This window comes from Oryx dammah, unplaced genomic scaffold (assembly GCF_014754425.2).
Source record: "Oryx dammah isolate SB20612 unplaced genomic scaffold, SCBI_Odam_1.1 HiC_scaffold_29, whole genome shotgun sequence".
Taxonomy (NCBI): domain Eukaryota; kingdom Metazoa; phylum Chordata; class Mammalia; order Artiodactyla; family Bovidae; genus Oryx; species Oryx dammah.
The window spans coordinates 6,430,940-6,570,768 of NW_024070213.1; the positions used below are offsets into that span (position 1 = coordinate 6,430,940).

Below are 139,829 nucleotides of genomic sequence, written 5' to 3' on the forward strand. Positions count from 1 at the left end.
CTTGGTGTTGCACAGTGCTGAGCTAGACAAACGCATGTCTGGGGGCCACCGTTACGGAATCACACAGAATAATTTCACTGCTCTGAACATCCACTGTTCATCCTTCTCCCTACTCCCCTAGGACCCCAGGCATTGATCTTTTTACTGTCTGGGTAGTTTTGCCTTTTCCAGAATGCCATATAGCTGGAATCATACAGCCTTTCCAGACTGACCTCTTTAGCTAATTGATAATTTGAAGTTGCTCGACATCTTTTTTGTGGCTTGATAGCCACATTTCATTTTAGTGCTGAATAATATTCCGCTTTATGGGTGTATATTTCACTATCCATTCACCTATGGAAGGACGTCATGGCTGCCTTTTTAGGTTTTAGCAATTATGAAAACATTATGAAAGTAATCATTTAATATTAATAAATTATGAAATCATAAAACTGCTATACATGTCCATGTACAGGTTTTTGTGTGGACATAAGTTTTCAAGTCCTTCGAGTGAATACCTTGGAGTGTGATTGCTGGGGCTGCTTTGCATTTCCACCAGCAATGAATGAGACTTCCTGTTGCTCCACCTCCACATCGGTATTTGGAGCTGTGGGCTTTGTTTTGTTTTTCTGTTTTCTTGGATCTTAGCCATTTGGATTTTAATAGGTATGTAGTGGTATCTCACTATTTTAATTTGCAATTGCCTAAACTGAGCGACTGAACTGAATATGTATTATATTGGCCATCTTTTCCTCTGCTTATGCGCTATATGTATATCGTCTTTGGTGATGTGTCTGCCTAGATCTTTAAACAATTTTAAACTGAGTCATTCTTTTTTTTTTTTTTCTCATTGCTGAGTTAGAAGCATTCTTTGTATATTTCGCATATAAGTTATCAGATATGTGTTCTTCAAATATTTTCTCCCAGTGTCTGACTTGTCTGTTTATTCCCTTGATGGAGTTCTACTTTAAAAAGCCCCTGGTGGCTCAGTGGTACAGAATTCACCTGTCCATGCAAGAGAGAGGGATTCAGTTTCTGATCTGGGAAGATTTCACATGCCGTGGAGCAACTAAGCCCGTGAGCCACAACCGTTCAGCCTGTGCTCTCGAGCTCAGAGGCTGCAACTACTAAGGCCACACGCCCTAGAGCCCCCGCCCCACAAGAAAAGCCACCACAGTGAGAAGCCTGAGCACCTCAAAGAAGAGTGGCCCCCACTTGCACAACTAGAGAAAACCCATGCACAGCAACAGACACCCACCACAGTAAAAAAAAAAAAACCCAAACGCCGAGACTTCCCTGGTGATCGAGTGGCTAGACTCCATGCTCCCAATGCTGCCTGAGTTCAGTCGCTGATCAGGGATCTAGATCCCATATGCCAAAACTAAGGCCCAGTGCAGTCATATAAATAAACAGTAAAGCAAAAAGAAGCCTTTTGTTGGCCCTGCCTCTGCCTTAGCCTCTAATCCAGCTTCTATCAGGAGTAAGGATATATTGATCCCTGACTTCCTTGCCTTCCTCTCAGTGGATCTGAACCTTTGCAGGAGAAAAGGGTCGCTGTATTAAGCCCCTACTTCCACAAGTGTTGTAATGAAGATTGAATGCTTTTGTTCTAATAAAGCCGTTGGAACAGGGCCTGAAACATATTAAGTGCTCAACTGCTGTGGAAAATTATAGTAATAAGTGCCGCATCTTTTAACAGAGAATAGAGTCAGTCCTTCCCTTCCTCATTACTCTTCCTTTTCAGAATTTTCCTAGCTATTTTCACACATTTACTCTTCTAGGTGAGTCATTGGACTAGTTTTTAAATATCCTATTTGGATTTTTTAAATGAGTAAGTGATTCAGGAAAAAAAAAAGGGCATTTTAATGATGTTGATTAGATTTCTCATTCAAGAATAAAGGCTGGCTGTCTTTTTATTTAAGTCTTTCTTCACATAGGACTCACACAATCCTTACCTGGGGTTATCCAGGGGGGTGGTGGTGAAGGAGGAAACAGAACAGGCTCCCTCTTGAAAGCAAGACTCCATCTTGGGCCAGACTGTGGACTTTGAGCTATATGCCCAGTATCCATGGAAACGACTTACCAACCGGAAAACCAGACCCCCCCCCCAACATGGAAGAGCCCCAGGGCTCATACCTAGACTCTCTGTCGCCTATAAGAATACCCTAATTATCTGTGTAACCAAATAGAATCATACATTCTATTATGCTTACTGGGGTATGACCACAGGCCTATTGATAATTGTCCACTGTTAACTACCTGGGCTTAAGGCATATGAATCATGGATTAACTTTGTATCTTTCTTTTCCTTTGTTCAGACTAGTTTCAGGGAATTTGGGGAGGTGGGTTTGGGCACGTACACTTAGGGTATATAAGGTTTTCACAAAAACTGGGGTCCTTGGCTAAGAGGAGACTCTGCCTGGGCCCGCCAGTGTGATAAACTGCACTCACTATCTGCATCGTCCTCCTGAGTGAGTTTGTTTCCCGGAACACGTGGCTACAAGTGTCAGGGGTGTTAGTATTCCAGCCTTCTGCAGACTTCCTGGGACCTGAAAGGTAACCTTTTTCATCCTGTCCACACCACTGAAAACACGGTGTCAGGGGGCGGGGAGGGATAGCCAATTATCTGATGACCTCCTGGGATTGAATCCCACTTTACAAGTGACAAAACTGAGAATTCCAGTGGCCTGCCTAAGACCCAGAGCAGGTAAGAGGTGGAGGGATTCAGATGGGGTTGCCTGTGGCTGTTCGACGTGGGAAGGGAGGGCAATGCTGGTTTCCTCGCCTTTATTTTTAGGATTTTCTGTCATTCTCATATTGTCCACCTGGGGGCGCCGGATAACAAGGTTGTGAAAGGGGCTTGCAGGGAGCTCTGGGCCCCCCTTGTTCCCTCTTGCTTCCGCTCACCAGCTCCTCCTCCACGCCGCCTGCCCAGACGCCCCAGGTGACATCTTTTGCTCGCCCTCCCCAGCCCTGAATGCGAGAGGCCTGGCCTGTGCTGATCAAGGTCACACATCAAGACGCGGGCGGTCTGGCCCTATTACTGGCCTCTCAACGGGCCAGCCAGGCCCTGGGCCCTGCCCCCTCACCTCCTCCACCACCAGAACTCCTTTTTCTTCTCCCCTTTTCTCCTGCCATTCCTTCTCCATCTTTGCCTTAAAGCCGAGGCCCCACACAGGTGACCTCCTGTGGCTGCCTGGCCTTCCCTCCTCCTTGGTGCCCCCCTCTGCCATCTCCCTCTGTCACACCTGTTTCTGGGCCTGCACCCCATCCCTGCAGCTCCCGAAGGCAGGCCCGCAGGGGCCTCCATGCAGTGTGCAGGGCACACCAATAGCACGAGGTTCCCTGGGGTTGAGAAGTGTTTCCCGACAGGACAGGGCTCTGCAGGACCATACCTCAGGGGGGCTGCCCTGGGGTCCTCTGCCCCTGGCATTCCCGGCAGGGATGGACTGTAGGACTTGACTTTCTATTAACCAGACCCCAAGCAACTGACCAAGAACCCAGAGCGGCCAGCTCTTAGTCTACAGAGAGGACACACCTTAGTTTACACAGAGGGACTCACCTGAGTGTGGGCACGTCCCACTGGGGCCAGGGGGTCCTTGAGTCAGAATCTAAACTGTGTATTAAAAAGCAGAAACATCACCTTGCTAACAAAGGTCCGTATAATCAAAGCTATGGTTTTTCCAGTGGTCATGTATGGATGTGAAAGTTGGACTATGAAGAAAGCTGAGCACCGAAGAATTGATGCTTTTGAACTGTGGTGTTGGAGAAGACTCTTGAGGGTCCCTTGGACAGCAAGGAGATCCAACCAGTCCATCCTAAAGGAGATCAGTCCTGGGTGTTCATTGGAAGGACTGATGCCGGAGCTGAAACTCCAATACTTTGGCCACCTCATGCGAAGAGCTGACTCATTGGAAAAGACTTTGATGCTGAAAAAGATTGAAGGCAGGAGGAGAAGGAGATGACAGAGGATGAGATGGTTGGATGGCATCACCGACTCGATGGACATGGGTTTGAGCAAGCTCCGAGAGATGGTGAAGGACAGGGAGACCTAGCATGCTGCAGTCCGTGGGGTCGCAAAGAGTCGGACACAACTGAGTGACTGATGGACAGGGAAGCCTGGCGTGCTGCAGTCTGTGGGGTCGCAAAGAGTCACACACGACTGAGCGACTGAACAACCACAAGGTGTGGCAGGCATTCACTAATGTGGACTGTCAAGGAGAGAAAGCGCCCGCCTTTTCAAGTCTCTTTCCCACCTTCTGTGGAGAAGAGAGCTCAGTTCAGGGCGAGGACACCTGGCCGCCTCTGAGCACCTTCTGTCGAGAGGACAGCGAGCCCCCATCGGGCCTCTGGTCATCCCAGCGCACAGCTAGAATGTGGTCTCATAATCTCCGCTGTGCTTATCTTTATGGTTACTTTCTATTTCTGACAAGGGATCCTTGTCCTCTACTAGTGATGACATAGTTTCTTTTTTAAGGAAAAATTCAGTCAGTTCAGTTGCTCAGTCGTGTCCAACTCTTTGTGACCCCATGAACCTCAGCACGCCAGGCCTCCCTGTCCATCACCAACTCCCAGAGTCCACCCAAATCCATGTACATCGAGTTGATGATGCCATCTAGCCATCTCATCCTCTGTCGTCCCCTTCTCCTCCTGCCCCCAATCCCTCCCAGCATCAGAGTCTTTTCCAATGAGTCAACTCTTCTCATGAGGTGGCCAAAGTACTGGAGCTTCAGCTTTAGCATCATTCCCTCCAAAGAAATCCCAGGGCTGATCTCCTTCAGAATGGACTGGTTGGATCTCCTTGCAGTCCAAGGGACTCTCAAGAGCCTTCTCCAACACCACAGTTCAAAAGCATCAATTCTTCGGCACTCAGTTTTCTTTATAGTCTAACTCTCACCTCCGTACATGACCACTGGGAAAACCATAGCCTTGACTAGATGGACCTTTGTTGGCAAAGTAATGTCTCTGCTTTTTAATATGCTGTCTAGGTTGGTCATAACTTTTCCTTCCAAGGAGTAAGCTTCTTTTAATTTCACGGCTGCAGTCACCATCTGCAGTGATTTTGGAGCCCAGAAAAATAAAGTCTGCCACTGTTTCCACTGTTTCCCCATCTATATGCCATGAAGGAAAAAAGCAAATGGATTTAAGGGCTTAACAGAGGAGGCAGGGCTCAGGGGAGCAAACCTGTCACCGGCCCTGGGACAGCTGGGGTTTGGGAAATGCAAGGCATGCTCTTCTGAGCCTCCCAACCACCAGGTAGGTGGTGTCATCCCCTTGCACGGATGAGGAGACTGAGGCCCGGAGCAGGGAAGTGACTGTGACAGTGAAAGCCCTTTGGGTGGGAGTGTGCTCCCCTCTTTCCCCCATTGCCCACACCTGGCATCCCAGAGCCTGGGCCCCTTCTCATGGCGCCAGGAGCCCACACCTTGGCTGGTGCCTGAGCTTGGGGGCTGGGATGGCAAAGCCCTGGGGTGGCGAGGACCTGAGCAGCAGTTCTGTTGCCAAAGCGCTGGGCTCCTGAGAGGTACCCCCTGGCGGAGGAGGGAGCACAGACCCACGAGAGGGGTGTGTCCCACAGAGGATGCGTGTGTATCATTGTCTCCACACTGCAGCAGGGGAAACAGATTCCAGCCTGGCCATGCAGCCAGTGCATGGAGGGGGCGGGCCTTGAACCTGGGTCTGTTGGACGCCAGACCTGAGTTCTTTCCTGTGCCCAAGCCCCAGCTGTACTGAGGCTCTGAAGACTGTGTCCTGGGGGACCCACACCCCTGGGCTCTCTCTGGACTCATTTCTAATTTTTTTTAAATTTTATTTCGTTATTTATTTATTTTTGGTTGGGCTGCGCACGGGCTTTCTCTAGTTGTGGCGAGTGGGGTCTGCTGTTCGTCGCGGTGTGACGGTGGCCTGGGCTGCGGGCAAACAGGCTTCAGTAGCTGCAGCCCTTGGGCTCAGTAGTGGCGCATGGGCTTAGTCAGGTGGGATCCTCCCGGACCAGGAATCGAACCCGTGCCCTCTGCACCGGCAGGCGGATTCTTAACTACTGGACCACCAGGAAAACCTGGACTCATTTCTTTATGCCCTGCTTGTCCCCACGGGCTTGGGGCCAGACCCAGAAGCATAAAGAGCCCCGAAATCCAGTCCACACACCAGCCGTGGGGCCACTTCTGCCCTGCTGTGGGCATGTCATGGCCCCCGGGAAACGGGGCTGTTAACTCTGCCTGTATTCCGCCCAGGGCTGCAGTGTGGGCCCAGGGACGTGGTAGGCAAGCTGAGACTGAAGCCCAGCCCTCACCGAGCTCCTCCCCTCTCCCGGACCCTGGGTCTCTCCCGTCCATCTCCCCACACAGGATGCCGTCATGTGGTCAGGCTTCCTCTTCTCCCCGGTGGGACAGGGATGGTCAGTTAGTGAAGGAGCTTGTGGACTCAGAGGCACATGCGTGTCTTAAGCAGCTTGCCTTAACTGCTGTGAGTGGACATCCCCTCGGAATTTGCTGATGAGGAGCCCAGACGTCTCTGGAGGTTGGAGCTGCTGCCTGGAGACAGGCCCTTGCTTTTGCCCTAACCCACCCCCGTGGGGCTTCCCTGGTGACTCCGTGGTCAAGAATCTGCCTGCCAGTGGAGGAGATGCGGGTTCAATCCCTGGGTCAGGAAAGTCCCCTGGAGAAGGAAACGATAACCCATTCCAATATTCTTGTCTGGGAAATCCCACGGACAGAGGTGCCTGGCGGGCTACAGTCCACGGGGTGGCAAAAGGGTCAGACACGACTGAGCGACTAAACAATAACCCCCACCAGGCCGTATCTGGGGCTTTCAGGCTTGGCTCCCAGGGAGAGCTCGAATCTTCAGAGATTTGAGAAGCCATCTGAGTGCAGAATTAAGCAGTCATTTCACCCACCTACTTTGCAGGATTTGGGGGTTTTTTTTGGCTGCACCGTGCAGTATTTTCATTCCCCAAGCAGGGTTCGAACCCAGGTCCTCTGCAGTGGAAGCATGGAGTGTTAACCACTGGGCCAGGAGGGAGGTTCCCGTCCTGCGGAAACCGTTTAAGCAAGTTGCCTATATCAAACTTTTCCATGGGATCCAAGTTTGTTTTCACAGAAACCCCCACAATTCTTCTGTTAGCCCTCAAGTTTCAGCAGCTTATGTAACACTGAATTACTTGAAGGGTTACAGTAGAAAGGACGCAACAGGCACAAACCGGTTTGGGGACAAACATCCTGGAGCTGGCTCAGCTGGGGGTGACCTGGGGAGGTGCAGAGTAAGGCTCCTGCAGGCGTGGAGGGACAGGGGTGTCAGAGAAGCGAGCAGGTTGTGCCTGTTTTATGTCAGCTCTTCAAGCCCAGATTCCCTGACAGTTCCCACTCCTTTTCTATGGCCCAAGCGAGCCCTCCAGTGCCCCCCACCCCCACACTCACCAGGGCATCCAACCCCACCGGAGTTGGGACTCCTCATCCCTGTGGCTGCCACATTCTCATTGCACATCTGATGAGCAAAACTTCTGGGAATTGATAAGACGCCTCCTCACTAAAGTCCACTGCCCCCCATTCATTTCTTTAAAAGTAAGGTCAGGACTGGGTGAAGCCAGAGAGGCTGTTTCCTCAAGCCCCAAAATGAAGGGGCGCCCCAAAGCAGTGATTAAGACAACCCAGTTAACAGTGGGCAATTCCCTGAAGCTCATGTGGCAAAAAAATCTGCCTCCAATGCAAGAGACCCAGGTTCAGTCCCTGGGCTGGGAAGATTCTCTGGAGAAGGAAATGGCTACCCACTCCAGTATTCTTGTCTGGAGAATCCCATGGAGAGAGGAGCCTGGCGGGCTATAGTCTGTGGGGTTGCAAAGAGTCAGACACGACTTAGCAACTAACACCACCCACAGGGTCTGAATGGACATTTCTCCGAGGTACACAAAAGTCCAACAAGCATATAAAAAGATGCCCTTGAGATCATCAACTCTTAGGGAAATACAAGTCAATACCACGTCATACCCACTAGCATGGCTATAATCAAAAAGACAGATGATAACAAGCATTGGTGAGAACATGGAGAAATTGGAACCCTCCTACACCGCTGGTGGTTGTGGAAAATGGTGTAGCTGCTTTAGCTAACTGGTGGTTCCTCAGTAAGATAAACACAGAATTATATGACCCAGGAACTCTACTCCTAGGTATGCCACCAGGGGAAATGAAAACATGCCCACACACAAATTTGTACACAAATCTGTACACAGATGCTCTTCATAGTAGCATTACTCATAATAGCCAATAAGTGGAAAACAGCCCAAATATCCATAAATAGATGGATGGATAAATAAAGTATTTATCATCCATCCAATGGAGTATCATGCAGCCAGATCTTAGCTTCTAATGCCATTCTCCAATAAAAGGAACCTGGTCTCCTTGGAGAAATGCCTGATCCTAGAACTAGGGCAGGGATTATACAGAATGTCTGGGCTTGTCTCGGCTTGTCTCGGCTTCCTGTTTAGCTCCTGTGTCGGTAAAGCATCTATGCGGGAGACTTGGGTTCAATTCTCAGGTAGGGAGGTTCTCCTGGAGAAGGAAATGGCAACCCACTCTGGTATTCTTGCCTGGAGAATCCCATGGACAGAGGAGCCTGGCAGGCTACAGTTTATGGGATTGCAACAGTTGGACACAACTTAGCACTGAATTTCTTCTTTCTTATACAGAATGAGCCTGGAGCATTTTGTAACGCCAGAAACTTCGGAAAGACTCCACACATACACACACGTATACTGTGTTAAAGGGACATGGACCAACTAACTGACAGAGCTCCCAGTAAGCAAAGGTTGAACAATCTGAAGGCAGCTAAGAAAGGAAGAAAGGGAGGGAGGCAGTTTCAGATGAGGAATTGGGTGGGGCTAGCCTTGGTCACCAGTCCTCAGAAGCTTCTGCTAGTCACATGCCTTCACAAATCAGCATGCGGGGCTGAAACCGAGCAGCTCTTTGCTTCTTCCCCACCCCCGTGTGCCCCAGAGGCTTCTCTGGGAGACTGCCTGGGCCCCAGTGGCCCATGTACACCGGGAAGACCCCTGTGCTATGGCAATATAGCCCACTGGGAAGCAGGTGCAGTCAGAACCATCTTGTCTTGCTGTGCAGGAACCCAGTGGAGGCACGAGTGGACACCCAGCTCGACACCCAGTGCAATCACTCACCAAGCCCGGGATTCCAGCGTGGGGCCAAGGTGGGGGCCTCTCCCAAAGAGGTGCCTTTCCCTAATTCACACAAGGCGTCCCGTGGGCCGGCACTAGTGCTGGACGCAGACCCCGCAGCCCTTAGCCTCTCCCCTCTTGGTGCAGCCCTGGGTCCATCTCTCCAGGCAGGGCTGGGAGCCTTCCCTCCTCCACGTGTCCTCAGGGAACCCTGTGCATGCCGGGAACCCTCCCCCTGGCCCAGACTGCTGGCTTTCCGCTCTCCCGGCCTTTCTGCTGGGGCAGTGAGCACATGAAAAGGGAAGGAGAAAAATGCAGGGGAAATGAGAGGAAGCAGAGTCCCGATCAACGTCTAGGATCCTGTCTCTCCACACAGGCAAAGTGCCTGGCACCGGGGGCTGGCCCCCTTCCCCCTTGGTTTGCACAAAATCACAGTGGTCTTTGGTTTTTTAATTTATTGACTGATTGTATTTGGCTGTGCTGGGTCTTCGCTGTTGTGTGTGGTCAGTCTCTAGTTGTGGCAAGCAGGGGCTACTCCGCGCTGCAGCCTTCAAGCTTCTCATTCCGATGGCGTCTCTTGTTTCTGCTGGTGGGCTGTAGGTGCGCAGGCTTCAGGAGCTGTGGCACATGGGCTTAGCATATGGGATCTTCACGGATCAGAGATCAAACCCACGTCTCCTGCATTGGCAGTGGAGTCTTTACCACTGAGCCACCAGGGAAGCCCAACAACAACAGTCTTTTAATTTGCTTATGGATATGAAATTTGAGCAGGGCTTGTGGGGGGTGGCTCATCTGCTCCCCAGGTGTCAGCGGGGGTTGGGGGGCGAGGGCTGGAGGTCCTGCTTCTGGGATGACACACTCACATGGCTGGCAAATTGGCAAATCGCTATTGACTGTTGGCTGGGGAGCTCAGCTGAGCTGAGGGTCAGAGACCTCAGTTCTTCTCCACAAGGACCTCTCTATGGACTGCTTGGCCTTCCTCACAGCAGGGAGGCGGGGTTTCAAGAGCTAGCTCCCGAGGGGTGGTGGTGGGGGTGGGGGGGACACATTGGAAGATTGGGATTGACAGAAACACACGATTATATATAAAATTTATAATTAATCAGGACCTACTGTATAACATAGGGAACTCTACTCAATAGTCTATATGGGAAAAGAATCTTAAAAAAAGTGCACATATGTGTACGCATAACAGATTCACTTTGCTGTACACCTGAAACGAACACAATGCTGTAAACCAAGTGTACCTCGATAAGAATCTAAAAAAAGAGCAAGCATCCCAAGAGACAGGAAGTGGAAGCCACCAATCTCTTATGGTCTGGCCCCCACCCAAACGGCAGCATGTCACTCAGTCAACAAAGCTTCGATTGGTCAAGAAGTTACAGAACCCAGATTCAAGGGGAGGGGACACACTCCCATCTATCAGCGGATGGAAAGTCAAAGAATTTACAGGAGCGTTTTAAATTTAGGGCTGCTATGAGGATTAAGTCAAATCATGTAATCACGGTCTCAAAAGACCACTCCATGGATAACATTAAATACAAAGAAGGGGGGAAAAAAGACCTTTATAGGGAGAAGCCTGGTAGACATGGCTGGGCCAAGTGATCAAAGGTGGCCTCACAGTCAAGGAACAAACTGACATCATTGCTGCTTCTTAAAGGAGCCAAGCACCCTCCCGCCTCAGGGCCTTTGCACTTGCTGTTCTCACTGTGTGGAATGCTCTTTCCCCCTTTATCCACAGGGCTTGCTTGTTGAATTCCTGCAGGTCTCTGCTTTAATAGCATCACCTCTGGAAGGCCTCCCTGGCTCCTAAATAAAACAGCAACTCTCCTGCTACTACCTGTGTCCCTGTGACTCTGGTCTGCTGTTCCTTTTCCCAGCGAAGTCACATGTCTATTTTTAAAACTTATTTTTTATTTACTCTCCACCTACCCCCAATGTCAGCTCTTCCAAGGCACTTTTGTCTGTCTTGTTCACTGCTCCAGCACCTAGAATAGTGCCTGGAACAGAGAAGGGACACAGTAAAGATACGGGGGATGAGGGAATTCCCTGATGGTCCAGTGGCCCAAAAGCTCCACGTTTTTGCTGCTGAAGGCACGGGTTCAATCTCTGATCAGGAACTAAGATCCTGTAAACCACACAGCATAGCTCCCCGCACTCAAAAAAAGATAAGAGAAATGAATGAATGAATCCGGTGGCAGCAGCTCAATGTCACCTCCTTGATGAGGTCTCCCTTGATTTTACTCATAAGTGAAAGGCCCAGACCCGGGGTTCCTCCCCACTGTTCTCAGCTCGGTCCTTCTGTGTCTCTCAGGGGACAAAGCCTCATTCAGTTGTGATTCTTCAGCCTAGCGTTCAGCATAACATAAACACTCAGGTAATGATGCTTCTAGTTTCTACCTGTCGATAGAACTGGTTTTGTAAAGCAGGTTGACACCTGACATCTCAATTCATCCTTCCCATAGACTTTTGAGATGGGTGTGTCACCCCTGTTTACAGTTATGGCCTGGAGAGGGCTGCTGACTGGCTCAAGATCAGACAGCTGATTAGGAGCTGAGCCATGCCTAGAACCCATCTCCCGGTTCCCCGGAAGCAAAGAGTATGGAAATTACACTGTGGGAGCACCTCGGGAGGTGCACCAGAATCAGCTGCACCAGAGGTTGCGACCCCAGCACCTGCAAGGCCTGCAGCTGGGAGCTGGTGTGGCAGGAGCCTCAGACTTGTCATAAGAAGCCAGAAATCCTAACTTGGCAATTGACTCAAATGAAGCTCAAACCCAGGCAGACTCTTACGTGGGCAGGATGCCGACCTTCGGCCAACAATTTGCAACCTTTGCTCTATTGGATTCTACTAGATTTTAGATAATCCCTCACCTTACAGCCGATAAAACTGAGGCCCAGAAGGGAGAGGAATTTGCCCAAGGTCACACAGCAAGAGTCAAGATTTGAAAATCTCTGATCCGGAGAAGGCAAGCTTTGGAGGGAGTGACACAGACCCCGCAACCCATAGTCAGTCTCTGCCCTTCTCTGGAAGGTGGCTCAGGCCAGCAGGGAATAGGAAAACAGATGCCTGATTCCAGGGGCGGGAGGCTGTGGGGAGAGCTGAGCTTCAGAAGCCAATAGACTTGGGTTCAAACTCCATCCCCAACCCTCGCCAGCTTTGTGACATTGGGCCAGGCTCTTCCCTCTCTGAGCCACGGCCTCTCCTCTGTAAGATGGAGACAGGATGCCCTGATGACTCACTCTCAGCCTCGCTGGTCCAGGGGTGCTGACCAGATGCCGCTGGCTCCGTGGGGTTTGGGATCCTGCCGGCCGGGCCCGTGCTGTGAATACCTCTGGAGAACTTGGCGCGGTTGCTACAGCACATGCAGGGCACCAGTTCCTGTTGCATCAACATTCCAGCTCGGCTGGCACAGGGGCTGCACCAGAGCAGACTGTGTGGCTTCCAGAAAGGCCTCCTCAGGACAGGCTTGGTGACACGAGAGCCGCATTCTGGTCCCAGCGCCTCCTCCCTGCTGAAGCCAGTTCGCAGCCTGAACAGGTGATTAATTCTACCAGTAAAGCCTCAGTCACTGGCTAAAAAGCGATTCCAGTCCCTGCTGCTCCTTCCATCTTTAAAAAAAAAAAAAACCTCTCTCCATGGACAGAGGAGCCTGGGGGGCTACAGTCCCTGGGGTGGCAAAGAGTTGGACACGACTGAGCGACTGAGCCCGCAAGTTCTCTTCGGATTGCGAAATGCACAAGGGGATTAATAACATCAGCTCCCAACATATCATCTCACCAGTCTCTCCAGGCACTCAGCTCTGAGTGCAGATAGGTGGGTGGTGAGGCTGGTTGTTCTGGCTGCACCCCCTCCCGCCTCCAGGAGGTAGGAGACACAGCCCTCCTCTCCCAGGGCCCTTAGGTCCAGCCAGCTCCTCCTATAGCAGAAACGTGGCGGGGGAACACTTTGGGCAGAAATGCCTCCTAGGCAGTCACTCCACCGTCCACCACCTGCGCTAGCTCCGTGTCCCTGCTTCCCTGCCGCAGGGCCACTCTCTCCTCCTTCTGAACTTCGGATTCTGGTCTCTACTGCCTCTCAGACTTTACCCGCCCCCTCCCAAAGTTCCCCCGAAACTTGCCCCCTTCGCATGCCAGGCCAGATGCCTCCTGCCTACTCGCCCCAGCTGGGGGACCCCGGGCCCCATCAGTCCTGCCTCCTGAATGTTCTCTGCATCTGCTGACCACTGGCCTGAGCCTCACAGCATGTCGCCAACCACTGCAGTCTCCCCTGACTGGTCCCTGGCCTTTAGTTTTGCTCCCCTCTGCCCATGCTCCATAGTCAGAGAACTTTCTAGAACTGTTTGGCAATGGACCTCCAAGGTTTCATCCTTTCTTTCAAAGCTGTCAGCTACTATCAGAAGCACAGCTCAGCCCAGCATTCAAGGCCCCCACTGACTTTACCTGCCTCATTTCCTACACGTGGTAACAAGTGCTATACATTTTTTAAATTTACTTATTTATTTTACCGAAATTTATGAGATCACCTCTGCCCCTTTTGAAAGTGCTGCTTTTTTTTTTTTTAAAGGAAAATAAATTTATTTGGCTTTCTTGGGTCTTAGTTACAGCAGGTGGGATCTTTCATTGCAGCATGTGGACTGAGCAGTTGTGGCAGGCAGGCTTGCTCCTTCACAGCATGTGGAATCTTAGTTCCCCAACCAGGGATTGAACCTGCGTCCCCTGCATTTCAAGGCAGATTCCTACTCACTGGGCCGCTGGGGAGGTTCCTTGAAAGTGCTTTTGACTCTGATTTCTTGCTGATGATTTTCTCTCTTTCTTTCTTTTTAAATTGAGGTATCGTTGCTTTACAATGCTGTATTAGTTTCTGCTGTGCAATTAAGTGAATCAGCTCTAAGTGTCATACAGTATTTATTTATTTATTTATGTGGCCATTTCACCCAGCATGTGAAACCTTACTTCCCCATCCAGGGGTCAACCCATGCCCCCTACAGTGGAAGCCTGGAGTTTTAACCAATGGACCATATGGGAATTCCCATATGGGCCATAAGTAAGTAAAGTCACTCAGTTGTGTCCGACTCTTTGTGACCCCGTGGACTGCAGCCCACCAGGCTCCTCAGTCCAGGCAAGAATACTGGAGTGGGTTGCCATTTCCTTCTCCAGGGGATTTTCCCGACCCAGGGATCGAACCTTGGTCTCCCGCATTGGAGGCAGACGCTTTACCCTCTGAGCCACCAGGGAAGCCCTCATATGGGCCATACATTTTTTTAAATTCCCCATACCCGGGTGAAAAAATTATTCACCGTTTCTCTGAAATTAAATTTGAACTGTGTCCCATATTTTACCTGGCAACCCTAATGTTAGTCCAAACACCCTGGACATCTTGAGGTTTTAGTTTAATTTTTTTTAATATAGGTATGTTCAAGTGCATAGGTATGTATAGGTATGTTTAAGGATTCACAGGGGGTGCTGGTGGTAAAGAACCCGCCTGCCAATGCAGGAGACATAAGAGACTCAGGTTTGATCCCTGGGTTGGGAAGATCCCCTGGAGGAGGAAATGGCAACCCACTCCAGTATTCTTTCCTGGAGAATTCCATGGACAGAGGAGCCCGGCGGGCTGCGGTCCACGGGGGTCTCAAACGAGTCAGACACGACATCGACTTTCGCTTCATGTATAACTGCGATATCTTGGAATACTTGAACCAAAAAATGACTCATCCTTTAACTGAAATTCAAATCTAACTGGGCATCCTGAAATTTTATTTGCCAAATCCGACAACCTAGGTCCTACATAGGTAACAGAGACCAAGGGGGCTGGCAGGGGTTGGATAGTCCCAACCTGGACCCTGATGCTCTGTCCCACAGTTGGCCTGAAAGCCTCCTTTCCAGACTCCTGCCCTGGTCCATGGAACGGACGGGAGCCCAGAGACTCCTTGGGAGGAATTATTCCACAGCTTCCCACTTCTCTCCTCTCTCTGGACCTAGTTTCCTCCTATATAAAAGGTTCCTTCTATACAAAAAGAAACTCATGGTTTCTCTGCCCTGTTCCCCCGCTTCTCCCTGGAATCTGAGACTTGAGTAGGCAGGGGATTCTCAGCCTTCCCTGAAGGCAAACAGGCTTGCGAGAGTTTCTGTTCTTTGACTAGCTGAAGGGCCTTGAGGAATAACTAAGACAAAGGTCCTCCCCACCCCCACCCCCCGCCCCGCACAAAGTACCTTGTAGACTTGGCTTCCCAGGTGGCTTAGTGGTCAAGAATCCATCTGCCAAGCAGGAGTTGTGGGTTCGATCTGTGGGTAGGGAAGATCCCCTAGAGGAGGAAATGGCAACCCACTCCATTATTCTTGCCTGAGAATCCCATGGACAGAGAAGCCTGGTGGGCTACAGTCCATGGGATCAAAAAGAGTCGGACATGATTTGGCGAATAAACGACAACCTTGTAAACCAGTTAAACCACCTTGATGAGAATTGTTTCAGACAAAGATCATCAATGGATGCTAAAACCATTGGATGAAAGTTTGTTGGGAATTAGGACATTCACACGGCATCAAAGGAAAAGTTACTTTTACAATAGGGAGACCAGGCAGGCGCCAACAGAGCCATCACCTGCCCTGTGATCCAATCTGTCCACTGGTTAAAGGAGACTAACGACACCTGCCAAGTAAACTTGCCAAGCCTGACCTGCGATTAGAGCCTGGGCCAGAAAAAACAATGGCTGAGCGCCGAAGAATTGATGCTTTTGAACTGTGGTGTTGGAGAAGACTCTTGAGAGTCCCTTGGACTGCAAGGAGATCCAACCAGTCTATTGTGAAGGAGATCAACCCTGGGATTTCTTTGGAAGGAATGATGCTAAAGCTGAAGCTCCAGTACTTTGGCCACCTCATGTGAAGAGTTGACTCATTGGAAAAGACCCTGATGCTGGGAGGGATTGGGGGCAGGAGGAGAAGGGGACGACCGAGGATGAGATGGCTGGATGGCATCACGGACTTGATGGACGTGAGTCTGAGTGAACTCCGGGAGATGGTGATGGACAGGGAGGCCTGGTGTGCTGTGATTCATGGGGTCACAAAGAGTCGGACACGACTGAGCGACTGAACTGAGAAAGGACAATATGGAGCACCTGGGACGAGTGGAATGTAGCCTGGAGAGACGATAACTGTGCTGTTTCAGTGTGACATTCCGTGAATTTGATGCTTGCATAGTGGTATGTAGGAGAATGGCCTCGTTCTTGGGAGAAGCATGGTGAATGGTTCAGAGGTGAAGGGCCATTTGTCTGCAGCTAACTCTCCATAGTTCAGCCAAAGCAAACAGACAGATAGGGAAGAAAGAAGGAAGACGTCAAATGATGTTGTTGTCATTCAGTTGCTAAGCTGTGCCCAACTCTTTTTGACCCTGTGAGCTGTAGCACACCAGGCTCCTCTGTCCGCCACTATCTCCCAGGGTTCGCTCAAATTCATATCCACTGAGTCAGTGATGGCATCCAACCATCTTATCTGTCACCCCTTTCTTATCCTGCCCTCAATCTTTCTCAGCATCAGGATCTTTTCCACTGAGTCAGATCTTCGAATCAAGTGGCCAAAGTATTGGAATTTTAGCTTCAGCATCAGTCCTTCCAATGAACAGTCAGGGTTGATTTCCTTTAGGGTGGACTGGTTTGATCTCCTTGCAGTCCAAGGGACTCTCAAGAGTCTTCTCCAGCACCACAATTTGAAAGCATTGATTCTCTGGCGATCAGTCTTCTTTTGGACCAACTCTCACATCCATACACGACTACTGGAAAAAACATATGATAACAGTTGGTGAATCTGACAGTTCATCATACTGTTCTTGCAACTTCTCTGTACATTGGACATTTTTCCAAGTGCGAAGCCTGAAGGAGGGCTTCCCTGGTGGTCCAATGGTTAAGGATCTTCCTGCCAACACAGGGGACACGGGTTTGATCCCTGGTCCGGGAAGATTCCACGTGTCCCGGGGCAACTAAGCCAGCATGCCACAGCTACTGAAGCCAGCTTTCCCTTTGTGCTCTGCAGCAAAAGAAGCTGCTGCAAGGAAAAGCCTGCACACCACAGCGAAGAGTAGCTCCCATTCACCTCAACTAGACAAAGTCCATGTGCAAAGTAAAGACCCAGTGCAGCCAAAATAAATAAATAAAACAAAAAATTAAAAGCCTGAAGGAACGCCAACCCAGAATAAAATATCAGAAGTAGCCCTTTCCCAGAGAGAGAAAGGTCTTGGCCTGTGGTCATATAGTGAATTGGCTGCTGAACCCACCCCACTGGGTCTGAGTCCCCAGAGTAGGGATGGGCCACTTAATCAATGTCACCCCTCGTTCTTCTCATTGATCCTTCTCACTTGCCAACATTCTGTCACTGAGGCCACCCTACAGTCAAGCAAGAGGTGAACAGCCCCTTTGGAGTCTGGGGAGAAATTTACCCTGTAATCCTACAAAGAAACTGGGCCACAACTCCCGCCTGCGAGGCCAGGCCTGGCATGCGGGTTACTTTCTAGAGAAGCCTTCAGATGTAAGCAGAAGTGAAATCCCCTTTTGCACTTTACAAACAGAAGTGTGTCAGAGGGGTGAGGTGTAAACACAACAGGTTTTACTGTGGTGAGAGTAAAATGCTTCAGTAATTTATATTGATTGTTATCTGGTTGGATGACATCACCGACTCAATGGACATGGGTTTGAGTGAACTCCGGGAGTTGGTGATGGACAGGGAGGCCTGGCGTGCTGCGGTTCATGGGGTCGCAAAGAGTCGGACACAACTGAGCAACTGAACTGATCTGATCGTGTAAATTTTATATATCAAAACAATTATGAAAAGGCTCAAAAAGATAAACAGGAAATGAAATGGGCAGTTAATATGAACTTAAGAGAGGCAACAACAGCAATGATAACTTTAAGAGGAAAGCTATTCCCTTTTTGAGTCTACAAGTGCGTATAGTAATTGAAGTGAAAATATAAGACAGAAAAAGAGATTCAATCTTAATTGTAATTCTGTAGGATTTTTTTTTTTTGTTGGACTTGTGTCTGTAGCTTTGATCTAAATAGGATTTAAGTTTTGTTGATTTAATGCCATTTAGGTGATGAGTCTTTAGAAGAAAGACTCTTCTAAAGTCTTCACGGCTTGTGAGAGGATGATTAAAAAGACAAAGCCAACTTAGTCACCTCCAAATTTCACAAGAAGAAAACCCAGCATCACACATCCACATTCGCCAGAGCCGTCATCGGTCCAGGTGACAAAAAACAGGGAGAAAATTCGAAGTAACTGGGGGAGACGCAGAGGTTGGGGGTGACCTGCTGCTCTCCCGGCCTCCTAGAAGGTGGCTCTGGAGAGGGTAGCCCAGGAAGCCCCTAGCACTGGGAACTCACCGGCTGCACACGCTGACATCAAGCTTTCCTATTGGTAATATGAAAATCGTGATCATTAAAACTGAAAGAACACCTAACCGACCTGCGGTGACATTCACCCTCATGTTCTATGGTAAGAGTTCTCTCTCCCTGTCCTCTCCATGCTGCTCCCTTCTTAAAAATGACTTGCTCATTCATTCATTTATTTTTGACTGTGCTGGGTCTTTGTTGTTGAGTGCCGGCTTTCTCTGTTTGCGGCTGGTATGGGTTTCTCACTGCAGTGGCTTCCCTTGGGGAAGCGCGGACTCTAGGCGTGTGCGCTTCAGCCGTTGCAGCACGCAGCCTCGGTAGTTGCAGCTCATGGGCTTAGTTGCTCCATCGCATTATGGAATCTTCCCACATCAGGGATTGAACCCGTGTGCCCTGCATTGGCAGGCGAACTCCTAACCACTGGACCACCAGGGAAGTCCCAGTTTTCCCTTTCAAAACCAGCTAGTCACTCCCCGACCTGCCTAAATCCTCCAGTTAGTTAGCTAGTTCGTGTTAGTTACCCAGTCATGTCCGACTCTTTGCGATCCCATGGACTGTAACCCGCCAGGCTCCTCTGTCCGTGGGATTTCCCAGGCAGGAATACTGGAATGGGTTGCCATTTCCTCCTCCAAAATCCTCCAGGGCTCCCCACAACCCCCTACATCCCAGTTCCCTCCACCTGGGTCCCCACACTGCCTCACCCTGATGTCACATCACACCAGCACCTCCAGGTCCCACTGTATCAGCTCCTCTGGTCTTGCTGACCCTGAGTCTGTCCACCTCTTCCCCAGGCCCTGCCCAGCTCCTTCTGCCAGGAAGGCCCAGCTGTCCTGTGCCTGACCAGCTCCACACTGCAGGAACACACTGCCTGCCGCAGGCTGCTGATTACAGTATCAGGAGCTCACGTTCTGGTCCAAGACCATTCCAGAAGAGCAAGGCTAGAGAGCCCCGTGGGGCCAGCATGTGTTTATCCAGAACAGGTGCCCACTGCCTGTTTTTAAGTCACTCATTCAACAAGTATTTATTGAGCACCAACTATATGCAACTGGGCTTCCTAGGTGGCTCAGACGGTAAAGAATCTGCCTGCGATGTGGGAGACGTGGGTTCAATCCCTGGGTTAGGAAGATCCCCTGGAAAAGGGAATGGCTACCCAGTCCAGCGTTCTTGCCTGGAGAATCCCTATGGACAGAGGAGCCTGGCGGGCTACAGTCCATGGGGGGTCACAGAGTCCGACAGGACTGAGCTACTAAAACAACCCTTTCACTTTTTTTCTGCCTGCAGGCCCCCGCCCCCCCACCTTTGCTACCATATGCTCTGTGCTAGGCTCCAGGCATGCAGGCAGCCCAGAGTTCACTGTGATGGGGTAGGACAAGGGTCAGGCCGCCCTTGAGCAAACACACGGGATGACTTCAGCTCAATGCTAAGCGCTGGGAAGACCACCAGGGGCGGCCTGCAGGGGGCGGGCAGGTCAGGGCACGTCTTACTGAGGAGGGAACATCTGACGTGATGCCCAAGCAATAAGGCGGGACTGATCCTGAGGCAAGTGGTCTTCCAGGGAGAGGGCAAGGCCTGGAGGTGGGGGCCAGACAGTTTGAAGAACGAGAAGGCCCCGGGGAGGCTCAGGGGTGCGATCGGAAGTCAGACTAAGCAGGGGCTTCCTCCTGCCAGCTTGGGAAGCCACAAAGAGTTTTCCGGATTTTATTTTAGAGCCCAACAATGGGGGGTTCGGGGGGCGCCATCTTCTCCCCTTTGACGGCCAACGAGGCCCAGAGACCGCCAGCGTCCTACTGGAGGCCACACAGCAGGTCGGTGGGTGGGCTTTGGGGCGGGGGGCGGTAGCCAGCAGCGCCGGCCGGCCACGGGGACCGCCGGCCCCTCTCCGGGGTACCTTCTGGCCGCGGACGGAAGCGGGCGGGGCGGGGCCTGGAGGCCGGCCTCCCACCCCCGGGCGCCGCCACTGGGCGGGGCTCGGCGCGCCCCTCCTCCGGGGTGACGCAGCGGCGGGCGGGCCCGGGGCGCGGCGGTGTCGGCGGCGGAGCGAGCGCAGCGCGGCGCCAACATGGGGGCCCAGCTGAGCACGGTAGGCGGGGAGCCGGGCGCCGGCCGCCGCGGGGCATCGCTGCGGACCGGAGCCGCGGGCGCCGGGCCTCCATCTCGGGCAGCGCCGACTGCAGCCGGCCTCGGGGTCGGGGCGGGGGGGGCCCGGCTCGGACGTGGGACGCAGGACCCTACCCGGCCCCGCCCTGCCCGCCGCGCCCCGGCCGTCCCCTGGCGGCCGTGACTCAGGCCCCGGGCTCCTGCCCTCCGGCCCGGCCCTCCCGGCTGAGGGGCGTCGCCCGGAGCCGGGGTTGGGGTGGCTGGGGTGGCCGAGCCTTCCGGGGGAGCCCCGCCCCTCTGCCCCGCCCAGGAGTGCGGGTGTGCGCGCCAGGGATGGGCAAGTGTGGGGTGGGGGCGGTGAAAGAGACTGGTGACCCCGCGTGAGTTCATGAGTGTGAACACGTGTGAAGTGTGAACGGTCGCCTCTTTGCGAGTGTGAGATGTGTGTGTGACCGGGGTGTGGGTGTGACGTGTGTGCATGTGCAACCGTGTGTTTAGGGGTGTGTTTAGGTTTTAGGGACGGTGAGTGAGTGTGCAGCTGTGCGGGAGTGTGAACAGGTGCGTACCTGCGAGTGTGTGCGTGTGGAGTGGGTGTGTGCGTGTGGAGTGGGTGTGTGTGTGTGTGTGCACACGTGAGATGTTGCTGGATGACGGAGTGTTTTTTTTTTAACCACCCACCACCCCTGAGCCCTGTCCTGGGCTGCATGCTGGGCTCTGGTTTCTTTTAACCCAAGAAACTGGCAAGGCCCCATTTTACAGATGAAGAAAATGCCGCTGGGGACCTTGGCCACCCGCCCGGCTGGCCGAGTCTGAACTCCTGGGGCCGCAAAGTCCACTCTCACGCTGTCACGTTGGCCGGGCCCAGGGCCGCCTCCTTTGGGATTCCTCAGAAGCCGCAGTGGGGGTGGGTGGCCTGTGTTCCCCCTCCAGGCTGTGGCCAGGTCTGCCCCCCACACTCTGGTCCCTGGGGCTGCCTGGGGTTCTCTGGGAGCAGGAGGCCCAGAGCCTCTTGCCTGGCCTCCTCCCCCACCTCCGCCCTCCGGCTCTTTACAGCTCCCCCTTGGGGATGAGGCAGAAAGCCTCCTGGCCTGGCCAGTTTGCTCTAGGCGAGTGGCCCAGCCTGGGACTCGGGGCCATTCAGTCCGAGGGGCCGCTTTACTCAGGGCAAGCCTGGGGGCATCACCCCAGCTCAGTGGAACATCCTGACCGTGTTCCCAGAAATTGTCTTCCTTCCTTACCGCTCAGCCTTCTACCTTCCAGCCCAGACACCCCCCACCCCTTGCTGTTTCCCACAGGGCTTCTCACCTTCTAGCCATCCATGTTGCCTGGATTTGTCTCTGCGTCCCTTCGGTGAGCTTCCCACGTGGCTCAGACAGTAAAGAATCCACCTGCAATGCAGGAGACCTGGGTTCCATCCCTGGGTCAGGAAGATCCTCTGGAGGAGGGAATGGCAACCCACTCCAGTATTCTGGCCTGGAGAATCCCATGGACAGAGGAGCCTGGCGGGCTGTAGTCCACGGGGTCGCACAGAGTCAGACATGACTGAGTGACTAAGCACGCACCCTGGGATGTGGCTGCTCAGTATTTTTGCTGAGTAGCCAAGGACCCCTTGTAGCCCCTCTGAGGGACAGAGCCCCATCTGAGCGTCAGGAGACCTGCCCCAACTCCTGAGCCTCCTCTGTTCAAGGGGTGGTGGGATGGTCCCTTCTTCGCGGGGCCCTGCCGGGGTCCCTGCTTGGCCCAGGATACCCGGAGCAGACCCCAGCCCTGCCTCCGGGCACAGAGGCTCCACGCAGTCTGCTGGAGGCCCGCTCGGGCTTGGGGCACCGGAGTTTTTATCTGGGACGTGCAGGCCCTGCAAGAGGCCTCCTCCCACTCAGAGAAGAGGGGTTAGCTCTGGAGTCTGCCAGCCCCCTGGGGGCACATGCTGGGGGGTTCAGCTGGCCGGCCCCAACCCTGACTCCCCTGCCGCCAGCACAGACGTGAGCGCTCAGTGGACCCAGACAGGCTGCCACCACAGGTAGAGGCCAAGGCTTTCTCCTGCCCCCGGCAGCCCTGTGCCTAGTCCGTGGTCCCAGTCCCCCTGCCCCTGGGCAGCAGGGCTGGGCTTCCCTTGCGGAGGGCGAATTGGGCCGATAGGCTCTGCACCCGCCCCTCCTCCTGGGTTCCCCGAGCCAGGAGCCCTTCACTGCAGGACTTCCTCTGTTCCCTCCCACTTCCTGAAAAGGGGGCTTTGAGGGAGGTAGACGTTCAGATCCCAGCCAGACAGCTGACGGGCGGGCAGCAGGCAGGTAAGCCTCAGCACAGGGGCTGGCACCTGGGGAGGAACACGCCTGCCAGGTGGAGGTCCTGGCAGGTCCCTTTGCCCACTGAGACCTGACCTGGGTAGAGAGGATGGCAGGGTCCCGGGGTCGGGGGGAGCAGAATTCCAGGGGGTGAGCAGCTGGCAGGGTGCCGTGTGGGGGTGGTAGGGCTACCCCACCTCTCCGCTCTGTTGGGCAGGCTGGGGGCTCCCTGGATACACCCTGACACCCCGTTTTCCTCTGCCCATCCTATGTTATCAGAGGCGGGGAAAGGCAGGTGGGTTCCATGGTGGGCAGAGTATAACCTTTGGGGCACCAGGTCAAGGCCTGGGAGGCAGCTGTCCCCAAACCCCCTGGGTGGCTAGGGGGAGGTGGTGTGTGTGTGTGTGTGTGCGCACGTGTATGTGCAATGCACGAGGAGCTGAGGTGGGGCCTTAGCCTCGTCCATCCTGTTTACTCTGCCCACTGTTTGCAGGGGTGGCAGGGCATCCCAACCCCTTGTGAGTCTGGTAAAGCCTCCAATTTCCCAGAGACAAAGCTTTGACCTTTCCACGGCACCCTTTTCTCTGCCAGCTGTGCCCACTGGGGTTTGTGTCCTGAAGGACTGACTGACGAGAGTCTGCCCACAGCTGCCTCTTGGAAAGGAATTTGTGCAGAGTCCACCCCTGCTCTCTTCAGTGGCCACGCTGTCCGCGGGGGCAGAGTTGTGGTCGCGAGGCTCAGTGCACAGATCAAACTGGCCGCAGGTCCTCACCCTGCCTCAGTGTCCTCACTGAAGAAGGGTGGCCGTCGTGCCCGCGTGCTGGGCTTGAGGACCTGTGCTCACACGGAGCAGCTGGGCGCGGGGAATGGAGGAAAGGCCGCTAATGTTTACCCATCAGTCCCAGGTCAGCTCCTTCCAGCAGCGGCTCCAGCCCCACCTCTGGGAGGCAGGTGTGTCCGCCAGGAATTCAGGATCCACCCATCTGGCCAGTGCCTGGTGGAGGGCCGATTTCTGCCCTCCCCCTGTGGGCATCTGCTCTCTTGTCCTGGTTACTGAAACATTCAGATAAAGTAAGAGAAGTCAGAGAGTCTGCGGGGTAGGCGCTGGTGCTTGTCCCATATGAATTTACCCACAGATATTTACCAAGTCTCTGCTCTGACTGCTGGAGATGAGACACCAGGGCCCTCACCTCCCTGTGTCTGCCATTCTGCATTGTGATTGCGCGTGGGGAGTTGGCCTGGGCATGTGAGCCCCAGGCTGGCATCCAGGGCACATAGAGCTGGTGCCTGGGATGTGCAAGTTCTGTGCGAGGGCCAGGGTCAGTGTCGAGGGCTCGCCTTCAGAGCTGTTGGCGAATGAGCCTTTTTTCATGGCTCAGCACCTGCCCTGGCTTGGCATTTGGGGCGGGTGAGAGATTGAAGGGGAGAGACAGAGGATCCAGAGCACAGACTCTACCCTGGGCCTTGCCAAGCCAAGGAGGAAGGCAGCTGGCCCATCTCCCACGGCGGAGGGTCAGTGAAGAAACGCAGAGGAAGGTGCTTTGCAGACTGCGCAGCAAACTGCAGGCCAGGGGTGTGTGTGAGTCGCTCAGTCGTGTCTGACTCTTTGTGACCCCATGGACTGTAGCCCGCCAGGCTCCTCTGGTCCGTGGAATGCTATAGGCAAAAATACTGCAGTGGGTTGCCATTTCCTTCTCCAGGGATCTTCCCCAACCAGGGATCGAACCCGGGTCCCTTGCATCTCGGGCAGGTTTTTTTACCTGCCAGCCAGGGGTCTTAGTTATCAAACCTGGGTGTGCATGCACTGAAACAGCTGTGCTGGGAGGAAGGAAAACTCCAGGGAGCACAGCTCCACTTGGCTCTTAATGTCATTTAAGTTTATTTCCAGGGCTGCCGACAATAGTGATTTCCTGCAAATGTAACTTGGCTCAATTTTTTTCCTAAACAATGTTCCCGGTGGATATGCCTTCCCTGATGGACATGGAAGGGGCCTGGAGCAGAGGAATCATCAGAGTGCCCCACCCTCATCCCCGGGGAATTGGCAAAGGGAAATGGGGGCTCCGGAAGTCTGCTAAGGGCTTGATTAGCCAGGGAGGGGCCTGGCAGGTGAGATTTGAGGTTTGAGCTGGACTCTTGGAAGCTAAATAGGAAAGGAATGTGCTGGTTGGATGAGGGAAGAGTGTGCAGAGGCCTGAAGCAAAAAAGGCTGGTGACAGGATGGTAGGGACCTTGAGTGTAGGCAGTGGGGAGCCACGGTGATGGGTGTTTGGGGGGAGCAGCCTGTTGCTTTGGGCTGCTGGGGCCTGGCTGCAGGAGGTGGGAGATGGGATTTCGGTGGAGCCGGGGATTTGGGCTGTGGGCTCCAGGGCATCTGTTTTGGGAGGCGCCTCCAGAAGAACCAGACGACACAGGACTGTGTTTCATGGCCTTGGGCAAGTCTCTTAACCTGTCTGAAAAACGGGGACAGCAGTCTCACTCGTTTTGAGCCTGGTCCCCTGAGGACAGAGTTGGCTTATCCTTAACTGGGTGATAGTCACGGTGCTGCAGCCTGGGGTTGAAGTGAGGATTAGCTCAGAGGATTCGCAGCCCACTTGTGGAGCAGTGCCAGCTCAGGGCCGTGTGTGCTTTTGGGCCATGTGTGCGCATGGCCTTTTCCAGCCTCGATTCCCACTCACCCCCCGCCTGCCCACCGCCACCAGCCTTAGGTGGGACCTTCCTGAGGAAGGTGGAGCCTGGAGAGGTGAAGATTCTCTCCTGAAGTCCTGAGCTGTGTGTCTCAACCTCGCGTCTCCTGACCCTGGAGTCCTGGGCTGCCAACAGAACTTTTTTCAATATTCATTTTATTCATTTATTTGTTTGGCTGTGTCCGGTCTTAGTCGTGGCACATGGGATCTAGTTCCCCGACCAGGGATTGAACCTGGACCCCCAGCATTGGGAGTGAGGAGTCTTAGCTACTGGACCACTAGGGAAGTCCCCACAATGGGCCCTAAATGAAATTCAGGGTGGGAGAAATAGCGCGTGGTGGTCGGGACATTGTAGGTGGTAGGTAAATGAGCAGAAGACCAGAGACCCTTTGTGTGGCCCTGTGCAGGCCAGGGGTTGGGGGGTGTGTGTGCTGGGGCCAGCTCCCTCGGGCCTTCCCTTTACACCCACTGGTACAGACCAGGGGCCCCGTGGGATGAGGCCTTGGTTGCATGAAGCCTGGAGGCCTTGTCTGCCAGAGAGGCACTAGGCACTGTCGATGGTGTTCTGAGCCCAACAGAAGGCCTGTAACCAAAGCTGCGGCTGGGCAACTTGAAGCTGCTGGGCCGGTGTGGGGGGCAGGGCCAGGCCTGGTGTGGAATCCTGGTATCTGTGTTCTTCCTTCACTTGTGGTGGGGGCCCCATGAGGGTGGTAGAGAAAGCTCCTGTGTGTGTGTGTGTGTGTGTGTGCAGGCACGCACACGTGCCCGCACTCCCCTGGTTATAGACCCCTCTGTGACCTCAGCCCCCTACCTCATCTCATGTCCCAGCTCCCCTGGGTGGTAGGCCAGTCAGTGGCCCTGACCTTCTTCCCATAGATAAGAACACCAAGGCTCAGAGGCCTCAGGTCCTGGCAGGGCTTCCAGGAAGGGAGGGAGCATTGAGACTGGGCCTAGAGAGGGGAGGATCTTCTCAAGAGGTCTGCAGAGGAAGCAGAGAGGCCTCCCTGCAGGCAAGGAACTTGGCTCTGAGCTTCCTGGCGGCCAAGGAAAAGGGGGAGCTTGCGCGGAAGAATATCCATGGTTGTCTACCGTGAGAACCAAGCTCAGGGAGGTACCCTAGGGAGGACGAGTGAACAAGCTGTGAGACCGTTTCCTTGAGAACCAGTGTTTGGGGAGAACTTTTGGTTCTTGACCTTGCTGTTTGAACTGCTAGTGTGGACTGCCTTCTTCACTTTTAATTTTGAAATAATTTCAAACTTACAGTAAGTTTGGAAGAGTGCATAAAAGAACCCTTATATCCTTATATACTCTTCACCAAAATATACCAGATGTTAACATTTGTTGTATTTACCTTATTATTGTATGTGTGTATTTTAAACCGTTTGAGAGTAAATGACATTATGTTAATTCTTTGCCTCTAAATACTTGTGCCTCTCTCCTAAGAACAAGGACTTTCTTTTGCATAACTGCAGGTTGGTGATCAAATCAGAAACATATGCTATTGTCTAATCCGTGGGCCTTAATGCAGATTCCACCGGTTGTCTCAGGATTGTCCTTTACAGCTGTGTTTTCTTCCCCCGGCCCAGAATCGGATTCAAAACTGCCCATTGCATTTTTTCTGCAGTTTTTCTGTCCCTTTGGCCTCTGTACAGTGAGTCTCCTCCATACGAACCTTGTCTCTATTCCTCAGGGGAAGTGGAGGTTTTCCCAGTGACTCAGAACGCAGAAACACAGGGGGGTCGAGTACGTGCCTCACACACGACCCTGCACGATGCAGACTTTCAGAGGTGCGAACGTGTGTCCATCAGCGTGAGGCGCGGATGGAGTCACACTGTCTTGCTCGCCCTCCCTCTGCTCTTGCTGACAGTCCTTCAGTTCCACCGTTTCCCACCTCGTCTCCCGCCTCCAGCCCATAACTCTTCTCGTCTGTTTACTCATTGCCAGACCCTGTGTGCCAGCTGTTGTACTGGACTACTGTATTTATCAAGGTACTCTCCTGCAAGATTTTAAATGTTGCCTTTATTTTTTATTTGTGTATCATTTGTGTGAGAAGTATTATAAGCCCATTACAGTACAGTACAACATAGCCGATTGTGTGAGTTGGGTGCCTGGGTCAGACTTACGAGCAAATTAGACTTCACAGAAGTGCTCTCGGGACGGAATTTGTTTGTAGGTAGGGGACTTCCCTGTCTTCATTTTCTCTGACTGCATATAAATTGTCACAAACTAGGTGGCACAAAGCAATCAAAATCCCTTCTCTCACACTCTGGAGGCCTGAAGTCTGAAATCAGGGTATTGGCAGGGCGCGCTCTGGAGGCCAAGGGGAGGGTCCTTTCCTCCTTCATGCAGCCTTCTCCCCTGAATCTCCTCTCTCTGAGAAGGACACTTGTCATGGGATTTGGGGCCTACTGGCAGAATCTGAGAGGATCTCACGTCCAGATCCTTAGTTTGCTTTTTTTTCTCCCAGTTAATTTATTTCGGCGGCACTGGGTCTTCGTGGCTGTGAGAGCTTTCTCTTGTCGCGGCGAGCGGGGGCTACTCTTCGCTGGGGTGCCCGGGCTTCTCATTGCGGCGACTTCTCTCGTTGTGGAGACGGGCTCTAGGTGTGTGTGTTTCAATAGTTGCGGTGCGGGGACTCCAGGAGGCGCAGCTTGTGGGCTCTAGGGCGCAGGCTCAGTATTTGTGGCGTTTGGGCTTTCCTTACCCTGTGACGTGGGATCTTAGTTCCCCGACCAGGGATTGAACCCCTGTCCCCTGCATCGGCAAGCAGATTCTCATCCACTGTACCACCAGGGAAGTCCTCCTTGGTTTAATTACAGCTGCAAAACCCCTTTTTCCATCCCCACGATTTGGGTGGACAGGTCTTTTGGGGGCCACCCTGCAACCCACCAGAGCCTCCTTTAATCTGGAACCCGTTCCTCAGCCTTCGTTTCTCGTGGCCTTGATATTTTTGAAGAGTTGTGCCAGTGGTCCCAGAGGACGGCCCCTCGGTGTTTCCTCGTGTTGGAGGTGGGTCCTGAAGAAGGCATGGGCAGTGCTGGCCCCTCTCGCTCCATGTCAGGAGTCGCCTGGCAAGCCTGGCCCCTTTGCTATGCTGCTCGCTGCTCAGGGTGGGGTCTGCCAGGTTCTCTGCTGCAGGATTGGTCTGAGTGGTCTTGAGGCCGTTCTTGTCTTCTCCTTGGGTCTCGCTGTGGTCCTGTTTGTGGAAGCTGCCAAGGACACGACTTCCGGATGGCCCAGGGTAGCCGCTGCACCCACATACATGCCCAGTGAGGTCACAGGCCTGCTGGGGGACAGCCTGGGTTAGCCGCTTTCCATGGCTGAGTTCCGTCTCGACAACCAGGAAGTGTGTTTTCTGATCCCCATTTCACAGATGGAGAAGCAGGGCAGAGAGGCTCATTGGTTTTGCTTCCCAGGGACAAACACAGCTAGAAAGAGGAGCAAGCTAGTTGCCTTTCTTTGTAAGGATGTCCTCTCCAGGTAAAACCTAAGCAGTTTTATCTGGCCATGTGATTTGAGTTTTCTCTGTCTTCAAAGCATCCAGACCACCTCTGAGGGTCTTTGTGAGGCTGAGAGCATGGGGCAGGGGCTGCAGGGGGTGCAGGGGGCTGACGAGGAAGAGCCCGTTAGAGCCACATAGCAGGGTGAGCGTGATGTTGAGGGCGAGGACCGATGTTATAAGAGCATGGCTGGGGAGGGAGGTGGACTCGGGCTTGAATTCCAGCTCCCCACCTGCCAGCTGTGTGTCTTTGGGTGGGTTGCTTCACCTCTCTGAGCCGTTCCCTTGTCTGTAAAGCGGCGGTGACGTCAGCACCTTCTTCAGCGTCGTCGTGAGGTTAACCCCCATGTGGGGCCCAGCATGATGCAGAGAGCTTCAGGGGACCTTGCAGATCACCTTTGTCCAATTCAGTTCAGAGGAGGGGAAAGGACTCGACCAGTGGCACCCAGCCAGCAAGGAGCAGAGCTTCCCAGCATCCAGCTCAGTGCCCGGCTGCCCCTCACATCTGAAAGCAGAACCCCAGGGCTCAGGGGTTTGTCTGTAGCGAGCTAGCGCTTGACATCACTTAATGCAGTCAGGGAGATTGACTCGAGGAGGGAGGAAGGGAACACAGATATGCAGTACTCAAGGTTAAGCACAGGTACTTGGGAACTTTGTGCTGAGCTTCCTGGCAGCCATAGTGAAAAGGGCCTACATGCTCAGTTACGTAGCTTTCTTTGTCCCTGTTCCTCAGGGGAAATGGAGCTTTTCCAGTGATGTAGTAATACACTGATGAGTTTCATGAGTTTGAGTTTTGTATTAATAGCGTCTCCCAGTTGGCACCAAGATGGAGCCGGGGTGCCTGGATGAAGTGGGGAGAGGGTGTTCCTGGCAGAGGAGCGGTCAGAGGTGTGGACCAACTGGTGTGTTTGGGGGAAGGGCAGGGGCAGACCCTCCCCGGGGCCAAGCTGACCTCTTGTGTCTGCCCTGTCGTTTCAGTTGGGCCACGTGGTCCTCTCCCCAGTCTGGTTCCTGTACAGCCTGATCATGAAGCTGTTCCAGCGCTCCACCCCAGCCATCACACTCGAGAATCCAGACATCAAGTACCCGCTGCGGCTGATTGACAAGGAGGTCAGTGTGGGGCCTGAGGGGTCATGGGGCACAGGCACCTCTCTCTCTTTCTCAGCATCAGAGCATTTCGTGGGCATCTACTGTGTGCTTAGGGTATGGACCCTCTTAAAGTAGATCCCATTATTTGCCCATTTTACAGATGGGGAAAGTGAAGTGATGTCCATTTCTAAGGTCTTCCCAGGTGGCACTAGTGGTAAAGAACATGCCTGCCAATGCAGGAGACATAAGAGATGCGGGTTCAATCCCTTGGAGGAGGGCCTGGCATCCCACTCCAGTATTCTTGCCTGGAGAATCCCATGGACAGAGGCTCCTGGCGGGCTACAGTCCATGGAGTCACAAAGAGTCAGACATGACTGAAGCGACTTGGCATGCATGCACGCATATCCATTTCTAAGGCTACCAGTAAATTACTGAGGGATTTGAACCCGGGTCTCTGACCACAGAGCAGGTTCTCTGAGCCACACTTACTATCCCACAGAAAATCAGAGTGGGAGCGATGCTGTACTTGGACTTTTGGGTCCAAGTACCCATTTAACAGATGTGAAAACAGAGGGCAAGAGAGGATTAACTCAGGTCACATTGTGAGCTAGGGGTTGGGTTATGACTCAGGCATAGGCCTCGTGGTCATCCAGGGTACTGCATCCCAGGACCCCTTCCTTAAAGACAAGGTCTCCTCCTCTCTTCTTCTCTCTCTCCCAGGCCCACCCACTCAGGGCCCCTAGAGTCCTGATTTCCTGCGTGTCCCCGTGATCTTGACTGTGGCTGGGTCTGCACAATGCTTTTGCTTTTTCAAACCTCCGATCGTGGTTTTGATTTAAAACCATCCTCTCCCCATCTTTGCCCAGCCGCCCACCCTGTAGGGCTGCTTCCCTCCTCACTCTCCCCCATCAAAGCTTCCCCTGTGCTATTTCTGGCCACAGGCAGCTGCCTCAGAAGGGGTGTGGCAGGGAGGAACTGAGTCATGGGGCAGAGAAAGCCAGTCACCTGCTGCAAGCCTGAATCCTGGGCTCTGGTCTGTGCCCTGGGCTCCACGTTAGAGCTGGAGCGCCTGTGACCGTAATTGTACCAGGAGTTCTTAGAAGTTGAAAACCAGAAAGAGGCAAAAAAAAAAAAAAAAAAAAAATGACCACTTCCAAGATGAGACCAGACTTAGTCCTTTCAATGTATCCTGTACACAGTTTTTTCCTACTAAACTGAAATCACAGTGTTTTAAATCCTTTTCCTTTCAGAAAGTTCTTTTTCCTTGTTTTTTTCACCACGTGGCTTGTGGGATCTTAGTTCCCGGACCAGGGATTGAACCCCAGCCACGGCAGTGAAAGCCCAGAATTCTAACCCCTAGACCACCAGGGAACACCCTTGTTACTGTTTTTTAATTCCAGAAGTAATGTATGATTTACATGTGCTCACTGTAAAAATTGTACTTTTATTTAAAAAAAGGCACATATTTATACGTGCTCTGTTCTCAAGGTGCAAATGTTCCCCTCCCCCGCACCATGACCCCTGTGCAAGAGGGTCCCGGTCACAGGTCATCGTGAGCCTTCTCTGGCGTCACATTGGTTACGTACATGACGCGTGGACGTTCAGGTGTGTGTATGCTTAGTTTCTCTTTTTAAATAACCTAACATTTTTACCTGGCTGTACAACATGGACTTCCCTGGTGGCCCAGACAGTAACAAATCCACCTGCAATGCGGGAGATGCGAGTTCAATCCCTAGGTAGGGAAGATCCCCTGGAGGAGGAAATGGCAACCCACTCTAGTATTCTTGCCTGGAGAATCCCCATGGACAGAGGACCCTGGTGGGCTGCAGTCCAGAGTCAGACACGACTGAGTGACTACCACTTTCACCTTCACACACCGCACAGACCCCTTTTCATGTCTAACCCAAAGCCGAGTCATCCCGTTTGACAGCTTTCTGGTGTCTGTCACAGGGATGTCCTCAGTGGACCCTGCAGGCCCCTGTGACTGAGTGGGCAGCGAGTGTCCAGTGTCCTAGCAGTAACCCTCCCCCTTGTAGCCTCCTGGTGGCTTTGCAGGGTCAGCAGGTGGGCTTGCTCTTGCTGCTTGCTGTGGCTCAGGGAAGGGTCCCGGCTGCCTGCCCTTCCCCTCTCTGAACGGGCCTGGACCACGTGATGGGCAGGGTTGCCCTGAGCTCTGAGAACCTATTGCTCAGCTTGTCACGGCCAGTGGCTTCTTGGAAGCAGCAGTGTGCCGAGCCCTCTCAGACGTCAGCCTCGTGAGTTTTGCTGTCCTGGGCTCGAGGTTGTCAAACACAGTAATCTTCAGGGTCTTTGCCTCATTTCTGTGCTTCCTCCAAAAATGTCTGGCATGTGGATTTCTGACCTTGAACCCCAGGACTGGTTGATAATCCTGGAGTCCACTTGTAGGAGGCCTTGGGCCTCTGTTTGCAGCTGGACTGTGGGGCAGAGAGACCCACCAGCCTCCAATAAGCCCTGCATCCTGAGTGGGGGCTGGGTGCCGTCTTTCCTGAGATCCAGGCCTCCTGCCCCAGCTTGCTCACTCCAGTGATGCTCTGGCCCTTTGCAGGTCTCTTGAGCCTCCCTGGGTGGTAGCACTGTCCATCACTGGACCTTGCCTCCTGTGAGCGTGAACACAAGTGCAGACAGCTAGCCTTTCCAGTGGCCCCTCCACAACCACCGTCCTGCAGCGCCTGGTGCAGGGGAGACCCCCCAGGGGCCTTCTGGAGCCCAGTCATGGTTTGGGCACTGGGTTCACGTCCTAGTTCTGACACTGTGGGATGCTTGCCTCCCTGGCCTCTGTTAAGACTAGGCCCCGTCCTCGGCCCAGCCTTGGTCCTAAGCCGCCTCTGCCCGCCCTGGAGGGGAGATGGCCTTTGCCCGTTGACCGTGCCCTGGGTGCACATGGCCATGTCCGCCTCCCGGGCAGTGAGGCTGCCGTGCCTCCCGCCCCGTGTAGCCCTGCCACAGTCATGCCATCCTGCCTACTGGGGGCTTTCAGTTTAGTGGCTTCTAGACCCCTCTCTCAAGTCGCAGCCCCAAGACTCACAGGAGCCTTGTCTCAGCCCTCCCCCACTCTGTGGTCAGCCTCTAGGCTCTTCCCACCACCCCAGGACAGGACACGTCTCAAGCTATGGCAGAGGTGGTTCCTTCTCTCCTGCCCCTGGAAGCCCTGGAATTTTCTGGGCCATTTGGCAGCCTCCCTTTGGGATCTGGAGCTTGCTCCCTGCCCAGCCACCTTGCTCTGTGGCCCTGGGCGGGTCACTGCCCTTCTCTGGGCCAACGAGAACAGAACACTTGCAGTGTGTGGCTGGCCCCTGTGCCCTCACATACACACGTGTGTGCAGGGCGTGTGTCCGCCTGTCAGTGTCATCTCTCAGTGACACCCTGGTGCTGGGGCGGGGTGGCAGCTCTGGGTCTGGTGGCCCCTCTGCCCTGGGTGTTGTCCAGCAGCTCGGCCTCCTTGCAGGTCATCAGCCATGACACCCGGCGGTTCCGCTTTGCGCTGCCATCGCCTGAGCACATCCTGGGCCTCCCCGTCGGTGAGTGCAGCCCCGACCCAGCCCACACAGAGCCAGCGCTGGGAAAGGGAGGTGGGGGCTGCAGGGGGGTTTACATTTCAGTGAGAGCAGGGAGGGCTTCAGGGAGGAGGTGTCAGCCATCCCAGGCCTTCGAGGATGAGTGTCAGAACAAGAGGGCAGAATGCCCCAGTGTCCCTGGCAGTGGCCCCAGCACGAGTAAAGGCAGAGAGCTGGGATATGATGGGAGTCGCTGGGGTGGGAGGCGGGGATGGGTGCAGCAGGAGCCGAGGTCAGTCCAGCTTGTGGTGGGGCACCGGGAGGTGGGTTGACGGCCCAAGGGACGCTGCAGGGATGGTCCCGGGCCCAGACTCAGCCCCGCCGTCCTGTAGGCCAGCACATCTACCTCTCGGCTCGAATCGATGGGAACCTGGTTATTCGGCCCTACACGCCTGTCTCCAGCGATGACGACAAGGGCTTTGTGGACCTGGTCATCAAGGTGAGGCCTTGGGGCCACAGCTGGGTGGGGCAGGGGTGACCACATCACAGCCCAGGCCTCCACGGGGCCCACACGCCCCAGAATCTGGCCCCCGAAGGCCCTGTGCTCGCTGAGCCTGGTCTCAGAGTGAGGGGCACCCTGTGGTTCTTAGCACAAGCCGAGCATGGGGGTCTCAGCAGAAGGCGGGGGCTGGGATTCAGGCTCAGTGTCTTCAAACCAGGACAGATGCTCTGCCAGAGAGGAAGCAGGCAGGCCCACCAGCTCATGCAGGGCCTGCTTTCCCACTTGCAGACGGGGGAGGCCCGGGGAGCTGGGTGCCCGCTCACCCTTGAGAAGCACCCCACAGGCCCTCTGGCGGTGCAGTGTGGGCCTCATGGGTCCTTGTGTGGGCGCTGGGGTGAGGGGCTGTCTGGGATCCCCCACCAGTCAGGGGGTGGGTGCACACCACGGGGAAGATAGAGCCGTTAGAAGCAACAGACCAGAGAGACACAGACCACCCAGAAAGGATCTTAAAAAACAAGACACTGAGCGGAAGGAGAAGTGACACCTCTAACCCAGTACATTTTTGTGAAAATGAGAAACACAAGCTCTACAGCAGTGAGTCACTTTCTCTGATTACACACCCCTAAAAAGTGGGAACCTGCCAGAGCTGGTGGTGGGTGTGGGGTGTTAGACACCTTCTCCAGTCAAGGCCCAAACCACAACCCCCACCCACAGCCACCCTGGCTCAGCACCCCCCTGGGGACCAGGCTTACTGTCCCAACGCCGCTGTGCAGGCCCCAGGCCCCCTCACTGGACCTCAGGACGGGGAGACAGAAACAGACCCCCGCGGGGCCGCAGCTTCAGCCCTGGGGGTTTCAGGGTCCCGGGCTGGGCGCTGGATCTGTGAGGGCAGGAAAGGAGCTGGCCTGGCAGTCCTGGCTCTGGCCTGGGTCCCTTCTTTGCTCAGTGTCACTCAGGCCACACGCCGGGTGCCCAGCCCACCCGGCCTTGGGAGCCTGTCTTTGGCTGGAGAGTGGACACTGAACAGGTGGGCACACAGAGGTCAGTGTTTGTTCCGAGGACCCTGGAGCTGGGGCGGGGTGATGACAGCTGTGCCCCCCACCCCGTCCCTCTGAGCAGGCAACGAGGAGGCGAGCAGGTGGAGATGGAGGGAAAGGACCCTCCCTGTGCAAAGGCCCTGGGGTCAGGAGGAGGCTTGAGGACTTGAGGGTCAGTGGGGCTGGGTAGAGCCTTGGAGGCCCTGCAGGGAGGGGGCTTTGTCCAGAAGGAACGGGAAGATGGTGAGGGTTCATGCATCTCTTCTTGCTGAACTCACCCCAGCTGGATGTAGAGAAGGTGCTGGGGGTGTGGATTCAAGTAGAGGATGAAATGCTCACAAGGACCAGGTCCTTCCTGGCTTGGAGACCTCATGGCCCCCTTGGTTCACCCTGGCTAAAAGTCAGAGCACTGGCCTGGCACACAGTGGGCTCTGCCCACTCTCTTCCCCGACCCCAGACACACAGACACGCTGGCTGTCCTGCAGCCACGAGTTCTCCCTTCCGCACCCCAGAGGCTCCAAGCCCTGTGAGGCCCCTGGCCTTGGCACACTCTGTCCCTGCCCCCTCTCTGCCCATCACTCCTGCTTGCCCTTCAAGGCCCAGCACAGATGCCCCTCTGTCCTGGAGCTCCTCCTTTGTCTGCCCATCTCTTTGTTGAGGGTTGTAGCTGCATCCCTTTTTCCCAAAGCTGAAATCCCAAAGGGCACAGAGAAGGGAGTTGTTCCAAGAGTGACATTTTCATGGCAGCGCAAAGCAGAAAGAACTGAACAGCCACCAGCAGGGCCTGCACTGGGCTGACAGCCGTGGGACTCTCCGGATGAGAGGGGCCACAGACACGGGTCTTGGCAGAATGTTACACTTCAGGCCCTCGGGTCGACTGCCGTGGACACCAGGCTGGTGCTTTGCCCTCCAAGGGGACATCACGGGGAAGGCAGGCCCCCGGGGGGGACGGGGCACAGACAGGTGAGTTCTGACGGGTGGGAGGTGCACCGAGTGAGCAGGCCGCACGCAGCCGCAGAAGACTCTGGAGCTCACCCTGGCAGCCTGGGAACGGGGGCTGAGGACGGTGCGTGTGTCTTGCAGGTTTACTTCAAAGACACCCATCCCAAGTTTCCCGCTGGAGGGAAGATGTCCCAGTACCTGGAAAGCATGAAGATTGGCGACACCATTGAGTTCCGGGGCCCAAACGGGCTGCTGGTCTACCAGGGCAAAGGTGATCTGGGTTGGACTCCCCAGGGACCCGGCGGGTGCGGTGGATGTTGGTGCAAGTCCCGCCTCTGCTGCTGCCTGGAAGGGTGACTCCTGTAGGGCAGGCCAACTCCTCTCTGGGGCCTCATTTCCCCAGCTGTTAGGGGTCAAGGTGGTCAGTGCAGGGGTTGCAGACCAGCCTTGGGGGGCACATCCTGCCCACAGACTAGCTCTGTTAGGCTCTAAACAAACCAGGGGAGGGCTGAGCTGGGACCCCTGCTCCTCCAGCCTCCTGCTGCTTTTGGCATTTGAGCTGGCCCTAGTCCCCCCTTCCCATCCCCCTCACCTGACTGGCTGGGGGGATATGGTGGTTGCCACACCCAAACCCTTGAGATGGGGCAGGGTTTCCAGCCGGTCTGACCCCCAAGCACGGTGTGTTTGAGAGCTGGGCCTCACCCTATCTGCTCTCCCCAGGAAAGTTTGCCATCCGTCCAGACAAGAAGTCCGACCCTGTCATCAAGACGGTGAAATCTGTGGGCATGATCGCAGGAGGAACGGGTATGTGGACCTGGGTCCCTCCCCGAGTCCCTGGAGGGCGGAGGTGTCGAGTCGGGGGCAGGGTGTGGGACGCCACACAGGTTACGAGCGCCCGGGAGCTGTCTGAGGTCAGGGTTGTCCTGGCAGCTCCCCGGTCATCTGCCTGGCGCTGTGTATGCAGCAGGCGTTCACACAGCGTGTGGGGGTGGCTCGTTTTGCAGGCATCACCCCAATGCTGCAGGTGATCCGCGCCATCATGAAGGACCCTGATGACCACACCGTGTGCCACCTGCTGTTTGCCAACCAGGTCAGTGGGCGGTCCTGAGGTCTGCAGGCCCGAGGGTGGGGTGCCGGGCAGGCACTGCTCAGGGGTCTGCAAGGCACTGCGGGGATGCTCACAGTGGCTGGAAGGACTGTTGAGTGTTTTGTGCACAGCAGCCTTGCAGCAGCTGGTGAGGTTGGGCAGAGCTAGAGCGTCTGACCCGAGCAGGGCTGCTTGGTTGGGGGTTGAGGCCCCTGGAGCACCCCCACACCGAGACTGGCTCCCCTGGCCACTTCTTTGGCACCTCAGCACTCTCTCTACCACACGTGGAGTTTGGGACCCACCAGGGATGTGGGAAGAGCCTGAGGGTGCATCTGCACAGGTGAGGTGCAGGGGACGCACCGCACGAGGTCCCTGAGCTGGGGGTGTTGGGATCAGGTTTGGACCTGGGCTCTCTGGCTCCCGAGCACATGTCCTCCTCCCCATGCCTGCCACTTGCCTGCCTGCCCTGGCCTGCTGTGTGGCCTTGGACAAGTCATTCTCCCTCTCTGGGCTTCCCTGTCTCCCTGAGGAATGAGCTGATAAAGCCGGGTCATCATGAGGATCTCTCCAGGCTCAGCATTTCTTGACTTAATATGTGGATTTTGTAGTGAGGCCCCTTTGTGGGGAGGCTCAGATGGGACGCCCCCTGCCTGAGGGCGGGGGGACGTGCACCAGGCCCCCCGCACCTCTCAGATATGGTTCAGGTCAGCTTGCCCTGGGTCCGTCTGGCCCAGGCTCTGCCCCATCCATCTGCGAGAATGCTGAGCCCAGAGGGGAAAGGTTGGCTTGAGGTCCCTGGACTCCCACACAGCTGCAGAAAACTGCCCTGAGGTCAACCAGCGCAGCCTTGACCAGGCCCAGGGGTGGGTGGAAAGAGCCAAAAACTCCAGGCTGGCTGGTGGGGTGAGCGAGTGGGCTGCACTTGGCTTGGCTGGGCGGTCTCCGTGGAGGCCCTCCGTCGCCTGAAACGGTGTCGTTTTGCCTGTCGGCGGGGGCAGTGGCTCCTGTATTCTGTTTCTGCATTTAGTCAATGTGGTGTCACAAGTCACGTAGCCTCTGAAAGTTCCACTCCACGCTTGCGAGGGAGCAAGAGTGAAAAAAGTGCAAAAAAAAAAGTATCGTGTGAAAATCGTTCTGACCTCAGGGTCCCTCTAGAGGGTTTCAGGGAGCCCCACCCGAGGACCGCGGCTTTGCTCCAGTCGGGTTGTTGCCTCTCCTTCCTTCCCCCGAGTGACGTGTGTGCTCGGCTGGGACGGGGGCTACAGCCTCTTCAGTTCCCCATCTGTAGTGTAGGGGAACGGGCCCACCTCTCAGGACCGTGTGGACTGAGGTGGCCTGGGACAGGAGCGCTTAACGTTGCAGATGTGTGTGTTCTTCCTGGAGGCACCGGGTGGCCGGGGTGGAGGCCGGCGGGGACCCAGGGTGAGGAGGGAAGCCCCGCTTTCAGAAGGGTGTCAGGGAGATAATAAACAGCAGGGCAGCCTGGCTCTTGAGCAGGGAGACTGATGTTCTGAAGGCATCAGTTCTTCAGAAAGTAATACTCAGAAGTCCCAGTAGGATCATTTTTTTCCTTTTATAATATGACAAAATGATGCACTGTGGCCTGGAAGACAAAGTATACATGGGCAGCCAAGAAAATTTTGAAAAGAAGAGTGACAAGGAAGAATACTAAGAAGTGTCAGTGATAAAAAGAGCACAGCTCTGGAGCCACACGTGAGACCTGGGTTTACTGGACTGGCTGGGATTCTGGGTAATACAGCGGGAAGTCTGGACTGTGCTGGAACATGCTAGAATATGTGGCTATTTACACTGAGGTTAGTTAAGATTAAATAAATAAACACCCTTTCCCAGTCTCACTAGGCACATTTTGTTGTTCCATAGTCTCATGTGACCAGTGCTTAGTTTCCTTGTTGGATAACACAGATCTAGAACATTCCCATCATTGTAGAAGGCTCGGTTGAACAGCCCTGACCTAGAAACAGACCTGAGTGTAAATGAGACTCTGTATCTGATGCAGGTGACATGTCAAACCTGAGGAGACGGAAAGGAGTGTTGGGTTAGTTGCTGTACACTTGGGAAGAATGAAGTAGATCCCTACCTATCTTATAGAAAAATGAAGTGTAGGTTAGGGATATATGTGCGAAAAAGTGAAGCTTTAAAAGTAGAGGGCGAGCGTTTTTAAATACAAGAAGTACTACTGAATGAATGAACAAAGATGGTCAGGCTAAGCAAGACACTGGAGGAGAGCCCGTCAAAGAGAAGACTGATGGAGCCATCTGCTTAAAAATGAAAAGCTCCTCTGGGGAAAAAGGTCGCAAAGAGTTGGACACGACTGAGCGATTGAACTGAACTGACAAATAAGGTAGAAAGATAAACAACTGAAGATGAGACACATAATGTATCATCAATAAAAATTAATATCCTTCATATAAAAAGTTTTTACAAACTAATAAGAAGAAAATATGAGCAGACCAGTGACAAGTTTACTGATAATAAAAGATAAAACACAAGCTTTATTTTCCATCCGTCTGACTGGCAAAGCTTCAATGATCATTACCCAGTCCTGTTAGAGGTGTAGAGGGGTGAGTACCCCAGGACTCCCTGCTGGCGTTGAGTGTTGGTTGTAACCTACGTGGGGAATAAAGCAGCGGCTTGTGTTGGAGGCCCTAACTATGTGGAATTTTCTGCCCTGGACTCCACTTCCTCAAGTTGATCCTAAGGAATTGACAGGGCACTGAGGGTGGTCAGAGAGGTGTTGTTCACAAAGGAGGATGTTCAGAACAGTTTCCGTGCCTCTCTCGCTGCCTGCCTGTCCCAGCGGGGGGCTCAGGAGAGGTCGGTGAGCGGGTGACTTTTGCTGGTTGACGGCGCTCTTTGGCCCTGGTTTCACAACACTCCTGTGAGTCAGTCGTACCGCTCACTGACCGGAGGAGCCAGATCTGTGAGTAACCTGCAAACATTCCGGGCAAAGTGTGCTTAGGAATGGAAAGAGGGAATGTTTCCGGAGTAGATTGCTAACACTCCCTGGGGGTCTAGGAAGGCTTCCTGGAGGAGGTGAAACAAGCTGAACTCTACAGGGCCACGTGGGGCTGGCTGAGTGAAATCAGTGGGGGTGAAGGTGGGGAGCTGCAGGCCAAGCAGAGGGATCAGTGTGGGCAAGGTTGCGGATCGATTTGGGGAGTCGCATCTATATTCCTTAAATTATGGACCTATTGATACAGCCTGAGATGCCAGAACATAGAAAGACTTGGACTTTGCCTGGAAGCTTTGCCAAGCGTGTGGCCCATGGGTGGGCGGGATGATGAGGGTCTCCAAGGGCAGTCCCTGCCGCTGTCCCTCCTGACCACTGGGCCCTGTCCGCTCCCCTAGACCGAGAAGGACATCCTGCTGCGGCCCGAGCTGGAGGAACTGAGGAACGAGCACTCTGCGCGCTTCAAGCTCTGGTACACGGTGGACAAAGCCCCTGAAGGTGAGCGTGTCCGGGTGGGTGGGCTGCGGTGGGGGTGCTGGCCCATGCCCGCCTGTGCTGCAAGCCCTGTGCCAGGTGGAGCCTTCTGTCCGCGTGGTCCCCCTTGGTCCAGCTCATGGCGGTCCTGTGAGGGGAGGGCATTGAGGAGAGAGGGGAGGTAAGTGCCCCACAGCGCACAGCGAGAAAGCCCCAGAGCCAGGACTTGAGCTCGTGTTCGCCTCTTAGGGAGCCCTAGGCCCCCCTGTCTGCACTGCTGGATATAGAAGGCCGCCATTCTCCCCCTGAGCTGAGGCCAGTGCTGGGGGCGAAGGGGGGTCGTTTCCACAGTGCCGTCATCAGCCCTGCTGACGGAGTGGGCTGCACTGACGTACAGTTACCTTCACTCTGCCTGTCCAGGTGTTTGGGCTGTTTGCCAAGGACACACAGGAGGCAGGGAGTGAAAGCTGCCCCAAAACTCAAAACAGGGTTGTCCTCTGGGAGCTAGACCTTGCTCCAGTCTCCTGCCAGCAAAAGGCCTGGCTGCACTGTTAGTTGGAGGAGGGCATGGCAACCCACTGCAGTATTCTTACCTGGAGAGTCCCATGGACAGAGGAGCCTTGTGGGCTACAGTCCACGGGGTCGCAGAGAGTTAACTGAAAAAGACCCGACTGAAGCGACTCGGCATGCATAGCATGCACGCACTGTTCGTGGACACCGCCCTCTGGTGGTGGCAGCTGGCAACGCCGAGACCAAAGCGCCGCCTCCTAGGAGGAGTTTTAAGAGGAACCAAGTAGTATGGCCCAGGAAGAGATACAGCCGGGTAGTTTTCTGGTATTTTACACTTACGTTTATTATTACCCTGACCACGATTTGAGAGTAGTTGGAGGACTGCTGTACCATGAGGTATAAACTGGAAAAGGTTGATGCTGAAAAAGAACATGGTACCAGGCCAGCGCGGCGACTGTGGAGCTAGAGTCGGGGGAGGGGCCCGCTGACCACGTTTCCCCCACAGTCTCCTTCAGTATGCACGCAAAGAGAAATACTTGCCTAAAAAAAAAATCCTTGTAAAACTGAGATGTATCTTATACACCTGTACATTTCATATACTAGCAGATAGGGTTTAATCCCATGGAGTTTTTTACAAAGTACTTTGAGATCTGTTAATAAAATGTGACCTACCTGCCTATGTGCTGCCCCATTCCAGAGGGATTTTAGGCAGCGTATAGAGACTTATGGAGTGAGTCAGACTGAAAGAAAAACAAGGGCAGGCCCATAAAATGGAATCTAGAGAGGTTTGTACAGGAGCATGGGCTGTGGTGCACCCTTACCAGGACTGACGGCGCATATCACTCTGAGCTTCCCAGCAGCCAGTGTGAAAGGCAAGATGTGGTCAGTTACTAAGCACAGTGCCTGTGAGGTAGAGAATATACCCCATTGCTCAGCACAGTGGAGGCTTCCTCATCCAGGACCAGCTGAGACCGACTTACCTGCCTCCCTCAGGGGACACCCCCCGTCCATCCCCGCGTGCCCCTCCCCCCCACCGTGGAGTGTACAGGGTGTGACACTGAGCAGTGTCCATTTAGACAAGGTCCCTTGGTGACCTCCGCATGACCTTGGACTTCAGCAGCTGCGTTTCTGTTGGTGTCAAAAGCTTTAGTGAGGTTCTTCCAGATCGGGAAGGACAGAGAGAAGCCAGAAGATTAGGTGTTTGGAGCCGGAGGGACTCAGGGTGCAGGGTCCTCCCCCAGCCTCAGGCAGGCCTGGTGGAGCCCTGCTCATCTGATAGACACAGTGATGCTCTGCTGCTTATGCGGCCCTCGGCTGCTGTTTGGCCGGAGCCGAGCCAGAGGGCTGGCCCGGGGCTCAGAGGCTGGCCTGGGGTCAGGCGCCTACCGTGGGAGGGGAGGGAGCGGGCAGCGGGTGGTGGGCATCCGGCAAGTCCCTCTGTTTGTCTCTCTGGGGTTGAGATCCTGCTGAGCTGCTCAGCACAGGGGACATTTGAGGGGCTAGCATGTGCCTTCAGTCTCCAAGCAGTGTTTGTCCCAACTGACCATTGAAGGACTGCGGAGCAAGGTGAGCTTCAGACTGGGTTGCTCCTCACGCATCTGCAAAAGGGAGTCACGTTGTTGGGCAGTACAGATGATGGGGGCAGTGATGGGGGCAGGGAGCCGTGCACCAGGACTGGCTGGTCCCTGTCCCTGAGCAGCCCCCGTCGGTGGGTCAGTCCTGAGGGTCCATGTGGGACTAGAGTCCTGCCAGCCCCAGGGTGCCAGGTTCTCACCATGGGCACTGGCAGTCACTGGGAGGAATAAAAGGCAGCTCTGGATCTCAGGTGAAACCTGGAGATACAACCGTGCATATGCGTGTGCAAGACAGGGAGGCAAGCAGGACTTCAAGGAGGCTGCTGTTTTGAGGATCCTGCATCTGGAACTTCAGCCTGTGTCCTGGCCTCACTGCTTTCTGGCTCATTTCAGTTCAGTTCAGTTCAGTCGCTCAGTTGTGTCAAACTCTTTGTGACCCTGTGGACTGCAGCACACCAGGCCTCCCTGTCCATCACCAACTCCCGGAGTTTACTCAAACTCATGTCCATTGAGTCAGTGATGCCATCCAACCATCTCATCCTCTGTCGTCCCCTTCTCCTCCTGCCTTCAATCTTTGCCAGCATCAGGGTCTTTTCCAGTGAGTCAGTTCTTCACATCAGGTGGCCAAAGTATTGGAGTTTCCACTTCAGCATCAGTCCTTCCAATGAATATTCAGGACTGATTTCCTTTAGGATGGACTGGTTGGATCTGCTTGCAGTCCAAGGGACTCTCAAGAGTTTCCTCCAACACCACAGTTCAAAAGCATCTAATGCTTATTTGGGACACATTCCTTTGTTCATTATTTATTGAGCAGCTACTCTGTGCTCGGCTGTCTAGGCACTGGGACTACAGCTGTGGACTAGAGATGGCTCCTCGTGGGCCAACACCCCGTGGAGGGAAGAGTCAGACAGTAGGCATGGGGCTGGTAGGTAGCAAGAAGAGGGGCGGGGGGTAGGCAGCATCACCCTAACCAGGCTGGCACTGAGCACTGGCTGGGGGATCTCTGGGACCTGGGGTTAATGTCCCAGCCCTGTCCATGCCTCACTGTGTGACCTGAGACAATCCTGGGTCCTCTGGGCCTCAGTTTCCACATCTGTAAAATGGGATCAGTAAGCCCCGCTCTGTCCATCCACGAGGGTCACATAAGAGGCCAGTAGAAGTGAAAGGCTTTGCAAAATGTAAAGTGTGGTTAGGGAACCTTGACAGGCTTGCATTTGTGATCCAGGTGAGCCAGGCATGGGGACAGGGGATCAGGGCCGAGGTCTGCTCCATTCTTCCTTGTTGAAAAAAAAGTGAAGCCACTCAGTCGTGTCCGACTCTTTGCGACCCCGTGGACTGTGGCCTATCAGGCTCCTCTGTCCATGGGATTTTCCAGTCAAGAGTACTGGAGTGGATTGCCATTTCCAGGCACAGCAGCTTCATCACAGAGGAGGGGGTGGTGGGCAGTTGGTGGTCGGTCACACGGCCACCCTCAGGCTCACCTGGTCTCCCGCCCTGCAGCCTGGGACTACAGCCAGGGCTTCGTGAACGAGGAGATGATCCGGGACCACCTGCCACCCCCAGAGGAGGAGCCGCTGGTGCTGATGTGCGGACCCCCACCTATGATCCAGTATGCCTGCCTGCCCAACCTGGACCGCGTGGGCCACCCGAAGGAGCGCTGCTTTGCCTTCTGATGGACGGGCCCTGCTGCCCGCTCTCACTGTGCCCTGGCCGCACCCACCCCTCCTGCTGCTGTTCATTAACACCACCCGCCCCACGTCTCCAGCTGCGGCCGGGTTCAGCCTGGCCTGCCTGTGCCTGGGAGGTCACCCCGCTGGGCTGGCCCCTGAGGGGCCCCTTTGGGAGCAGGTGTCTGTTACAGGTGGGCCGCCGTTGGCCACCTTTAAGACAGATTCCTGTCTAGGCCTCGCTGGAGATGTTCCTTCCCTCTCTGCCCCCTGCAACATACACACTACTGGGTGGAGGCTGCCAGCACCACGCTCCCCAACCTCCCCAGAGCATCCCACACCTTGGAAATAAGCAGAAATGTACAGGCAACCCTTAGCTGCAGGCTGCAGGCCCTCACCCAGGCTGCAGACCCTTGCCTGCTACCCCTGCCTGCTTCAGGGCCACTGCCGGGCTTCCGCAGCTGACACTGCGTGGTAGCTGACACCAATAAGTCCCCGTGGCAGGGGCTGCTGGGGTGGGAGGTTGGCCAAACCACCCAGGGCCCAGCAGGTCCAGTTGGCAGGGAGGTGGGCTTGTCCCTGGGGTTGGTGTGGGAGGAGGGGGCTGGCCGAGGGCCCTTCCACCTGGCACATGGGCCCTCCCAAAGCCTCAGCAAAAACACCCAAACATTCGGGCAGCTTTGGAAGTTCCAAGCAGTCCACCTCCCATCGACTGCCTTAGCATCCCAGGCAGCCAGCCCTGATGGCAGAGCTGAGATGGTGTGCGTTTATTCATCCGTCCCAGAGCCCCCCTGCTGCCCCTGCCCCAGCTCATGGAGATTTCGAGCAGAGCCTCTTGTCTGAAGGACATTCACAATGGCCTCGACGTTGCCTTAGACACAGCGTGTTAGCCTCTTACATATTGGCTTTTTCAGAGTCATTTATGAGTAAACATAACATTGAAGTAAAACTTTGCTAGTTTGAACCCTTTTGGAACTCCCGGAGGCTCTGTGACCTACGTTGTTGGGGCAGGAGAGGGGAAGGGGCTGTGTAAGACCTGGCATTTATTTCTGAGGTTGGTTTGTGTTTGTAGTAGAACTTTGGGGAACTCCTTGGCTATTCTTCACTCCATGTTTCCACTGCAGGGGGCACGGGTTCTGTTCCTGGTCAGGGAACTAAGATCCCACAGGTTCTGCATCACGGCCAAAAAAAAAGAGAAAATTTGTGGAGAGTACAGAAAAATATACACAGGAAAAGAAATAAGTCACAGGAAAAAATATATGCAGGAAAAATAAAAACTATACCCAGGAAAATAGTGGACATCCAGAGGCAAACACTTATAACTGAGATGAAACCACACGGTCCACTGTGCGGCCACTGCTCGCCCTAATGGCAGGTATGCTTTCTCTGTGTGGTCAGAAACTCGCCATAAGCCTGATGGATCATGGCTCTTTATGTAGCAGATTCCTGCTGTTGGACAGTTTGGCTGTTTCCGGTTTGCAGATTTTTAAGTCACAATGGCTGTCTTCAGCCTCCTCTCTGGTGGTTTCTTTTAGGCTAGATTCCTGGAAAACAGAGTGGACCCTGGGAGTCAAGCATCCCTCTTGCACAGATCATCTCCTGCTGTGTCAGAAAGTGTGCCCAGTCCTAACTTCAGACAACCCCGTGTGACCCCAGTCTTTTCCATTGTACACTCTCCTCTGGACACCCTGAAAGAAGTAGGAAGAAGTTAGTAGCCCCCCTCTCCCACAGAGAGACTGAGGCTGAGGGCAGTGAGTGGTTTTCAGGGTGGTGGTGGTGGGGTGGCCCAAGGTGAGGCAGGTGTCACCTTGTCCTGTGGAGGCTACAGGTAGAGAAGGGAGTTCCTTCATTCAGGGTCCAGATAAAGAATCTGCCTGCAATGCAGGAGACCTGGGTTTGATCCCTAGGTCAGGAAGATCCCCTGGAGAAGGGCATGGCAACTCACTCCACTATTCTTGCCTGGAGAATCCCATGGACAGAGGAGACTGGTGGGCTACAGTCCATCGGGTTGCAAAGAGTCCAGCCAGACAGCAACTTCCACTTTAACAGCCCCTGTACTCCCCTGAAGTGAATTCACAGGTGATAGATATCACCTACCCATACAGAATTTAGAAGTCAACGCAAAGCTCCAACCATATTATAAAAGCAAAAAAAAAAAAAGTAAAAGGGGCGATCCAGTAGGTTAAGACAATGCTATCACTGCAGCGGGTAAAGAATTTCATCTCTGATCAGGGAAAGAATATCTCAAATGCCGTTGGGCCATTAAAAAAAAAAAAAAAAAAAGGAATGTATAAAGTGATGCACATTTCAGCATGTCAGTGCTGGGCCCAGGCCCCGGAGGAAGCACCGGCCTGAGCCCAGGCACAAGGGCTCCGCCTGGCGCAGTCTCGCCTCCCGGCTTTGCCTCCCCGGTGCGGTTCTCCCAGGCCCGGGCACAATCCTTGCTTAGTCTCGAAGGAAAGCAGGAGCCAGTACCTTTGGCTACAGCGCATATGCACTGCTGGCAATCCATGTGTGTCCTCACCGGGCAAAAAGTCCTGTGTGTTCGTACAAGAAACGGAGCGAAACACCGGCCCAGAGAATCGTAACCCGCACCTCCAGCCCCGGGACGTCTCGGGCGTAGGAGGGCCAGCGGGACGCCCCACCCTGTGCACCCTTCACGTGACCGGATCCCCGCCCCCGGGCCGCCAAGTGCGACCCCAGAGTTACAAAATCCTGGTGGAGGGCCATCCCGCTCACTGTCAGATATAGTATCAGTTAAGGACCCTACTCTAGTAGTTTAGGGGGCCGGCACCCAGTCTCGGCAGTGCAGAGGCGACCTGGATTTTCCCCCTCCGCCTGGAGCTCAATCTCAGACCCCCTCCGGCTTCACCAGCTCGTTTTTCCACATACGTTCCGACGCCGGATTTTTTATTGTGTTGTGGTGCTGTCAAGAGTAACCAACTTCACTCGCGGGACCTAGAAAAGAATAACGGTAGTGACTCATAGGGCACTTAGTCCGTGCCTGGAACTGTGCTCAAGGCATCGCCTGTATTTTCCGTTGATAGTGTGTTAATGTCTTAGTCGTGTCCGACTCTGCGACTCCATGGATTGCGGCCCACCAGCTCCTCTGTTCTTGGGATTCTCCGGGCAAGAATACTGGAGTGGGTTGCCATGCCCTATCCCTCCTCCAGGAGAGTTTCCCAACCCAGAGATTGAACCCGCGTCTCCAACATTATATGCAGATTCTTTACCATCTGAACCACAAGGGACCCGGGTTTCATTAACTCCTCAGATAGACTGACTACCCATCTCATGCCAAGGACAGGGGCAGGCGGTTCAACGAAAAGGCAATTCCACATGTTACACACTTAGATCGCAAAATGCCTGTGCTGTTTGCCCCACTTTCACAGTACAGACCAGGAAGACACAGGCACATATATACACAGAAAGGAAAAACGGCTGGCTTCTGAACGTTATACAGCCTGAAAGTACGACACGAGACGGAGCTGCTTGACCCCGTGTGCTGCATTTAAACACAAACAGCTAACGTTAAAAAATATTAGCCGTCCACACACTCCCCTTAAAAAAACACAAGAACAAATCGTTCACTGCAAACTTAACCCTTAACAAACATACTACCCATGATTATTTTTGACCTTAATCCCATATATACACACTCAAACTGTTCTACTTTTTAAAATAAGGGGGACGGGCAGATCGCAACTCCCAGGCATCCCGCAAAGTAGGCGGGTCACCTTAGGGGCAACCTTTACCCGCACAAAAATTCGTCTCACATTAGCAGTGAGGATTCGGGCGTCACCCCGAATCGTTATTTTCCTTACTCATAAGTTTAAGGCATAAAGACGTAACTGGCTTACTTCCTAGGTAATGCATCCCATTCTCATTAGCAATATGGTGAGTATAAAAGTGGAACGTTAAAGCCTGTACTTTGTTCGTTGAAGGTTGCCTTATTCATTTCATTGTTTTATGTCGCTTTTCATTTTACTATTTTTTAGTTGCGAGAGAGGGGGGGAAAGGTAGGGCCACAATATGCAGATAAGCAACCGGCTCGCAAAGGTTCACGGGGAGAGCCCCGCCCCTTCCGGTTCCTTTCTTAGTCTGAACTGTCGCGAGAGTTCATCTGCCGAACGCCGGAAGCCGCTAGTCGCTCCACAGCGGCCGAAGGGGCGGGCTCGAAGGCTGAGGGGACCTAAGGTGCTCTCGGCTCGTTCGGCGGCGCAAGATGGCCGACATCTCTCTGGACGAGCTCATCCGAAAGCGAGGAGCTGCAGCGAAGGGGCGGTGAGTGGTCTTTTCTCCCTTCGGGTTTCAGGGTCCTAGTCTTAGTGGGGCTTGGGGCGGAGGAGGGAGCGGCCCGGGAGCGACGCGGAGGGCCAGTCTGCGCCCGCCCCCTACCTCAGCCGCGCTCCTCATTGGCCCGGCCGCCGCCGCCGCCGCGGGCCGGGTCTCCCGGCCGCCCACTGGCTGTAGGCGCGGAGGCTGGTGGGGCCGCCGCCGATGAAGGGGCAGGACTGCTGGGCTTGTGCTAGCGGCCCGAGGGGCGGCCCGCCGAGGGCGGAGCTGCGGCCGCGGACGGGACACGCTGCCCCGCGGCCTGCCTGGAGTCCGGAGGGTCTCCCCGGCGCAGCGCCCTCCTCTGAGGAGGAGACGGGCGCGGCGCCAAGGTCTCAGCGCGGCCTTCGAGTCAGGACGACTGGAGTTTCTCGGGGAAGTGACTTGCTCAGACTCTCCGGTTCTGTTCCTGCCGAAACCGCGACCCAAAGTCAGACCTTTAACATTTCCAAATCCTTCGCCCGGTTCCCCGCTGTTCACACTCGCAGCCCTTTGTGAGGCATTTCAGGTTCTCGGGGGCGCTTCGCCGGCGCGCAGCCCTGTCAGCCAGCTCTTAATGTTTTCTAAATGAGGGGCTTGAGGTGGAATTTGCCCGCGGCCGCGGAGAGCTCAGAGCGGGGCCGAGTGCGCTCTGAGAGTTGGCCTCAGGCTTGGGCAAGACAAACTGGCGGGACGGGGCGGGAGGCCGGCCGTTTCTTGATGACTCTCAGAGAACCCTGTTCTGTGTCGGGGTGAAGAGTCGCCTAGCTGGCTTGCACTTCTGTGACCCAAACTTCCTCTGGACCCTTAAAGTATTGGTAGTCATTTCCAGACTCTCTAAGGGCTCCAGTTCATCTGTGTGAAAGAGATGGGAAACCTGGGCCAGTGGTTTTCTAGCACGCGTTAGATTAGTTCAGATGTCCTTGTGGAGAAGCCAGGCTGTAAAGAAGGAGGTTGTTTGCTCCGGCAGTCGTTCACTCGGCAGATGTTTATTAATACCGCCTGTGTGGTGGCTGGAAAATGGATTCTTTTCATTGTGCGAAAGGTATCCCTCACCCTCAACCTGTACACACATCCATCACAACTGCTCCCGCCCCCGCCTAATTCCCCAGCCAGCCCTTCACGAGGTTTCTGGTTCATAATAGGCACGCAGCATTAATTTTCTCTATCCTTGTGGTTGTGTTGTGTGCCTAGCCGTGTGCGATTCTTGGTGACCCCATAGACTGTAGCCTGCCAGGCTCTTCTGGTCCATGGGATTTTCCAGGCAAGAATATTGGAGTGTGTTGCCACTTCCTCCTCCAGGGGTTCTTCCCCACCCACGGATCGAACTCACATCTCCTGTGGCTTGTGACTCGGCCAGCAGGTTCTTTACCACTGCGCCACCTGGGAAGCCCTCTTTTAGGTCTACCCTCTAGTAACTGGCAGGGAATTGGTACTGGGTCCTCTGGTCACGTCTGAGCCCATCCAGGTTTCACAGGTTTGCTGGACAGTTGCTGAGGGAGCCAGCTTCCCAGGACCTGAGCTTCCTGCAGGCGCTCCCCTTGGTTCCCGACTGCAGGCAGTCTGTACCTGCAGTTGGTGTTGATGTGTGTAGTGTCTTGTGTTGGGCCTTGGATGGGACTGCAGGGAAGGGAGGATTTGTGGATCCACCACAAGAGCAGAGACTCTGTAGCCAGGCAGACCTGGTCCCTTGGTGGGCCCCGTTGTGGGGTTCTGTGCTTCTGTGGCCTGATGACCTCTGATTTAGGCAGTTTCCTTGTTTGTGATAATGGTTCCAGGTAGGTGGTTGATGGAGAAGACTCTGAGAGTCCCTTGGACTGCAAGGAGATCCAACCAGTCCATTCTGAAGGAGGTCACCCCTGGGATTTCTTTGGAAGGAATGATGCTAAAGCTGATGCTCCAGTACTTTGGCCACCTTATGCGTAGAATTGACTCATTGGAAAAGACTCTGATGCTGGGAGGGATTGGGGGCAGGAGGAGAAGGGGATAACCGAGGATGAGATGGCTGGATGGCATCACGGACTCGATGGACGTGAGTCTGCGTGAACTCCGGGAGATGGTGATGGACAGGGAGGCCTGGCGTGCTGCGATTCATGGGGTCACAAAGAGTCAGACACGACTGAGCGACTGAACTGAACTGAATTGAGGTGGTTGAGAAGATTAAACATGAGGATGTAAGAGTGTATGTTTTAAACTTTGTACCAGATAGTAAGTGTTCAGCAGATGGCTTTAAAGAAGTAGAAGCCCAAATCCCTCCTTTAGGGGACATAATAAGTAAGCATTGGGGTCCTAGAGTCAGACTGCCAGGTTTCAATCCCACTTGTCATATGAAAGTTACTTAACCATGCCATGCCTCTCTTTTGTTCTTTGTAAAACATGGGTAATATTTACTGGTTATTGTCAGGACTAAGTGAATTAATGTATCTAAAGTACTTCAGAAAGCATCTAGTGGGTACTAAGTGCCCAGTAGATGTTAGCTCTCATCATTATTGTTAATGAAGGCTTTTAAGGAAAGAAGTAATATCCAGTCTTCAGTGTGAGAATATTGCATTGCTATTATGTAAAGATTGAATTGGGGGAAATGCAGGCAAAGAGACAGTGTGAAAGAAACTGGACCACATGCTGGGTTTGGATTAAACCTACTGGAAACTCCATTTTGCTTGCACAGCCAAAAGAGAAAAACTAGATCGGGGGTGAGGGGGTTAGAGTTCTTGTCAAGAACTGTGAAAGGTCTGAACAAATGTTATTTCCTACAGTAAATAAATGCTGTTCTACTTGCTTCTTAGAAGAAATCTCTTTACTGGCACCTTGGTGTAGTGTAGGGATGCCACAGAGAGAACTTTGTGCTTAATAATTTAGGAAGAGCCTATGACCATCTCAGAAAACTTCTTTTCTCTTCTTTAAAAAAAAAAAAGAAAACTTCTTTTTTATTCTTAAAGGAAATAGCAAAGGACTGAGCCTCTGCAAGTGTAAATAAACCGATTCTCAAAAGTCGTGGAATGTGCTTGTTCTTCAGAACAGCTATTCTGTTTTGTGTTCATTGTACTCTGTAAGTCAAGAAAGGTGTCATTACCATCATTATTATTTGGACCTCAATTAATCATCAGAAGGTTCTTTGATTAATATGAGATTCAAGAAAGTGGGGAATTATTTTATGATACTTCATCCAGGCTGTGGTGAGGTGCTGTCCTTCCCCCAACACAGCTTGTCTCTAGTGGTTTCAGTTGTTCAAGACCCATAGATGAGTCTCCTCAGGGTATCACTGGGCACCAGTGCAGTGTGGGCCTGCCTCTTGTCAGTTTCTTCCTTTGGACGTAATTGGTTAGTCAAGTCACCCTCCTCTTTGGTTTGCGTAGTTCAACTGTCAGAGGATTGCTGTCACTGCTTCCATGCAGGTAGATGGTGACCGGCAGTCTTAATGGAGAAGTTGGGCCTAGAGTGTGCTGGAGGTGAGTGGCTCTGAGCTAGATACATATGTGGAGAATCCTTGGAGCTGTGGGGAGAGGTTAGGGAATTTTCCAGTTGAGACCAGGGCTCTGCTCCCATACTCTCTGCTGGTTTCCTTATTGAAATAAGGTAAAAGAAATTAGACCTAAAACAAAGAGGAGGGAAATGAGTTGTTAGGTTAGCTTGGAAGGGAAGAATTATAATTTAAAATGAAACATCGGCACAAAGGTAAGGGGATCCTGTCTTGTTTTTCCTTGTGTCTCTAAAGTGCATAGTTCAGAATTGACCCTCAGTAACTGTTAGAACTAAAGTCTATTTTCTAAGATGACCTAAACACACACATTCTAACCCAGAGACCCCATGGGTTAAAACCCACTTTGAACAATTTAGGGTCCCTCCAAATCCTTTGGACTGGACATCTGTCCAGAGCCAGGGGCCACTGTGCCCTCCACAGGCAGATCCAAGAGGGTGAGGCATTCCTAGCCCCAGACAGACCTTCCCTGGTCATGTGTCTGCCAGGCTCCAGTGGAGGGGAGTTGCTGGGGGAGAGGGCTCAGGCCCCAGTAAGTGTCTGCTCTCTTGCCCACACTGCTCTTCTAGGACCTGGTAGAGTACCTGGTGAGTGCCTGGAAGCAGTGCACAGTTGCACTGTTACAGGTATCCTGAGGCAGGGCAGTAAAAACACTCCTGTCTCCCCCTCCCAAACGTTTACTGAGGCCAAAACCCCAGAATGTGTTCAGGAACATCAGACAGTCTGCAGTGGGAAGGGAGGCTGCAGTCAGTGGGAGACAGACTGGGAGTTCCACTGAGGGGTTGTGCTTTTTTAGGGAGTCCTTAGCAGTTATTGGAGCCACGAGGGGAACAGAATTGGCTCGATATTTTAGAGACCTGCTCCTAGCAGGAGTGTTTACTTGAAAAGTTCCTGATGACTAATGCCTGCCATATAACCAGTACCGCTGCCTGCTGGGATGAATAGCTGTCTTCTCATGCAGGGAGAGGAGCAGTGATTAGAAAAATCCTGAATGCTGAAACCTCCTAAAGCTGCTCACGAAAGGAGTTGAGAAGTGATGTAACCAGGGAACCGAATATATGTAATTGAGTGAAAGTAGCTTACTTAGGCTCCTACATCCACAACTGTATCACCTCCCTCCTGAAAATGTACCTTTTGTGCTGTTCAAGTAGATAAAAATAGCAGCATGGGCCGCCATGGTGGTATTTCTTGCCAGACAAGCAGTATGGTGTGCGGGTCTCTGGTGAGTCCACCATCCTTAGTGTGTGTGTTTTCACCCTCTGGTCACTAGAGGGTGCACTGTGTCCCTGGATGTAACTGGAGTCCTCATTTTTTTTAGTTTGAGGACAGTATTCACCCTTCCTTAACTTTTCTAGTCTTGTTCTTTGTTTTTGACCCATGCTTGATTTATTGGTATTTTAACTAGGTTTGGTGGTGGTGGTGGTGGTGGTTTTGTCGCTAAGTTGTGTCCAACTCTTGGAACCCCATGGACTGTAGCCCACCAGGCTCCTCTGTCCATTGGATTTCCCAGGCAAGAATATTGGAGTGGGTTGCCATTTCCTTTTCCAGGGGACACAGGGATCAAATTAGCATCTCCTGCATTGTAGGCGGATTCTTTACTGACTGAGCCACCAGAGAAACCCTTAATTAGGTATGAGTGAGTGAAATCACTCAGTCGTATCTGACTCTTTGCGACCCTGTGGACTGTGTCCATGGGATTTTCCAGGCAAGAGTACTGGAGTGGGTTGCCATTTCCTTCTCCAGGGGATCTTCCCAACCCAGGAATCGAACCCAGGTCTCCCGCATTGAAAGGCAGATGCTTTACCATTATCGCTCTATGATTTGAAATAGTTACTCTCCTTGAATCTCAGTTTCTCCATCTATAAAATGTGGATAATAATCTAATTCTCAGAGTTGTGAGGGTTAAAGGAGGTGAGGCAAAGTTTATGGATCTGCAGTTAAGTGCTCAAAATGATTAGTTGAGAGTGCTTCCATTGTAAAATCTTTTCATAAACCGTAGTAGCCAGTAGTAGCCAGTTGCCCCTTATGTGGCCATGGTAGACATTGCTTATCAAGCACAAACTCCTGTGAATTCTCAGTACTGACATTTCAAACAGCCATTACAGTTTATCAGAGAGGGGAAATTGTTGAAGAATATGAGTAAATTAAGGTTGCAGAGACCTAATCTCCCTTGCTCCTCCTACTGCAAAGGTTTACTGTTCAGACCCAATTGGAATGAACCAGAAAACTTTTGAATCTGCCCCTTTCCTCATTTTTTGTCCAGGGATATGAATTTTGTTTTCAAGAATCTCATTGTTCCTTTAATTATTCAAAATAGTTGCTTTCAACAGCTTTTTCTTTTCCTTTGTTTCTCTTTTTGGCCGTAATGTTTAATTGATTGAATGGTGAAATTGGGTAAGTAGATTTTTTGAAAGCATCATTTATGCCACGAGATCTAGATTTGCCCAGTTTTACAGTGTGGTAAGATCATTTGGCCACCTGATGCAAAGAACTGACTCATTGGAAAACACTCTGATGCTGGGAAAGATTGAAGGCAAGAGGAGAAGGGGACAACAGAGGATGAGATGGTTGGATGGCATCACCAACTTGATGGACCTAAGTTTGAGCAAGCTCCAGGAGCTGGTGATGGACAGGAAGGCCTGGCGTGCTGCAGTCCATGGGGTCGCAAAGAATGGGACATGACTGAGCAACTGAACTGAATATCATGGTGTATTACAGGATAAGATCACCACACCTCCTATAGTTATAAATATCAGGAGCCTGTGGAAGGGGTACCCTGGTGATGAGAGAAGACAGATGAAGATAGGAGATCTTCATTCAGGACCTGCTCACATTTCTTTGTGGATGTGTCTGACCCCTCCTGTGTGGTGGACCTGGTCATCAGTGATGCCTTCGTTGTCAGTGTTTATGTAGCTTGGTTCCCTTTGTAATGTCCACTCAGTCAGAGACCAGCTGCCTTCTCTTCTAGAAGGCCTTTCCTGAAGCACCTGCAGTTCAACAAGATCCTTGTGGGTCCACTTTTGGGGTAAGGGCCAGAGGAGCCCCTGTGCCGTGGCTCTGTGGGTGCCCTCTCTCAGCTGGGAGAGCAATTGGTGGCCAGGATCCTAGGGCACAGTGGAGGACTGCGTTTGCAGAGGCAGTCTTCTAGGAGAAGCCCTTCCAGGGCAGCCATCCTTTCTCCCATCTTAACTTCCCTGAGGCTTGGAGTAGGAAAAAGGAAAGCTTGAAATCTGTTATTGGAATGACTGTGCTCTTTGATTTGGTTTCTCCCCTGTAAGGTGGAACTGATGGCAGGTAATCTCAGAGATGGTGAGCCTAAAAGAAGATAAGATAGAAACCCTGTGGGGTCCCTGACAGAGCCTTTGTCATTCCCCTGGGGCAGTATTGATATGGAGGAGGAGACATAGGATCTACCCTCAGAAGCTCTTAGTCCTGTGGGAGATGCAGGGTTGTAAACAAATCATTGTGATGTTGCATGGTAAGTGCTTTGATAGAAGCTTTGTCCATTGTTTTGAGGGCTCTAAGAGCAAAGAAGCTGCAAGCTGTGGACTATTGGGGGTGCTTTCCATATTTGGAAAAGGTCCGTCTAGTCAAGGCTATGGTTTTTCCAGTGGTAATGTATGGAGGTGAGAGTGGGACTGTAAAGAAAGCTGAGCGCCGAAGAATTGATGCTTTTGAACTGTGGTGTTGGAGAAGACTCTTGAGAGTCCCTTGGACTGCAAGGAGATCCAACCAGTCCATTCTAAAGGAGATCAGTCCTGCGTGTTCTTTGGAAGGACTGATGCTAAAGCTGAAACTCCAGTACTTTGGTCACCTCATGCGAAGAGTTGACTCATTGGAAAAGACTCTGATGCTGGGAGGGATTGGGGGCAGGAGAAGAAGGGGATGACAGAGGGTGAGATGGCTGGATAGCATCACTGACTCGATGCACATGAGTTTGGGTGAATTCCGGGAGTTGGTGATGGACAGGGAGGCCTGGCATGCTCCAGTTCATGGGGTCACAAAGAGTTGGACACAACTGAGCGACTGAACTGAAGATGTCCTTTGACACCACTCTTTCCAGAAATCCTGGAAGGCTGCCCACAGCCCACAGACATTGGCTCTTCCTCTCCTAGAGCGGGAGCGTGCTGATTATTTGTTGATCTGTATGTCCCATCTGCTGCACCCCACCCCATAGTTTGGCATCCTGTTCCTCACTGTGCTCCTTTTGGTACCCAAGGCCTCTGCCTTCAGAGAGTTCCAGTGCTTGACGAGTGAGGAATTTCATCTGTAATGCTTTCCACTAACTCGGATTTCATCTGGATGTGCATGTAAATGTTGATCCAAATCTTTTTCCCACATTTTGAGTAGACTTTCAGTAGTAGACCCTGGTCTGAACTGACAACCTGTTGCTTTTCTTTGATAGGCATCATCAACAGATACAGGGAGTTGAAAGCATTTTTTAAAAAAACCAAACAAACCTTAGTGGAGGCCTTACCTGCCAGTTGGTCCTGGGGACAGGGCTTTGTTAGAAAGTTTCTCCATAAATACCAAGGGCCCCTCTGCAGCTACAGGTTTCTGTGCTTACCACAGAGCATAGCCTCACTATTTCCCATGGCTTCACAGGCACAAAGCCTAGGGTAGCCCAGTTCAGGGACAAATAGATGCTCCTGCTGCACACAACTGTTTCCCTCTCCCTGATGGCGCTTACTGGTCTCCCTAAATACCTCATTCCTTTGGGCCTTGCTTTTTCTAGCACTTCAGCCTCCCAGAGACTACATGGGAAAATAGAGCAGGGATGCACAAGCAGTCCCACCCACCTTCAGCCTAATCTGATTGATTCTGTAAATGACCCCTTCCACTCTCCCACCTGTTTTTTGTGTAAACCCACTGAAAAATACTTAAATCCTAAAATAATTTGTCGATTTCAAAGAAAAACGGTACTGTGCATCACTGCCTTGGGTCTGGCTCTGGCCTGTTAGAGGCAGCAGGTATTTTTCTGCTGTGCTTGGATAACAAGATGAAGGTCCAGATTTTCTTTTACTGGTGCTAGGAAGACTCACCTTTGGGTGTGCTTCTGCTGTTGGCAGAAGAGCTGAGGAACAGTCTCGCTCCAGCTTCCAGCTGAGGAAGCATGAGGCAGTAGGAGAACCCAGAGGCTTGCTGGTGATGAAGAATGCCTCCTGGGAGGCTTGGGCTGTGATGTAGGACCTGATGCAGGAACTTGTTTATTCAGCAGTTTTGCCTTAAACTCCAGGCCAGAGATTCTCAGCACTGCTGTCCTCCAGGATCACCTGTGGAATGAAAAATGCATATGCCCAGGCTTTTACACAAATTTTGGACTCGGTAGCTCTGGAGTGGGGTTTGGAGAGCTGTATCTTTTTGTTTTCTTTCTTGCCTTTTTTTTTTTTTCAAGAGAGCTATATTTTTAAGAAGCTCCTTAGACGTTTCTGATACTGAGCCAGGTCTGAGCAGCGCTTACAAAGCACGGAGCTCTGAAACAGGAGTGATCCCCATCTGCCCCTTCCCTCCCAGTCCAAGGTGGGGAGAGAAAAGAACAACACAGTCATGATAATAGGCACAAAGGAGGGCTGTCCTGGAAGGATCAGAGAAGGTTTCCCAAAAAGGAGGTGTTGCTGTGGGAGTCTGTGTCCCCAGCCAGGGCACCTGCCACAGGAGGAGTGTATGTATGTGTGGCTGGAGGCTTTGTGGTGGGGTGGGCAGGTGGGGTGAAGCAGAAGCCCGCAGACCCCAGGGAGGACTTTAAGGATTGTACTTGAAGGGCCCTTCTGTTTACTCTCAAGTCATTGAAGAGCCAGCAAAGGAGCCCCAGAAGAGAATGGGGCTTGTTTAATGGAGTTTTATTCCTTTCCAATTTTAAGTTTCTGAACTTGATATTTTTGTTGTTTCAGAGTATAATAAATATATATTTGGTTTTTGTCCCTGGCATACAGTTTCTAAAACCCTTGGAATTTCCTGAGTGGTAAGGGTGTTAGGAGCATCTTTTGTTCTAATGAGGCAGCTCTCAGTGGGCCCCTGGACAGAGGCTGGCCTCCAGAAAGATGGAGGCCTGCTTAGCTTGTTGAAACTTTCAACTCCACCCCCACTCTCTGCCCTGGACCTCCAGGGAGAAAAGAGGATCTAGAGATTAAGCGATTATCATCTGTGGCCAGTGATTTGATCAGTTATGCTAGGTAATGGAACTTCCATAGAAACCCTTATACAGTTGAGTTTGAAGAAATTTTGGGTTGATGAACACATCCATGTGCCAGGAGGGTGGTGTTACCATACCCTTTTTCCATACCGTGCCATATACATCTCTTCTATTTGGCTGCTCTTGAGTTGTATCGTTTGTAATAAATTGGTAATAATAATAAGTAAAGTGTTTTCCGGAGTCCTTTGAGCTACCCTAGCAAATTATCTAACTTGGTGGGGAGGGTCTTGTGAACCCTCAATTTTATAACTTTGTCAAATGAACAGGAAGCCTAGGACTTGAAACTGTTCTCTGAAGTGAGGGCAGTCTTGTGGGACTGAGCCTTTAACCGGTGGAGTCTGTGCCAGCTCTAGGTAGGTAGTGTCAAAATTGGGCTGTCAGACACCCAGTTGGTGTCTCGAGAGTTGGAGAATTGGTTGGCATGAGGAAAAAACCTACACATTTGAAGTCACAGTGTTATGAATAGAAACAGTTCAGACAGAGTGGTTATTTTTCTTTTCTTCCAAGTCTTTATGTCTTTATTAGACCTCAGACTCAGAGACAGACCCATGTGTTGACTTTCTTGATCCCAGCCCATTGGGGGTGTCTACCTGCCCTGGAGGCATGAGACTGTCATAGGCCAGCTGGGCGCCCTTTGTTGATCATTGGACCTCTCTAGGCCTGTGTCTTCCACTGTAAAATGGGCATAATACTGCTTGCTTCACAGGGTGTTGAGAGGGCTGATGGAGAACAAGGATATGAAAGAAATTTGGAAACTGAAGATACTCTTTAGCTGTGTGGGGTTAACGATATCTGGGAAATATTCTTATTTCATTTGGTATTGTTTAGAGGTTATTATCCATGATAGTGTCTCAAAACATCTGGTCTGGGGTGCAAAGCAGTCTTGCCTAATGATAGAAACCACCAGGCCCTCCTCCCTTACTTTGTTTACCATGCAGACTTAAAAGGCATAAAACTGTGAAAGAAGTCTCTGTATAGACTTAATTGTTTCCTCTAAGAGGAAGCAGCTTTCTGGTTTCTCTAGGACCTCCTTTGTTCCCAGTATTACCACAGCTCTACTACTACCACAGGCTACTGTTGATATCCAGATCTTGTTAACATTGCAGTTTTTATTTGCAGGCTCAATGCCAGACCAGGAGTGGGAGGTGTCCGATCGCGTGTTGGGATCCAACAGAACCTTCTTAGCCAGCCAGCACGCACAGCCACCTTCCAGCAGAGGTTTGATGCCCGGCAGAAAATTGGCCTCTCAGATGCCCGCCTCAAGCTGGGAGTTAAGGATGCCCGGGAAAAGCTTTTGCAGAAAGATGCTCGGTTCCGGATCAAAGGGAAAGTGCAGGATGCCAGAGAGATGCTGAACTCGCGCAAGCAACAGAGCACGGTGCCCCAGAAGCCCCACCAGGTTGCTGATGCCCGGGAGAAAATCAGCTTGAAGCGGAATTCCCCTGCTGCCTTCATGAGCCCACCCATCGGGACAGTGACCCCTGCTCTGAAGCTCACTAAAACCATCCAGGTAGGTTGAGACTCCTGCCAAAAACTCCTTAAAACCAGTAACAACTGTGGAATCAGGCAGAGACCAGGTGTGTTTAAGCAAAATGACAGTCCCCCCCAACTGTTTGAAGAGTAACCATATGTGAAGGCAAGATATCATCTCAGTTTCGTGTAAAAGAAAATGGGTGGGGTAGTGGTGGGGATTTGTCCAGAGAAATTAAGTGACTCTCCAGGTGAAATAGTGGTAGAAGGAAGAGAGGGAGGACAGACTAGCTGAGCTAGTGCTGTGTGCAGACGCTGAGTATTTATTCCTCATGCAACCCCAGTTATTGCCACAGTTTATAAAAGAATCTAAGTCTCAAAGATGTGAATCTTTGTGCACAGTTACACAGCTGGTCAGTGGAAGCATCATGATAGAAGCCTTGTCAGACCTGGCTCTTAGTGCAGACTCCTGGCCACCTGCAGAGCCACTGCCCCAAAGGGAATAGAGACAGAATCATTTAATCTTCCCAGCAGCTTTGGTAATAGGAGCCACTGAAGCAGTGAACACTTATTAAGCCAGATTCATTGAGCCCTGCAGGTGCATTGTTACATGATCTCTGGGATGATGAGTCTTCCTGTCGCTTTCCTGCTTTGCAAATGAGGCACTCTGTAGGACCTTTTACCACAGACCAAAACTGAATGCCCACCATATTAAAGTTCATTTATCCCCTACTTGTAGAGAACGCATGTAGGCCAAGTGGGATGAATTATGACCACTGGGTGTTTCTAGGTTCCACAGCAGAAGGCCATGGCACCAATTCATGCTCATCCTGCTGGAATGAGGATCAATGTCGTCAATAACCACCAGGCCAAACAGGTGGAGTGTGTGTGTGTGAGAGAGAGAGAAAGAGAGATTGCATACAAGTGTGTGTTTTGATGTGATCTTCCAAGTGGATTAACTGAGGCCTGGCCCAGGGTTCAGATTTGAAGAGTTGGAGGTTGACACTTATTGCAGTTTATGAGTTTTAAGAAGAAATATCTTAAATGCATAGAAGCAGAGAGGCAAGTTGAAAATCTTTTTATTTTTTTAAAATAAAAGTAGTGTGTGCTTACTATAGAAAATTAGCAAAACAGAAAGATTGGGGGGGATGGGGGTAGTTCTTATGCTATGGCTCTCGATAGTGAGCCCCTGTTGAAGTTCTGCCCTGAATTATTCTTGTGTTTTTCTTGTTTGTGTGTGTGTATATGTGAGAGAGATTATTATTTATTTAATGCTTAGCTGTAGTTGTGATTATGTTATTATCCAGTTTCATATTGTTCTATTTTCACTTTATAACTCAAGCATTTTTTTGTGGTTCACATTTACTGTAAACATTTTAATAACTGCTTGATCCATTGAGTAGACATTTAGTTAATATCAACCATTTTCCTATAATTTTCACTGTTAGACATGCTTCTATGAACATCTTGGAGAATAAAGCTCTTTCTACAGTTTGAGTTTATTTCTATAGACCAGATTGCCCGGCACAGACTTTCTAAGCCAAAAGGTGTAAACAGGCATCTTAAGAATCCGTAATAGATATTGCCCACTTGTAGAAAGGTACTTCTGATGTACCTGAAATTTCACAGCATTTGCATTCGGCTCTTACGGGCAGGGAGCCTGCCAGAACTGAGCCCCAGTCACCTAGGCCAGTTTGCCCAGGCACTCCACTCCACTCCAGGTGTACACTTTTCTGCCTACACCTTGCTTAATTATTTCAGCTCTCACCTCCTGCTGTCCTTACTCCAAATGTCTGCTGAGAGCCTGTACACTACTTTAGCATGTATTTCTTTATTTTCAGAATTTATACGACCTGGATGATGACGACGATGTTATAGCTCCCATTCCTACTAAACAGATGAAATTTGCAGCCTCAGGCAGCTTTCTCCACCACATGGTATGTGATCTTACATTCTTCTGAAACTCTGTGTGTCTCTGATCAGGTGCATGAGAGATGTGGTGGAGAGTAGGATCTTTCAATTCAGAAATATTTCCTTATTTGGGTCCCAAGATTATCAGAACTGGAACTAATCCAACCCCTGGTTTTTATAAATACTGAGGCTTGGCATGTCTGCAGACTTGTTCAAGATCTGACAGACAGTGAAGTGCAGGCTCTAGTTCCCAGTTGCTGTATTTGGAGACTTCAGGGGAAATGTCAGTGATCCCACAGGACAGAATCACATTTTATTTCCTTTAGGGAAGGACATTCTGCCAGTTCCCTTCCTTCTGTGGTCATCAGCTCTGGCCCCATTCTTGAATCTGGATTCCATTGGTTGATGTGTTAGCAAGAATAAACTGAACCTTTCCTGAAAGCTCCACCAGGTGCCGCCTGCGTGGAGGGAAAGTCTGATGGATGTTCTGCCATGCAGAGAAGGAAAGAAAGCAGTATATCTGGGAACATCAGGGAGCTCTGCACTGCTCGGCTCAGTGCATGCAAACAAATCACACACAGGAGGGCGAGTGGGTACCCACACCTTTATTTGGTCTTCAGGCATCCAGAGACTCAGTTTTAGTCACTGCACTGAATGTGTGGACCAATTTCCTGGTTACCCTTGAAGCTCTTAACTTTGAAATGTGAAGCTGAATGATGCCAGTTTGTTACAAAGGGGCTGAGCCTTTCTAGTCATTAGAGTGCTTGTGTCTGTTACCAGGGAGGCTGTCAGCTAACTCAGTTAGTGGCTAACCCTAATTGGAAAAATCTGTTTATATTAACTTATTTAAGAGTTCCCTTTCTCCCCACCCTGTGAGATGGGTACTGTTACTACCCCTATTGTATGGACTAGGAGTTAGACACAGAGAGGTTAAATAAATCTGCTCAGCTTGTAAGTAGTGGATCTAGGATTTAAGCCTCAGCAATCTGGCTCCCAGGCCATGTTTAAACCACTGCACTCTGCTGGCTCTTGAAACTCAGGAAACAGCTTGAAAAGTGTGGAATCCACACTGAGTCACCTGGGTTGGGAGAAGCTGGTGAATTAACTCTGTTCCATCATCTGTCTCTCTGGCCGCTGCATTCCTCCTTTCTCCATGAATCAGTGCTTGGTAGACACTGTCCTCAGTGAGCAAGACCACTAACCACTTCTGCCTCATGCATTGTTTTTTCTCCAGACACAGTAAAACCAGGCAGTTTGCTGGTTTATATTTCTAAGGGATCACTTCCCCAGTTAAGGGTAGCAGGGGAGGGAGGGAGGGAAGGGTTTCTGCTGGTTTGCATGTGCTGACTCTGCTATCATGCACCTGACCATCTGGGAGCTGCAAAGGTGAGCTACTTGTAATTTCTCTATATGACCAGAACAGGGACCAAAAAGCAGGGATCTGGGCCTTCTTAAGAGTAACTTCCTAGTCCCAGCCAGGCCATGGTGATAGAAGCATATCTGGGAATGAACTTGACTCCAAGCTTTTGGACTCTGACTAACTCCAGATTGTAGGTTTTTATCAAGTCTAAATGGTATTGCTGAGCGGTGGCTCCTGTTCGGGAACTGCCTGGACGCTTCTTGCCAAGGGCTCCCTACACTGGAATGTGGCTTCTGTGAGCACATGTGTCCTCCCTCCTGTCCCTTCCCTGGCAGCTGGTACCTTTCTGGCTTTAAATCAGTATTGGAACTGGGGAGGTAGGAGGCCTTGAGATTGGGGGTCGTCAGTCCCCTAGGGTATCTGGGTCCCTGGCTTCTCAGATTCCTGTCTGTCTCTTTGTTTAGGCCGGGGTGAGCAGTTCCAAGCTGTCCATGTCCAAGGCCCTTCCTCTCACCAAAGTGGTTCAGAATGATGCGTACACTGCTCCTGCTCTCTCCTCCTCTATTCGGACAAAAGCCTTGACCAACATGTCCCGGACGTTAGTGAACAAGGAGGAGCCCCCTAAAGAGCTGCCGCCTGCAGAGGTGAGGTGAAGGCGAAGCAGAAATGTTCACACTAGTCAAGAGTTAGCCTGAGCTGGGTGGGCAGTGAGCATCTCATTGGGTCCTCATAGTGCCTCTGTGAGGTAGGTGTTGCCACCCCTGTTTTACAGATGAGCAAACCAAGATCCAGTAGACCCCGCCCTCAGAGAGCCCACAGGCAAGCGAGTAGGAAACAGAGCTGCAGACAGAGCACCATGTCTGCCACAGCACAGGGCTGCCAGGAGCACTGCTGAAAGAGCCCCTCATTCCACCAGGGACACAGGCAGGCTTTAAGGAGAAAGTGCCATTTGAGCCGGATCGGTCTTGAAGCATGAGTGGCATTCTGTGCAGAGGTTCAGGCCTGAAAAGGCCTGGAATATTTGGGAAACATGAGAAGTTTCATTCCTTAGCATAAGGTGACTGGGACATGATTAGAGGGGCCCAGCTGTGATAGGAAACTCTCCATAGAGGTTTCCTCTAGGCCTTCCTGGTCATTGGCCGAAGTGAGTTCTGCCGTTCGAGCACAGCTGTTGTAACCTTCTGTTCTCTGGTAACTTCTGGTAACGTTCTTCTATCTGTGGCAGCCTGTCCTCAGCCCTTTGGAAGGCACCAAGATGACGGTGAATAATCTGCACCCTCGAGTCACCGAGGAGGACATTGTTGTGAGTACTGTGGCCTGCCAGAATTTCAGATCTCAAGCCACTTCTGTTCCAAGGGTCCCCAAGACCACCCCCAGGTTAGCTGGTTGTCCAAGAGGACTCACAGGACTTAGCATAGAGTTGTGTCTGGGCTGAGATGCATTACAGGATGCAAAGCAAAATCAGCAGAGAGAGACAACTTGTGGAGGAAAAGTTAGAGGAAAGCAGACGCAAGCTGCTGGAGTCCTCTCCCAGGGGAATCACACAGGATGCACTTCCTCCCCCAGCAGTCAGTGGTAAAGACCAGGGAACCTCATTAGAGACTCAGTCCCCAGAGTTTTTCTCAGGGACTAATCACATATGCACGGTCCACCTGCCACATACCAAAATTCCAGACACAGAAGGAAATCAAGTGTTTGGCATGAGCCACATTGTTGGCACAATTTAGTTGCAAGTTGCCACTCTTACCAGTTATGGTGATGAGCGCCCTCCCAGAATCCAAGATCCCAAACGCAAGCTGAGGGTCAACCTTAGAAGCAGTTTTTCCAAAGGAGAGCAGGCAGGCCAGATATGTTAACCTCTTTTCCTCATAGCCTGTATTCCAGAGCCAGAGGAATTCCCTGGTGCCCAGTGGTTAGGACTCGGCATTTTCACTGCTGGGGCCTGGGTTCAATCCCTGCTTGGAGAACTAAGATCCCACATACTGCACAGCCTAAAGTAGATGTTTAAAAACGATAATAATAATAAAATTAGGATCACAGTTAGTATTCAGTTTTGTGTCTTGGTTTTGATATGTACCATTTTCCCTTTTATCATTGGAAATCATTTCAACGACCTTTTCACAGATCTTCTCTTTGTCCTCATTACAGCCTTGTGAAGGCAGTTGCAGGTGAAGAAATGGAATGGTTGTTAGTTAGCCTTTGCAGTCTGTATCCATACTGTATTCCCTCTCTGACTTCAGTCTCTTCATCTGAGAAGTGAGGGATTGGAGTAAAGGATGATGATGACATGTGTACAAAGCCCTGCCTTGAAAATGGTCTCAGTTGAGACCCCTCAGTCTTGCCAACCAGGATGATTGGTCACCCTGCATTGAACTGCGGGATTTGTGTTTCTAACTGATTCCCGGGTGGTATATTAACCACTCTTTGTCCATCCATGTGGACATCCAGTGGAGCCCTACACGTCCATCCATTTTCATGACACAGCACTCTTGACAGAAATGCCATATTCCATAACTGTTACCCTTGGTGAGGAAGTGGGCACTGAGGCAGGAGGCCTTGAGGGGTAACTTGAGTCATAGGGATCACAAGGCCCAGCACAACTCGTTCCCTCATCTGGCCCCAGGTTGAGGCCTCTGGATGTGCCAGGAATACTACCTGACGTGGAGCCTTCCTGAAATCTTGGCTGCTTGGCATGTTTAGTTAGAGTGAAGCCACCTGTCAACCCAGAGCCCTGTCTCAAGTGTGTGAATTGCAGGCAGGGAGAACAACCGCCTGAAATTCTTCCCCAATGCAAGCCCTCTTGCTCTTCATAGGAGCTTTTTTGTGTTTGTGGAGCCCTGAAGCGAGCTCGGCTGGTTCATCCTGGGGTAGCAGAGGTGGTGTTTGTAAAGAAGGACGATGCCATCACCGCGTATAAGAAGTATAACAACCGATGTCTGGATGGTAAGTCAGAGAAAGCAGCCTCCTCTCCTCGCTGCTCACAGCAGGCCTTCGGGGGAAGCCCTCCTCTGGGACGAGTAGGTGGGCATCTGCCTAGTGCTCTAAACTCTCCAGGGCCTCCTGTGTACTAAGAATAAGCAGCGATGTTTTGTTTTTAATTGAAGTGTGGTTGGTTTACAATGTTGTGTTAGTTTCAAATGTACAGCATAGTGATTCAGTTGTATAAATCTTCTTTTTCAGATTCTTAACCCTTAAGGGTCATTACAAAATACTGAGAATAGTTCCCTGTGCTATGCTGTGCAGTAGATCCTTGTTGGTTATCGCAGCCTTTGCCTTTTGATTGTATTATTTAATCCATTTACATTTTATGTGGCCTTTTTTGCATTATATAATTATTTTTTAGTGTAGCATTTTAGTTCCTTTAATGATTTTTTCCAGTATATTTTTTGAGTCACTTTCTTAACAGTTGCTCAAGGATTTATAGTATATATTGTAGGTTATCAGAGTCTATTTCAGATTAATATTAATGTAGCCACAGTGAAATTTAGAAATGTTACTCCAATAAGGCTCTAGTCCCACTTTCCCCTTTTTTGTGCTGTTATTGTTATACTTACTACATAAAATGCAAAGTGGGAGTCTAGTACTTGTAAGGTTAATCTTTCATGGACAAAGTAGAAATCTGAACATACACTTTCGAGTTTTTTTTACTTAATTTTGTACCATAAACATTTCCCCTTTCTACTTGCTTCACAACCAGTTTGGGTTGTTTCATGCTGTGTGTACTTTCTCCCTTACTTTGATTCTGATCTCCTCCTGCACGAAGCAGGGTCTGTTGCCAGTTTGCTTTTTGACACTGTCATTACCAAAGTTTCATGGACCTCATAACCCTCATAGTCTCTGGGCTTTGCTGAAACCTGACAGCCCCAGCCCCAGCTGTGAAGCCAGAGCTGCCAGCGGTGGGAACTTTGACTCCTGGTAACAAAAGCGGCAGTCCCCGTCCTTCCATGTAAGGAGCTGAGGGCTCATGGCAGAGCTTTTTCTTTTTTGGTTTTTCAGGGCAACCAATGAAGTGCAACCTCCACATGAATGGGAATGTTATCACCTCAGACCAGCCCATCCTGCTGTAAGTTCCCAAGGTAGAGGTGCTGGGCACCATGTGGGGCTTTTCTGCTTGCTTCCTGGGCATGATCACCTCTTTGTTGTGAGGAGTGAAATGCTTGCATCACAGCTCCATTCCATTTCCTCTGCTCTGAGAGCAGCCAGCCGACAAGAAGGCTTAAATTTGTACAGAGTGGGTTGTTACATCATTTCTACAGGAGATTGACACCACAGGGGCTAACTTAACCTCATTCCCTGCCTTATAATTTAGAAAGTGGAGAGCAGGCTGGTTGTGTCCCTGTTTGCATGATTGGGTGTGCATCGTCAGATGAGCAGAAAACCCACCTCCTCATGATTGACTCTGATGGGGACTGTGCTGGGTGCTCCCCCTTATTTTGTTACACACCGAGTGTACATGCCTGGCCCAGGACTGAGGACTTTTTGAAGCCTGAGATGCAGAAAATGTCTAGATTGATATGTAAAAGGAGGTCCTTTTGAGGCGGATACAGAGACCCAGGGAGAATATTAGGCTTGTCAACATGGGTATAGTGAGGGGCAGGCCTGTAATAGACTTTGAAATTTAGAAAGACTGCAGTTTGAACCCTGGATATTGAATTGTATGGTTTAGACGAGTTTCTTAAACTGTGTTCCAGGACTAAGTTGTATTCTGAAAAATGTGGGTTTTATGACCTAGTGGATTTGGGAACCACTGGGCTAGACCCAGTTAAATCTACTGAACTTCTCAGAATGTGATATGCTGATGTGTGTTTGGCTGTCCCTTGAGGCTTAAACTTAAAACCCCAGATCTTAGCAGGCTGCATCTCGACGTTCTTAGCAAATTTAAAGAATGGTAAGTTTGCTATAAGAAATAGGGTAAAAGGGTATGGAAAGCATTATGTTTGGTGCCTAGCTTACAACAGATCTCCAGCTAATGGTGGGACCCTTCTCCACTGAAGGGGGACCTGACGAGGATTTTGACTCTTCTCTGCTCTCTACAGACGGCTGAGTGATAGCCCCTCAGTGAAAAAGGAGAGTGAGCTGCCTCGCAGAGTGAATTCTGCCGCCTCATCCAACCCTCCAGCTGAAGTGGATCCTGACACCATCCTGAAGGCACTTTTCAAGTCATCGGGGGCCTCTGTGACCACACAGCCCACAGAATTCAAAATCAAACTTTGAGCGGGGGAGCGAGACAGCCAGAAGCAGAGGCAGAGGAGGGTGGCTCTGTTTCCCTAAACAAAAGTTGTGACCAAGGGGCCGTTGGCTGGGGGCCCCCGAGTGCAGGAAGGGCCACCGGGGGTGGAAGCCTCCTCACGGGGCAGCAGCCGCCTTTCCGTGTTGTGTTCTGCCTTGTGCTCTTCTGTGTGCTCACATTTCCTGTAGTGCATTTCTTCTCTCTCCACCTCATCACCAAGGTAGACTTGTGTTGTTCAGAGTCTTTCCCCCTAAACTCAGCCCCAAATAGATTTTTTTTTTAATCTGGAAATGGTGCCCTAAATTCTCTGAGTGGCCTTCTTGTGGCCCCATAGAATGCAGGGCAGGGGCTATTTGAAGGATACTGCTTTCTTCAGGGTGAGGGTTTGACTCCCCTTTCTCTTTTTAAAACTTTTCAAACGAAGTAGGGAATGGAAGCCCCTGCCATCCTAATAGGAACCACATCAGCTCAAAAGCTTTGCCACTCACTCTCCTGGTCAGTGGAGATGGCCTGGGTGGGGATCAGGTCGTGGGCTCCTTGTCCTCTCCTCGCAATTGGCTCCAGACCAGTGCTTTCTGGAGAGAGCCCTGGCAAGGGCAGGGTGAGGCTACTGCTCTGCCGGGAGAGTGTGCCCTAGCTCTTGGTTTGGGGGACCCTGCTGTCTCAGTCAACCCAGAGTAAGTTCTCGAGCTTACATGTCCTCTTCCCCTGAGTTGTGCCGAGTGGCCCAGCCCAGCTCTCTTGGCCTTCTGAGGGTAACTGCTGGGCGGGGCTACCTTGTTAGCCCCCCATTTCTCACCCAGCCTAGCCTAGCACTTGGTTTTGGTGCAAATGCCAGCTCTCTGATAGTTGGGTTTTCAAAAGGTCTGCCTCCTGTTCTGTGACACTGAGGACCTTGGGGTTGTTTGAATAGGGATGTTGGCTTGCTCCAAGATGTTTTTTTCCTGGCCTCAGGTTCATGCATTAGTCAGGGATGCTGAGAGGTGGCAGATATCCAGCAGCCACCAGGGGGCACTGTCTCCACTACTGTGAGTGACCCATTCATCCTGACCAGAGGGGCATTTTCCTGCCTTGACAGAGGTGGGAGGGGGAGCAGGGGACGGTGGGGAGGGAGTTGAGAGAGCAGAGCAGCCTTTCCAGGCAGGTGGATAGGTTGTCCCCTCAGCGTGGTTCCAGGCATTGGGGGCACAACTCTAGAACCAAGGGGAAGCCTTGATTACACCAGGACAGCATTACTCCAGGGGTGTTCATCCTCAGTTTCTTGCTGGTTTGTTGGGACTGTAGAGGGAATCCAGCCTAGCAGAGCTGGTGAGTCTTGGGGAGCAAGATTCTGTAAGTAAATAGTGTGAAAGGCACAAGCTTAGAAAGTGTAGGGGGGGACCTGAGACAGTCTTTCATGACCTACTTGGTGCCATTCCAGCGAAGAAAAACCTGGAAACTCACATTTCCACAGAGTTAGATCAAGCAGCAAGGACCTAGGTTTGAACTCAGCTCAGTTCTCCAGCTCTGAGGTTGCCCAGGCCTGGGAAGTCCAGGGAATGTGCCTGATGGTGGTCCACTGTCCAGTACTTTGAAGAAGGCTGCTTTTGTTCTCTTCTCCCTCTTTGAATGGGTGCAAACTGAATTCTCATCAGCTAGAAGACATTCCTCCTACACTCTCCCCTTCTTGACCCCAGAGAGTGTCCATAAGACACTAGGAGCTGGCTTCTCAGGTCTGGAGACAGTCAGATCACTGCTTGGATTCTGCGTTCAGTAGGGAAGGTAACTACCCTGCCTGTACGCCTTTATCTTCCCGCTGGCCCTCTGGACCTTGTCCTCTGGGTGGCTTTGTGGTCCATTGCAGGGTAGAGTCTGTTTTCCCCTCTGTTCTACAGGTGTCATCGTGGGAAACAAGAGAAGGTGGTAGGCCAGTCCTTCTGTCCCTTTCCACCTCCCACTCCCCTACATTCCCCGTCTGTCTGTTTTTTTTTTTCCAAAAGGAGAGGAAGAGGCATTAAGGGATGGAGGAGACTATGTGTTACTTACCCATTTCTGAATAAATGTTTGTTATTCCTACTTTTGAGCTGTCATTTCTTAAAAGATTATGTTAAGGGGCCTCTTGGAATTCGGCACCAGAAAAAAGAGATCTGCCTTTGCTTTGATGCTCACCAGCTGTGACCTTCAGGCAGTTCCTCACAGGACTCTTTGAACTTCTCAATTGAGAGAATATGAGCATGAATGTTTGGGAAGGACCTAACACAGAAACTCAGTACCTCCTGGGCCTAAAGTGTGTCATGAGTATAAGCATGGTCAACTCGAACATAGGTCTATTCATAGGGAACAGGGGAGTCGCTGCCTTGAAGTTATACTTGGGGGTAAAATTTACCTCTTAGATCAACTATGTACTAGAAAAAAATTAGTTGGTAGGTTTTTGATTTTGTGATAAAATATATGGTATTAAATACATTCACACCATCACTACCATCCATCTCCAGAGCTTTTTCATCTTATGGAGCTGAAACTCTCCATTAAACACCAGCTCATTCTCCTTCCACCCTCCCCCAAGCCTCTGGCAACTACTAGTCCGCTTCTTGTCTTCATGATTTTAACTACTCATGTAGGTGGACTCATACAATATTTGTCTTTCTGTGATTATTTTCTTGGGCTCCAAAGACACTGCAGATGGTGATTGCAGCTATGAAATTTAAAAGACACTTGCTCCTTGGAAGAAAAGCCATGACAAACCCAGACGGCATATTAAAAAGCAGAGACTACTTTGCCAACAAAGCTATTGTTTTCCATAGCTTTCTAGTCAAAGCTATGGTTTTCCCAGTAGTCAGGTATAGATAGATGTAAGACGGACTATAAAGAAAGCTGAAAACAGAAGACTTGATGCTTTTGAACTGTGGTGTTGGAGAAGACTCTTGAGAGTCCCTTGGACTGCAAGCAGATCCAACCAGTCCATCCTAAAGGAAATCAGTCCTGAATATTCACTGGGAGCTGAATATTCATCTGGGAGCTGGGACTTTTAAGTTGATGTCAGTGGAGGCCACAGGAGGAGAAATGGGCACCACCCCCCCCACAGCTCCTCCCAACCAGGGTATTAGCAGAGGGTCTAGGATGATGGAGCTCACTGCCACCCATAACCTGGTAGTAATGACACAGTTTCTTTCCATGCCCATTAGAGGAGGTGTGCTGTAACATTTAAATAAGATACAGAACTTTCATAATGCCCATGTTTCAGTCAATAGTCAATCATACTAACTGCTAAGTTGCCTCAGTTGTGTCCGACTCTGTGCGACCCCATAGACGGCAGGCCACCAGGCTCCGCCGTCCCTGGGATTCTCCAGGCAAGAACGCTGGAGTGGGTTGCCATTTCCTTCTCCAGTGCATGAAAGTGAAAAGTAAAAGTGAAGTTGCTCAGTCGTGTCTGACTCCTAGCGACCCCATGGACTGCAGCCTACCAGGCTCCTCCATCCATGGGATTTTCCAGGCAAGAGTACTGGAGTGGGGTGCTGTTGCCTTCTCCGAATCATACTAAAGATCAGGAAAATTTCACCCTGAAGGAGAAAAGAATGGATGTTAACTCCATGATGACAGAGATGTTAGTTACTGGTAAGGATTTAAAAGCAAGCATTAAAAATGTGTCAATAAGCAATTAACACAAAACAATTGATGGAGTATTTGAACTTCAAACAATTGAAGAAGTAAAGAAAAACCACTTTAAGCTTGTTTCAAAAGTAGAGAAAAACCTTTTCAAGTTGAAAATACACCAAATTCCCTGGGGGTCCAGTAGTGAGGACTTTGCACTCACTGCCAGAGCTGTGGGCTTGATTTCTGGTTAGGGAACTAAGATCCTAAAAGCCGCACGGTGCAGCCAAATAAAGTTGAAAACTACAAGTACCATTCTCCCCCTCCCATCCCCCCAAAAAACTAATAGAGAAGAGTCTGTGAACTTGAAGGTGAAACAATAGAAACTACCCAATCTGAATGATAAGGAAAAATAGACTTAAAAATAATGAAGGACGTTGGGGGCCTATGGTACTGTAACAAAAAGTCTAAAATCTGTGACGAGTCCCAAAAGGAGAAAAGTAAAAGTCGAAGAAATAATGGCTGTTGGGAGTTCTCTGGTAGCCTAGTGTTTAGCAAAAATAATAACGATGTTCTCAGTGAATGTAAAGGAAATATTTAAAACAATTATAAATGGGAAAGGGCTGAGGGATATCTAGAGAAGGAATGTTTCGGCACTTAGAAATATCAACACTGATAAAATATCAACAATAGTATACTGTGGTAACTTTTTAATATATTTATGTATTTACATAATAAATATTGACATATAAATAATAAATGTTTGCATATTCATGTGTTGTTTTACATACATAATATAATTATGTACTTTAATGTAATTCCTTATTCCAAGAATTGGCGATGGACAGGGAGGCCTGGCGTGCTGCAGTCCATGGGGTAGCAAAGAGTCGGACACAACTGAGCGACTGAACTGAAGATTGGGCCCTGGGAGGACCGCGGGAAGGGGCAGGCGGGGAGTAGGGGTCGCAAGAGGCGGGCCTGGAACCGAGAGGGCGGGGCCTCAGGAGGCGCCGTCGTCACGGAAACGGCTACCAGCGACCAACTACAACTCCCAGCATCGCCCGCAGCTTCCGGTCGGCAAGATGGTGGCGCGCAGAAGGAAGCGTGCGGCGCGGGAATCTGATTCGGGGGTTCCAACCCTGCCCGGCTACTCAGGTAAGGGGCTACGGGGCGCGAGGCTGGGGAGCGGCCATGCTTCTCCACGAAGAGCCTGGGGGGTCGGCAGTGGGTCAGGACCCCGAGGAGCAGTCACACGCTTGGACGTGAGCCCCCGAAGGTTCTGAAGCCCCGGGCCCCCTCAGCCCACGCGGCGCCTGTTCTCGTCTGGGTTCACTTGGCTCGGGACGAGCCTAGTTTGGCCAACGCTTTCCTTGAGTGAGCGCACCTCCGTCTACACTTTTCCAGGGCGAACTTGTGTCTGTCTACATTCTCCCCACTGAGATACACCCATCCACTTATCAGCCCCTTTGCAATTTCTGGTCCAGCCGCCTCAGCGCTCACCTCGCCTGTTCCCCTGCCTTCTGTTTTTCACTCAGCTGCCAGAATGTTCTTTGTAAAGTCAGATTTAACTCAGATCTTGCCTCACACGACGAACTCTCTGCAGTGACTAAAGTTAGCACGTAAAACAAAATCCAGCCATCTCATCCCTCCTATCCTGGCTCTAGCTGACCCACAGCTCTGTCTTTCTGTTTCTCCGAGACAACAAGCTCTTTACACCCACAGAGTTTTTGTACTTACTGTGTCTTTTTCCTCTGAGTTCCTCAGACAGCTCTGCCCTGTTACAGGGCTTCGTGTCATTCTGGTCGAAGCTTTAATGTTACTTCCTCAAAGAGGTAGTCCTGATAGATGTCCAAAGGCCTCTGTCACCCAGTACCCTGCACTACTTCACTCTGTGTGTTTCCTTCCTGTTTGGAATTTTATTTATTTTTGGCTGTGCTGGGTCTTGGTTGGTGCTGGGGCCTTTCTCTGGTTGCCAGGAGTGGGGCTGCTCTCTGGTCGCAGTGCGCTTCTCATTGCAGTGGTTTCTTTTGTGCAGCACCGGCTCTATCTAGGCAGGCATGCAGGCTTCAGCAGTTCTGCTTCCGGGCTCTAGAGCACAGGCTCAGTAGTTGTCTAGGTGCACAGGCTTAGTTGCTCTGTGGCATGTGGGATCTTCCCGGATCCGGGATCCAGCCTGTGTCTCCTGCATTGGCAGGTGTATTCTTTACCACTGAACCTCTGGGGAAGCCTCTGGTGGAGGCTTTAATGTTACTTCCTCAAAGAGGTGGTCCGCAAAGGCGTCTGCCACCCATTAGCCTGCCCTACTTCACTCTGTGTGTTTCCTTCCTGTTTGATGCCACCTTGTTACATGCTAACTTGTTTTGTCCTCTCACTTCACCACGTGAGCTTCCTGAGTGCAGGGCTTGCAGCTGGATCCTCTGGATCCTCTCCGTGCCCTCCGTGCCCCAAGAGGTGGTGTCTGGAAGTTTGCATCTCTTGTGACAGGATTAAAGTTTATGGGAATGCCAGCGATTATCCAAATCATCACACAGCAAGGGGCTTAGAGACGGAGAGAGATGTTAAGGCACAAAGCGGGTAGCTCTAACCTGGCATGGAAGGCTCTCCCGAGGGAGTGAGGGCCTGAAGAATGGGTGGAAGGATGAGGGCTGATGTTCCAGAGGAGCATGGGCGAGGCCCTGGCTGATTGGAGGGACAGAGAGGAGGTATGTGGTGTAGAGAGGGGAAGATGGGGTGAAGAGAGACTACACGGGGGACCATGGTAAGGATTTGGGGTTTACCCCCAGAGCAGCAGAGTTTGAACCTCTCTCCTTTCGCATCCCATTAAAATTCTCTCTATACCGACTGGAGCCCCTCCTGGGCAGATGGTGTTCGTTCAGCCGCGTAGCCTGCCCAAGCATCTTGCACAGGCCTTGCCTAGGAGAAGAGCTCAGTGAAGGATGGATGGGTGGATGGGCGGACCAGCAGGCACACAGGAGTAAAAAGGGACAGCCTGAACCTGACTCGTGTGTCGTCCCTCCCCGTTCCCATGTTCCTTCCAGCCATTCCGATCAAATTCTCTGAAAAGCAGCAGTCTTCTCATTACCTCTATGTGAGAGAGCACAAAGTTCGAGAAGGCACCAAGTCTTCCTGGCCTCAGAAGCGGACTCTTTTTGTCCTCAACGTGCCCCCGTACTGCACAGAGGTAAACAGGTGTCTGGGAGGGAACCTGAGCCTGGGGCAGGGGCTTCTGTGGGGCCCCCACCCCCCAGTCCTCAGTGATGAGAGGGAAGCAGCTAACTGAAGTCCCGAGGGGTGGTGTCTGGAAGTCCGCATCTCTTACGACAGGAAGTTGGCATTTTAAAGGTGTCCTTTTTAAAATATAATTCTCTAGGGAGCCCATAGCTTTTTATATGTTACCCAGAATTGTTTGAGTTACGTGTTTTTTCCCCGATTATAAAACTGATACATGTCCAGTGCAGGTAGTGTTACAGTACAGCTAAAGTCTTCTGTTGCCTAAAGCAGTTGTTGCATAACTATGTCTACCAAGCATAATTCCACCCGAAGACAGACACACTTAAAACTGAAAGTGTTAGTCGTTCAGTCGTGTCCTACTCTTTGCAACCCCATGGACAGAGGAGCCTGCCTGTCCATGGAATTCTCCAGGCAAGAATACTGGAGTGGGTGGTCATGCCCTCCTCCAAGACAGACACTTGTTCTCACATTTTTTCTTGAGTATTGTGAAGGTTGTGCTAACTACTTGTGTGAAGTCTGACAACATAAACACTCTTTTTTTTTTTTTTAATTGATACGCATCCATAGTAAAAAAAAAAATAAGAAAAGTAGGAGAAAGTAAAATTACCTCTGAGTCTACTATTCAGAGGTTTCCCAGGTGGTGCTAGTGTTAAAGAACCCGTCTGCTAATGCAGGAGACACAGGTTCAGCCCCTCCAGGAAGATCCCCTAGAAGAGGGCATGGCAACCCACTCCAGTATCCTAGCCTGGAGAATCCCATGGACAGAGGAGCCTGGTGGGCTACAGTCCATAGGGTCGCAAAACGCTGAACATAACTAAAGTGACTTAGCATGCATGCAGATATGTCTGTTACTTTTTTTTTCTTCACAAAAGCTATTAAATTTAGTATTTCTTTAATTTACAGAAGAGAAACTAAAGGAATTGCTGGATTTTCGATGATTTTTTTTTTTTTTCAGAAAAGAAATATTAATTTCTAAAAGATTCCTCTTCAGTTAAAGAGAGAAACAGTGAGAGGGGAGGATGTCGTTTTTAAAGTTTCCTGAAGACTAGTGTATGAACAGAGAAGCACCTGTAGCACTCGCTGTGCTTCACAGATTGAGCAAATCTGTGTCATTAGCGCCCAGACTGAAAAACAGCATCGCCCACACCCCAGAAATCCCGCTGCACCCCTTCCCCCTGCCAGCGATAACCACCAACCTGATTCCAACAGGGGAGATTTAATTATTTCTAAATGGCTGATTCAGGTAGTAAAATTTATAAAATCAAAAACATCCCCACCTATTCTGAGAGACTGGGTTCAGTCCCTGGGTCGGGAAGATCCCCTGGAGGAGGGCACGGCAACCCACTCCAGTATTCTTGCCTGGAGAATCTCATGGACAGAGGAGCCTGGAGGGCTACCATCCACGGGGTCTCAAAGAGTCAGACACGACTGAAGTGACTTAGCATGCATGCATTCTTGTAATAGTGGGAAAAAGAAAAGTTGAGAACCCACTCCTCCTTTGGAGATCCCTCAGAGACATTGACAGGAGAAAAGAGATCTTTCAGCCAGGTGGCCTTTCAAAGGGAGCAAGCAGTCCCTTTTCAGAACAGACAGAGCATACCCTGGGCACATGCTTCCGGCAGGGTTAGGTCATAAAGCCAAAAAATTATACCTGAATTCCATCTCCCCTCTGTCTCCTTCTGGAGTCCCTTTTTCCCCACAGCTTTGAACACAAAAGTCAAAAAAAGTGGCACCCTTGGGCCGTGGGGGGTCTGGGGTTGTGACCTCGGTGTTGAGGAGGGGTTGGCGTGCCCAGGCCCTCTGTGCCCACCCCACAGGCTGGACTCCAGGGCTCCGGGTGTGGCAGGAGGCTCACCCTGCGCTTCTTTCTGCCCCGGCAGGAGTGCCTGTCCCGCCTCCTCTCCCCCTGCGGGCCCGTCCAGTCGGTGGAGTTACAGGAGAAGCCAGAGCTTGCTGAGAGCCCAAAGGAGCCTCGGTCGAAGTTCTTTCACCCCAAACCAGTTCCCGTAAGCCTGCAGGACCGGGCCGCGGCAGTGAGGGCGTGCGCAGGGCCGAGTGGTGTCCCCGGCCTGTGAGCGGAACGTGGCATCGGGGGTGGCCGAGGCAATTAGGGTGTTCCCTGTGGTCAGGCCCGTCCTGACCTGTGGTCTAGGAGGCCTGTCAGCTGAGCGGCCTCCACCCAAATTTGCCACCTCCTGGAGCCTCCCTGTCCGGCTCTTTCCATCGTCCTGAGCGGGGGAGCTCATCTAGACATCTCTGCTCCCCACCCGAGGGGCCTCCCCGAGCACCCCCACCGCTGGCTTCCCCCCGCGGAAGTTGATTCTCCCTTAGGCTCGGTGGCCCTGGTCTCTCTTCTCTGCGTCCGGGAGCCCACACCTCCTCCTGTTGAGGGGACTTTGCAGCCCGTCCCCCCCCCCCCACCGCGCGGTCTGTCCATCCACTCCTGGCCCCGGGAGAGCACACCCTCCCCTGAGTCCCTCCCACAAGTGAAACAGGCCCCAGGGGCCACCGCTCCCTGGTGAAGACGCTGGATCGGGTCACTCTTAGCAGAAGTTGGGTAGATAGGAGTGTGGGCGCCCCCACCCCTGGGTTAGTACAGCCCTTCTCCCCTGGTCCCGCGGCAGTCAGGCTGAGGGCGGGGTTGGGCCCTGGCGTGAGACCCGCCCTGGGGAAGGCTCCTGCCACTGACCCCTCTCCTCCTCCAGGGCTTCCAGGTGGCCTACGTGGTGTTCCAGAAGCCAGGCGGCGTGTCGGCCGCCTTGGCCCTGAAGGGCCCCCTGCTGGTCTCCACTGGGAGTCACCCTGTGAGGAGCGGCGTCCTCAGTCAGTACCGCGGCCCCGGGCGGGGAGGGCAGCTTTGGGGGCCGCGTCTGCCCGCATCTGCCCGTGTCGCCTGGCCCTCAGGGTGGGCATCCCAGCGGCCTGGGCGAGGAGATCCCGCCCCGCTGCAGGTCCTGGGGGCCCCTGAGGGGCGGGCCTAGGAATCCCCGTCTCCCTCACCCTCTTCCCCCTCAGAGTGGATCCGAGACTACACGGACTCGGTGCCGGACCCCGAGGCCCTGAGGGTCGAGGTGGACGCCTTCATGGAGACGTACGACCGGAAGATAGCGGAGGTGGGGCTTCGGCACGGGCGGCGGCTGGCTGGGCCTCCCAGCTGGTAACATCCAGCCGGAAGCGGTCCTCTCGCGGGAAATGGTCTCTCGTGGGGGCAGACGATCAGGGCTGGAGGGGAGCAGCGTGAGGGCACACGGTGCTGGGCGCGGAGGGAGAGCGGAGAGGAGGCGGCGAGGGGCTCCTGGGGCCTCAGGGTGGGTCCCAGGCGTGCGCCTGTCACAGGCCCTGTAACCTGCAGGAGGAGGCCAAGGCCAAGGAGGAGGAAGGCGTCCCCGACAAGGAGGGCTGGGTGAAGGTGACCCGCCGGGGCCGCCGACCGGTGCTCCCGAGGACGGAGGCGGCCAGCCTGCGGGTGCTGGAGCGGGAGAGGCGGAAGCGCGCCCGCAAGGAGCTGCTCAACTTCTACGCCTGGCAGCACCGCGAGACCAAGATGGAGCGTAAGGCGCCCCAGGGCCCTGTCCTTCACCCCCCTGCCTGGGTGCCCGGGCCATGGTCTTGTGGCCGCTCTGCCAGCCCCAGCTGCACGGAGCTCCCTGGTTTGTTAGGCTGGGAGAGGGGTCCCGGGGATCTCCCAGCACCCCCAAAGCCTTCTTCCTTCACCTCGGGGTGTGTGTTGGAGGTGGAGGGGATAACAGAGGTTGTGTTTTTTTATTATTATTATTATTTGGCTTTGTTGAGTCTTAATTGTAGTGAGCAGGCTGTTAACCGTGATGGGTGGGTCCCTCTCTAGTTGAGGTGCCTGGGCTCGGGTAGTTGTGGCATGAGGGCTGCGTGGCCCCGCTGCGTGTGGGATCTGAGTCCCCAGCATTGCAAGACGGAGTCTTAACCCTTGGGCCACCAGGGAAGCCCCATTGACCTGGTAAAGTTTCTGTTTGAAACCTCAGGCATGTCATCTCCACTTCAGCCTGCATCCTCTGACTGGGTTGCAGCCCAGTTCCATTTTCTGGCAGCATCTGCACCGTTTCCTAGCACAGAGGCAATGGGGGAGGCCGTGCTGAGAGCCATCCGGGGCAGTGGGGGCTGAGGGGAGGTACTGCTGTCCTCTCGAGTGGGGCCACGGGGCATAGCTCCCGCCCGGCCTGCCGTCTGACCCCGGCCCTGTTTCCCCTCCTGCCCTCTCACCCCAGATATCGCGCAGCTGCGCAAGAAGTTCGAGGAGGACAAGCAGAGAATCGAGCTGATGCGGGCCCAGCGCAAGTTCCGACCCTACTGAGCCTCGCCCACCCCCACGGGCCCCGAGGAGCAGGCTGGTGACCGGGTGGCAGTGTACGGCCAGCAAGGACCCCGGGGTCCTGGAACACCTGTCTCAACGGCTGTGCCCAGGCCGAGGGGCCGCTGTGTGAAACCCCAGAGACCTGAGCTCACGGGGTGGGGTGAAGGACAGAGTCACCCGTTGGTTCCTGTGTGCTTTGGCCGTCCTAGGGCCCAGAGCGAGGACTTGGCCTCCGGAAGCCCCTGGCCCAGAGCTGGCTCCTTCCTTGTCCTGGGTCCCGTCCCCGTCTGGCTCTGGACTCTCCTCTCAGGGCTGACTGACTGCTGTGTTCGTCCCTTCCTCCTGATGGAGAAGCCCCTGTGGGCAGTGAGATGGCCTCACAAGCAAAATACAAGAACATTTTATTTTTCATGCAGCTGGGTGGCAAGAAAGGACTATAAAAGCCAGCTGGGCCTATCTCAGGCCTCACACATACCCTTTGCCTAGTCACAAAACACACCATCCCACCCCCCGCAAGTTACAGATGTTGAAGTCAGAATCTTATACCCCTCTGTGCCCCCACCCCCTGCTCTGCCATAGCACTCGCTTCTGGCTGTGCTGGTCTTCGGGACCAGGGGCCTGTCCCCGGCACGCTGGTCTGGGCTCGGGAGCTGGGAGTCTGGTGCTGAAGCAGGCGGCTGTAGCCCCAGGCCCAGGGCTACAGGGGGTCTGGGGTTCCTTTCTTGTTCTGTAAAAAGGAGCTGATGACACCAGCCACCTGCTGGGGTTGGTTCATGTGGATATAGTGGTTGCCTGGGACTTCCAAGTACTGGAACCTCTGGGGAGGGAAGGGGACATGCGATGAGGTGACCCAGTGGAAGGCCGCCTCCCAGCTGTTCCACATCCACAGCTCTGCAGGCCCTAGTCACTCGGGAGGGGGCAGGCGGGCCTGGCTCAGAGCCAGTGGGAAAGGCCTTCCTGGGAGGGAAGTGCCCAGCCCTCGGGTTTTAGGCCATTCTGAGCTGAGGTGGTAGAACTCGAGAGTCCAGGGGCTGCTCCTGGGTCTGGTCATCACATGATATTCACTTGAAGAAAGAACAAGCAGCCTTTCCATCTTGCCTGGGAGAAAGGCCCACAGAGCAGGAAGAAAGACTGAACATTGCCCGGCTAGCCACACGGGCTTCCCCTTTGTGATGCCGCCCAGCTGTCTGCTCAGGCCCCAGGGTCAGCTGTCTGTACTGACAGCTGACTTAGGATGGTGCTCCTAAGATGCCAGATGCTCCCAGGAGCCCAGGCAAATATCACAGTCACGGCGCACGTCCCAGCCTCCGGCACCCACTGGTGGGACTGGTCATCTGTTCCCATTTGAGACCCTAGGAAATTATAGAACCACTCAGTTGGGCATGACCCAGGAATATAGGAGGACAATAAAACCAGGAGATTCTGCCAATGAAAAGCCTGCTTTCTGTGCTGATTTATATGTGATTCCAGGGACCACAGTGGAACATGAGGCCTAGTAGCTCCTGGGGTTACCTGTTAGGCCTGGGCCCAGAGCAGGGGTCCCAGCGCAAGAAAAGAGATGGACAGGTGGAACTCAGGGCAGCCTGGCAGCCCCTGCTGACCCCAGCTGCCCTGAACCCTGGGCACACACCTCTTTCAGGACAGACTTAAGTGAGCTGCTCACAAACATCATGGGCTCCCTATTGCCGTCGTTCTCTCTTCTTACAGCATAATATCCTTCGGTTGCTCTGTAAGATGAGAAGGAAGGTTCACATGGGACCACTCCCTGCATGCCCTGCCTCTGCCCTGGGCTCTGGCTCTGAAACCGGCCCAAGCCTGAGCATCCCTCTAACCTTCCCACCGCCGGGCCCTTCAAGCCCAGGTTTAGTTCAGGGCTGAGTCATTCAGTCCCCACTGGCCCTCGCAGCTCAGCAAGGCCTGCACAAATTTCATCTCGGGATCTTCCCAGGGTTACAGCCACTGAATGGTGGAGCCAGGATCTGAACAGGCTTCTGAGTGTGTGCTTTTTTTTTACAGCTTTCTTGAGTTAACTCCACCCATTTAAAATGTACAGTTCCATGGATTTTGGTACATTCAGAGGTGAGCAACCATCACTACAGTCAATTTTAGATCCTATTTATCACCTCGAATGAGCCACAGGGGATCCTGCAACGCAGGAGGTCCAGTCCCTGGGTCGGGAAGATCCCCTGGAGAAGGAAATGGCAGCCCACTCCAGTATTCTCGCCTGGGAAACCCCATGGACAGAGGAGCCTGGAGGGCTACAGTCTACGGGGTCGCAGAGTTGGACACGACTGAGCACACGATGGGTGTGGACTTGCAAGTGAGTGCAGGCACACAGAACGCGGGCTTTCCTGACTGGCTTCTTTCAACGAGTCTTATGTTTTCAAGGTTCCTGCCTGTTGTAGTGTCGCTGCGTCATTCCATCTCATCGTGTGGACGGAGCCTGTTTGCTTGTCAGTGAGCTGGCGGACATCGGTGTTGCCTCCCACACTCGGTTCATTCTGTCCTGAAGGACACCGCTGTGAGCCACCAGCACTCGCTGTGGTGTGGACAGATGCTGGGATTACACCAAGGAGTGGAACGGCTGGGCCACACAGTGATTTCAGGGCTTGAAAAACTGCCAGACATTCCCAAAGTGGCTGCACCGTTTTACAGTCACACAGCAGCCTGGCAGGGTTCTAGTTTCTAGCTCCTCCACGCCCTCAGCAGCGCCCGTTATCTCACTTGTAAAGTCTAGATGTCCCAGAGGGTGTGCAGCATCCCTCCCTGGGACTGGGATTTGCCCCCCATGAGTCCCTGCCTTCTGAACCCCTGTGCTCGGCAGACATGTCCCTGGAAGTCACAGTTCCTGCCAGGTCCCAGGTCCAGGCTGAATGCACTGGAGCAGGGGTGGCACCCAGCCCCCCTGAAGGATGTTCAATGGGCTGTGGGGCCCAGAGGCGGCAGATGGCCTCTGGCTGAGGATGGCGGAGGGGGGACAGCAGATGGAGGCTCAGGGCTGGCCTGGGGATGCGCGGGGTCCGGCGTGGCTGGAGGACGGGGCCAGGCGGTACTGATTGCCGGTCCCTCCGCACCTGAGTGTTCCCCGCCCTCCGGACACAGACACCTGTGGAAAGGTGTGGTGCCATCCCTGCCCACCCCCAGCGCCCTCTCCCCATCCCCCTCCCCTTGCCTGCCTTCCACACACCAGCGACCGGTCGGGGGCTGCCCAGGAAAGATGGCAGAGTGGTCTCATACCAGGAGACCTGGGCATTCCTGAAACTCGGGTCTGTCTGGGGTGCTTGGTTCCAACTTACTTGATGAGCAGGACGTGGGCCTGCAGATTTTTGATGTAGTGCACAAACAGCTCCCTGCTGACGAAATCAAGGCAGTACTCTAGCTGCAGAGACAAAAAACCCCAGTGAATTCTTGCCACAAGGCCCCAGGCGCTGCTGTGGGTGGAAACCCAGCTCTCTTGGGAGCAGCGGACGCCCACCTCGGGCACCCAACCAGGACCAAGCCTACTGCCTAGCCACATCACCACTTCAAGAGAGGGTTCACCTCCCTCAGACTGGAGACTCTTGTCTCCATAATTGTTATTCCTCCTCCTGGGCTCATGGCTGCCCAGGCAGACGACATGTCCAGGCCTCCCTCTGCCAGGTGTGGCCACGCAACTACGTGCAGAGAAGTGACCCGGGCCACTTCAGACTGAGGTTTTAGGACTGAGGCGTGACACAGTAACCATACGTGGCTACTGAGGGCTTGGCTTGGGGCTCGTCCAGCCTGAGACATGCTGTCTCACTAGATTTTAAAGAGTATGGAAAAATAATGTCAAATATCTCGACTATTTTTTTATGTTGATTCCATGCTGAAGTGACAACATCTTGGATACACTGAGTTAGAAGGTATTATGAAAGTTGACTTCACCTGTTTCTTTTCACTCTTTTTGTATGGCCACGAGAAGGTGTGACTTTAACATGAGCTCACGTCATACTTCTATTGGACTGCGCTGCCCTGGGCCGAGAGCCCACTGAGGGCGGGCGCTCGGGATTTTCTGTGTCCACAGCTCTCAGCACATGTGTGACAGGCACGGGGTTCAGTGAGTGTGTGCTGAGTGGGTTAATTCAAGAGCGCCCCCACATGGACTGACTGTTAGTGTCCCGTTCCCCTGCAGCATCTCGAGGAAGCTGCACACACACACACAGCTATCTGGTCAGCCAAGAAAACGCATCCTGGTTCTGCCCTGACCCCTCCCAGCTATCTCCTCCTCAGGCTGCAATGTCCAGAAACAGAGGTCCTCCTGTCAACCACAAGGCCTGAAGATTTACTGAGGACCCAGACATGCCACATGTTATTGCCTCCCCGGAGGATCAGAAAGGCAAAGCAACTGTGTCTCAGTCATCAGCTGACCGGCTTCCCAGGTGGCTCAGCGGTGAAGAAGCCATCTGCCAAGGCAGGAGATGTGGGTTCCATCTCTGGGTTGGAAAGATCCCCTGGAGAAGGAAATGGCAACCCACTCCAGTATTCATGCCTGGAAAATCCCATGGACGGAGGAGCCTAGCAGGCTATACACGACTTAGCAACTAAACAACAACAGGTGACAGGAGATGGCGCCAGACTCAGCTCAGGCACGGACTGCCCCCCACCCCCAGTCTCTCAGTTCAGTCAGTTCAGTCGCTCAGTCGTGTCCGACCCTGCGACCCCATGGACTGCAGCATGCCAGGCTTCCCTGTCCATCACCAACTCCCAGAATTTACTCAAACTCATATTCATTGAGTCGGTGATGCCATCCACCCATCTCATCCTCTGTTGTCTCTTTCTCCCACCTTCAATCTTCCCCAGCATCAGAGTATTTTCCAGTGAGTCAGTTCTTCGCATCAGGTGCCCAAAATATTGGAGCTTCAGCTTCAGCATCAGTCCTTCCAATGAATATTCAGGACTGATCTCCTTTAGGATGGACTGGTTGGATCTCCTTGCAGTCCAAGGGACTCTCAAGAGTCTCCTCCAACACCACAGCTCAAAAGCAGCAATTCTTCAACGCTCAGTCTCTCAGGCTTGCTTTAATTTTGCTTCTCCCACCAGGACTGGGACCCTGTGGCTTGATGGCCCAGGCAGGCCCTCAACAGAATTACAGGCAGGTCTCTGAGGGATATCACCTCCATGCACGTCTCCAGATGTGAAAACAGAACACAGATCTGGGTTTGTGCAGCGCTTTCCTCAAAGGCAACAATATGAAGGCTCCAAAAAGCCTTTGAGGACAGCTGCTGGGCACATCTTATCTCCTTTTTTTCTTTTCTTCTCCATCCCTCCCTTGACCTTCTTTTCCTAGTGTGCTTCCATTCCCTGATCTATATTTTTCTTTTGTAATTCAAGTGTGGGCTTCCCAGGTGGCTCAGTGGTAAAGAATCCACCTGCCAATGCAGGAGATTCAGTGGGTTTGATCCCTGGGATGGGAAGATCCCCTGGAGAAGGAAATGGCAGCCCACTCCAGTATTCTTGTCTGAAAAATCCCATGGACAGAGGAGCCTGGTGGGCAGTCCATGGGGCTGCAAAAGAGTCAGACAACTGACTTAGCAACTCAACAACAATAAATTCAAGTGTAACTTACAATGAAGTGCACAGACCTGAGTGTTACCTCATCATGGCCTCTGACACAGGGATACAGTGTGTCACGTAAGGATGTAACCATGACCCAGGTGGAGGTTGGACCTGCTCAGCAACCAGCCTGCTCCCTCTGGGGGTCTTCTCCAAGGACACCACCTGTTCTGACCTCTAGCTCCCTAGATCAATTTTGCTGCTGTTCGAACTTCATATACGTGGAGTCATACTGTTCTTTCTGGGTTCGGGATTCTTTTGGTCTGTATGTGTGGCAGTTTATGCATTCTACCGTTGATAGACATTTGGGTGATCTCCACTTTGGGGCTATTATCAATCAAGCTGCCGTGTCTTCTGGAGCATACAGCGTTGCCGGGTCTATATCTAGGATTGAGATTGCTGGGCACAGAACTCGCATATATTTTCCTTCAGTAGTTACTGCCAGTTTTCCAAAATGGCTGCATCAACTTCTACTTTCTTCCGCAGTGTGGGACAGTTCTGGATTCTCTACCTCCCCACCGAGACTTGGTATTTACTGTCACGACTTCAGTTTTAGCTGCTCTGGAGCGGGTGTGAAGGTCTCTCGCTTGGGCTTTGATTTCCGTTGCCCTGATAGCTAATGACACCCAGCACCATTCATGTGCTCATCGGCCACCCGGATGGTCTCTTTCAGAAAGGGCCTGTTCAAATCTTTTGCCAGTTTTTAAAAATGAGGTTGTCAGCCTCTAATCTTATGAATTTGTAGACGTTCCTTACATATTCCAGATATGAGTGCTTCCGCAAGCCTGTGTATTTATTTATTTATTTGGCTCTGTCGTGTCTTAGTTGCGGCACGTGGGCTCTAGTTCCCTGACCAGGGATCGAACCGGGGCCCCTTGCATTGGGGGCGCAGAGTCTTAGCCACTGGACCACAAGGGAAGTCCCCTTTTTCATTAATATTCTGTTTTTTTTTTTTAAATATTTATTCATATTTATTTATTTGACTGCATTGGGTCTTAGTTGCAGCATGTGGGATCTAGTTCCCTGACCAGGCATCGAACCCAGGGCCCCTGCATTGGAAAAACAAAGTCTTAGCCACCAGGGAAGTCCCTCTTTTCTTTTTTACTATTCTATTTTGATGAATAGAAATTCTAAATTTTAATAAAGCTGTATCTATCAACATTTTCATTGATTCATGGTGTGTGTGTGTGTATTAGTCTACTTAAAACATATTGGTCTACCTCAAGGTCATGAAGCCATTCCCTAATTTTTCTTCTAGAACATTACTGTTTCACCCTTCATATTTGATCTATGATCCACAGTGAATTAATTTTTTGTATATTGTGTGAGGGTCATACTTTTCCATCTAGATAACCCACTGCCCGCCCCCCACTGAACTGAGGTGGTGCCTTTATTATGAGTTGGGAGAGCCTCATTCATAACTTTCATAATTAAATTCCCAAAGTATTCTACAAATTCATCCCAATATAATTTTTAACAGAAGTCAATGATTCTAAACTTCACTCAGAAGCGAGAATATGCAAGAAAAGGCAAGAAAATGTGTGAAAGAACAAGGAGAGTGGACTAGATCTGCTATCAAAACGTATTAGAAAGAAATGGGAATTAGAACGTGTGACTTGATGTGGACAAAGAGATCGATGGGACATAAAAAGCAGGGACAGGCCCATCCTAGAATTTGTCTCTTTGGTGATTTAGTTTCTGCCCCAAGGGGAGTCTTCCCATCTGTGAGTTGCTCTCTCCCTTGGGCCCTGTGATGAGCATATGGCTGCCCCTGCAGAACAGCTGTGGGCACAGTCCCTGAGGCTGGAAGGGCATTTCCAAACACCCTCAAAAACAAAAAACCGACTTCCCTGTGGTCCAGCGGTTAAGAATCCGCCTTGCAATGCAGGTGATGCCGGTGCGACCCTGGGTGGGGAACTAAGACTCTAAGCAGAGCAACTCGGCCCACGCACCCCGACGACGGAGCCCCCAAGACACAGTGAGGACTGCTCGTGCCACAGCTAAGAACTCACGCAGCCAAGTAAATAAAAAAGTAATTAAATAGTCTAAAAATTAATAAACTGGCAGGAGTAGCTCTACTACAGAAACTTAAAAACCCCAAACTGTGCTCTCGGAAGCGGACAGCTGGGACAGCAGCCTGACTCAGGCCCGGGGGCCAGCCAGGAGACTCTCCCTGGAGGAAGACCTCTCCATCAGGGCCTCAGGACCCTGCTGATTGGGATCGAGCCGTAAGCTCCGCCTCCCCCACCAAGGATGGGCACCCAGAAGACAAGCCACAGAGAGTGAGCCCCGTGGTGGGGACAGCCCTGGATAACTGGTGGTGGACCCACTGGTGTTCTTCTGGGAAAAAATGAAAATGGATCCCTACCCCTCCACGGGCTTCCCCAGTGTCTCAGCAGTAAAGAACCCGCCTACCAATGCAGGAGACCTCAGTTCGATCCCTGGGTTGGGAAGATCCTCTGGAGGAGGAAAGAGCAACCCACTCCGGTCTTCTTGCCTGGGAAATCCCATGGACAGAGGAGCCTGGCGGGCTACAGTCCATGAGATCACGAAGAGTTGGACTCAACTGAGCAACTAAACAAACAACCCCTCCTTGCTTGAGAACAAATTCCAGCTGGATCAAACAAAACTCCGAACATTCCCATCCCCTTGGCTGATGCCCTGGTTCAGGCCTCGCATCCACGCCCGGGCCTGGGTGACAGCTCTCAGCAGGCTCCATGGGGCCAGAATTTCCCTCCTCTAATGCTAGCGTCTCACAGTGTAGAGCATTTAACCCTCTTACACGGTCGCAGAAAGAGCCTCGTCTGTGAGCGCCGGAAGTGACAGCACGGCGCCTGGTCACTCAGGACGTGACCTTAGCTAGTCTTCACAGCCGCCCCAGGAAGGCATGCACAGGGGCTGGCACCTCCTGGCGGCTCACCAAATGGCTGCGTGAATGAATAAACGAACGAATGCCTTTTCTTTCTGCACACAAGACAGCTGAGGCTCAGAGAGGGTAAGTGCCTTGCCCAAGGTCACACAGCCTCTCTGTGGCAGAGATAACTGAGTTTCTAGAGTACTCCTGTCACACACCAGGCTGCCTCCAGGCTGCCTGCCAGTTTCTGAGGCCTTTAGTTAGCTTGTTTTTTGGCCACACCCTGCAGCATGCAGAACTTCCCCAGCGAGGCATCAAAGCTGAGCCTTCAAGTGCAGATTCATAACCACTGCACCGCCAGCAAAGTCCTCTAAGGCCTTTTGTTAACCAGTCCCCCTCTCTCCTCTTTCAGTCTTCAAACCCTCTAGCAGGAACGCCCCTCAGATGCCCAGAACCAATTCCAAGGCCTCACCTGTGTGGTCACAATTACCTGAGCATCCTTCCCTTCTCCACCCCACTCCTGGTGCCCGGCACGGCCCACCTGCTCTAAGGGACTTCTGACCACGCCCTCCCCCAGCTGTCGGCTGGCTTGCCCTGGAACTCCTATTGCCCTTCCAGTCATTCCAAATCCATCTAAGCGTTTGTAACCATTTGGCAACCCACTCCAGTATTTTTGCCTGGAATATCCCATGCACAGAGGAGCCTGGTGGGCCACAGTCCATGGGGTCCCAAAGCAGCAGACACGACTTTGCGACTAAACAACATGTAAACACCTAAATAATGAAAAAAAAAAGCCCTAGAACAAAAGTCTGTCTTTGTAGAATGTCTGTGTTTGTCTGTGTAGAGTGTCTTTCTTCCAGACACTGGTAAGGAAAGAGGTGGAACTGCAAGTCTGTCCACAACACGGCTGAGAGCAGGCCTTGCCTTCATGGATGAATGGTATATCCATATTTGTTGTTGTTTAGCTGCTAAGTGGTGGTGACTTTTTTCAATCCCATGGACTGTAGCCCACCAAGATCCTCTGTCCACTGGCATTTCCCAAGCAAAAATGCCATTCCCTTCTCCAGGGGATCTTCCCGACCCAGGGATCAAATCCGTGTCTCCCGCACTGGCAGGGGGATTCTTTACTTCTGAGCCACCAGGGAGGCCCACGTCCATGTTACTGAGACATAAAAGGAAGGAAATTCCGAAACATGCTATAACACGAGGGAACCTTGAAAACATTTATCTATGTGAAAGAAGCTGGACACAAAAAGTCACATATTGTGTGATCCCACTTATACGAGGTGCCTGGCGGAGTCAACTGGGAGAGACAGAAAACAGTCTGGCAGTTTCCAGGGGCTGGGGGAGGAGGACGGGAGAGGGGGTGTTTAGCGGGTGCAGAGGTTTCATTGGGGATGATGAACAATTTTGGGTTGGTGACAACTGCACAACATCGTGAATGCATTTAATGCCACGAATGGTTTGAAAATGGTTGTTTATCATGCTATACAATATATCTCTTACTACCATAAAAAAGGAAAGAGGTGGACAGGCACTGTGAAGGGTCGGGAAGACAGTAGCACTCACCCAAGTGATCCTCCGATCTCTGTTCAGCCACACACCTGGAAGGAAGCAGAAAGACGTGGATTCAGCACCGCCGGACGCAAGTGGAGGCGGGTGGAGACACAGCTCAGTTCTCCAGGGACCCTGGGTACTTCCAGCCAGGGCTCACCACTTCAGTCTGGGCCCGCAGGGACCACCCTGAGCATCCTCTCGGGCTTCCTCAGAGCAGAGCTTGCCTGTAGCTGCCCTGCCATGGACTGGAGTGGCCCAGGCAGGTGCCTCCAAGCCATCTTGGAGGGAGCACAGAGTGACGGTGGTGGTGGGAACAACTACCCACCTGGCATCACCTCATCTCTGGGAACCCCAAAATGTTCACTGGGATCTTCATGTACCAGGAAGCACCAAAAAGCTAAGAGGAACGTCATCACTTGTTGGAGAGAAATTGAGCCAAGAAAGAAAGGTTGTGTGTCAGGGGGAGGTCTGGGTGGTCCCAGCCCCATCTGGGTTCTCTGCCACAGTCCCTACAGGGGCCACCTATCCTGTGTGGCTCAGACGGCAAAGAATCTCTGCAATGCGGAAGGCCCGGGTTCGATCCCTGGGTGAGGAAGATCCCCTGGAGAAGGAAATGGCAACCCACTTCAGTATTCTTGCCTGGAGAATCCCATGGACGGAGGAGCCTGGTGGGCTACAGTCCATGGGGTCGCAGAGTCTGACATGACTGAGCAACTAGGCACAGCACAGCACAGTGACATACGGCCCAGCAATTCCCGCCTGGGTGATGTCCCCTCAAGAAAGGGCTGCAGGAGTCAGGATGGCAGCCGCCATCAGCTCATATAGCCGAACACTGCCGTCACCAGTGCCCATGTCCCCAGGGTGAGTCACAGCCACCTCATGCCAGCCTAGGAGACTCTCCAAGACCAGTAGGAATTAAATCAACAGCTGAAAAGAAAGAAAGAAGTGGAAGAACGTGAAAAGAGAAAGACAATTGCTGAAGAAAAGCACGAGGGATGGGTTCAGAAAAAGAACCCATTTTTTACAGTGGGGATTCTTATCCAGAACCAGCCTTTTATAACCCAATTCCATGGAAACCAACTCCTATGCCTCCCCCTAAAGGAGTGAAGGATCTCTCAGGAAAGAAGGCTAAGAGGCCATGATGAGCCAGCCACACGGGTCATCCACTCTGGCAGGGCATAAAGCTAGAAGTAATCTTTGCCTTGGAACTCTGTGCAGAATACAAAGATAACAGATGTGGGAAACTACATGGCTTCTCCTGGAGCTATTTAATTTTAAAATCAGAATTTTTCTTTTTTTTTACCACTCAGTTATTAGTAGGGCAACATTTTGATGAATCATTGATAAGTTCAAGTTTTCAAATTTGTATACAGAGTCCTTAGAGTTAATTGAGGACTCTAAAAATGAAAACATTTTCATTTGTATAAATGCTTCAAGGTTGATCTTGGCATATTGTTCGGTAAGAAAAGTGACTGAATATCTAACAATCGTTTGTATTTAGCTTATATTAAAACTACCCTCTAATACCAATAAAACCAACAAGTTTTTTTCTGTGTTCTTTCATATTTAAAAAAAGAGAAAAGAAAAGGCTGCAGGGTGTCAGGGAGGGTACAGAATCCCAGAGCCTGGAGGCAGCCTGATCTGAGTGGTGCAGGGCCTGAGTAGGGGAGAGAATGCAGTGACATGGTCACCCCACAGACGTGCTGCCTGAGAGAAGCAAGGCTGTTCCTTCCTTCGCACCCGCCTTTGCACAAACACCACGCTCCCAGCCAGGCCTCCGGGACCTTCCTTCACGCCCAACCTCCCTGCATAGATGACCGCAGATGACTTCTTTCTCTCTGTTGTCCCCAGAAATTTCTAATGCCTTCTGTCATCTACTGCCTGTGCTTCTTTCCTCTGCTAGGTCACAGCTTCCACGCGGACAAGGGGGATTATTTGGTCTCTTTTTTGTCCACAGCTGATTTTTTAAAGTATTCTTGCCTGCGCTGGGTCTTCGTGGCTGCACTTGACTTTCTCTAGTTGCGGGGCCTGCTCTTTGCAGTGGTGTGGGCATCTCACTGCCGTGGCTTCTCTTGATGAGGAGCGCGGGCTAATGGGCTCAGCTGCCCCGCGCCAAGTGGAGTCTACCAGGATCAGGGATGGAACCCATGTCTCCTGATTGGCAGGCGGATTCGTAACCACTGGCCCACCAGGGCAGTCCCATAGCTGATTATTGGTAGGGGTTCTTAGGCATTCGTGACTCAAAATACTTAGAAGGAGCATGTAATTGGAAGACTCTGGTCACGGAGCTACTAGATCACTGCTGTCTGATGTAGCCACGGCCAAGGCCTCTGGGCCGCCTTCAGCTCTGGCCACGACCTCCCTGCACAGATGACCGGCTCTGCTGCATGTGCAGGACTGGCGCTGACCCCTGCGTCTCCTGGCCTCCAGGCTCACTGCCCTCCTCCCTCCTCCAACCCTGAGCTTCTGCTGCTCAGAGGATGTGAAAAGACTTAAAAGGGGGGTTTATCTTGGGGGTGGGGTGACCCCCAAGGTATTGAGGACCCCACAGTGCTGTTTTCTCTGCCCTGAGGCCCTGCCCCACCCTGAGGTAGTCTTCCGTCTCTTCCAAGCCTCGCCTCCAGCTGACCCCTGCCCCACCTGGGCACTCCCGCACCTGGCTGCTTTCCTGCCTGCCTCTCCTGTGACAGTGACCTTTGTGAGGGCAGGAACGGTGTTTCTCAGACTGGTGGGCCATAGCAGATGTCACTTAAATAAGAAGTCCAAGCTCCAGGTCCAAAAGCAAGTGGCCCTGGTGCTCCTGGTCGTGAAAGAGACTGGCGCATGGTGTTTTCTCAGTGAGATTCCAATCCCACAGTCACCGTGTGCCAGCAGCCATGAGCAGGGCTTTGTGCCAATTCACCTCATTTAATTCCCTCAACAACCACACAGAGGCAGACGCCAGCAACTGTTTTACTGGGAAGGAACCAGGGAGGGTTGAGGTTGAGGTCAGCCTGGCGGCTGGGACCCCTCAGGCTGGCCCAGCCCCTGACTTGTGAGGGACGCCTCCTCCAAGGGTTTAGAAATCCCTGGAAAGTTGCATGAAATGTACATTTTATAAGAAAACAGTTTTGAAGGCAGATGTTATGAGAACCCTAGACTCCCCCCTTTCTTGGAACAGCCGATGTTCGATGTTCGGGACTGTGCCGTGGTGATATGATACAACATATTTTTAAGTCCTGCTCTTTGGCTCCTGGCCAGCGCTCCCAAAAACTGTCCCTTCCTAAAGCGTCATCTTTTGTCCTAACATTTGGTCTCTGACAGAGAACTCCTAAATCCCTTGGGATTTCCTGGGCAACAGGAGTGTCTTTTGTTCAAATGGGGTGATCCTGGGTGGTTCTTGGATCGCTTTAGGATGGGGGCTGGTCACCAGGAAGATCAAGCCATGATTAGGAGCTTGGAACTTTCAGCCCCACCTTGGTCCTTTGGGGAAAAGAGAGGGACTAGAGGCTGAATTGGGAGAAGGAAATGGCAACCCACTCCAGTATTCTTGTCTAGAGAATTCCGTGGACAGAAGAGCCTGGTGGGCTGCTGTCCCTGGGGGCGCACAGAGTCGGACACGACTGAAGCGATTTAGCATGCCTGCATGCATTGGAGAAGGAAATGGCAACTCACTCCAGAGTTCTTGCCTGGAGAATCCCAGGGAGGGGGAGCCTGGTGGGCTGCCATCTATGGGGTCGCACAGAGTCGGACACGACTGAAGCGACTTAGCAGCAGCAGCAGCAGCATGCCTATGGGGTAAAGCCCATAGAAATCTCTGCGTTTGGAGAGCTTGTGCGAGGTGTTGGGAAGGTGGCACACCACACCCCTTTTCTGCGGGGACCTGCCAAGCTCATAGATGCAGACACCCACAGGAGATGGGCAGAGTGGGTGCTGCGCCCACCGGCACACGGTGGGGTCTCCGTCCAGCTGCTGTTGCCTGTGGGGAGGGTGTCGCCAGCTCTTTGCGTTTTTCAAAAGAAAACCTCCCTGATGGTCCAGCGGCTAAGACTCTGTGCTCACAAACCCGGGAGGCCCAGGTTAAATCCTCAGTTGAGAAACTACATCCCACACTCCACAGCTAAGAGTTCGCAGGCCACAACTAAACATCCCGCATGCCGTAACTAAGACCGGCACAGCCAAACAAATGAACAAAAAGAAACTGGAACTCTGCATTTTCACACCCAACCTTTCTATTCTAAACACAAGCGACCTGTTCAAAATTCCCCTCGTGTCCAATGTTTGCGTTTCAAGTGCACAAATCAAAACAAATCACGCTTGCAGCCCCAGGGCAGCCCAGCTAGTGACCGAGTCAGCGCCGCAGCGGCCGGGTGCTGGCACGGGACTGTCTGTGGTCACGAAACCACCTGGAGCAGGGCTCTCCCCACCTCACGCCAACAACTGAGCTTGCTTCTAGACAGCCTGGGCCAGGGCTGTGACAGGAACGCAGATGAGAGGCAGATAAAATCGGAGCTGACCTCCCTCCTCGCCCTGCTTGCTGCCTCCTGCTTTTCCCAGAAGCCCAATCAAGCTCCTGCCTCAAGCCTTTCCTGGAGGTTTCCCTGCATCACTGGGTTCAGAGGTCACCTTCTCCACGAGGTCAACCCAGGCCCTTCCATTGAAGAGAGCAAAGGACAAGCTCAGCCCCAACTCTGGCCTCCCTTACTTGATTTTTTTTTTTTTTCCCTAGAGTGCTCTCATCTCAGACTCTGGGAAGACTTGGGGAGAAAGACGGGGCCACACATGGGCCAAAGAGCGCCTGAGGCCACCAGAAGCCGGGGGGAGGCTCAGATGGCCCGTCACAGCCCTGCCAACACTCTGATCTTGGCTTCTGGCCTCAAACTGTGAGAATAAATATCTGCTGTGTAGACTGCCCCATCTGTGCAGCTTTGCATCGGCAGCCCTAGGAAAGAAACACACATCCTGGGGAGTTGGGTTGGATGATGGGGGTGTGACCTGCTCCAGAATGCAGTGGAGGGCTGTCAGGGGGTCAGGACTCAGGAGGAGCTTAGAACACCAGCTCCCTGGGGTCACCCTGTCTAGTTGGGTCTGGGAGGCTGCTTGGTCTACTTGTAGGTTAACCCCAGGCCTCAAAGGGCCACATTGCCACCGAGGGGCTTGTCCCGACACAGCCATCGAGCCGCCTGCCCACTGCCCAGGACGCCTCTCTCCTCTGCTCCCACCCCCTTGACACCTGGCTCAGCGTCTGCTCACCATCTCACGTGACCCTGGGCTGCCCTAATCGGCTTCTCCAGCCTCGCCAGGCACCCCGTCTTATTCCAGATTAGCCCACTTCTGCCTCGGGGCCCCTCCAGTCTGCCATCAGGGGAGCCGGAGCCCATAGGCCTCTGCACTCCACCTCCCTTCTCCATGATGGATTTGCAGGGAGGGGCAGATATGGTGACTAAGACAAGAACAGGTCGCCAACCCACTCAGGGATATTCCCCTTGACCTGATGGTGGGTTGGCAACTTCTGAGAAAAACTACAGCACAGCAGGCACTTCCCCGGTGGTCCGGTGGTTAAGGCACCGCGCTTCCACTGCAGGGCCCCAGGTTCTAGTCCTGGTTGGCGAGCTAAGGCCCCACATACCTCACCATGTGGCCAAAAAGAAAAGGAAAAAAAAAAAGACAGCACAGCAGAACTTTGGCTTCTCTTGAACAACTAGAAATTCTGGCCACCCGAGTCCCCACATGATGGCCACTGGGGGCTGCCCTGCTGTCTCCATTCAAGGTCCCCATCACTTGCCAAGGCCCCACCCCGAGCAGCTGGGGTAACTCCACAACTTCTTCAGCTCCCCGAGCAGCTGGGGTAACTCCACAACTTCTTCACTTGGACTTTGGACTCTGGCCTCATTTGGTTCTTCATAAACTGAAGTCACCTGGGAAGGTCTAGGAGTCTGGAAGAGCTTGCCCGCGCTCTCTGAGCTCCTCGGGGAGTCACTGCCAGTGAGGGCACTTGTGGATGGCGTCCCCTGGGGTTGTGCCAGCCAGGTGTCGGCTCTGGCTCACCACCCTCGGGGCTGGGCACAGAGCAGACTCTGGGTGAAGGTTTCCTGATTGAATATATTGGGAAATAACATGCAGAAAACACAGGCCTGATGCTGCCCTGAAACCAAGGTGCCACCAACTCAACTTCTCCATTCTGAAAAACATCTTCAAAGTCGCCTGCCCCGTGGGGGTCCTCTAAGCCTCGCCTTGGAGGCTGGGCGCCCAGCGCACAGGGTTGGCAGAGCAAGGCAGCGTTGTGCCTCGACAATGAGCCCCCAGACCCCTGACTAAGTTTCCCATAGGATGTGATTTTCTGGGATGTGCGGCAGCCATCTGACCCAGCACATGCTTGGCCCATCTGGTTCTCCATTTCTCCTGCTTTAAATGGGATGAGTATAGGGCAGGGGCATGGCAACCCACTCCAATATTCTTGCCTGGAGAACTCCATAGAGCCTGGTGGGCTACAGTCCACGGGGTCGCAAAGAATCAGACACGACTGAAGCAACTTAGCATGCTTAAGTCAGTATGAGCATTAAAGGAGGTACTTTTGCAAAGCGCTTAGGATCACGCCTGGCCCAGAGCAAGCAGCGGTAAAGCCTAGCCACTGTCATTCCTCAGAAAGGACAGTGCCCATAAGCAAAGGCCTTGGACAGTGAGTCCCTTACCCGTGGCCGCCTGTGCGGTTCCTCTCCGCAGGAGATGCTTCCCGCACGCCTCGCCCACGTGGCTGTTGTTTTTCAGGAACCTGGGGAAGAGGGGACACTGGATGCCTGGGGCGGGGGTGGCGGGCCAAGCGAAAGAAGAGGAAGGTGGGGAAAGGCCACCCGCCAAGGACATGCGCCTGTACCAATGGGGATGTTTGTGTCAGTGTTGTGCGAGTGTGTGTGTGTCTCTGTGTGTGTGGGTACCGGGAGTGGCAGAGAGCTTGAGGAGGGGTGGGGCAAAGGGCACAGCTACACGGTGGGGTGAGTGAGGGCAGACAAAGTCCCAGCCGGGGTGGCTAAGGAGCGCCAGGTGAGCACACAGAGAAACAGGCGTGCTGCAGATTTGGGACTAGGAGACGGAGCTTCCTCCAGGCCCGAGACTTCCCCCTCGGTGGCCCATAGCTCCCCCAGGTCTCCGATCCCACCGGTCCCAGCCGCCACTCACCCCTGCAGCATCTCTTCGGGGCTGACCACCCGCGCGGCCTTCCCGGAGGCCTCCACCTGCAGCACGTGCTCCATGGCCCTCCGCTTGTAGGTCAGCAAGTTGTCCATCTCCTAAAGGAGACGTGGATTCTGCTGGGCAGGCGGGGACCCACTTCCTTGCCCAGCCCCACCCTCCGCTCAGCGGCACACCCTCTTAGCCCGAGAATACTCTGAACCCGAGAGCGGCAGGGCACCGGATCAGCCCCTGCCGGTCAGCCCTGTGACCTGGAGCAAGTTGTCCGCCTCGGTCACAGCTGCCCAGCCCAGCCCAGCCTGCAGCCTGGGAGAGCTGGAGGGCTCGGGCTGAAGACGGAGGGGAAGGGAGAGCTCTGTTAACTGCCAAGTGCTTTGCAAAGGTGCACTATTAGGGTCCAACTGAACGGCAAGTTCATCTGTTCTAGTTGACACTCTCACGCTACATGGTGGAGAGGAACTTGCGGAGGGGGTACAACCTGGAGGCAGCGTCCAGTGCACCCATTTCCAGCCCACCTCACTTTCAGCACAGCCTGGCCTTGTCTAAGGCCCACTGCCTGAAGCAGCGATGGGAAGTGACACCTCCATCCACCCCGGGAGGAGCGAAGAGTCACCAGAAACTCCCGAGGAACCCCCCTGGGGCACAGTGTTTGTCAGCTCAGTGGGTGAAACCAATAAAGACGCCAGAGTGGTGGTTACCACGGTCTCGGAGATCCTCACTGTAACCCACGAGCTCTCTACTCACGCAATGCACTTACTGAGTGCTTACTGTGTGCCAGGACTGGGCGTGTGGTGGTAAAGAGACAGCTGTGGTTGCTGCCCTTATGGAATCTGTGGGCATCTTATGGACAAGAAAACTGAAGCTGATAAAGGAGCTGTGTGAGGCTAAGCCCTTGGGAACAGAAAGACTCTTGTCAGAGCTGGAGGGTGCCTCCACATCACCTAGTCCAGGGGACCCCAGTCTTCCTGGTACCAGGGACCAGTTTGGTGGAAGACAAGTTTTCCTTGGATCAGGGTGGGGGAGGGAGACGGTGTCAGAATGAGTCAAGCGCTTTACACTTACTGTGCACTTTATGTCTATTATTATTACAGCAGCTCCACCTCAGATCATCTGGCATTAGGTCCCAGAGGCTGCGGACCCCTGCCCTAGTCCAACCTCCTCATTTTACAGGTGAGGAAACTGAGGCCGAGAGAGGCAAAGTGACCTGCCCGGAGTCACACAGCAGGGAAAATGGCAGAGCCAGAACTCAGATATAGAGACAACCCTGGTGGTCGTCACTGGTGGTTCTGGCGAGAGGGGCCAATGCTTTGCCCACCAGTCCACACTCAGGCCTCATGTGTGCAGTTGTGCAGTGCGTGTGCACCGTGAGGGCACTTGAGCGCAGGTGCACCTGCCCAACTGTGCACCCCTAGGGCCTCCTCAGCCCACTGCCCTCCCCTCTCCACCCCTGCCATTGTGATCAACCTGGCCTTCTACAGACTCCAGGCCACAAGCAGGGCCTCTGAGGATGACACAGGCCCATGACCCTGTTCCCTGTCCAGTCCGAGGGAATAGGCAGCACCACTCTGCCCTTGGGGGCGGTGGGGGGTGGATCCCTGAGCCCTCTTGTCCACCGTCTGCCACCTCCTCCTGCCTCCCTGGTATCCGCCAAGGCGGCAGGGCTGAGGACACTATCTGGGACCCGGGTACCCCAGGGACACCATATGCGCAAGCCCCGTCCTTACATTCGTGTCCAGGGCAAATGGTGAGGAGTCCAGCAAGATGAGTTTATCCACCATCTCGGGGAAGATACAGGAAAACTATGATGCAACACCGAAGAAAGGAAGCACGAAGAGGGGAGAAAAAGGAGAAGGTCTCAGACTGTCCCCTGCGGACACTGGCGTTCGGGTGGGGACAGGGTACTGACCACTAGGCCACCGGGAATCTCCTATCCTTTCAAGACACCTTTCTCTCCCCTCCTCCCCACCCAGCACCGACCCCGGTGATAGCTGGATGCTCCAGGGTTCTCTGCAGAGGGGATGGGCAGTGGAAACACTTAACTCCATCAGGAATGTCCTCACAATAGTGATTATCATGGGTGTTTCCAAAGGAAGCTGGCACAAGCCACTAATGCGCTGCCTGGGACTCACTACCCCTTCCTGCTCCTACTCTCCCCATCCCACCGGGAGGAGGGGCCAGAGGTGGTCACTGCAAAGCCATCTACTCACCATTCCACCCACAGTGCCACCTGGGGGGACAAAAGAATAGTTGTCGGATATTCCCCAGCTCTCCGAGTCCTACCTAGACTCCTTCCCAGAGGTGGACCTACCCCCAGACAGGCCACCCAGCTCCTGTCTCCCACCAGCAGTCGGGGCTCTGCATTCACCATCAAACTTGAAGCTCCCTCTCTGGGGCCACGTGGCCCCTGCATCGGACCTGACTCTGTTTTCCTTCTCAAATCAGGAGACAACGGCCATCCATGGGGCCACCTGTCCCTTAGGGGGTTGCCTGAGGCCACTGGGCATGGTGCCTATGGGTCAGTGTCTAACGAACTCCTTTCCATCTCCTTGCAGTTCCCAGGGGCTCAGGGAACCTAAGTACTAGTCCTCTCCCTCTCAGCCCCACAGCGGGAGACCAGTGCACTCACCAAAACTGTGGCCCAGGAGGGAAAATCGGTTCCATTTCAGGGCTGAAAACACGTGGAGCCAGGTCAGGGTGGGGCCAGCCTCCCCCACCTGCCCTCGGCCCCGCAGTCCCTGTGTCCTGAGATGCTCCACTCAGGAAACACCCTGAAAGGGCCCCAAGTGCCACTGAGGGGATGGAACTCATGGGAAGAAGCGATCTTTCTCCAGCTTGCACAAAGTCACCCATGAGTTGCTGGCAGAATTAGGGCCAGACCCCAAGGCACTCTCAGGCCAGTGGTGCTTCCTGGCCATCACATCCCACTCACAGAGCACCTCCCCAATTCCCTACCCCACCCCACCCCCGACCTCTACAGACAAACACACAGGCTCTGTCTCTTGCTCACCGGCTGCGACTCTCCGGACCTCACTCACAAAGTTTTGATGGTAGTATGGGAAACCCGGGCTGTAGTGGGATGAGAGCCCATGACCCCCGAAGTCCATGGCAACATAATAAAAGTCTGAGACAGGGGGAGAGGGTGGGGGGGCGTCCAGGTCAGCCATCTCCCCCACTTCTGATTCTCCTACAGACCCGATGCCTCACCCCATGGCTTCCCTTCAGCCCCCAGGCCCACCTTTTGGTAGAAGAGGGATGAGTCTGTCAAAGGAGTTGGCATTGTCCAGCCAGCCGTGAAGGCAGAGAACGGGGGCGGCTTGATGGGAGCCCCAGGCTTTGGCCGCAATGTGGCCCCAGGGAACAGCGAGTTTCAGCTCTGAGATGAGACCTGAAATAAAGAGCCGGATGTGGGTGTGTGGCTACCTGGAGGAGGGAGAGGTAAGCTGGGTCCACTGGGTGAGGAAACACCTTGGGAGGAGTTCACAGTAGAATTTTCTAGAATAAGTTGGGGGTGGGGGTTAGCTAGGCCTGGGCTCTGTAATTTATGGCCGTGCGACCTGGAGCAAGTTACTAAAACCTCTTGACCCAGTTTTCTTTCCTGTAAAACTGGAGTAAACAGAGTAATAAACAATGGCCAAGGTTTTCTAGGCCTTCGCGGAGGGCCCGATGGGGTGGCCCATCTCCCCACATCTTCACAGTAAGTTGGAGCACTCTCGCCCTCCCTTCCCAAACCCAGAAGCTGAGGCACAGGGAACAGTCCACGCCCTAGGTCACACAGGGGCAATCAGGTGGAGCGCGGATTCAGCGCGGGTGGCGCGACCCCAGGCCCCTTGCCCTGACCCCCGGGGCACCAGCCCGCTCAGGTCCGGCTGCCTCCTCCATCGCCAGGGCTGACCTTTTCACCCGCAGGCGCTCCTGGCCAGGCCTGAGACCCGCGTGCCCCCAGAGCCCCCGTGAGTTTGCTTCTCTAACTTGGGGCTCCCGGAATCCTGAGAGACCACGTGCGACCCGTTCTCGGGGCCCCACCCTCGCGCCGGTGGGTGGCTTCGCCCATCCCACTCCGGTCTAGGGAGCCCGGGACTGCGGAGCCTCACCCATCATTCGCGTCCCAAGGTTGCACGGAGGCCGTCACTCCAGCTAAGTCTCCCCCCGTGCCACAGACACCTGCGTTCAGGCTCTGGCTCCTCGGGAGCCGGCCCCGCCCCGCCCCGCCCCGGCCACCAATGGTTGTGGCCCGCCCCGCCCACCAGCTGTCGTCCCCTCCCCAAACCCGCCCTCGGCCCCGCCCATAAACGTCCTGTCTGCCCTGCCCCGCCCCCGCCCACCAGCTTCCGTTCTCCCGCCCCGCCCTCGGCCCCGACCACCAAAGGCTGTCCGGGCCCGGCCCCGCCCACCAACGGTCGGCCCCGCCCCCGCCCCCACTTGCCGGACTTCCGGCGGGCTGGCTGGATTCCTGCGGAGCTGATCCCCGATCGTGCTTACAATGGGAAGCCCCCACGCGCCCACGGGAGGCTGAGCGCTCAGCTGTGAGCAGAGCGGCTGGGGAGCCCGCGGGCTCTGGCCAAACGACCTCCAAAATCTTGGGCTGCACCCAGGGCCGTGTCGCAGGTAACAGATGAGGCTCTGCCTGACACGGAGGCGATGGGACCAGAACCTTGCTCAATCCCCATGGCCAACCTTACCCCTGCGCGGGAGCAGGAGCTGGAGAAGGCCCAGGAAGCTGCCCCAGCGATCGGGGCACCCCCCTGGGTCCTCACGGACCCCCACTGGAGGGCTAAATGTGAGGAGGCTCTTTATTTAGTGGTTTAGCGTTCTCCTGGAAGGCAGCACTGCCTCCATTGTGTTCTCACGGTGTCCTGGGGTCTTCAAGGTCTCTGGCACGAGCCAGCCTTGATATTGGTTGTACCAGTGAACCAATGAATGTGTAAATTGGGAACATGGAGGAACCCCCAGATGAGGGAGGATTATAGACAATGACATTGAGCTTGGAGAGGATCAAGAACTCCAAATCATGAAGGGGATATTTGAGGTACCAAATCCTATAATAAAGGTGCAAAAGTGAATCCTTTGAGCCTCTGAAAGTGACAGGTCTAGGACAAATAAGGGGAAATACTTCCTCTTTGCTTAGCACCATTTGCTAGTTGGAAAGCCTAGGACCCTGAGGAGTCATGGCCCAGCAGAGCCCCTAACTGGAGCCCAGAATCCAGGCGGCTGAGGGCTAGAGAGAGAGCTGTCCAGTGAATTCTCCCTGGGGTGTGGGTGTGTGTCAGGGGGAGGAGATCAGAGACCAAGGCTCTGAAGACAGGGCTGGTGGGGGACACACTGGCAGCGAGTCACAGTGCAGGGAAAGGTGTTGGTGGCTGGACAGTGTGCATAAAGGTGAGGATGGGGCCGAGTGTGGAGCTAAGGAGGTTGGACCTTACTAAGTGGTGAGGGTCAGCTGGGAGCTGGGGTTGACAAGACCATCTCTCAGTGGGTACATGCATGGTGGTGTCCATGAGTTCCAGAAATGCTGTGGCCTCCTGGACAAGTTAAGCAGGGGTCACAGACCCTGAGGTATAGAAGCCACAGGGAGGGACATGGCCCCTGTGAAGAGGCTCCTTCCTCCACTGTCCTGGGTTCCACCTCTTTGTCATGGATGATGCCATATTTATACCTGGCACCAGGCTCCAGCCTGACCTCTGAGTGGGGACTTCTCTAGCTGGCACATTGACCTCAAATTCTCTTAGTCCAGGTGGCTCAGTGGGTAAAGAATTGGCCCACAATGCAGGAGACACAGGCAGACGCAAGTTCGATCCCTGGGTTGGGAAGATCCCCCGGAGGAGGGCATGGCAACCCACTCCAGTATTCTTGCCTGGAGAATCCCATGGACAGAGGAGCCTGATCGACTGCAGTCCATGGGGTCCCGAAGTCAGATGTGACTGAAGCGACTGAGCATGCATGCACCCCTCTGCACTCCTCAGTCCAGTCGGCCCTTCCCGCACAGACCTTATCCACTGCCTTAACTCTGTCCATCAGGCTCCCCTCAGTCACCCCACCCCATCCTCTTCCTCATCCTCACATTCACATCTTGACCGGGATCCATGGCACCCTTTCACTGCCTGCCTCTGACCCCTCCCATTCCAGTGACCCCCTGGGCTGGGTGCCCATCACCCCAAGAAGACAAGGACTCCCTTCAGCTAGGCCTCCTGCTCCAACTCACATGTCCTGCCGCCACCAGCTCGCCCTGCTGCATGGCTGCAGCTCTGACCTTTGGCATCACTGCCTGCTGGAGAGAGGTGGATCTCCCGCCTAGCACTAGAGACTGTCTCTGAGGCCCGTCTTCCCTTCTTCTTTTTAACGTTTATTTATTTGACTGTGCTGGGTCTTAATTGTGGCATGCAGGATCTTTTTTTATTTTTGACTGTGCTGGGTCTTCGTTGCTGGGCATGGGCTTGCTCTAGTTGCAAAGAGTGGGGACCGCTCTCTAGTTGTAATGTGGAGGCTTCTCACTGCATTGCTTCTCTTATTGGGGGGCACAGGCTCCAGCTTCATGGGCTTTAGTAGCTGCAGAACGTGGGCTCAGTAGTTGCAGTTCCTGGGTACCAGAGCACAGGCTCACCAGTTGTGCCACACAGGCTCACCAGTTGTGGCACACAGGCTCAGTTGTTGCCCAGAGACACATAGGATCTTCCCAGACCAGGGATCGAACTGGTGTCCCCCGCATTGCAGGGTGGATTCTTAACCACTGGATGTTGGGAGCCAGCTGGGGAACTCCGCCCACGGCAAAGGTCATGAGGAAGGAAGCTTGGCATACGCAAAGGCATGATCAAGCCTCAGGAAACCCCCTGTTCCCGAGCATCTACCCCCCAAACCAGAGTACTTTATGGGGAGCTCTCCCCCATAACCCTTTCTCTCAGAGAAGGAGTTAACTTGCAGCTCCAGTTAATAAACATTCCTGGGCGTGACAAGAGTGTTTCAACTTACCAACTCTGAAGGTTCTCTGGCCTGCCTGATCAGGCTCCTCCGGCCGCATGTGATTGTTTACAGCCTCCCAACTGTGAGAGGCACGGGATGTTTTAAAACTTTCTAAATACAGACTCTTTTGAGAAGTTAGAAGATCATTAGTATAGTATTAGTGGGTTGATTAGGAATTATATTGGTGAAGGGTTTTTTCTTCATTTGTGTTCCAATAATTACTGCTAATTCCCTGCCCTGGGTGTGACAAGGATGTCTCAGGTCAAACCTCTCTGCTGACAGACTAGCTTGTGTGACAGCCTCTCAACCGTAAACAGCACAGAGAGTTTGGAGTATTAGCATAGGGCTTTTTTCATTGATGAGTCAATGGTTGCCATCAGGCCTCCATATCCTTAGGCACCTGGGAATATATTAATCAATGTATTTGGAATATAGAAAAGGAAATATAGTAGTTTTTTGATGTTAGCAATACTAGACTTTTTGAGTTAATGAATCTTCTCTTTTGTTATAGATCACTGTACTTTGTTATAAATCACTATGCTATGTAAAAATGTAACTTTATCACTATCTTAAGACAAAATAGATCTTAAGGGGAACATTGGTGAACGGTTTACATTTGTTGAGCCAATATTTGCTGCTAAATCTCCATATTCCTGCCCTTATAATGAATATAACTAGCATATAGGAGAAATAAGTATTAACCTTTAAGATTAATCATGTTAAACCTTAAGTAAATTCCTTTCTTGATTGTAACTCATTACACCCTCACCCTATAGGAATGCAGCTTTATTTGGAGGGTGGCGCCTGATTTAAGAAAAAATCACCCCTGGAAAAATAAGTTTTCTGGTTAACTGACCAGTATCAGAAAGGGCCATAAATGTCAGCAGACCTCATGGCCAGAAGATAATGAAACTCATAAGACCTTTGTATAATTTTATATGAAGCACCTGATTGTGACAAAGGTCAGGTCTGCTGACCCCCGCGTGACTCTGTATTCATCCCTATGTATAACAAAAAGGTATATAAAGAAACCTGAAAAATAAAGAAATCGGATCAGTTTCTGGAAAGACTGATTCCCCCATGTCGTTTCTTTCTCGCTCCCCGTTTTCCTGGCTGAATTCCTACTACACTATCTGTTTCTAATCTCCCTCTATATCTGTAATTAAATAAGTTTTTTCCAGGACGCCGACTCCGTCCCTACCTTCGAATTACCCTGGATCCACCGGGGCTGGACCCTGGCAACTGGACCACCAGGAAAGTCCTGGCATGCAGGATCTTTGTGTTGTGGCGTGCCCCTGACCAGGGATTGAACTCAGGCCCCTTGAGTTCACTGGGAGTCTGGAGTCTTAGCCACTGGACCACCAGGGAAGTCCCCTGTCTCCCTGCCTTTTGGGGCACACATCCAGCTCCAGGAACCCCAGGCTATGGGTTCTCTGTTTGTGGCCACATTTTCTCACTGCTGCGCCTTTGTTTACCCCATTTCTTTGGTCCAGAATACACTTCCCTTTTGCCTTGCCATTGAAACCCTACCCGTCTTTCAAAGCTTGGTTGGAAAGTCACCTGCTCCAGGAAGCCCTCTTCAAGTCCTTGCAGGTGAGACGTGTATCTCCCCATCTCTTGTATTTGCTGCCGCTACACCACCTCTCATCCCCTGTATGGTGTTGTATTCAATTGGGTCCACTCCCTAGATGTCAGCTTCTAAAATTAGGAAAAGGTCTTACTCAATTCTGTTTGCCTCTTTAGCATCTACCAGAGCCCTTGCACACAGTAGAAGCTCAATCAACTTCTGCCAGTTGAACTGGCTGAGAATCACAAAGAACATTTCCTCCTAGCCTGTCCCTCTGGACTCACAAAAGCAACAGCCCAGAGTGGGGGAAGTCAGGGAGTAATTCTTAAGGTCTTGTGTCCTTACTCCCTTGGTTACATTCTTCCGGTTAGAATGCTGTCCACATCCAGAGAGGTAGGAAGATATTAATAAGTGAGAGGCAGAAATGTTCCCAGGAGTTCCTAGTCCATCAGCAAGGGGAAATTTCCCTCGGTTAAGTTTATGAAATAAAGGCAATCTCTGACACTAAATGTAGTGTGGTATCCTGGATCGGATCCTGCAACAGGAAAGGGACATTCTTGGAAAAAACTGGAAAAATCTAAAATCTAGGGTTTAGTTCATAGTAACATCCTAATGTTAATTTCTACCTTTGTATCATGGTTATTCGAGGTGTTTGCATCATAGGGAGCTAGGTAAAGGACATAGAAGAAATTCTGTACTATCTCTGCAGCTTTTTCTGTGAATTAAAATTATACCCAAACTTAAGAGTTCCACTAAAAACCAAAAACCTGACAAGAGGCCTTGATTTATAATTTAGATATGATTTAACTACATGAGGGAATAGCAAGTGTGTTGCACTGTGAAATGTTGTCAGCCATTATTAACAAGCCTGTTTTGCTCTGTTCCAACTTGCTTTAACTTAAAAAAAATTTTTTTCCTTGTATCCTCTTCACCGAATTTAAAGCTTTAAGCAGTTTGTTTTTTGGGGCGGGGGGAGCAGGTGGGTGTGGGAAGTTGCATCTCAAGGCATTCGGAATCTTAGTTCCCTGATCAGGGACCAAACCTGTGCCCCCTAAAGTGGGAGCATGGTGTCTTAACCACTGGACCACCAGGGAAATCCCCTAAAGCTTTACACTTCTAAAGATGATTTTAGCTAAGTCCTGTACAATTTGACATTGTGCATTTTATGTCTCATTAAGTTATGCATATTTGTTTGACGAGATAAGGCACTCCTGTTGTTCAAAGAAGGAACACGCAAGGAGGTATGCAGTGGGACGTCTTGTTTTTACCCCATCCTTGGCCAACCCACTCTTACCACTCAATTCAGGAAACTTCTAGTAATTTCTTAGTATTCCTCAGTTTTTTGTTTTTTAATGTACACATGGACAAATCTCTCCCACTTTTCCCATGATGTTGCTAGATTTCCACATTGCCAGACTGTCCCATGCTGCACTGCACCTGTGCTGGACAAGCCTGCCTGCTCCCCTGTGGCCTTGACAGAGGAGGCCAGTTTCCAGCTTTTGAATTTGTGTCAATCTGCTAGAAGAGAAATGGTATCACAGGGTGCTTATAATTAGAATTTCTCTCTTGATTTAAGTGGGCTTGATTTTTCTTTATGAACCTCAGGCCCATTTGTGTTTTTAAATGTCCTTTCTCTATTTTTTTCCTGATTTCTTAGAACTCAACTATTAGAGAGATTAGTTCTTTCTCTGTGATACGAGTTGCATATGTTTTCCCCAAATGTCTTTCATTTGACTTAGGAGTGTATTCATTGCCACACGGAAGTTTTTTTGTTTTGTTTTGTTTTTAATGCAGTTAAATCGGTCAGTCTTGTTTCACTTCTAGTTCTGAGTCATCTCCAGAAAAGTCCTTGTCACCAGGTCTTGGTGTGGACGGTTACACGGTAATAGGTTACGAGAACAGCTATGGCACATGAAAAGAGCTTGAAGATTTGTTTATTGAATGAATTAATACAGGAAAGAATAAAGAATGGTGCATAACCTCAGGAAACAAGGGCCTCTGAAGAACTGTACTTTTCTTTGTGGCTCCTTAGGTGCAGTGCCCATGGGACTGCTCCAGGATGTTCGGGGGCCTCTGGTGTCCAGTTTTATGGGTCAGTCTCTGGGGGATGCTGCTCATATCTTATTTGCAGTCCCCTGTGGGCCAGCTTAGTTTCACACTGTTAGAGATGTCCCCGCTGTACACAAATGCAAGCCCAGTCACGAGGGCCCTGACTGAGGGTGACTTGCATGGGCTCAGCCTCAGAACAGACCCCTGCCCTCTCCCCCACCGCCCCACCAACCCCTGCAGACAGGGAGGGCAGGAGTGAGTGGACACAGCTCCGGAGGCTTCGAGAGAGCAGATCCTCTTTGCTTGGGGCCCGGATTCAGGACTTAGATGGTGACTTAGGGGACAGGGGGTGTATCAGAGCCAACTGAAACAGCGATGGGCAGTAGCCCAGGCTGGTCGGCCTGGGGGGCTCGTGTGCTGGGGTCTTAGCAAGGGGGGCTTGATGGACGGGAGTGCCAGGTCCCGGTGGGGTGCCCGGCCCTGGACAAACAGCCTCAGGGTGAGCAAGGTGGCCGAGGGCAGCTGACCCAGCCCTGAGGCTGGCCATGCGCTCTGGCACTTCACGCCACGCAGTCACAAGAGCTGTCTGTGCCCTGATGTCCTCAGCCCTAGCTGGCTGCCTGCCAGCCCCGTCCCGCCTGAAGCACAGTGACCTCAGCACCCTCTGCCAGGCCAGCTGTTCCACCTCCCCTCTCGCTCCTGCCCAGGGCCAGGCCTGACCTATTTCCTCGGAGCCCGCAGGTGACTGATGAGATGGAAGAAAATGGCCTGTCTCTCTGCTTCTCCTCCACAAACAAAACCCCTTCTTTGAGGGACTATATAGCCAGTTCCTTCTGAGAAAGACCCACAGCTTCCCTTTTAGGTCTTTTGGCCCAGGGATTTGGGGTTTTCACTTCATTTCATTTAGACCTTAAAAATCACAAAATAGACATTTTGCTCTATTTATTTATTTATTATTATTATTTTGGGGGGTTTCACTTCATTTCATTTAGACCTTAAAGTCACAAAACAGACGTTGCTACATTTATTAATTATTATTATTATTATTTGGGTCTTTGTTGTGGCATGTGGGCTTTCTCTAGTTGTAGCATTTGGGGGGTTCTCTCCAGTTGTTGGCACATGGGCTTAGTTGCCCCGTGGAATCTTAGCTCCCCATCCGAGGACTGAACCCGTGTCCCCTGCATGGGAAGGTGGATTCTCAGCCACGGATCCACCAAGGAGACCCCTGCTTATTTAAAATAACCAACAAGGACCTACTGTAAAATTAATTAAGAAGTCATAAAATAGAGCTCACCCAAACCATCAGTTGTTTTTTTTTTAGACCGATAGACCTTGACTCAGTAAAGCTAACTCTCCTTCCACACCCACTCTTCTGGAGTGATAGTCAAAGTGTGCGACCTCTTGCCAGGCTGGAGTCCACCTTAACCCTTTGTTTGCTGGGGAGGTCTGCAAACCATACGTGGAGGGTCTTGTGGAGGCTCCTGACCATTAGGTGTAAGACGATCTCGATAGCTCAACGAGTGGTCCAACCGCACCGTCCTGTCACCACCAGGGTCTTCCTGTTGACTCAGGTGAGAAAGAGAAGCCGCTTTCATTATCCGAGAATGTCTAACTGAGGGGGTCTCACGGTTCATCTGCCCCCAACACTTCTGTTTTCAGATTCATCAAAGAAACATTTTGTGGACAGGTGGTTTTCCCCAGACCCTGTGCTGGGAGCCAGAGCAGGGAGACGTGTCAGGAGGCCCTCAGTCGGTGATGACAGGAAGGATTAGACAGGGAGGTAGTACAGCCAGACTAGGGGTGGTTGAGAGTGGGGAGGAGATGGAAGAGGCGGAATCAGGATGACTAAGGATTCTGACCGTCAAGATACCTGTGTACAAATAGTATTGCTTGTGAAATTCAAAAGCCGAATGATCTAAATGGCCATGAGTGAAGAGGAATAAATAAACTGTGGTGTATGAATCTAGGGGCTACAATATAGCAATGACAAAAATGAATGCTGCTACACACAGTACCGTGGACGAACGTTACAAACGTAATGGGGAGCGAAAGAGGCAAGACACAAAAGCGAGCGACAGTGTAACACACTTTACGAGGGGTCCAAAAAGAGAAAATCTATAAAGTACACTGTAGTAGGAAAAAACACCTCCCAAAGATGTTTGCGTCCTAATATCTGGAGCCTGTGGTTGTGTTACTTTACATGGCAAAAGAGATCTTGCAGATGCGATTAACTTAAGGAGCTTGAGGGACTTCCCCGATGGTCCAGTGGTTAAGAATCTGCCTGCCCTGGTCCCTGGAAGATTCTGCATACTGTGTGGCATCTAAGCCCACAAACACAACTACTGAGCCCTCATGCCCTAGAGACCATGCTCTGCAGCAAGAGAAGCCAGCGAAACACAACTAGAGTAGCCCCCTCTCGCCGCAACTAGAGAAAGCCCATATGCAACAGTCAAGGCCCAGCGCAGCCAATAAGTAAATAAAAAAGTTTATAAGGAATGGTGGAATGAGAATTACAGAAGTTTTAAAAGCAAATTAATAACCAAAAATTATACACAACACAAGACACAGGCGTCTCTTGTTTTGGAGCCCAGTCATAGATACCTTGGGATAGGATGATAGCCATGTGGGCCTCTGCAGTGAAGTCCGTGTGGTGTGAGTCTCCAGAAGTCTTCTCATTACCCACCCTTACAATGAACAAGTGTAAAATGGGCGAGGGGCCGATCCAAATAGAGTCCTTCCACAAGGAAGAGGAGGTGTAGCCAAATGCACCAGAAACACATTCTGGGTGTTAAACAAAGCCATGTCAGGGCATTTGTGTCACTGCAGTATCAGCAACAGACTGCATTACCTATAGACACTTGCTGTTGCCCAGAGACCCTTGCATTTTCCAGGACTAAATGACCCAGAGACCCTTGCTGCCACCCAGGCATTACCCAGAGACCCTTGCTGCCACCAGGGTATTACCCAGAGACCCTTGCTGCCACCCAGGCATTACCCAGAGACCCTTGCTGCCACCAGGGTATTACCCAGAGACCCTTGCTGCCACCCAGCCATTACCCAGAGACCCCTGCTGCCACCCGGGCATTACCCAGAGACCCTGGCTGCCACCCGGGCATTACCCAGAGACCCTTGCTGCCAGCCAGGCATTACCCAGAGACGCTTGAGTTGCCTAGGACTGCATTACCTACAGATCTTTGCTGTTGCCCAGGAAATACAATCCTGACAGAGATCCTCTCACTTTGGGCTTCTCTTTTTTTTCAAAGGTTACAGTTAAGGAAACTGCATTCTAGGTTGTCCTTGCTTCTTCAAAATGTCATTACAGCTTAGGCTCAAATACGGTATTGCATGTGGATAACTGCTTTACCTTTTTAATCACAAGAAGAATAAGTTCTTATTATACAAATTCAGATAGTATGGGTTCAGTTCAGTTCAGTTCAGTTCAGTCACTCAGTCGTGCCCGACTCCCTGCGACCCCATGAATAGCAGCACGCCAGGCCTCCCTGTCCATCACCATCTCCCAGAGTTCACTCAGACTCACATCCATTGAGTCCGCGATGCCATCCAGCCATCTCATCCTCTGTCGTCCCCTTCTCCTCCTGCCCCCAATCCCTCCCAGCAGCAGAGTCTTTTCCAATGAGTCAACTCTTTGCATGAGGTGGCCAAAGTACTGGAGTTTCAGCTTTAGCATCATTCCTTCCAAAGAAATCCCAGGGTTGATCTCCTTCAGAATGGACTGGTTGGATCTCCTTGCAATCCAAGGGACTCTCAAGAGTCTTCTCCAACACCACAGTTCAAAACCATCAATTCTTCGGTGCTCAGCTTTCTTCACAGTCCAACTCTGACATCCATACATGACCACAGGAAAAACCATAGCCTTGACTAGATGGAACTTTCTTGGCAAAGTAATGTCTCTGCTTTTGAATATACTGTCTAGGTTGGTCATAACTTTTCTTCCAAGGAGTAAGCGTCTTTTAATTTCATGGCTGCAGTCACCATCTGCAGTGATTTTGGAGCCCCCCAAAATAAAGTCTGACTCTGTTTTCAGTGTTTCCCCATCTATTTCCCATGAAGTGATGGGACCAGATGCCATGATCTTCGTTTTCTGAATGTTGAACTTTAAGCCAACTTTTTCGCTCTCCTCTTTCATTTTCATCAAGAGGCTCTTTAGCTCCTCTTCACTTTCTGCCATAAGGGTGGTGTCATCTGCATATCTGAGGTTATTGATATTTCTCCCAGCAATCTTGATTCCAGCTTGAGCTTCTTCCAGCCCAGCATTTCTCATGATGTACTCTGCATAAAAGTTAAATAAGCAGGGTGACAATATACAGCCTTGATGTACTCCTTTTCCTATTTGGAACCAGTCTGTTGTTCCATGTCCAGTTCTAACTGTTCCTTCCTGACTTGCATATAGGTTTCTCAAGAGGCAGGTCAGGTGGTCTGGTATTCCCATCTCTTCCAGAGTTTTCCACAGTTTATTGTGATCCATACAGTCAAAGGCTTTGGCATAGTCAATAAAGCAGAAATAGATGTTTTTCTGGAACTCTCTTGCTTTTTCCATGATCCACCGGATGTTGGCAATTTGATCTCTGGTTCTTCTGCCTTTTTGAAAACCAGCTTGAACATTTGGAAGTTCACGGTTCACGTATTGCTGAAGCCTGGCTTGGAGAATTTTGAGCATTACTTTACTAGCATGTGAGATGAGTGCAATTGTGCAGTAGTTTGAGCATTCTTTGGCCTTGCCTTTCTTTGGGATTGGAATGAACACTGACCTTTTCCAGTCCTGTGGCCACTGCTGAGTTTTCCAAATTTGCTGGCATATTGAGTGTAGCACTTTCACAGCATCATCTTTTAGGATTTGAAACAGCTCAACTGGAATTCCATCACCTCCACTAGCTTTGTTCATAGTGATGCTTTTTAAGGCCCACTTGACTTCACGTTCCAGGATGTTTGGCTCTAGGTGAGTGATCACACCATCGTGATTATCTTGGTCATTAAGATCTTTTTTGTACAGTTCTTCTGTGTATTCTTGCCACCTCTTCTTAATCTCTTCTGCTTCTGTTAGGTCCCTACCATTTCTGTCCTTTATTGAGCCCATCTTTGCATGAAATGTTCCCTTGGTATCTCTAATTTTCTCGAAGAGATCTCTAATCTTTCCCAATCTGTTGTTTTCATCTAGTTATTTGCATTGACCACTGAGGAAGGCTTTTTTATCTCTCCTTGCTATTCTTTGACACTCTGCATTCAAATGGGTATATCTTTCCTTTTCTCCTTTGCTTTTCGCTTCTCTTCTTTTCACAGCTATTTGTAAGGCCTCCTCAGAGAGCCTTTTGCTTTTTTGCATTTCTTTTCCATGGGGATGGTCTTGATCCCTGTCTCCTGTACAATGTCAGGAACCTCATTCCATAGTTCATCAGGCACTCTATCTATCAGATCTAGTCCCTTAAATCTATTTCTCACTTCCACTGTATAATCATAAGAGATTTGATTTAGGTCATACCTGAGTGGTCTAGTGGTTTTCCCTACTTTCTCCCAATGTATGGCACAGAGTCAGCATTCATTGATATCACTATCCTCAAGCCGCAGGGCAGAGCCCAGGGAGAGGGATGGGCGGGAGGAGGACTGACAGATCATCCATTGTCAACTGCCGTGGTCAGTTGCCAGTCACAGGTGAGCCCAGGACTCAAATCTTCCCTGGGGCATGGAAGGAGCACAGAACAGGGAGTCCAGCTGCATCTAGTTCCTCTAAGTCAGGTGTGGGACACATTTTCTTGCTGTAAAATGAAGCAGTGGTCTCAGAGTTCTAATGTTTTGGCATTCCCCCAGCCAGGTGCAGGGCACACCCGTGCCCCGAATCATGCATCCTGCCCACCATGGTCTCCACAGTCAAATGAGGTAGGTTCTTCCTGGTTTATTAAACAACCAGAGCAACACAGACTAGAATGCCTCAACTGCTACCATATAACCGAAGAAATGGGGTTTTCCTTCTTTTTGCCCAATGACCATGATAAAGGTCAACTCGACCTCTGCTACTTTATACATCAACGTCTCACCAAAACATCTCAGGGAATTATTCTAGTAGGTTCTACATTCAGCGCTGCTGGGAAGTGCTCTGGGGAAGGCTGCTTACGTCTCTGTTGTCAGTTTCCCAGTTTCTTCGCAGTTGTATTTCTAGCGTGTAATTACATCTGGTACATAGCAGGTGCTCAGTAAATGTTTGTCAAATGAATAAATGCATGAACTCTCGGCAATGGCATACTCTCCACTCTCCCATGCCTTGCCATATGTTGTTACTTCAGTCTAGAAGCTCCTACTCATTGCTGTGCTTACCTCTGGATGGATGCCTAATTCACAAGAATTTTCCGTTGCGGAGATCTGTCCACCTCCCATGCATATTGTCACCAGGGTGGGTCCTGGGCAGCCTTGTTGGTATCTTGGACTCTAACCTGAGGCCATAGCTAATTACTGGGTGGGCACACTGAACCAAGTTGAGCCAAGGTCTCTGCCCCACAAATCTGGAATTGGGTTTGAGATTCCAGCCTTAGTCTAGGTTTGTCTTCAGAATGGAACACTTTTTTTAAAAATTAGGAGCAATGGTGTGACCATCATCTATCCTTGCAACCTAAGGAGCAGGAAGAGAAAAATCCGACATACAGAGAACAGAGAACGAAACAGGCTGCCCTTAAGAACTGAAGGGGAGGCTTGGTGCCCAACCGGCATCCTCCGAGGTTCCTCCAGCCGTCAGCTGTGAAAGCTCATGGCTGAGTTCTTCCCCGAGACTTGCCCTTTACTTAAGGGACCTCCCATGCCCAAGGATATGACCTCCCTGGGTAGTTCTCTGCTAACATCCAGTCCATGCTGGGGTTAGCTCCCTACCTTGATTCAGGACCACTCTGAAAGTCCATCCCAGCTCTTCAGCTCCCTGTGGAATTAGGTGAGGCTCCAAGCAGAGCTTCCCAGGTAGCTCAAATGGTAAAGAATCTGCCTGCAAAGAGGGAGACCTCGGTTCGATCCCTGGGTTGGGAAGATCCCCTGGAGAAGGGCATGGCGACCCACTCCAGTATTCTTGCCTGGAGAATTCCATGGACAGAGGAGCCTGGCGGGCTAACACAACAATGACTCCCAGCTGCATCAGAGTTCAACTTCTGCCCAGCCTGTCTGATTTGTTCAAAGGCCATTTCCTGAGAGGCTCCCCAATTAGCTGTCTGAATGCACCAGTAAGAGACTCCAGCTCTGTTTCCCCAGGCACCCAACCTAAGACAAGAGGCTTTCAGTTGAAAGGGACTGGTGGCATAACCCATGGTTGCTATGACGATACAGTGGTTCCTCCCAATAAGAGTAGGCTGCTTTCTTGCTGAGAGTACTGGGCCTCCCTAAATTAATGTTTACTAAATGGAACAGAGTTTGCGGGAGGTCAGGGTGGTAATTATTTTGGCCTCCAGCATACCAGGGCAGGCCCTGGACAGCTTCTCAAGGGAGGTCAAGTTTGGCCTCAGCGCCTCCTTCTATCTCTGAGCCTCCCTCACTCTGCCCATCGGGTTGTCCCCTCCCTACCGCCCCAGGGTGGAGATGTGGGGTGCTCCACCCAGCCCTGCTGGCTTCTCTCTTTCAACAGGGACTGAGGGTCCATGAGAAGCAGGGTTCCTCATCTCATTCATCTCGCCATCACAGTGCTCTGGAGCCCTCAGAGACTGGATCCTGTCTCTGATCCCTGTGGTGGGCGACACCCGCGTGCATTGACGAATACCTGCTGATTTTACCGCAGTGCTTCCCCTTGGCTCCTGTCCCTGGTCTCAGGATGTTCCCACCTCTGGTGAGGCCGCAGTTCAGTCTCCATTTAGATTGTGGAAAAGTCTCAGGTTGAAGGCAGCATAGGTGCTCAAAGGCCCTCAGATGGGCTCCAGAAAAAATTTCATCCAAGCCCCTCGTGTTGCAACTGAGGAAACACAAGTATTTTAACCAATCCTGCAGGCCAGGACTCACGGGTGGGAAAACTGTTTTCCACCAAGTGAAGTTCGACTCAATTTGATTCTCTTGCCACCCAGCACCGGCTGCCTCCCACCCTTTGGATGGTTTCCAGGAGCGAGTTTGCTTCTGAGAGAGATAGAAAGACACCCCCCCACACAAGAACAGTGTCTCATCCTCATCGTCCCCTCCAAACCCCGTTCTCCCTCCTTCTAGAACCCCTTCTTGGGCGGGGCACATTTCCATCCTGGCCTGGAGACCTGTGTGACACTTTTTTCTGGTGAAAGAGAACGTCCCGAACTGATGGCATGCACCTGTTCCCTGAACCTCAGGCTGATTCCACTGACTTGTCACTAGCTTCGTATGTTGTTTTCCATTATAGAATTTACTTTTGAAAAAAAGAATTTACTTTAGTTTTCCGTGTATTACAGTTTTGAGCTTCTTGTTTAATCTTGGCTACTCCTCTTTTGATCCCCCCAACTCAAAAAACCTTCAAGCATTTGCTGAGGGTCTTGACCCATGTGGGATACACAAACGCAGTGACGTGAAGTTTTCTGTCGCAGAGAATATACAGTATATTATATATAATATAACACAGTGTATATAATACTATATACAATATATGTAATTCTATTGTGGCCGCTAATTTTCCAGACTCTATCAAGTGCCAAGAGTTCTAGGACAAGTAATTGTTTTGTTTTGTTTGCTTTTTGCTTTATATTGAAGTATAGCCAGTTAGCAAACTATGACAGTTTGTGGTGGTTTCAGGTGAACAGCAAAGGGACTCAGCCACACACACACCTGTATCCATTCTCCAAACCCTCCTCCCATCCAGGCTGCCACATAGCATAGAGCAGAGTTCCCTCTGTATACAGTAGGTCCTTGCTGTTATCCGTTTTAAATGTAGCAGCGTGTACACGTCCATCCCAAACTCTCCAACTATCTCTGCCCCCCATCCTTCTCCCCAGCAACCATAAAATTGTTCTCGAAGTTTGTGAGTCTCTTTCTGTTTTGTAAGCTCATTTGTATCATTTCTTTTTATTTCCACTTTTAAGGGATATCTTAGGATATTTCTCCTTCTCTGTCTGCCTTTCTTCACTCAGTGTGACATTCTCTGAGTCCCTTCATGTTGCTGCAAATGGCATTATTTCATTCTTTTTAATGGCTGAATAATATTGCATTGCATGCGTGCGTGTGTGTGTGTGTGTGTGTGCACCCCCTTCTTTATCCATTCCTCTGTCGATGGACATTAAGGTAACGTCCATGTCTTGGCTGTTGTAAACAGTGCTGCAGATTGGGGTACATGTGTCCTTTCAGAATATGTTTTTCTCTGGATGTATGCCCAGGAGTGGGATTGCAGGGTCATATGGTAGCTCTTTGTAGAACCTCCGTACTGCTCTCCACAGGGGCTGTGCCAATTTACATTCCCACCAGCAGTGTAGGAGAGTTCCCTTCTCTCCACACCCTCTCCAGCATTTATTGTTTGTGGATATTTTGATGTTAACCGGGTAATTGCTTTGTTTTTAACACATGTCTTGGAAACCTAGAGGAGTCAGAATCTTCCAGGAAGGAGGAGTGGGCTTGAGGTAGGTCTTCAAGGATGCTTAGAGTTCAATCAGTGGCCTTGGCAGGAGATGGCTGTTTGGGGAGAATAGAGCCCAATTTGCCTGTGGGGAGAGAATTCCTTTTTGGGGTTGGATAGGTTGGGGTAGGACCAAATTGTGGGGAACTTTGGAAACTAATCAGCTTTTTGGATGTGACGAGAGAGGAAATGTAGAGGCCCTTGTGTATCTGAAGCAAAGTCTTAAGATAATTATAGTCCCTACTAAAAGAGCCTGCGTTAGGATAATAAGATCAGTGGAATGAACGGAGCCTGGGAAATTTCCTTGAAAAGCAACTTTTCTTTTGTTATTTTATGTCTTTGTTTTTGTCCTTAATCAGTAGAAATTGTGGATGGAATCGAGATGGTGACATGTTTTATTTTCTCTCCACTTCATGAAAATAATGTTAACCACTGATCCCAGTAATACCTGGCATTGATCTTTGTTTTATGATGACATTTCCTCCATGGATCAGGAGCCTGGTATATTCTCCCTTTTGAGAGCACAGCTAAGTGTTTGCTCACTAAATACTGAAATTCTGCTACATGCTGGATACGGTATTAAGGGCTATCTTTTTGATAGACAGGGAAGTACAGCATATTCTTGGTTTTATGAGTTTAATGTCTTGTTGAAAACTGACACATAAATACATAAACAGAGCAGTCCGGTGGCCGGCAAATGCTTCTGTTAAAAAGCCGGGTGGGGCCTCTCTTGGTGGCCCAGTGGTTTGGACTCTATGTTTCCACTGCTGGGGCAGGTGGTTTCAGTCCCTTGTCAGGGAACTTAAGATCCCACATGCCATAAGGTGAGAGCACAAAAAATAGCCAGCTAGTAAATATTTTAGGCTTTGCGGTCATGGAGTCTATTCAATTCTATCATTGTCGCATGAAAAGCAACCATGAACACTCATTAACTAAGTAGAGAAGTGTGGCTTTGTTCCAATCAAATTTACTTATGGACTGAAATTTAAATTTCATATAATTTTCATATGTTATGAAATGTTCTCCTTTTGATTTTTGTTCACCATTTACAATGTAAAAGACACACTTGGTTTGCAGGCCAACAAAAATCAATGGCAGGCCAGATTTGACCCACAGGCTATGTGTTTTTTTGTTTTTGTTTTTTTGATTCCTGAGCTATGACTGACCTCATAATGTACAAAATGCTACAGAATACGGAGCAGGCAGAGGGTAACTATTCCTGCAGGACTAAGGTAAGATTGAGAATGCTTCCAGGAGGAGGGGAATTTGACACAGGCTTTGACAGTTCTATATTTGTTTGCCTGGGATCAGTACTGGGGGTGAAGGATAAGGACCAGTGTGGAGCTGATCCCAGGCTCCTTGAGCAAAGGTATGAGGACCACAGGGCCTACAGGGTGTGGCATGTTTGGAACCCTGAGCAGTTTGGTGTGGCTTGAGCTTGGGTAATGGCAATCAGGAGAATGGCCCCAAGTGGGCAGGGACATTGTGCCAAGTTTTGCAAAGGGCCTTTATTGCCCTGCCAGAGCACTTGGATTTTATTTCACAGGCAGTGGAAACCTTGGAAGTTTCCCAGCAGAGAAGCACTTCAAAGTGTATCAGTGTCTTAGACCTTCCGGGACATGGGCATGGGGGCTGGGTTAGAGAAGGGGGCCTGGGAGCAGTGGGTGGTCAGGTTAGCCTGGTGGGGTAGGATCTGGGGGTGAGGGCCGTCTCCAGATGGCAGATTGTGGGCACTGCCAGATGGAAAAGAGGCTTTAATGGAGTCCAGGGCATGAAGCCAAAAGCTGGGAGCCAGAAGCAGCCTGGCAGGGCATTGCCTGGCAGGACTAGAGGAGCAAAGCATTGGGAGAGATAACAAGAGGTGGAGGGTGTGGGGAGGGGCAGAGATGTTTCTCCAGCTCCTGCAAGAGCTGGGCAGGACCTGTGGGGGACAAAGATCTCATTTTTTATTATAAAAAGAACACAATAATTGTTTTTTTAAAAAAGCAACCAGTACAGAGTTTATATGGTCCTTTTCACCCTCTGCCCTCCCACACCTGGGGAAGTTACCAATCACAGTGGGATGCAGCCTCCCAGCTCTCTGTTCTAGGCTCATGCACATGCTTTTTATTTTATTTTTTTAGTTTTACCAGTTTATTGCTGCCAACCCATCTCCCTCCACCCTCATGCATACATGCTCAGTCATGTAACCCCGTGGACTGCAGCCTGCCAGGCTCCTCTGTCTATGAACTTTTCCAGGCAAGGATACTGGAGTGGGTTTCCATTTCCTTCTAGATCATGCTTTTTAAATAAAAATAGAAAGCGTACATATTTTCATGCACTTTATTCATTTACTGACAATGTTTATGTGGCAGACATCTTTCCCATCAGCCCATATATTTCTACTTCCTTTTTAACAATTGTGTCAGTTTTCAGAGTCTGAGTGTGCCATAATTTATCTATGAATGGGCATTTCCGTTGTGGCCATCCATTTAGGCTTTTATTTTATTTTTTTGAAAAATTTGGCTGTGCCATGCAGCATGTGGGACCTTAGTTCTCCAACCAGGGATTGAACTCGTGGCCCCTGCCCTGGAAGTAGATGTCTTAAACCACTGGACCACCGAGGAAGTTCGTATCTAGTCTCTTAAATCAGGCTGCAGCACACACCTCGAATGCACATGAACACTTGCAGTGGAATTGGGGGCTCAGGTTTGCTTGTACAGTTAACTCAGTGCTGCCAGATTAGGTCAGGAAGTCGGTGCCGCCAGTGGGGTTGCCCTGACCACTTAACATTTGGGCAGGAAAATGGGTCTTGACTTGAGTAATGTATATGAAACAGAACCTTCTCTACCTGGCACAGTAGACAGCAGGGATTTAAACATTGGGCAAAAGTGTTCTAGTTCATCAGCAAATCCCACTGACGTTATCTTCAGAATTCATCCAGAGTTGATCCACCTCTTCCTCCACTCACCACCGCCCATTCTGACCCAAGCCATCCTTTCACCCTTGCACCAGGGAAATAGTCTCCAGAGCAAATGAAATGATCCTTTGAAAATGTAAGTGAGGCCAGGCTATGCCTCACCTCTTAATCTTTCACCAGCTTCCCTGTCACTCAGAATGAAGTCTGGTTCCTCACCGAGGCCGCCGGGGCCCTGAGGGTGATTCCTGTGTGACTTGTGGACCATGAACTAACTAGCATCCCTCAGAGGTAAAAATGGACGCTAATTTTTAAGGAGAGGCAAAGGGGTCAAGGACACTGATATGAAGGTAACCTGCAAGCTGAAGGCGTGGCCAGGTTCCACGTGATTCCTGGTGTTTGAAGAAATTTGACATCAGCTTGTCATGTTTGGTGAAGGGCTCTGGCTTACTATGTAGTAGGACAGGGGATGAATTTTACTTTCTAAAATGTAAAATCTTATTATTATTATTATTTTTGCACTGCACAGCTTGTGGGATCTTAGTTCCCTGATCAGAGGTTGAACTCATGCCCCCAGCAGTAGAAGCTCTGAGTCCTAACTACTGGGCCATCAGGAAGGTCTCTAAAATCTTGTTAACATGTATCCAACTGCAGCACATGTCTAATTTTGCAGGTATGTATTTGAAAGATGTACCAGCAGCCACCTGGGGCTTCCCAGATGGTACAGTGGTAAAGAATCTGCCTGCCATTGCAGGAGACGAAAGAGATGTGGGTTCGATCCCTGGGTGGGGAAGAACACCTGGAGTAGGAAATGGCAACCCATTCCAGCATTCTTGCCTGGAAAATCTCATGGACAGAGGAGCCTGGTGGACTATATAGTCCATAGGGTTGCAAAGACTCTAAGCACACAGCACACACACACACATCAACAGCCACAAAATCCCCATCTTGCCTTTTCAAAAACTATAGAGGAAAAAAGGAATTACTTTGCTAAAAGTAGAGCCACGAGCCCTCCATAGGGACTGCAGTAGGGGACCAGAACCATGTATTTAGGATCATCAACCTTTCCTTCTAAAACTGCAACCATCACTGAAAAAAAGAAGAAAAAAGGAAAAAAGAAAAACAAACAAAACAAGGCTGGCCAGGGCATCCTAGAAGGGGCACTTAAGCAGGATGAGGGTACCAGCAATTGACTGCTAATACATACCTGCAATTAGGCACAGGTCAGACAAAGAGAGGAAAAACTTGCATTTAAGACTCAGTCAGTAGTTGGTATATCTCGTTTTCCCACAGGTCCTCATGAGCCTTTCTTGCGCAAAAAGAGCAGATCTGAAGTGAGACTGCACTGGGAGTGTCAGTTTCGTGATAAGCCTTTGGTGTCAGTAGAAGCACGCGGATAGCCATATGGGCTTTTCACCTCCCCACTATTCCTCTCTCGTTGGCTCCTAGCAAACTCTGCATTCAGCCCCAAATAGGAAATCACAACATATATTAATGCATAGGTAAAAGAAAAGAAAGCTAGATTAAGTTAAAAGCCCAATAAATATCCTCTTTCGTGATTGTGCTTTAAACAGAGATGCCTGTTCCTGTTTCCTCCCAACAGCGCCACGTCATTTGTACTTTTAGGGGCATTGATTCATTTAGCTAAAGCGTGTTGGACCCACGTGGAGCAGCCTTGCAGCTGCGGAGGAGGCCCATGGTATGAGGTGTAAGGCCAGGTCACAGATCTTGGTGTGAGCTGAACCCTGAACCTTAGGGAACAAGAGATCAAGACCTGGAGACATGAAATCAAATGATCTGCCAGGACCTCCTGACTTCAGGGGCTTCCCAGATGGTGCTAGTGGTAAAGAATCCACCTGCCAATGCAGGAGACTTGTGTTGGATCCCTGGGTCGGGAAGATCCCCTGGAGGAGGGCATGGCAACCCACTCCAGTATTCTTGCCTGGAAAATCCCATGGACAGAGGACCCTGGTGGGCTACAGTCCTTGGGGTCAAAAAAGAGTCAGACACAACTAAAGCAACTTAGCACGCACGCATCCTAACTTCAGGCTGTAAGATTTTCTTCTAGACTATGTCCACTGTATTCTTTATATATATACATATATACACACACAAACACACACATAAAGAAGGACTTTATTTATTTATTTTTATATTATCTTTATTTATTTATATCATCTTGGGTGACCCTACACAGCACGGCTCATAGTTTCATTGAGTTAGACAAGGCTGTGGTCCATGTGACCAGTTTGATTAGTTTTCTGTGATTGTGATTTTCATTCTATCTGTCCTTGGACAGATCAGGATAAGAGGCTTGTGGAAGCTTCCTGATGGGAGAGACTGACTTCAGGGGAAACTGGATCTTGTTCTGATAGGTCAGGCCATGCTCAATAAATCTTTAATCCAATTTTCTGTTGATGGGCGAGGCTGTGTTCACTCCCTGTTGTTTGACAGGGGTAGGGGTCATCACCTAAAATGGACTGGAATGGGTGAATTTAACTCAGATGACCATTATATCTACTACTGTGGGCAGGAATCTCTTAGAAGAAATGGAGTAGCCATCATGGTCAACAAAAGAGTCTGAAATGCAGTACTTGGATGCAATCTCAAAAACAACCGAATGATCTCTGTTCATTTCCAAGGCAAACCATTCAATATCACAGTTATCCAAGTCTATGCCCCAACCAGTAACGCTGAAGAAGCTGAAGTTGAATGGTTCTATGAAGACCTACAACACCTTTTAGAACTAACACCCAAAAAAGATGTCCTTTTCATTATAGGGGACTGGAATGCAAAAGTAGGAAGTCAAGAAACACCTGGAGTAACAGGCAAATTTGGCCTTGGAATGCGGAATGAAGCAGGGCAAAGACTAATAGAGTTTTGCCAAGAGAAGGCACTGGTCATAGGAAACACCCTCTTCCAACAACACGAGAGAAGACTCTACACATGGACATCACCAGATGGTCAACACCAAAATCAGATTGATTATATCCTTTGCAGCCAAAGATGGAGAAGCTCTATACAGTCAGCAAAAACAAGACTGGGAGCTGACTGTGGCTCAGATCATGAGCTCCTTATTGCCAAATTCAGACTTAAATTGAAGAAAGTAGGGAAAACCACTAGACCATTCAGGTATGACCTAAATCAAATCCCTTATGATTATACAGTGGAAGTGAGAAATAGATTTAAGGGCCTAGATCTGATAGATAGAGTGCCTGATGAACTATGGAATGAGGTTCCTGACATTGTACAGGAGACAGGGATCAAGACCATCCCCATGGAAAAGAAATGCAAAAAGCAAAATGGCTGTCTGGGGAGGCCTTAGAAATAGCTGTGAAAAGAAGAGAAGCAAAAAGCAAAGGAGAAAAGGAAAGATATAAGATTCTGAATGCAGAGTTCCAAAGAAGAGCAAGAAGAGATAAGAAAGCCTTCTTCAGCGATCAATGCAAAGAAATAGAGGAAAACACAGAATGGGAGAGACTAGAGATCTCTTCAAGAAAATTAGAGATACCAAGGGAACATTTCATGCAAAGATGGGCTTGATAAGGACAGAAATGGTATGGACCTAACAGAAGCAGAAGATATTAAGAAGAGGTGGCAAGAATACACAGAAGAACTGTACAAAAAAGATCTTCAGGACCAAGATAATCACGATGGTGTGATCACTCACCTAGAGCCAGACATCCTCGAACGTGAAGTCAAGTGGGCCTTAGAAGCATCACTATGGACAAAGCTAGTGGAAGGGATGGAATTCCAGTTGAGCTATTTCAAATCCTGAAAGATGATGCTGTGAAAGTGCTACACTCAATATGCCAGCAAATTTGGAAAACTCAGCAGTGGCCATAGGACTGGAAAAGGTCAGTTTTCATTCCAATCCCAAAGAAAGTCAATGCCAAAGAATGCTCAAACTACTGCACAATTGCACTCATCTCACACGCTAGTAAAGTAATGCTCAAAATTCTCCAAGCCAGGCTTTAGCAATATGTGAACTGTGAACTTCCAAATGTTCAAGCTGGTTTTCAAAAAGGCAGAAGAACCAGAGATCAAATTGCCAACATCCGGTGGATCATGGAAAAAGCAAGAGAGTTCCAGAAAAACATCTATTTCTGCTTTATTGACTATGCCAAAGCCTTTGACTGTATGGATCACAATAAACTGTGGAAAATTCTGAAAGAGAAAGGAATACCAGACCACCTGACCTGCCTCTTGAGAAACCTACATGCAGGTCAGGAAGCAACAGTTAGAACTGGACATGGAACAACAGACTGGTTCCAAATAGGAAAAGGAGTATGTCAAGGCTGTATATTGTCACCCTGCTTATTTAACTTTTATGCAGAGTACATCATGAGAAATGCTGGGCTGGAGGAAGCACAAGCTGGAATCAAGATTGCTGGGAGAAATATCAATAACCTCATATATGCAGATGACACCACCCTTATGGCAGAAAGTGAAGAGGAACTAAAGAGCCTCTTGATGAAAGTGAAAGAAAAGAGTGAAAAAGTTGGCTTAAAGCTCAACATTCAGAAAACGAAGATCATGGCATCTGGTCCCATCACTTCATGGGAAATAGATGGGGAAACAATGGAAACAGTGGCTGACTTTATTTTTTGGGGCTTCAAAATCACTGCAGATGTTGACTGCAGCCATGAAATTAAAAGAGGTTTACTCCTTGGAAGGAAAGTTATGACCAACCTAGATAGTATATTCAAAAGCAGAGACATTACTTTGCCAAGAAAGTTCCATCTAGTCAAGGCCATGGTTTTTCCAGTGGTCATATATGGATGTGAGAGTTGGACTGTGAAGAAAGCTGAGCGCTGAAGAATTGATGCTTTTGAACTGTGGTATTGGAGAAGACTCTTGAGAGTCCCTTGGACTGCAAGGAAATCCAACCAGTCCATCCTAAAGGAGATCAGTCCTGGGATTTCTTTGGGAGGAATGATGCTAAAGCTGAAACTCCAGTACTTTGGCCACCTCATGCGAAGGGTTGACTCATTGGAAAAAACTCTGATGCTGGGAGGGATTGGGGGCAGGAGGAAAAGGGGATGACAGAGGATGAGATGGCTGGATGGCATCACCGACTCGATGGACATGAGTTTGAGTGAACTCCGGGAGATGGTGATGGACAGGGAGGCCTGGCGTGCTGCGATTCATGGGGTTGCAAAGAGTCGGGCACGACTGAGAGACTGAACTGAACTGAACTAAACTGAGGGGTCGTGAAGAGCCTCTTGATGAAAGTGGAAGATGGGAGTGAAAAAGCTGGCTTAAAACTCAACATTCAGAAAACAAAGATCATTCATGGCATGAAGTCCTATTGTTTCATGGCAAATAGATGGGGAAACAATGGAAACAGTTACAGACTTTATTTTCTTGGGCTCCAAAATTACTGCAGATGGTGACTGCAGTCATGAAATTAAAAGACGTTTGGCTCCTTGGAAGAAAAGCTATGACCAACCTAGACAGCATATTAAAAACCAGAGACATTACTTTGCCAACAAAAGTCCACCTAGTCAAAGCTGTGCTTTTCCAGTAGTCATGTATGGATGTGAAAGTTCAGTTCAGTTGCTCAGTCATATCCAACTCTTTGTGACCCCATGAACCGCAGCACGCCAGGCCTCCCTGTCCAGTACCAACTCCCGGAGTCCACCCAAACCCATGACCATTCAGTCGGTGATGCCATCTAGCCATATCATCCTCTGTCGTCCCCTTCTCCTCCTGCCCTCAATCTTTCCCAGCATCAGGGTCTTTTCCAATGAGTCAACTCTTCGCATGAGGTGGCCAAAGTATTGGAGTTTCAGCTTCAACATCAGTCCTTCCAATGAACACCCAGGACTGATCTCCTTTAGGATGGACTGGTTGAATCTCCTTGCAGTCCAAGGGACTGTCAAGAGTCTTCTCCAACATCACAGTTGAAAAGTATCAATTCTTCAGTGCTCAGCTTTCTTTATAGTCCAACTCTCACATCCATATATGCCCACTGGAAAAACCATAGCCTTGACTAGACGGACCTTTCTTGGCAAAGTAATGTCTCTGCTTTTGAATATACTATCTAGGTTGGTCATAACTTTCCTTCCAAGGAGCAAGCGTCTCTTAATTTCATGGCTGCAATCACCATCTGCAGTGATTTTGGAGCGCAGATAAGTAAAGTCAGCCACTGTTTCCACTGTTTCCCCATCTATTTGCCATGAGGTGATGGTACCGGATGCCATGATCTTAGTTTTCTGAATGTTGAGCTTTAAGCCAACTTTTTCACTCTTTTCTTTCACTTTCATCAAGAGGCTCTTTAGTTATTCTTCAGTTTCTGCCATAAGGGTGGTGTCATCTGCATATCTGAGGTTATTGATATTTCTCCCAGCAATCTTGACTCCAGCTTGTGCTTCCTCCAGCCCAGCATGTCTCATGATGTGCTCTGCACATAAGTTAAATAAGCAGGGTGACAATATACAGCCTTGACGTACTCCTTTTCCTATTTGGAACCAGTCTGTTGTTCCATGTCCAGTTCTGACTGTTGCTTCCTGACCTGCATGTAGGTTTCTCAAGAGGCAGGTCAGGTCATCTGGTATTCCCGTCTTCAGAATTTTCCACAGTTTATTGTGATCAAAGGCTTTGGCATAGTCAATAAAGTAGAAATAGATGTTTTTCTGAAACTCTCTTGCCTTTTTGATGATCCAGGGGATGTTGGCAATTTGATCTCTGGTTCCTCTGCCTTTTCGAAAACCAGCTTGAACATCTGGAAGTTCATGGTTCACGTATAGCTGAAGCCTGGCTTGGAGAATTTTGAGCATTACTTTACTAACGTGTAAGATGAGTGCAATTGTCCGGGAATTTGAGCATTCTTGCATGTGAAAGTTGGGAGTATAAAGAAAGCTGAGCGCTGAAGAATTGATACTTTTGAACTGTGGTGTTGAAGAAGATTCTTGAGAGTCCCCTGAACTGAAAGGAGATCAAACTAGTCAATCCTAAAGGAAATCAGTCCTGAATAGTGATTGGAAGGACTGATGCTGAAGCTGAAACTCCAATACTTTCGCCACCTGATGTGAAGAACTAACTCAGTGGAAAAGACTCTGATGCTGGGAAAGATTGAAGGTGGGAGGAGAAGGGGACGACAGAGGGTGAGATGGTTGGATGGCATCACCAACTGGATGGACATGAGTTGAGGAAGCTCCTGGAGTTGGTGATGGACAGGGAGGCCTGCTGTCCCGCAGTCCATCGAGTCATAAAGAATTGGACACGACTGAGCGACTGAAGTGAACTGAACTGTTGGGTCTTCGTTGCATCAGCAGGATCTTTCCTTATGGCCCACGGACTCTCTAGTTGCAGCACGACGGCTCCAGAGTGCGCAGGCTTTGGTCGCTGCAGTGTACAGGCTTGGTTGGTCCACAGCACACGGCATCCTAGTTCCCTGACCAGGGATGGAGCCCACATCCCCTGCATCCCAAGGCAGATTCTCAACCACTGGACCACCTGGGAAGTCCCATGACCACTGTACTCTTGATTTGATTTTTTAAACTTTGGAGGAAAAGGAAAAATTTTTCATACTCTTAAACCTCACTGGATTTATATGAAAACATGATTTTCCAAACTGTATTTCATACGATAGTAGTTCTATGAGATATTATTGTGCTCAATTGCTCAATCGTGGCTGATTCTTTTTGACCCCATGGATTGTAGCCCACCAGACTCCTCTCTCCATGGGATTTCCCAGCAAGAATACTGGAAGGGGTTGCCATTTTTAAACATTAAATCAGATTTTTTTAAAGTTTGCATTTAGTTACTCCCAGGTAGCTCAGTTGGTAAAGAATCCAGCTGCAATGCAGGAGATCCTGGTTTAACTCCTGGGCCGGGAAGTTCCCCTGGAGAAGGGATGGCCTACCAACTCCAGTATTCTTGGACTTCCCTGATGGCTCAGATGATAAAGAATGTGTCTGCAATGTGGGAGACCTGAGTTCAATCCCTGGGTCAGGAAGATCCTCTGGAGGAGGGCATGGCGACCCATTCCAGTATTCTTGCCTGGAGAATCCCCATGGACAGAGGAGCCTGGCGGGCTACAATCCACAGGGTCACAAAGAGTCGGACATGAATGAAGTGACTGATCTCACATGCTTATCTAGAATCTGCTGTCCTACAGACAGACAAGTGGGTGGATGTGGAGCCCTCGAGGACTGTGGCTTCTTGGTGGGAGAGAACAGCTCACGAGCTCATGAGTGAGTCTATCACGGGCTCCGTGTGTGACCTCTGTGCTCCAGTTCTTTGGTCTGTAAAGTGGGCATTGACCAAAGAACTTCCCAAACAGAAAATAAAAGGGACCAGAAACACACCATGGAGACAGGTATTGAGGGATGACTTATTCCATCATCTTTATCCAAAATGTCTTTTGAAGGTAACAATTTTATACAGTTGAGCCCACATTTAATATAATTACACAATTATTAGGCATAAGTGTTCTGGAAAATGTTTGTGTGTGAATATGTTTTAAATTTAAAAAACAAACATATGCCCCATATAGTTTGTCTGTGATGCATAATTCAGTGGACTTGATGATTTTTCCTTAAAGACATTTAATAAATATATTGTAACTTGAGGGGGAAGCTCAAGTTTAGTCTTGGTAAGAGTCTTGGTCTTAATTCAGAATTAATTTTTGACTCAGTGAACTTTTCTGAAGAACTCTGAATAACACAAGTGAGGTTGAGTTCTAAACATTCTTAGAAAGTCCTAGCTGCAAAGCACATTTAGTGAGAGTTGGTCAAAGGTCGTGGCTAAAAGATTTTTCTGGTGTTAGGAACTTCATATTCTAGGTAAAGATATATTGGCTTCTAAATAGCCAAATATTGATTTTTTTTAATTGATCAATTGGTCTTGGTTTTCACAGGTTTTATATATTTTTATTTAAATAGTATTGGTTTATTATACTATTTTATAAGTTTAATGAAAGAAAAATTTTCTTTATTTGAGTGTCTTGGTGATAAATACTGCATCTTCTCCTCCTGGGTAGTGACAGAAGATAAATGATTTACTTTGGTCCTCAACTGTGTGTTTTTTTTTTAAACGTTTACTTATTTATTTATTTACTTTTATTTGGCTGTGCCAGGACTCAGTTGCAGCATATGGGATCTAGTTCCCTGACCAGGGATCAAATCCAGGCTCCCTGCTTTGGAAGTGTGTAGTCTTAGCCACTGGACCACCAGGGAAGTCCTCAACTGTATTTATAGCAAGAGTCAAACCATGCAAGTATGACTGATAGGGGCCTGCCCCAAATTTCCCTTCATAAGACCTTTCTTTACAGTATGCATGAAGAATTATAAATAAAGATTGTAAATAGATCATTTAAAAGGCGTACATTTTATTACACTTGGTCTAATTCATAACTTTCCCTGACCCAGATTGGCCTTTCCCCTCAAGTGGGCCAAATCGGCCAAACTGTCACACACCACTGTCACCAGCACTAAGAGCAGCGAGGATTCCTGACCCAGCAGGGATCAGAGGGACTCTGCGGGTTTAGCAATACGTTCAGAGCTTGTAACTTCAAGCTCTCCATCTCTGAAGTTCCGGCTGGCTGGACTCTTCCGTGACTACAATTTTTTTTTTTTTTTCAAGGAGAATTTTTAAAGCGTGGGAAATTGGTGTTCCCTTGGGAACGTCATGCTGGAGAGCGGGTAGCGACCCATCGCTCAGGCAGGTCCTCTGCTGTGCACCACCGGTACGGGTCTGTCCAGAGGGGAGAGAAAAAAAGGGAAGACGGCTTTCCGGGGCTTAGCTGTCGGGGTCGTCCTCTGCGGCGGGCGGTTCAATCAATGGGAAGAAACAGAGACGCCTTCAAAACCGAAGGGGACGTGAGCCTTTGCAGATAGCGACTGCGTTTAGCGAGCGCGTCCCCAACTACGCAGCCGCTGGGAACCGGCGCGGCCTCGGAGACCTCGGGCGAGGGGAGTTGAGCCGAGGGAGGCGCACGTGGCTCCGACTGCCCGGCCTCGTTTTCTTTCCATGTACAGTGAATTCCCAGAAGGGTTCCGAGACTTTTGCTTGGCAGCGCACTGGGGAAAAGACATTTCAAAACGTATTCCATTGTCTCTGCTGGTGCCGGTGCGGCCGCCCCGCCCCCGGGGCAGTCTCAGAGCGTCTCTTTGGATCCGGGCGAGAGCGGGACCTCCCTGTGCCTCTTAAAGCGCAGCAATAATGAAGAGGGAGAGAAAGTGCTTGTTGCCGATCGCGGCTTATTATATAGGTCTCCAAGGGTTCCTCATCCCCCTGCTGAGAAAATCATGCCTTTGCCTGTGCCGGGATTTATGGCGCGGTTCATTTGCAAGTGAGAAGACCCGAAAGCTGGGAACGGACCAGCGCTAGCTGCTGAGACAGATCCTGCAGAGTGTTTGAAAGGTGGGTGCAACCTGGTGTGGGAGCCCCGCAGAGGATGAGATGGTTAGATAGCATCACCTACTCAATGGGCATGAATTTGAGCAAACTCTGGGAGATGGAGGAGGACAGAGGAGCCTGGCTGTGCTACAGTTCATAGGGGTCGCAGAGTCAGACAGGACTCAGCTACTGCAAAAGCAACATGGTTTAAACACCTGGTAGGTTCTTCCTCTGGGTTTCCACCACCCACCCCAGGGGCAATAATATCCACAGTCCTTTGGCTGTGGTCCTGTGTAGCATAGTGTACCTGGTACATTCCCTAGGACCTGAGCTAGCTGGAGGGGGGACCCTTGGCTGTTACATGCACCACGTGTAACTGTCTTACACAAGCAGATGGTGGGAAGTCCTTCCAAAACTTGGGTGCTGACAGGTGGGAGATTGGGTAGGGAAGTGGAGGTGTGACTCCAGAATCTTCTCCGCCTGCCCCAATCTAGACATGTTATATTAAAACTGCTGAAAACCAAAGATAAAGTGAAAAATCTTGAAAGCAGCCAGAGGAAAAAAATACATTACACTCAGAGGAACAAAGATAAGAACTGTATCTTTAAAGAGCTGAAAAAAAAAAATACTGTCAACTCAAAAGGCTATACCCAGTGAAAATATCTTTCAAAAATTAAGGCAAAAATACAGATGTTTTCAGAAAAACAAAAGCCAAGAATCAATTCTTGTGCTATTAGAAGCATTAAGGGAAGTTTTTCAGGCAGGAAGTGTATGATACCAGGTAAAACTTTAGATTTATATCAAGAAATGAATGACTCCAGAAATGATAACAATGAAGACAAATATAAAATACTTTTAGGGCCTTCTAGGTGCACAGTCATATCACCTATGAAGGATACGCTTGCTCTTTTTCTCCCCTATTCTTATGCCTGATGGCTCTGAATCACAGGCTCAGCAGTTGTGCTTGGGCTTAGGTGCTCCTCTGCGTGTGGAATCTTCCCAGCCCAGCAACTGAACCCATGTTCCGTGAATTGGCAGGTGCATTCTTAACCATTGGACCATCAGGGAAGTCCTCTTATACCTCTTATTGGTTTATCTTCTCTCACTGCTTTGCCTAATGCCTCCAGTACGATGTTGGATAGCAGAGGGCCTCTTTGATTTATTGTTGATCTTATGGTAATGCCCTTATTTGTTGTTGTTCAGTCGCCAAAGTTGTGTCCAACTCTTTGTGACCCCATGGACTGCAGCACGCCAGGTTTCCCTGTCCTTCACCATCTCCCGGAGTTTGCTCAAACTCATGTCCATTGAGTCAGGGATGGACTCAACCGTCTCATCCTCTGTCACCCCCTTCTCTGTCCCTCAATCTTTCCCAGCATTATGGTCTTTTCCAATGAGTTGGCTCTTCATATCAGGTGGCCAGAATATTGGAGCTTCAGCTTCGGCATCAGTTCTTTTTTTTTTTCAGCATCAGTTCTTCCAATGAATATTCAAGGTTGATTTCCTTTAGGATGACTGGTTGGATCTCCTTGCAGTCCAAGGGACTCTCAAGAGTCTTCTCCAACACCACAATTCAAAGGCATCAGTTCTTTGGCAGTCAGCCTTCTTTATGGTCCAACTCTTATATCCATACATGACTACTGGAAAAACCATAGCTTTGACTGGATGGACCTTTATCTGCGAAGTAATGCCTCTGGTTTTTAATGTGCTGTCTAGGTTTGTCATAGCTTTTCTTCCAAGGAGCAAGTGTTTTTTAATTTTGTGGTTGCAGTCACCATCTGCAGGGATTTGGGGAGCCCAAGAAAATAAAATCTAATTTCCCCATTAAGTTAGACTCTGGGTTTAGGAACAAAGTATATATATATATTTATCATCTCAAAAAACCACTCATTTGGTTTCCCTGGTGGCTCAGTGGTAAAGAATCTTCCTGCCAATATAGACTTGGTGGGTTCAACTCCTGATCTGGGAATATCTCACGTGCTGCAGAGCAGCTAAGCCTGTGCACCACAACTGTTGAGCACAACTCTGCTCTAGAGCCTGGGGGCCGCAGCTCCTGAAGCCGGTGTGCCCCACAACTAGAGAAAAGCCTGCCCGGCAACAAAGACCCAGCACAGCCAAATAAACAAGTAAATTAGAAAATAAAAAAAAACAACACTCATCAATTTCACTCCAGAGCCTTCTATCCATCACATACTTGTGGCTTTCAGGAGGTCCTGTAAGCCTCTGTCTGGGACCCCAGTTTCATCCTTTCCCAAACAGAGGACGGTCAGTGACCTCCTTGGGTTCTGAGGTCATCTGACGAACAGGACACAGCAGCGGGTGTCCACTGGGAGATGATGGAGAACAGTATTCTGCCTCCGGTATCATTCAGCTCCTCTCCCTGAGCCTGTTTGGCACAAACCTCCTTTGTACTGTGGCCTGAAGTCAGCCAGCAGCTCAGGGTAGCTGTAACCATTTAGGAGAGTGAGCCTGTGTATACTAATTAGTTGATATAAAGATCAAACTCAGATTCTTCCCAGATTTTCTAAGATAAGCCCTTTGCAGTGAGAAATGGACCTGAAAGCAGGTGTCTGGAGGATTAAAATGGCATTCAGTCTGCTAGGCAACTGCATTGTAGAAAGACTTATCGATAAAAGAAAATAAATAGCTATGGCTGCAGTCAAGCTCTGGGGAAAGGGTGAGAGAGGATGGGGAGGAGAAGTAACTTGTATACAGACCCACAGACAGGAAAGTCTGGCTGAGAAGGCAGCTCCAAGCAGGGTGGCTCAAGGAGAGGGAACTGGGGTGGCCTGGAGAGTCTCAATAACGGGGACTGAAGGTGTCCTGGGTTGGATGGTGTCCCTCAAATATTTGTGTCTGCCTGGAACCTGTGAATGTTACCTTATTTGGAAACAGGGTCTTTGCAGATGTAATCCAGTTTAAGGTGGAGCCCCACTATCTTAGGGTGGGCCAGAATCCAATGGCTGATGTCCTTATAAGACGAGAAAAGCTTGGACACAAAGGGAAGCTGGGCATGGGAGGATGGAGGCAGAGACTGGAGTGCTGCTGCTACAGCCGAAGAGCGCCAAGGATTGCTGGTGTCTTAGTCCCAGCTGATAAAATATCACAGATTGGACTTCCCTGGCAGCACAGTAGATAAGAGTCTGCCTGCCAACATGGGGAACATGGGTTCAATCCCTGGTCAGGGAAGATCCCACGTGCCAGAGAGCAACTAAACCCGAACACCACAATTACAGACCCCACACACTGCAACTGCTGAAGCCCAAGGGCCTAGATAGAGCCTGTTCTTCTCAACAAAAGAAGCCACCACAGTGAGAAACTCCATGCCCTGCAACTAGAGAAAGCTCAGGTGCAGCAACGAAGACCCCATGCAACCAAAAATTAAATAAATTAATTTTAAAAATAGCACAGATTGGGGAGCTTAGATGGCTGCCTTCTTCCTGTGTTCTTACACGGTAGAGAGAAAAAGAGACAGAAAGATCTTGTCTTTCTTCTTATAAGGGCATTAATCCCATGATGAGGGCTCCACCCTCATGACCTCATCCAAACCTGATTACCTCCCAAAGGACTCAAGTCCTAGTACCATCACATTGGAGATTAGGGTTTCAACATTTGGATTTGGAGAGACAGGTATTCAGTTGATAACAGCCGGGAACTAGCAGAAGCTAGAAGAAACAAGGAAGTATTTTCCTCTAGACCCTTCAGAGGGAGTGTGTTCTACGGATACCTTGATTTCAGATTTCTAGTGTCCAAGACTGTGAGAGAATAAATTTCTTTTCTTCTCTTTGGAGGGTGTATCAATCAGTTCATCAAGTTTAAAAGATGGCCTTATCAACGGATAGTAGTTATCTGCTTTATACTGTCAGATCTCAACTTCGTAGAGCAAATCAGCAAGAATCACGTATTATGAAAATGCAGCTGTCTCACACACAGAACCAACAGCATGGAATCTTACATGACCTAGACTGGGAGACAAAACCACGGCATCCTCACTAGTATCTGACTCCTGCCTCCCTCCCCAGCCTCACTGGGAACCACTCTCCCCTTGCTCAATATACTGTAGTCTCTTTGGGTAACATTCTGCTTCTTGATAACGCCAAGCTCTTCTCTGCCTCAGGGTCTTTGCACATGCTTCTCCTGCCTGGAAAGCTCTTCTGGCTGTTCACATGATGAGCTTCTCCTTGACCTTCAGACCTTGCCTTCAATGCCAACTCTTCTGAGAAGCCTTTGCTGACCACCCTATACATTAGGGCAGAATAATACCCTTCAAAGATATCAACGTCCCAGTCCCAGGAACCTGTGACTATAGTGAGTTTCCTGCAAAGGGGAATCAAGGTTGCAGATGGAATTATGTTTGCTAATCAACTGATTTCATGACATCATCCTGGATTATCTGGGTGGGCCCAGTGTAATAGTAAGGATCCTTAAATGTGGATGGTGACTACAGCCATGAAATTAAAAGATGCTTGCTCCTTGAGAAGAAAAGCAATGACAAACCTATGCAGCATATTAAAAAGCAGAGACATTACTTTCCTACAAAGGTCTGTGTAGTCAGCTATGGTTTTTCCAGTAATTGGGGACAGATGTGAGAGTTGGACCATAAATTAAGCTGAGCACTAAAGAATTGATGCCTTTGAATGGTGGTGGTGGAGAAAACTCTTGAGAGTCCCTTGGAAAGCAAGGAGATCAAACCAGTCAATCCTAAAGGAATTCAACTTTCAATATTCATTGAAAGAACTGATGCTGAAGCTGAAGCTCCAATGTTTTGGCCACCTGATATGAGAGCCAACTCATTGGAAAAGACCCTGATGCTGGAAAAGACAGAAGGCAGGAGGAGAAGGGGGCAACACTGGATGAGATGTTTGGATGGCATCACCGACTCAGTGGACTTAAGCTTAAGCAAACTCCAGGAGATAGTGAAGAACATGAAGCCTGGTGTGCTGTGTGCTGCAGTCCATGGGATCGGAAGGAGCTGGACACGGCTGAGTGAACAACAAAAACGGGGATGAGACAGGCCGAGGATTCAGAGCTGAGAGACGGCATTGTGAGAAACTCTTGACTGACCGTCGCAGAGTTTGAAGATGGAAGCAGGTGCCAAGAGCCAAGAAATATGAGTGACCTCTAGAAGCTGGAAAAGGCAAGGATGCTTATTCTCTCCTGAAGCCTCTAGAAAGGAGTGCGTATCTGCCAACACCTTGATTTTAGTGCAGTGAGATGCAGCTTGGACTTCTAACCCCCAGAACCATCAGATAATATATCTGTGTTTTATTTTTTTAATTTATGTGTAGTTATTTGACTACACTGTCCTAGTTGTGGCGTGCAAGATCTTTAGTTGCTGCATATGAACTCTTAATTGTAGCATATGGAATCTAGTTCCCTGAACAGGGATTGAACCCAGGCCCTCTGCAGTGGGAGCTCATAGTCTTACCACTGGACCATCAGAGAAGTCCCATATCTGTGTTATTTCAAGTCATTAAGTTTGTAGTACTTTGTTACAGCCGCCAGAGGAAACCAATACAGACAGACCTTAACCTCAGTGCCAACCCCTGAGAAGCCTCCTCTGACCACCAGATCCAGAGTAGCGCCCCCTCCCTCATCCAGTTACTCTCTCAAGCATCTCTGTGTGCTAAGCACTGTTTTAGGCACTGAGGATAACAGCAGTGAACAAGACATTAAAAATCCCTTCCCTCAGGACTTCCCGGGCAGTCCAGTGGTTAAGACTCTGGGCTGTCAATGCAGGGGGCCACGGGTTCAATCCCTGAGTGGGTAACTAAGATCCCACATGCTACATGGTGAGGCCAAAAATTAAAATAGAAACTGAAAAAAGAAAAAAAAAATAAAACCTTGCCCTCACAGAGCCTGCAACAAGGGGGCAGGCAGGGAGACACAATAAACAAAGGAGAAAAATAACCGGTGTGGTGAGAAGTCTAGGGAGGAAAAACAGGAGGGCAGGGGAGGAGGGCACGGAGGAGGGCTTCCCGGGGTCAGGGGAGTGTGCTGTGTAAATGGCATAGTGCCTGACGGCAGCGGCTCTCCAGGGAGGGAGGGGGCCAGGCAGAGGAGAAAAAGCAGGATGGCAAGTGAGTGGCCAGCACGGCCATCTGATTCATCATGCAAACCGGCGCCTCTGAGAGTGGAAGTGACACCATTAACAACCGTGCTGGCCAAACAGGCACGAACCTGCCGCGTCTCGGTGCAGGGTCGCCGGAAGCTGGATCACAGTGGCTGAAGGAGGGAGTAGGGGTCTGGAGGCAAGGACCAGGTGTGGTGTGGCCTTGGAGGTCATGGTGAGAAGGCTGGCTTTTACTCCAGGAGAGGTGGAAAGTCATGGGAGAGTTTTGAGCAGAATACTGTGGGTTTATGTTTAAAAGGGTTTCCCTCGCTGGCATGGTGAGAACTGACCCTCAGGGCAAGAGGGCAGAGGCAGGAGGCTGGTAAAGACACCTGGGATGCCCAGGGGCCCCTGCGTGGTGGACTTGGAGGGACCGAGTCTGATGACAGAGAGGATGTCTTCAGACCGGAATGGGGTGAGGGAAAGGGAAGCCGAGGATGACAGCTCGTCTCCTGCAGGGACTTCCCAAGTGTGTGTTTCTGACCCCCTTGTCTTCTCCCTCTGTGTAGATGGAAGATCCATGGGGTGGGGAGCCTGTCTGGGGTGCTCAGCACCCAGCTGTCTGGAGTAAAATATCATGCTTTTGTGCCAATAAAATAAATGGTTTGCCCAAATCATTGTTTTCTCAGGAGCAAAGTCCAGGTCGTCCACCACCACATCCATAGCCCCTGGCTGTAGATTCACTGCCTCCCTGCTTCACATCCTTGGGCCGTTTCCTTTCCTTTGTTTGAAACCTGGTGCATGGGGAAGAAAGAGCCTTGGAAGTGCTGGGGTTAGAAAGCACAGTTACAAATGATCGGGAATTAATTTCACAAGGAAGAGTTCTGAGTGCTCCTGATGTGAGAAAGGGCACTGAACTGGGCTGGACCCCAAAGAATCAGGAGCATCACCTCTGTTTCCACCATCAGGACTGATGGGCCACCGAGGACAAGTCTTCTGAACTCCTTGCTTTCATCACCACTTCACAGGGCAGGACGGTCTTGCCAAGCAGTTATTTGTGCTAATAACTCAAGAGGAAAGCAGGCATGTTTCTGAATTGCCTTACCAAGCTACCTTTTTCCTTGCCTGAATTTTCTCTCCTCCCTCGGAATCCATCCAGAAGTGCTGCCTGGTTAGATGCTGACAGTGGAGCTGGGTCAGGGAAGGTAGGACGATGGAGCTGCCTGCAGTTTTCTGAGAAGACGTCTTGGTTTTCTCTCTCAATCTAGGTCATGGATGATTTCCACGCTATTGCCAGATGCGAGCTTGGTTCTGTGTGTGAGGCAGCTGCATTTTGATCCTGTGTGATTCTTGCAGATTTGTTCATTGAAGTTGTTGGAGATCTCACAGAATCAATCAGATGAATCACTGCTCATTAATAAGGTCACCTTTTAAACTTGCTGAATGGACTGGTCTACCCTTCAGAGAGAAGGGATGGACTTATCTGACCAATTCTTAAATCATCCTCATGAGAGACTGAATATATCTCATGAGAGACAAACCAGGTGGCTCAGTAGTAAAGAACCTGTCTCCCAATGCAGGAGATGTAAGAGATAAGGGTTCGATCCCTGGGTTAGGAAGATCCCCTGAAGTAGGAAATGGCAACCCACTCTAGTATTCTTGCGTGGGAAATCACATGGAAAGAGGAGCCTGGTGGGCTACAGTCCAGGGGGTTGCAAAGAGTCAGACACGACTGAGCATGAACACATTTGATTTCATTTTTATATCATTATTACAAGAGACTGAAGATATAAAGACAATGGCCACACCACATATAAAAATAGAGATTTTACCCACAGCCGCCCTCCACCTACCTGGGAAACTGCCCCCCTCCCTGTAATAAACAGCCCAGGAAGCCAGTCTGCTGTAAATCAGACTTTCTGGAAGCCAGATTATCCTATCCCTGTGACAATCAATCCAAGAAGCCAAACAGCAAATTCTAGAGCAATGGACCCCAAATGACCAGATTTAGATTAATAACCAACAGCTTTCTTATTCCTTGTCCTCTCTTCCAATTTAGGACCAATCAGAGGAGGCCAGCTCTGTATGCTTAACCAATCACATAGGACATCCGCGTGTGTAGTCAGCCTGCCTACAGGTTCCCCAGGCCAACAGCCTCCAACCAGGGCACACCTGAGCGCCTCCCTTTTCTCCACTTTAAAACTTTCCAGTCTGCCTTTGAATCTTTGCCAAAATGCGGGTGACACTGGCCCACTCCTTCGCTATAGCAAGTTCGGAACAAATAGCCTTGTTTTCCTCATCTGGTTGGTCTTTTTCACCGTTTACTGAGGACTAGGACTTCCCAGGTGGCGCTGGTGGTAAAGAACCCACCTGCCAGCGCGGGTAGACAGATGCAGGTTTAGTCCCTGGGTTGGCAAGGTCCCGTGGAGAAGGGCTCACAACCCACTCCAGTGTTCTTGCCTGGAGAATCCCATGAACAGAGGAGCCTGGCGGGCTCAGTCTCACAGAGTTGTATGCAACTGGAGTGACTTAGTATGCATGCAACGGAGGCCTAAAGAGGCTTAACTATACATGAATGCATGCGTAAAATGTGTACGTGTATATGCATACACACACAGGCAACACAGACTTAAATATTCTTTTAAAAGTTACGTTTTCATTGGCAAATGACTGAATTTTAATTCCGGGATTCTTTGGCAAATATCTAGGTAAAAGTGTGCCTAAACAAGATGCGGGCACTTCCCCAGAAACTACTGTATCCAAAATGTCATGGTTCTGAATTTGCAGAGAGTTACATTCAAAGTGTAACCTCCACTCCGTTGGAGAATGGTGGCCAGTCATCCAGAGCAGGCAGTGTCTGCCGGCTCCAAGCCCACTTTTGTATTCAGTTCAGTTCAGTTCAGTCGCTCAGTCGTGTCCGACTCTTTGCGACCTCATGAATCGCAGCACGCCAGGCCTCCCTGTCCATCACCATCTCCCGGAGTTCACTCAGACTCACGTCCATCGAGTCCGTGATGCCATCCAGCCATCTCATCCTCTGTCATCCCCTTCTCCTCCTGACCCCAATCCCTCCCAGCAGCAGAGTCTTTTCCAATGAGTCAACTCTTCTCATGAGGTGGCCAAAGTACTGGAGTTTCAGCTTTAGCATCATTCCTTCCAAAGAAATCCCAGGGCTGATCTTCAGAATGGACTGGTTGGATCTCCTTGCAGTCCAAGGGATTCTCAAGAGTCTTCTCCAACACCACAGTTCAAAAGCATCAATTCTTCGGTGCTCAGCCTTCTTCACAGTCCAGCTCTCACATCCATACATGACCACAGGAAAAACCATAGCCTTGACTAGACGGACCTTAGTCGGCAAAGTAATGTCTCTGCTTTTGAATATACTGTCTAGGTTGGTCATAACTTTTCTTCCAAGGAGTAAGCGTCTTTTCATTTCATGGCTACAGTCACCATCTGCAGTGATTTTGGAGCCCAAAAAATAAAGTCTGACACTGTTTCCACTGTTTCCCCATCTATTTCCCATAAAGTGATGGGACCGGATGCCATGATCTTCGTTTTCTGAATGTTGAGCTTTAAGCCAACTTTTTCGCTCTCCTCTTTCACTTTCATCAAGAGGCTTTTTAGCTCCTCTTCACTTTCTGCCATAAGGGTGGTGTCATCTGCATATCTGAGGTTATTGACATTTCTCCTGGCAATCTTGATTCCAGTTTGTGTTTCTTCCAGTCCAGCATATAAG

The 139,829-nt window shown here is 50.9% G+C and overlaps 4 protein-coding genes and 1 non-coding gene across 10 annotated transcripts; 3 read left to right on the top strand and 2 right to left on the bottom strand.

Moving 5' to 3' along the window:
• The first annotated feature begins 20,489 nt into the window (after positions 1–20,489).
• LOC120857565 (NADH-cytochrome b5 reductase 3) lies at positions 20,490–45,420 on the top strand. 3 transcript variants are annotated; one of them, XM_040233160.1, is made up of 9 exons: positions 20,490–20,598; positions 30,062–30,193; positions 33,639–33,711; positions 34,080–34,186; positions 36,310–36,439; positions 36,889–36,972; positions 37,173–37,258; positions 40,625–40,724; positions 44,285–45,420. In XM_040233160.1, exons 1-9 carry the CDS (start codon positions 20,578–20,580, stop codon positions 44,455–44,457), a joined length of 906 nt encoding a protein of 301 aa, XP_040089094.1. In that variant the 5' UTR covers positions 20,490–20,577; the 3' UTR covers positions 44,458–45,420. The 3 variants fall into 3 exon arrangements, with proteins under 3 accessions (XP_040089094.1, XP_040089095.1, XP_040089096.1); XM_040233161.1 differs by lacking the exon at positions 20,490–20,598 and adding an exon at positions 22,850–22,906; XM_040233162.1 differs by lacking the exon at positions 20,490–20,598 and adding an exon at positions 27,280–27,572.
• A 2,722-nt stretch (positions 45,421–48,142) lies between these two features.
• Positions 48,143–48,292, bottom strand: LOC120858994. Its single transcript, XR_005720013.1, has one exon. It is a non-coding gene; the product is annotated as a U12 minor spliceosomal RNA (small nuclear RNA).
• Positions 48,293–48,564: 272 nt separating this feature from the next.
• POLDIP3 (DNA polymerase delta interacting protein 3) lies at positions 48,565–70,462 on the top strand. Of its 3 annotated transcripts, XM_040233163.1 has the most exons (9): positions 48,565–48,735; positions 59,556–59,946; positions 60,697–60,783; positions 61,748–61,843; positions 63,642–63,821; positions 64,403–64,480; positions 65,991–66,120; positions 67,174–67,240; positions 68,214–69,777. In XM_040233163.1, exons 1-9 carry the CDS (start codon positions 48,677–48,679, stop codon positions 68,389–68,391), a joined length of 1,266 nt encoding a protein of 421 aa, XP_040089097.1. In that variant the 5' UTR covers positions 48,565–48,676; the 3' UTR covers positions 68,392–69,777. The 3 variants fall into 3 exon arrangements, with proteins under 3 accessions (XP_040089097.1, XP_040089100.1, XP_040089098.1); XM_040233166.1 differs by lacking the exon at positions 63,642–63,821 and having other exon boundaries at positions 68,214–70,462; XM_040233164.1 differs by lacking the exon at positions 60,697–60,783.
• A 2,581-nt stretch (positions 70,463–73,043) lies between these two features.
• On the top strand, positions 73,044–80,970 carry RRP7A (ribosomal RNA processing 7 homolog A). Its single transcript, XM_040233169.1, has 7 exons — positions 73,044–73,132; positions 75,016–75,158; positions 77,089–77,214; positions 77,914–78,031; positions 78,224–78,321; positions 78,561–78,759; positions 79,450–80,970. The coding sequence occupies exons 1-7, from the start codon at positions 73,060–73,062 to the stop codon at positions 79,533–79,535; spliced, it is 843 nt and encodes a 280-aa protein (XP_040089103.1). The 5' UTR covers positions 73,044–73,059; the 3' UTR covers positions 79,536–80,970.
• On the bottom strand, positions 79,920–100,881 carry SERHL2 (serine hydrolase like 2). Of its 2 annotated transcripts, XM_040233167.1 has the most exons (12): positions 100,779–100,881; positions 99,923–100,072; positions 99,695–99,808; positions 99,314–99,355; positions 98,895–98,914; positions 98,412–98,486; positions 96,676–96,785; positions 96,192–96,271; positions 89,533–89,567; positions 82,832–82,914; positions 81,166–81,262; positions 79,920–80,352 (listed from the first exon to the last, which is right to left on the bottom strand). In XM_040233167.1, exons 1-12 carry the CDS (start codon positions 100,783–100,785, stop codon positions 80,233–80,235), a joined length of 933 nt encoding a protein of 310 aa, XP_040089101.1. In that variant the 5' UTR covers positions 100,786–100,881; the 3' UTR covers positions 79,920–80,232. The 2 variants fall into 2 exon arrangements, with proteins under 2 accessions (XP_040089101.1, XP_040089102.1); XM_040233168.1 differs by lacking the exons at positions 79,920–80,352; positions 81,166–81,262 and adding an exon at positions 81,534–82,074.
• Positions 100,882–139,829: the final 38,948 nt, after the last annotated feature.

What these genes read in the sequence shown, in the direction of transcription:
- LOC120857565 (XM_040233160.1), top strand. Translation starts at nt 20,578, where the DNA reads ATGGGGGCCCAGCTGAGCACG. An exon ending in CATGATCGCAGGAGGAACGG is followed by an intron (nt 36,973 to 37,172) that starts GTATGTGGACCT and finishes CTCGTTTTGCAG; the next exon opens with GCATCACCCCAATGCTGCAG. An exon ending in GGTGGACAAAGCCCCTGAAG is followed by an intron (nt 40,725 to 44,284) that starts GTGAGCGTGTCC and finishes CCCGCCCTGCAG; the next exon opens with CCTGGGACTACAGCCAGGGC.
- POLDIP3 (XM_040233163.1), top strand. Translation starts at nt 48,677, where the DNA reads ATGGCCGACATCTCTCTGGACGAGCTCATCCGAAAGCGAGGAGCTGCA. An exon ending in ATAACCACCAGGCCAAACAG is followed by an intron (nt 60,784 to 61,747) that starts GTGGAGTGTGTG and finishes CTTTATTTTCAG; the next exon opens with AATTTATACGACCTGGATGA. An exon ending in TCACCGAGGAGGACATTGTT is followed by an intron (nt 64,481 to 65,990) that starts GTGAGTACTGTG and finishes TGCTCTTCATAG; the next exon opens with GAGCTTTTTTGTGTTTGTGG.
- RRP7A (XM_040233169.1), top strand. Translation starts at nt 73,060, where the DNA reads ATGGTGGCGCGCAGAAGGAAGCGTGCGGCGCGGGAATCTGATTCGGGG. An exon ending in AACCCTGCCCGGCTACTCAG is followed by an intron (nt 73,133 to 75,015) that starts GTAAGGGGCTAC and finishes TGTTCCTTCCAG; the next exon opens with CCATTCCGATCAAATTCTCT. An exon ending in TGCCCCCGTACTGCACAGAG is followed by an intron (nt 75,159 to 77,088) that starts GTAAACAGGTGT and finishes CTGCCCCGGCAG; the next exon opens with GAGTGCCTGTCCCGCCTCCT.
- SERHL2 (XM_040233167.1), bottom strand. An exon ending in GAGATCGGAGGATCACTTGG is followed by an intron (nt 82,915 to 89,532) that starts GTGAGTGCTACT and finishes TTGTCTCTGCAG; the next exon opens with CTAGAGTACTGCCTTGATTT. An exon ending in TTAAGTCTGTCCTGAAAGAG is followed by an intron (nt 80,353 to 81,165) that starts GTGTGTGCCCAG and finishes TTCCCTCCCCAG; the next exon opens with AGGTTCCAGTACTTGGAAGT.